We start from the raw sequence: 144179 nt of genomic DNA, 5'->3' as shown, positions 1-144179 counted from the left end.
AACGCTTCTATGGGGATGCCAGGAAGTTCGAAACCTTTCTTCATCAATGCAGACTTCACTTCTTGTGTAAACCACAGGTGTTTCAGGAGGAGGTGGCAAAAACCTCGTTTATGATGTCCTACATGGGAGGAAATGCCGCAAGCTGGACCATCCCTTTACTGGAAAGGAACGATCCGGTTCTACAGAATTTTCAGGGATTTTGTCTCGAAATGAGAAAATTGTTCGATCGCAAGGCCCACATGATGTCCCTGGATCGTGAATTGCTTACCTTACGACAGGGGTCTCAGGATTTATTGTCCTATATAACTACCTTCAATAGGCTAGTGGTAGAGACGGACTGGCCGCCAGAGAAGAGAACTACCCTATTTTATCAAGGCCTACGAGGTGAACTCAAGGACGTCTTAGCTCAAGTGGTACAGCTACCTGGCGCCTGTGAAGAACTAATAGACCTCACCGTCCAACTAGATCATCGGCTGCTAGAGAGAAAGGGAGACCGAGGAAAAAACGAAACCCGTCTTCTGCCAGCTCGACTCAAACCGGCCCACGAAGAAATCCCACGGACAGCGGATGGACCAGAACCTATGCAAATCAGAGGACTCCGAGGTCCGCTTTCCGCGGAAGAAAGAGAGAAGAGAAGACAACAGAAGTTATGCCTCTATTGTGGGAAAAGCGGGCACTTCATTAAAGAATGCCGAGCCAGAACCAGACTCCCAGAACGAACCCCTGCTTCCAAGTCTCAGGCCGCCACTTCCCCACAACCGTCGGAAAACTGCAACACCCAAGCCAGTCAGGGACCTCTGACTTGGGACTAGAAAAGGAAACGGTCTCTCTACGAATACCTAACACTATGCAACCGTCAGTAGCTCACATTAATGTCAGCGTGACGTTATGGGTATCGCAAGTACTAACCATCACCGTGTCAGCTCTTTTGGATTGTGGAGCCACTGGGAATTTTATGGATCAGCAATACGCCCGAGAACTTGGAATCCCATATGAAACCAAGGAAAAACCGGAAGTGGTCAAAGCCGTAGATGGGAAGGCCTTAACATCAGGACCAGTGAGACACCATACGTACCCTCTACGGATGCTAATTGGAGAAATACATCAGGAACGGATTCAGTTTGACCTCATCGACGCTCCACATTTCCGCATCATTCTAGGTATGCCGTGGTTAACCCTGCATGATCCAGTGATTCGATGGGCGGACCGCACAGTTTCCTTAACCTCCCTTTACTGCAGGGAGCAATGCCTTCTTCGTCCCGCACTCGTAGACAGGGATGCTAAGACACAAGCAGGTTTCCTTCAAGACGGAAGTGAAGAACGCAGTTGTTGTAGCATTGTGAAGCTTCCAGAGGTTTACCAGGATTACCTGTCCGTTTTCAACAAACAGGAAGCTACTCGACTGCCCCCACACCGCCCGTACGACTGTCGGATCGACCTAGTCCCTGGAGCAGTCATTCCATGTAGTCGAGTTTATGCACTAACGGAACCTGAGACTCGTTACCTGAAAACATACTTGGAAGAAAATCTAGCCTCAGGCTTCATTCGACCTTCTTCTTCACCCGCATCATCTCCACTCTTCTTCATCGGGAAAAAAGACTGCGATGAATTAAGAACCTGCATAGATTATAGGGCTATCAACAGATTAACCATAAAAAACCGGTATCCCCTGCCCTTAATACCGGTCCTGTTGGACCAACTCAAGGGAGCTCGGATATTTACCAAACTGGACCTTCGAGGGGCCTACCACTTGGTTCGCGTAAAGACCGGAGATGAATGGAAGACTGCATTCAGGACCAAGTTCGGGTTATATGAGTATCAGGTCATGCCGTTCGGGTTATGCAATGCCCCGGCGGCATTCCAGTATTTCATGGATGAAGTGCTGAGGGGCTTGCTAGACCTTTTCTGTATCGTCTATATTGATGATATCCTGATCTACTCAGCTACCCTTCAGGAACATATCCTTCACGTGAAGAAGGTGCTGGAAAGACTACGAATGCATTCATTGTACGCTAAACTGGAAAAATGCCAGTTCCATGTCAACGAGATAGCCTTTTTGGGATATGTGATCAATGCCCAAGGTTTCCAAATGGACAGGAGCAAGGTCGAAGCGGTTACCCAGTGGAAGGCGCCTCAGCACGTCAAAGCCGTCCAGAGTTTTCTTGGCTTTGCCAATTATTACAGGCGCTTTATCAAAGATTTCTCAAAGATCATACACCCGATCTCTCGGCTGTTGAGAAAAAACACCACCTTTTCCTGGGATCAAGAGGCCGAGGCAGCATTTCAAGACTTAAAGAACCGTTTTGTCCAAGCACCCATCTTGCGTCATCCAAACCCGACTCTACCATACCTGTTGGAAACAGACGCGTCACAATATGCCATTGGTGGGGTGCTGTCACAAAGACATCCAGAAACAGGGCAGATACATCCAGTGGCATATTATTCCAAAAAGATTTCCCCTAGTGAAATAAACTATTCCATCACGGATAAAGAACTACTGGCCATCAAAAGGGCCTGTGAAGAATGGAGGCACTACCTCTTAGGGGCTGTCCACACCATCGAGATCTACACCGATCATCGAAATCTTCTTTTCCTAAAAACAGCTAAGGCCCTCACACCCCGTCAACTAAGATGGTCACTTTTCTTTTCTGATTTTGATTTTATCATCCGATATCGACCAGGAACACAGAACGGAAAAGCTGATGCCTTATCGCGGCTAGAGGACCCCTCACAACCGGAAACGGAAGAACCCCCCGAACCTCCTAGTGTTCTCGCTGAAAACTCCTTTCCACCTGACAGCATCGCAGCTCTCACAACCCCGGATTTTCTGGAAGACCTGAAGGCGTCCTGGGATCCACTCGAAAGCGATTCCTGGATAAAAGAGGACCCTGATAATCGAACCACAAAACATCGTTTACTGTTTCATCAAGAAACCTTATACCTCCCCCAATCCGTTCAACAACAACAGATGGTAGCCTGGGCTCACGATTCCCCATTAGGAGGGCACCTTGGAAATACAAAGACCATCTCTCTCCTCGAGAGAACGTTTTGGTGGCCTTCCCTACGGTCGGACACAAAAGAATACATCAAGAATTGCGCTATCTGTGCCCAAAGCAAGGCAAGTCATTCCAAACCTGCTGGATTACTACACCCGATCCCGGTGCCCCCGTTCCCCTGGCACACCATATCAATGGACTTTATTGTGGAAATGCCGCCATGTGATGAATACACCACCATCCTAGTAGTGGTTGATCACTTGTCCAAAATGGGCCATTTTATCCCCCTCAAAAAACTACCCACATCCGTTGAACTTGCGGCCATCGTCCTTCAGCATGTAGTACGCGCCCACGGACTACCTCGAGTTCTCATTACCGACAGGGGATCCCAATTTATCTCACGATTCTGGAGGTCCTTATGCACCTCCATGGGAGTGGATGTACGTTTGTCTACCAGTTACCACCCACAAACAGACGGCAAGACGGAGAGGTTAAACCAAACCCTTGAACAATATCTACGATGTTTTACCCTCCAAAATACTCCAGATTGGCATTCGTTACTTTGGACTGCTGAATTTGCTTACAATAACGCACAACATACCACATTAGGGTGTTCCCCTTTTTTCTGTCTTTATGGTTTCCATCCATATTTCCTACCCTTTGAAGGACCTATAGAGTCGCATCATCCCACCATACACGAGCACCACACCCATTTACGAGCAGTGCTTACAGAGGTGAAGGGTCAGTTAGAAAAAGCACAAAGAGCACAGAAACAACAGGCAGACAGGAAGAGAACCCCAGAACCCTCATACATAGTAGGGGACAAGGTGTGGTTATCCACGAAACACTTGCAGGTTAAAAACGGGGGTAAGCTAATTCCCAAGTTTGTGGGACCCTACTGTATTCAACAAGTTATTAACCCTGTGGCCATGAAGCTGTCCCTGCCCCCAGCATGGAAAATCCACCCCGTATTCCATGTGTCCTTACTAAAAGCCTGTCCCGACAGCACCAGAGTGGCTCCAGTCCCAGTCCCACTAAGTATGGATGGACAAGAGGAATACGAGGTGAAAGAGGTGCTAGATTCCCGACGTGTGAGAGGACGCTTGCAGTACTTAATTGATTGGAAAGGCTACGGAGTGGAGGAAAGAACATGGGAGCCTGCCACCAATCTACATTGCCCTCGGCTGGTGAACAGGTTCCATCGCACACACCCCGGCAAGCCAGGTCAACCGCCGAGACGGCGATTCTTGAGAGGGGGTTCTGTCGCGATCCTCGAGCAGCAGGCCGAGTCCGGCGCGAGACAGACTACAAGGCCCAGAAGGCCATGGGGCAAAGGCGGGCGGGAAGAGCCGCGCGCTACGTTACCGCGCATTACAAAAGCCCCGCCTCTTCCAGGAAGCGGGGCTTGACAAACATTCCGTTATTCTGGAGTTCCTGTTTTCGGAGAGTAGCGCGTTGCGGATGGTGATCCCCGCGGATTCTTTGCGCGCTACCCATTCAAGCCCCGCATTGGTTTCTAGGCTTCTTTGGCCCCTGAAGACCGAGACTTTTACAATCCGTAGAGATTGTTTCAGGTATTTAGGTCAGCGCAGAGAGTGGAAGCTACTCCCACTCTGCCTGCGTTCCTTTGGTTGTGTAACCCCATTTCTATATCGTTTGTTGGGGGCTCGTTGTATCTTTGGTTCTTGGCCTCCATGAAACTCTCCTACGTCGCCAGAACATATTTGCATTTCCTTGTTTTCCTTGGTGACACAATCCTCCTCAGCCCATGGGGGCGTTGTGACTTCTAACACGCCTACCAGGATACCCTCGACGGAGGGCTTGTGCAACCTTTACATCCTGTTTAAATTCCTGTCGTGTGTACCGAGGGATCCCTGGAGACTTCTTCAACCTACAGTAAGGAGAGACGTAAGGGAAGAGGGGGCGGATGGTATCTTTCACAGTCATGCCCCTAAACACCCTCTGACTCCTTCACTTCTGTTATTTGTCTCCCTCTGTAGCCTACCCCACACGGGACAGTTCCTCACTGCATCGGCAGCCGTTCCCCATCCCTCTACACTTCCCCAGTTCCCGTTATCTCCTCCCGGTTGTCCCCCCGGTTGCATCCTCACGCCTGGAGTTTATCTGGATCTAGGTGGGGGTTGTTTCCGAGGGAATAATCGGGATTATCTACAAGACATCGTCCCTGCTGGCCGCCCTTGTTGCAGGTTAGTGGTCTTTTCACGTTACACTTGGCCTAACAGTCACGACAGATTGTCAAGCCCACGGTAACTATCCAGCCCGGACGATGGACACCAATACGGTGTTGGCTTCCCTGGTGGAGAGCATTACGGCCCTCCAGCAGGAGGTACACACCTCTCGAGTAGAGAATCAAGAAATTAAGAAAGACATGAACACATTGCGTAGAGAGGTAGCAGGAATGTCTCGCAAGGGCCCGGGAAAAGAATCCTACATCAGAGACTGGACGCTTCCTCCTCCCATCACGTCCCGTGGCCAAGGAGGGGGTACGTTTGGCACAGGGTTTCCCGCCACTACCTCGGACACTGCTCCTCCTGATAGAACACTACCCACTGTGCATATTGTTCAGAGTCAGGGGATTCCTTTGGCGCCACCCGAACGCTTCTATGGGGATGCCAGGAAGTTCGAAACCTTTCTTCATCAATGCAGACTTCACTTCTTGTGTAAACCACAGGTGTTTCAGGAGGAGGTGGCAAAAACCTCGTTTATGATGTCCTACATGGGAGGAAATGCCGCAAGCTGGACCATCCCTTTACTGGAAAGGAACGATCCGGTTCTACAGAATTTTCAGGGATTTTGTCTCGAAATGAGAAAATTGTTCGATCGCAAGGCCCACATGATGTCCCTGGATCGTGAATTGCTTACCTTACGACAGGGGTCTCAGGATTTATTGTCCTATATAACTACCTTCAATAGGCTAGTGGTAGAGACGGACTGGCCGCCAGAGAAGAGAACTACCCTATTTTATCAAGGCCTACGAGGTGAACTCAAGGACGTCTTAGCTCAAGTGGTACAGCTACCTGGCGCCTGTGAAGAACTAATAGACCTCACCGTCCAACTAGATCATCGGCTGCTAGAGAGAAAGGGAGACCGAGGAAAAAACGAAACCCGTCTTCTGCCAGCTCGACTCAAACCGGCCCACGAAGAAATCCCACGGACAGCGGATGGACCAGAACCTATGCAAATCGGAGGACTCCGAGGTCCGCTTTCCGCGGAAGAAAGAGAGAAGAGAAGACAACAGAAGTTATGCCTCTATTGTGGGAAAAGCGGGCACTTCATTAAAGAATGCCGAGCCAGAACCAGACTCCCAGAACGAACCCCTGCTTCCAAGTCTCAGGCCGCCACTTCCCCACAACCGTCGGAAAACTGCAACACCCAAGCCAGTCAGGGACCTCTGACTTGGGACTAGAAAAGGAAACGGTCTCTCTACGAATACCTAACACTATGCAACCGTCAGTAGCTCACATTAATGTCAGCGTGACGTTATGGGTATCGCAAGTACTAACCATCACCGTGTCAGCTCTTTTGGATTGTGGAGCCACTGGGAATTTTATGGATCAGCAATACGCCCGAGAACTTGGAATCCCATATGAAACCAAGGAAAAACCGGAAGTGGTCAAAGCCGTAGATGGGAAGGCCTTAACATCAGGACCAGTGAGACACCATACGTACCCTCTACGGATGCTAATTGGAGAAATACATCAGGAACGGATTCAGTTTGACCTCATCGACGCTCCACATTTCCGCATCATTCTAGGTATGCCGTGGTTAACCCTGCATGATCCAGTGATTCGATGGGCGGACCGCACAGTTTCCTTAACCTCCCTTTACTGCAGGGAGCAATGCCTTCTTCGTCCCGCACTCGTAGACAGGGATGCTAAGACACAAGCAGGTTTCCTTCAAGACGGAAGTGAAGAACGCAGTTGTTGTAGCATTGTGAAGCTTCCAGAGGTTTACCAGGATTACCTGTCCGTTTTCAACAAACAGGAAGCTACTCGACTGCCCCCACACCGCCCGTACGACTGTCGGATCGACCTAGTCCCTGGAGCAGTCATTCCATGTAGTCGAGTTTATGCACTAACGGAACCTGAGACTCGTTACCTGAAAACATACTTGGAAGAAAATCTAGCCTCAGGCTTCATTCGACCTTCTTCTTCACCCGCATCATCTCCACTCTTCTTCATCGGGAAAAAAGACTGCGATGAATTAAGAACCTGCATAGATTATAGGGCTATCAACAGATTAACCATAAAAAACCGGTATCCCCTGCCCTTAATACCGGTCCTGTTGGACCAACTCAAGGGAGCTCGGATATTTACCAAACTGGACCTTCGAGGGGCCTACCACTTGGTTCGCGTAAAGACCGGAGATGAATGGAAGACTGCATTCAGGACCAAGTTCGGGTTATATGAGTATCAGGTCATGCCGTTCGGGTTATGCAATGCCCCGGCGGCATTCCAGTATTTCATGGATGAAGTGCTGAGGGGCTTGCTAGACCTTTTCTGTATCGTCTATATTGATGATATCCTGATCTACTCAGCTACCCTTCAGGAACATATCCTTCACGTGAAGAAGGTGCTGGAAAGACTACGAATGCATTCATTGTACGCTAAACTGGAAAAATGCCAGTTCCATGTCAACGAGATAGCCTTTTTGGGATATGTGATCAATGCCCAAGGTTTCCAAATGGACAGGAGCAAGGTCGAAGCGGTTACCCAGTGGAAGGCGCCTCAGCACGTCAAAGCCGTCCAGAGTTTTCTTGGCTTTGCCAATTATTACAGGCGCTTTATCAAAGATTTCTCAAAGATCATACACCCGATCTCTCGGCTGTTGAGAAAAAACACCACCTTTTCCTGGGATCAAGAGGCCGAGGCAGCATTTCAAGACTTAAAGAACCGTTTTGTCCAAGCACCCATCTTGCGTCATCCAAACCCGACTCTACCATACCTGTTGGAAACAGACGCGTCACAATATGCCATTGGTGGGGTGCTGTCACAAAGACATCCAGAAACAGGGCAGATACATCCAGTGGCATATTATTCCAAAAAGATTTCCCCTAGTGAAATAAACTATTCCATCACGGATAAAGAACTACTGGCCATCAAAAGGGCCTGTGAAGAATGGAGGCACTACCTCTTAGGGGCTGTCCACACCATCGAGATCTACACCGATCATCGAAATCTTCTTTTCCTAAAAACAGCTAAGGCCCTCACACCCCGTCAACTAAGATGGTCACTTTTCTTTTCTGATTTTGATTTTATCATCCGATATCGACCAGGAACACAGAACGGAAAAGCTGATGCCTTATCGCGGCTAGAGGACCCCTCACAACCGGAAACGGAAGAACCCCCCGAACCTCCTAGTGTTCTCGCTGAAAACTCCTTTCCACCTGACAGCATCGCAGCTCTCACAACCCCGGATTTTCTGGAAGACCTGAAGGCGTCCTGGGATCCACTCGAAAGCGATTCCTGGATAAAAGAGGACCCTGATAATCGAACCACAAAACATCGTTTACTGTTTCATCAAGAAACCTTATACCTCCCCCAATCCGTTCAACAACAACAGATGGTAGCCTGGGCTCACGATTCCCCATTAGGAGGGCACCTTGGAAATACAAAGACCATCTCTCTCCTCGAGAGAACGTTTTGGTGGCCTTCCCTACGGTCGGACACAAAAGAATACATCAAGAATTGCGCTATCTGTGCCCAAAGCAAGGCAAGTCATTCCAAACCTGCTGGATTACTACACCCGATCCCGGTGCCCCCGTTCCCCTGGCACACCATATCAATGGACTTTATTGTGGAAATGCCGCCATGTGATGAATACACCACCATCCTAGTAGTGGTTGATCACTTGTCCAAAATGGGCCATTTTATCCCCCTCAAAAAACTACCCACATCCGTTGAACTTGCGGCCATCGTCCTTCAGCATGTAGTACGCGCCCACGGACTACCTCGAGTTCTCATTACCGACAGGGGATCCCAATTTATCTCACGATTCTGGAGGTCCTTATGCACCTCCATGGGAGTGGATGTACGTTTGTCTACCAGTTACCACCCACAAACAGACGGCAAGACGGAGAGGTTAAACCAAACCCTTGAACAATATCTACGATGTTTTACCCTCCAAAATACTCCAGATTGGCATTCGTTACTTTGGACTGCTGAATTTGCTTACAATAACGCACAACATACCACATTAGGGTGTTCCCCTTTTTTCTGTCTTTATGGTTTCCATCCATATTTCCTACCCTTTGAAGGACCTATAGAGTCGCATCATCCCACCATACACGAGCACCACACCCATTTACGAGCAGTGCTTACAGAGGTGAAGGGTCAGTTAGAAAAAGCACAAAGAGCACAGAAACAACAGGCAGACAGGAAGAGAACCCCAGAACCCTCATACATAGTAGGGGACAAGGTGTGGTTATCCACGAAACACTTGCAGGTTAAAAACGGGGGTAAGCTAATTCCCAAGTTTGTGGGACCCTACTGTATTCAACAAGTTATTAACCCTGTGGCCATGAAGCTGTCCCTGCCCCCAGCATGGAAAATCCACCCCGTATTCCATGTGTCCTTACTAAAAGCCTGTCCCGACAGCACCAGAGTGGCTCCAGTCCCAGTCCCACTAAGTATGGATGGACAAGAGGAATACGAGGTGAAAGAGGTGCTAGATTCCCGACGTGTGAGAGGACGCTTGCAGTACTTAATTGATTGGAAAGGCTACGGAGTGGAGGAAAGAACATGGGAGCCTGCCACCAATCTACATTGCCCTCGGCTGGTGAACAGGTTCCATCGCACACACCCCGGCAAGCCAGGTCAACCGCCGAGACGGCGATTCTTGAGAGGGGGTTCTGTCGCGATCCTCGAGCAGCAGGCCGAGTCCGGCGCGAGACAGACTACAAGGCCCAGAAGGCCATGGGGCAAAGGCGGGCGGGAAGAGCCGCGCGCTACGTTACCGCGCATTACAAAAGCCCCGCCTCTTCCAGGAAGCGGGGCTTGACAAACATTCCGTTATTCTGGAGTTCCTGTTTTCGGAGAGTAGCGCGTTGCGGATGGTGATCCCCGCGGATTCTTTGCGCGCTACCCATTCAAGCCCCGCATTGGTTTCTAGGCTTCTTTGGCCCCTGAAGACCGAGACTTTTACAATCCGTAGAGATTGTTTCAGGTATTTAGGTCAGCGCAGAGAGTGGAAGCTACTCCCACTCTGCCTGCGTTCCTTTGGTTGTGTAACCCCATTTCTATATCGTTTGTTGGGGGCTCGTTGTATCTTTGGTTCTTGGCCTCCATGAAACTCTCCTACGTCGCCAGAACATATTTGCATTTCCTTGTTTTCCTTGGTGACACAATCCTCCTCAGCCCATGGGGGCGTTGTGACTTCTAACACGCCTACCAGGATACCCTCGACGGAGGGCTTGTGCAACCTTTACATCCTGTTTAAATTCCTGTCGTGTGTACCGAGGGATCCCTGGAGACTTCTTCAACCTACAGTAAGGAGAGACGTAAGGGAAGAGGGGGCGGATGGTATCTTTCACAGTCATGCCCCTAAACACCCTCTGACTCCTTCACTTCTGTTATTTGTCTCCCTCTGTAGCCTACCCCACACGGGACAGTTCCTCACTGCATCGGCAGCCGTTCCCCATCCCTCTACACTTCCCCAGTTCCCGTTATCTCCTCCCGGTTGTCCCCCCGGTTGCATCCTCACGCCTGGAGTTTATCTGGATCTAGGTGGGGGTTGTTTCCGAGGGAATAATCGGGATTATCTACAAGACATCGTCCCTGCTGGCCGCCCTTGTTGCAGGTTAGTGGTCTTTTCACGTTACACTTGGCCTAACAGTCACGACAGATTGTCAAGCCCACGGTAACTATCCAGCCCGGACGATGGACACCAATACGGTGTTGGCTTCCCTGGTGGAGAGCATTACGGCCCTCCAGCAGGAGGTACACACCTCTCGAGTAGAGAATCAAGAAATTAAGAAAGACATGAACACATTGCGTAGAGAGGTAGCAGGAATGTCTCGCAAGGGCCCGGGAAAAGAATCCTACATCAGAGACTGGACGCTTCCTCCTCCCATCACGTCCCGTGGCCAAGGAGGGGGTACGTTTGGCACAGGGTTTCCCGCCACTACCTCGGACACTGCTCCTCCTGATAGAACACTACCCACTGTGCATATTGTTCAGAGTCAGGGGATTCCTTTGGCGCCACCCGAACGCTTCTATGGGGATGCCAGGAAGTTCGAAACCTTTCTTCATCAATGCAGACTTCACTTCTTGTGTAAACCACAGGTGTTTCAGGAGGAGGTGGCAAAAACCTCGTTTATGATGTCCTACATGGGAGGAAATGCCGCAAGCTGGACCATCCCTTTACTGGAAAGGAACGATCCGGTTCTACAGAATTTTCAGGGATTTTGTCTCGAAATGAGAAAATTGTTCGATCGCAAGGCCCACATGATGTCCCTGGATCGTGAATTGCTTACCTTACGACAGGGGTCTCAGGATTTATTGTCCTATATAACTACCTTCAATAGGCTAGTGGTAGAGACGGACTGGCCGCCAGAGAAGAGAACTACCCTATTTTATCAAGGCCTACGAGGTGAACTCAAGGACGTCTTAGCTCAAGTGGTACAGCTACCTGGCGCCTGTGAAGAACTAATAGACCTCACCGTCCAACTAGATCATCGGCTGCTAGAGAGAAAGGGAGACCGAGGAAAAAACGAAACCCGTCTTCTGCCAGCTCGACTCAAACCGGCCCACGAAGGAATCCCACGGACAGCGGATGGACCAGAACCTATGCAAATCGGAGGACTCCGAGGTCCGCTTTCCGCGGAAGAAAGAGAGAAGAGAAGACAACAGAAGTTATGCCTCTATTGTGGGAAAAGCGGGCACTTCATTAAAGAATGCCGAGCCAGAACCAGACTCCCAGAACGAACCCCTGCTTCCAAGTCTCAGGCCGCCACTTCCCCACAACCGTCGGAAAACTGCAACACCCAAGCCAGTCAGGGACCTCTGACTTGGGACTAGAAAAGGAAACGGTCTCTCTACGAATACCTAACACTATGCAACCGTCAGTAGCTCACATTAATGTCAGCGTGACGTTATGGGTATCGCAAGTACTAACCATCACCGTGTCAGCTCTTTTGGATTGTGGAGCCACTGGGAATTTTATGGATCAGCAATACGCCCGAGAACTTGGAATCCCATATGAAACCAAGGAAAAACCGGAAGTGGTCAAAGCCGTAGATGGGAAGGCCTTAACATCAGGACCAGTGAGACACCATACGTACCCTCTACGGATGCTAATTGGAGAAATACATCAGGAACGGATTCAGTTTGACCTCATCGACGCTCCACATTTCCGCATCATTCTAGGTATGCCGTGGTTAACCCTGCATGATCCAGTGATTCGATGGGCGGACCGCACAGTTTCCTTAACCTCCCTTTACTGCAGGGAGCAATGCCTTCTTCGTCCCGCACTCGTAGACAGGGATGCTAAGACACAAGCAGGTTTCCTTCAAGACGGAAGTGAAGAACGCAGTTGTTGTAGCATTGTGAAGCTTCCAGAGGTTTACCAGGATTACCTGTCCGTTTTCAACAAACAGGAAGCTACTCGACTGCCCCCACACCGCCCGTACGACTGTCGGATCGACCTAGTCCCTGGAGCAGTCATTCCATGTAGTCGAGTTTATGCACTAACGGAACCTGAGACTCGTTACCTGAAAACATACTTGGAAGAAAATCTAGCCTCAGGCTTCATTCGACCTTCTTCTTCACCCGCATCATCTCCACTCTTCTTCATCGGGAAAAAAGACTGCGATGAATTAAGAACCTGCATAGATTATAGGGCTATCAACAGATTAACCATAAAAAACCGGTATCCCCTGCCCTTAATACCGGTCCTGTTGGACCAACTCAAGGGAGCTCGGATATTTACCAAACTGGACCTTCGAGGGGCCTACCACTTGGTTCGCGTAAAGACCGGAGATGAATGGAAGACTGCATTCAGGACCAAGTTCGGGTTATATGAGTATCAGGTCATGCCGTTCGGGTTATGCAATGCCCCGGCGGCATTCCAGTATTTCATGGATGAAGTGCTGAGGGGCTTGCTAGACCTTTTCTGTATCGTCTATATTGATGATATCCTGATCTACTCAGCTACCCTTCAGGAACATATCCTTCACGTGAAGAAGGTGCTGGAAAGACTACGAATGCATTCATTGTACGCTAAACTGGAAAAATGCCAGTTCCATGTCAACGAGATAGCCTTTTTGGGATATGTGATCAATGCCCAAGGTTTCCAAATGGACAGGAGCAAGGTCGAAGCGGTTACCCAGTGGAAGGCGCCTCAGCACGTCAAAGCCGTCCAGAGTTTTCTTGGCTTTGCCAATTATTACAGGCGCTTTATCAAAGATTTCTCAAAGATCATACACCCGATCTCTCGGCTGTTGAGAAAAAACACCACCTTTTCCTGGGATCAAGAGGCCGAGGCAGCATTTCAAGACTTAAAGAACCGTTTTGTCCAAGCACCCATCTTGCGTCATCCAAACCCGACTCTACCATACCTGTTGGAAACAGACGCGTCACAATATGCCATTGGTGGGGTGCTGTCACAAAGACATCCAGAAACAGGGCAGATACATCCAGTGGCATATTATTCCAAAAAGATTTCCCCTAGTGAAATAAACTATTCCATCACGGATAAAGAACTACTGGCCATCAAAAGGGCCTGTGAAGAATGGAGGCACTACCTCTTAGGGGCTGTCCACACCATCGAGATCTACACCGATCATCGAAATCTTCTTTTCCTAAAAACAGCTAAGGCCCTCACACCCCGTCAACTAAGATGGTCACTTTTCTTTTCTGATTTTGATTTTATCATCCGATATCGACCAGGAACACAGAACGGAAAAGCTGATGCCTTATCGCGGCTAGAGGACCCCTCACAACCGGAAACGGAAGAACCCCCCGAACCTCCTAGTGTTCTCGCTGAAAACTCCTTTCCACCTGACAGCATCGCAGCTCTCACAACCCCGGATTTTCTGGAAGACCTGAAGGCGTCCTGGGATCCACTCGAAAGCGATTCCTGGATAAAAGAGGACCCTGATAATCGAACCACAAAACATCGTTTACTGTTTCATCAAGAAACCTTATACCTCCCCCAATCCGTTCAACAACAACAGATGGTAGCCTGGGCTCACGATTCCCCATTAGGAGGGCACCTTGGAAATACAAAGACCATCTCTCTCCTCGAGAGAACGTTTTGGTGGCCTTCCCTACGGTCGGACACAAAAGAATACATCAAGAATTGCGCTATCTGTGCCCAAAGCAAGGCAAGTCATTCCAAACCTGCTGGATTACTACACCCGATCCCGGTGCCCCCGTTCCCCTGGCACACCATATCAATGGACTTTATTGTGGAAATGCCGCCATGTGATGAATACACCACCATCCTAGTAGTGGTTGATCACTTGTCCAAAATGGGCCATTTTATCCCCCTCAAAAAACTACCCACATCCGTTGAACTTGCGGCCATCGTCCTTCAGCATGTAGTACGCGCCCACGGACTACCTCGAGTTCTCATTACCGACAGGGGATCCCAATTTATCTCACGATTCTGGAGGTCCTTATGCACCTCCATGGGAGTGGATGTACGTTTGTCTACCAGTTACCACCCACAAACAGACGGCAAGACGGAGAGGTTAAACCAAACCCTTGAACAATATCTACGATGTTTTACCCTCCAAAATACTCCAGATTGGCATTCGTTACTTTGGACTGCTGAATTTGCTTACAATAACGCACAACATACCACATTAGGGTGTTCCCCTTTTTTCTGTCTTTATGGTTTCCATCCATATTTCCTACCCTTTGAAGGACCTATAGAGTCGCATCATCCCACCATACACGAGCACCACACCCATTTACGAGCAGTGCTTACAGAGGTGAAGGGTCAGTTAGAAAAAGCACAAAGAGCACAGAAACAACAGGCAGACAGGAAGAGAACCCCAGAACCCTCATACATAGTAGGGGACAAGGTGTGGTTATCCATGAAACACTTGCAGGTTAAAAACGGGGGTAAGCTAATTCCCAAGTTTGTGGGACCCTACTGTATTCAACAAGTTATTAACCCTGTGGCCATGAAGCTGTCCCTGCCCCCAGCATGGAAAATCCACCCCGTATTCCATGTGTCCTTACTAAAAGCCTGTCCCGACAGCACCAGAGTGGCTCCAGTCCCAGTCCCACTAAGTATGGATGGACAAGAGGAATACGAGGTGAAAGAGGTGCTAGATTCCCGACGTGTGAGAGGACGCTTGCAGTACTTAATTGATTGGAAAGGCTACGGAGTGGAGGAAAGAACATGGGAGCCTGCCACCAATCTACATTGCCCTCGGCTGGTGAACAGGTTCCATCGCACACACCCCGGCAAGCCAGGTCAACCGCCGAGACGGCGATTCTTGAGAGGGGGTTCTGTCGCGATCCTCGAGCAGCAGGCCGAGTCCGGCGCGAGACAGACTACAAGGCCCAGAAGGCCATGGGGCAAAGGCGGGCGGGAAGAGCCGCGCGCTACGTTACCGCGCATTACAAAAGCCCCGCCTCTTCCAGGAAGCGGGGCTTGACAAACATTCCGTTATTCTGGAGTTCCTGTTTTCGGAGAGTAGCGCGTTGCGGATGGTGATCCCCGCGGATTCTTTGCGCGCTACCCATTCAAGCCCCGCATTGGTTTCTAGGCTTCTTTGGCCCCTGAAGACCGAGACTTTTACAATCCGTAGAGATTGTTTCAGGTATTTAGGTCAGCGCAGAGAGTGGAAGCTACTCCCACTCTGCCTGCGTTCCTTTGGTTGTGTAACCCCATTTCTATATCGTTTGTTGGGGGCTCGTTGTATCTTTGGTTCTTGGCCTCCATGAAACTCTCCTACGTCGCCAGAACATATTTGCATTTCCTTGTTTTCCTTGGTGACACAATCCTCCTCAGCCCATGGGGGCGTTGTGACTTCTAACACGCCTACCAGGATACCCTCGACGGAGGGCTTGTGCAACCTTTACATCCTGTTTAAATTCCTGTCGTGTGTACCGAGGGATCCCTGGAGACTTCTTCAACCTACAGTAAGGAGAGACGTAAGGGAAGAGGGGGCGGATGGTATCTTTCACAGTCATGCCCCTAAACACCCTCTGACTCCTTCACTTCTGTTATTTGTCTCCCTCTGTAGCCTACCCCACACGGGACAGTTCCTCACTGCATCGGCAGCCGTTCCCCATCCCTCTACACTTCCCCAGTTCCCGTTATCTCCTCCCGGTTGTCCCCCCGGTTGCATCCTCACGCCTGGAGTTTATCTGGATCTAGGTGGGGGTTGTTTCCGAGGGAATAATCGGGATTATCTACAAGACATCGTCCCTGCTGGCCGCCCTTGTTGCAGGTTAGTGGTCTTTTCACGTTACACTTGGCCTAACAGTCACGACAGATACGTTGTTCTTTCCTTGCCGGGCAATGAGGTATGCTCTGAGCATACAAAAAGAATATACTGCTTTCTTGATATTAGAATTTCTTTAATTAATTCAGTACCTGGACCTCTCCATTTATTCATAAGTAATTCAGTCAATATGTCAGGTAAGGGACCAGGGTCCGAATGCTGACTCCGATATAGTATAATGAGTTGTTGAATCATATAAATCCCAGCTAACCTCTGTTCATCTGGGGTGAGATTCAAAAATGTGCGTACTACTGTAGCATCACTATATTTTCCGGGACTGTCCACCCAGTGGACAGCTGCCCTGGCTAAATCTTGTTCATCCATAGAATCGAGAAAATGATAACCCCTTCGTTCTCGGAGTAGTTTGTCGGCAGTTTGGAACGAATGCTCGTTAGACCTTATATTAATTATAGGTATTTGGAAATTCTTGTTATTACCTGGACATATCGGACGTATTGAGTCAGTATGACATCTAGTCTGATCCCTATTACAAGATCTTCCTCTACCTACATAGGCTATGGTGTCCAACTGTCCCGCGGGCGGTCCTGACCCTTCTTCCTCGCTTGGTTCGAACTCGTCTGTCTCTAATCGCTCTTCGTGTAGGCGTTCTATTTCTTTACGGATTTTTCGGCACATGGCTATTATACAATTTTGCTTATCGTGTCTCCCTTCTGATATATTCTGGCTCCATCTTGTAAGAATTTGCATTGCATCCGGGTCTACCCCCGGTCGGTCTTGATTTCTGATCACACAGTTTATGAGGAAACGTAACAGTTCCCCCTGTATCTCTACTTTCTGGTATTCCATAGCTCTGTTAATACATTCTGGATCTCGCCCTGTTTGAACAAAATGATATATTTTATCTAGATGCGCAGTCATTCCTGGTAACTTCGCTAAATACCCTGCGGCTCGTCTGATACGTAATGATGCCAGGATCATTTCGTCCTCCTTACCGATCACCGGGTCATATCTACAATCTATAAGAAGTTCCTTAAGCGCACGTTCACTTACGAATTTGGGTGTACGTGAATGCGCTGACTCTTGAAAAACAAGTTTATTTATTCTAGGTGGCGTAAAAGTATTGGTAGCACCTCCCGTGGCCCCATCTGGGGCGTCGGGTGTGAAAGGATTCGTCGAACGTGACACGGCAACTATAGGTGTGGACACAGCTATGGAAGTACCTGTAGGGACAGATGCGGAAACAGATGTGCTTGCCGGAACTTGTGACTCGATTTGTTGCTGTAGGGATACGGGTGCTGGATCTTGGCGTTGGACCTCCCTGGTATGCGGTCTATGTGGGGCGGAATTAGCATACTCGGGAGCTACGTCATCTAAATATGAGGAAAGAAAAACATCTTCTGCGGTTCTAGGATGCCCCTTAGGATGTACCTTAATTGGGAATAATGGGGGTGGCAAGTCTTTCGGTATCTCTGGAGTAGCCTTAGGTAATCCTTCGGCTAGAAGGGGATACATACCATTCATGAGGGCATTTCTTTGCCTATCTACTTGTTCTGATTTCACTCGGATACCTTCCTCAATTAATAGATTTTCTTGAACTTTATTTGAACTTTCTTTACTCTTCTCTTCCTGTCTACGTGCTTTTTCTGTACGTCTATGAGATTCTTTACGCCATAACTCAACAGCGTCTTTCTGTGACTGTCTGACTTTTCTTTTCCATAATTCTTCCTCGACTTTCATGATGCACTCTGCATCCCAGGTCCCAGCTGCGGGCCACCTCTGACTTTCTGGCAATCCCTTGGTGTAGTCTACCCATAAATCAAGAAATAATATAGCGTCTAAGCCATGTTTGTGATACATGAAGTGCCCTGGAGTATCCCTAGGAGGAATAGGGACGGCTTCTTCAAGTACCCCTTTCCTAGTAGTGATCTGTCTTAATTTCGAAAAGAGCGGCATATTGACAACTGATCCGATACTTAATTTTGAACACACTAAATACAAAAGCACATTAATGAACAACCATTCATACCACAATATGCAGGACGTTTAACACATTAGACATTTGAACATTAAACATTTTCTTAACCTTTAGAATAAGCAACAATGATGATCGTCTGCATAACTAATCACCAAGCATAATTCTTGACAATAACTAGATACTTCGGAATACTTGATATACTGCTAAACAGTACAGATACACTGCTAAAACAGTGCAGACCGGATTTGTGTACCCAAACCCGTCTTGACCGGCACAACCTATGTGCACGTCAGAAATGCCTCCCCAGTAATGGTACTCACCGGGTAGCTTCGGAAACGGAAAGCCTCGGTAACCTGAACTTGAACCGGACTGGACTCGACTCGACTCGTCGGGAACTGGACTTGACTTCGAACTGGTGGGTCTCGGTATACCTCGGATCTTGCTCTCTCAACTAGGCTCTGGTCGGGATACTTCGCACTTCTCACCGCCTCGTCTGGGTGTTGATCGTAGTCTCAGTCGCCCCCGCTTGACCGGAGGGAGATACAGGAAATCCTGCTGGTACGCGTAATTGTCCGTCCAGCTGTGGCAGGAGACCGGGCCTAAGACTCACCGCCGGCGCGTGAGATGAGAAAGTGTCCCTGTTCGGGCGCCATCATGTGGTAAATAAAATTCCTTTACCGGGACTGAATTTGATACAGAATCATAATAAAATAGCTCAGTAAAATGAGAGGCAGAATCCGTGATATTAGAGTTTCGGAATGGGCTTTATTCCAATAATCGATTATAATCGGATGCTACAAGTTCCATCACCACGGGGGTTCAGGAAGTGAAGTACATACTTTATTGACAAGAAGTAACTTTTATAGTACATACATTATAATGAAGCAAATACAGTAGGCGTAACAATTGATAAGGAACTTGACGTGGTACCTGCGTAACCGAAAATGGGTGTAATAAGGAGTAAAAAGGAAACATGATTGGTTATGATGTCGTACATAGGTGGATCTATAAGATAATACTTGGCATAGATGCGCGCGCAGCAGCATGACGTGTAATTGACGTGTAACTAGGGGGTGAAGGGGACTTGACATTAGCTCTACATGTGGAGACGAAAAGTCTGGGGGGTCAGGTCAACCTAATCCCAAATCATATCTAACATCCTATGTTTAAAGAACTATGTTATCCACAAAAGAAGGACTCTCGGACAGAATCTATTCTATACTGACTGTGCGTGCGTGTACAAGCGTCTAAGTGTCTACACTGAATGCGAGGGGGTAGGAATATTCCATGGTGACAGGGCTATGAATTACTTGCATGAGGACAGAGAAGCCGGGCCTTTTGCTTGGTAACTGGAAGAATGTTTACTTAAACTACTAGGCAGGAATGCATCGGCTGAGGGGGAAGCAGATAATTCGAAGGTGAAATACAGTTCTTGGCAGAGAATAGGCTGATGTCAGGCTTCGTGAGCCGCGCAGAGAATGAGACAAAGTTCATGGTCACAGATGCAGGCTCAGACTGGAGCTTTCAGAGGCAGAAGGCAAAAGGAGTTTGATGACAGAATCAGGGCCTACTTGCCTGGACTGTAAAATGGCAAAAGTGAACCATATAAAGCCGGTGGCCTTTCATATTTAGGAATGGAATATCCGGCCTATTCATGGCGGATCTGACAGAGGACATGTTGACGGTGGACGCACATGTATTTGCGTCTTCATAACTGGAACTGGAGGGAACATACATGTACTTGTGACATGCACATAGAACCGTTGGGGTCCAAGATAGGGGACATAACTGATCAGGAAAATCCACATTTCCACACTCGTACTCTGGCCTAATAGCTAAGGTCTCAGACTCGTACTATGGCCTACAGGTTAAGGTCTTAACTCTTAGTCTGGCCTACTGGTTAAGGTCTTAGACTCGTACTCTGGCCTAATAGCTAAGGTCTTAGACTTGTACTCTGGCCTACTGGTTAAGGTCGTAACTCTTACTCTGGCCTAATAGCTAAGGTCTTAGACTCGTACTCTGGCATAATGGTTAAGGTCTTAACTCTTACTCTGGCCTAATAGCTAAGGTCTTAGACTCGCACTCTGGACTAATGGTTAAGGTCTTAACACTTACTGTGGCCTAATAGCTAATGTCTTCACTCTTACTCTGGCCTAATAGCTAAGGTCTTAGACTCGTACTCTGGCCTAATGGTTAAGGTCTTAACTCTTACTCTGGCCTAATACCTAAGGTCTTAACTCTTACTCTGGCCTAAAAGTTAAGGTCTTAGACTCGTACTCTGGCCTACTGGTTAAGTTCTTAACTCTTACTCTGGCCGAATAGCTAAGGTCTTAGACTCGTACTCTGGCCTAATGGCTAAGGTCTTAGACTCATACTCTGGCCTACTGGTTAAGGTCTTAACTCTTACTCTGGCCTAATAGCTAAGGTCTTAACTCTTACTCTGGCCTAATAGCTAAGGTCTTAGACTTGTACTATGGCCTAATGGTTAAGGTCTTAACTCTTACTCTGGCCTACTGGTTAAGGTCTTAACTCTTACTCTGGCCTAATAGCTAAGGTCTTAGACTCGTACTCTGGCCTAATGGTTAAGGTCTTAACTCTTACTCTGGCCTACTGGTTAAGGTCTTAACTCTTACTCTGGCCTACTGGTTAAGGTCTTAATTCTTACTCTTGCCCAATAGCTAAGGTCTTAGACTTGTACTCTGGCCTACTGGTTAAGGTCTTAACTCTTACTCTGGCCTGCTGGTTAAGGTCTTAACTCTTACTCTGGCCTAATAGCTAAGGTCTTAACTCTTACTCTGGCCTAATAGCTAAGGTCTTAGACTCGTACTCTGGCCTAATGGTTAAGGTCTTAACTCTTACTCTGGCCTAATAGCGAAGGTCTTAACTCTTACTCTGGCCTAATAGCTAAGGTCTTTGACTCGTACTCTGGCCTAATGGTTAAGGTCTTAACTCTTACACTGGCCTAATAGCTAAGGTCTTAGACTCGTACTCTGGCCTAATAGCTAAGGTCTTAGACTCGTACTCTGGCCTAATGTTTAAGGTATTAACTCTTACTCTGGCCTACAGGTTAAGGTCTTAACTCTTACTCTAGCCTACTGTTAAGGTCTTAACTCTTACTCTGGCCTAATAGCTAAGGTCTTAGACTCGTACTCCGGCCTACTGGTTAAGGTCTTATCTCTTACTCTGGCCTAATAGCTAAGGTCTTAACTCTTACTCTGGACTAATAGCTAAGGTCTTATACTCGTACTATGGCCTAATGGTTAAGGTCTTAACTCTTACTCTGGCCTAATAGCTAAGGTCTTAACTTTTACTCTGGCCTAATAGCTACGGTCTTAGACTCGTACTCTGGCCTAATGGTTAAGGTCTTAACTCTTCCTCTGGCCTAATAGCTAAGGTCTTAGACTCGTACTCTGGCCTAATGGTTAAGGTCTTAACTCTTATTCTGGCCTACTGGTTAAGGTCTTAACAATTACTCTGACCTAATAGCTAAGGTCTTAGACTCGTACTCTGGCCTAATAGCTAAGGTCTTAACTCTTACTCTGGCCTAATAGCTAAGGTCTTAGACTTGTACTCTGGCCTAATGGTTAAGGTCTTAACTCTTACTCTGGCCTAATAGCTAAGGTCTTAGACTCGTACTCTGGCCTAATAGCTAAGGTCTTAGACTCGTACTCTGGCCTAATAGCTAAGGTCTTAGACTCGTACTATGGCCTAATTGTTAAGGTCTTAACTCTTACTCTGGCCTACTAGTTAAGGTCTTAACTCTTACTCTGGCCTACTGGTTAAGGTCTTAACTCTTACTCTGGCCTAATAGCTAAGTTCTTAGACTCGTACTCTGGCCTAATGGTTAAGGTCTTAACTTTTACTCTGGCCTACTGGTTAAGGTCTTTTCTCTTACTCTGGCCTAATGGTTAAGGTCTTAACTCTTACTCTGGCCTAATAGCTAAGGTCTTAGACTCGTACTCCGGCCTAATGGTTAAAGTCTTATCTCTTACTCTGGCCTAATAGCTAAGGTCTTAACTCTTACTCTGGACTAATAGCTAAGGTCTTATACTTGTACTATGGCCTAATGGTTAAGGTCTTAACTCTTACTCTGGCCTAATAGCTAAGGTCTTAACTTTTACTCTGGCCTAATAGCTACGGTCTTAGACTCATACTCTGGCCTAATGGTTAAGGTCTTAACTCTTACTCTGGCCTAATAGCTAAGGTCTTAGACTCATAATCTGGCCTAATGGTTAAGGTCTTAACTCTTATTCTGGCCTACTGGTTAAGGTCTTAACACTTACTCTGACCTAATAGCTAAGGTCTTAGACTCGTACTCTGGCCTAATAGCTAAGGTCTTAACTCTTACTCTGGCCTAATAGCTAAGGTCTTAGACTTGTACTCTGGCCTAATGGTTAAGGTCTTAACTCTTACTCTGGCCTAATAGCTAAGGTCTTAGACTCGTACTCTGGCCTAATAGCTAAGGTCTTAGACTCGTACTCTGGCCTAATAGCTAAGGTCTTAGACTCGTACTATGGCCTAATAGCTAAGGTCTTAATTCTTACTCTGGCCTAATAGCTAAAGACTTTGACTCGTACTCTGGCCTAATGGTTAAGGTCTTAACTCTTACTCTGGCCTAATAGCTAAGGTCTTAACTCTTACTCTGGCCTAATAGCTAAAGACTTTGACTCGTACTCTGGCCTAATGGTTAAGGTCTTAACTCTTACTCTGGCCTAATAGCTAAGGTCCTTACTCTTACTCTGGACTAATAGCTAAGGTCTTAGACTCGTACTATGGCCTAATAGTTAAGGTCTTAACTCTTACTCTGGCATATTAGCTAAGGTCTTAACTTTTACTCTGGCCTAATAGCTAAGGTCTTAGACTCGTACTCTGGCCTAATGCTTAAGGTCTTAACTCTTACTCTAGCCTAATAGCTAAGTTCTTAGACTTATACTCTGGCCTAATGGTTAAGGTCTTAACTCTTACTCTGGCCTAATAGCGAAGGTCTTAACTCTTACTCTGGCCTAATAGCTAAGGTCTTTGACTCGTACTCTGGCCTAATGGTTAAGGTCTTAACTCTTACACTGGCCTAATAGCTAAGGTCTTAGACTCGTACTCTGGCCTAATAGCTAAGGTCTTAGACTCGTACTCTGGCCTAATGTTTAAGGTATTAACTCTTACTCTGGCCTACAGGTTAAGGTCTTAACTCTTACTCTAGCCTACTGGTTAAGGTCTTAACTCTTACTCTGGCCTAATAGCTAAGGTCTTAGACTCGTACTCCGGCCTACTGGTTAAGGTCTTATCTCTTACTCTGGCCTAATAGCTAAGGTCTTAACTCTTACTCTGGACTAATAGCTAAGGTCTTATACTCGTACTATGGCCTAATGGTTAAGGTCTTAACTCTTACTCTGGCCTAATAGCTAAGGTCTTAACTTTTACTCTGGCCTAATAGCTACGGTCTTAGACTCGTACTCTGGCCTAATGGTTAAGGTCTTAACTCTTACTCTGACCTAATAGCTAAGGTCTTAGACTCGTACTCTGGCCTAATAGCTAAGGTCTTAACTCTTACTCTGGCCTAATAGCTAAGGTCTTAGACTTGTACTCTGGCCTAATGGTTAAGGTCTTAACTCTTACTATGGCCTAATAGCTAAGGTCTTAGACTCGTACTATGGCCTACAGGTTAAGGTCTTAACTCTTAGTCTGGCCTAATGGTTCAGGTCTTAACTCTAACTCTGGCCTAATAGCTAAGGTCTTAGACTCGTAATCTGGCCTAATAGCTAAGGTCTTAGACTCGTACTCTGGCCTAATAGCTAAGGTCTTAGACTCGTACTCTGGCCTAATGGTTAAGGTCTTAACTCTTACTCTGGCCTAATAGCTAAGGTCTTAGACTCATACTCTGGCCTAATGGTTAAGGTCTTAACTCTTACTCTGGCCTAATAGCTAAGGTCTTAACTCTTACTCTAGCCTAATAGCTAAGGTCTTAGACTCGTACTCTGGCATAATGGTTAAGGTCTTAACTCTTACTCTGGCCTAATAGCTAAGGTCTTAACTTTTACTCTGGCCTAATAGCTAAGGTCTTAGACTCGTACTCTGGCCTAATGGTTAAGGTCTTAACTCTTACTATGGCCTAATAGCTAAGGTCTTAGACTCGTAATCTGGCCTAATAGCTAAGGTCTTAGACTCGTACTCTGGCCTAATAGCTAAGGTCTTAGACTCGTACTCTGGCCTAATGGTTAAGGTCTTAACTCTTACTCTGGCCTAATAGCTAAGGTCTTAGACTCGTACTATGGCCTAATGGTTAAGGTCTTAACTCTTACTCTGGCATAATAGCTAAGGTCTTAACTTTTACTCTGGCCTAATAGCTAAGGTCTTAGACTCGTACTCTGGCCTAATGCTTAAGGTCTTAACTATTACTCTAGCCTAATAGCTAAGTTCTTAGACTTATACTCTGGCCTAATGGTTAAGGTCTTAACTCTTATTCTGGCCTACTGGTTAAGGTCTTAACACTTACTCTGACCTAATGGCTAAGGTCTTAGACTCGTACTCTGGCCTAATAGCTAAGGTCTTAACTCTTACTCTGGCCTAATAGCTAAGGTCTTAGACTCGTACTCTGGCCTAATGCTTAATGTCTTAACTCTTACTCTAGCCTAATAGCTAAATTCTTAGACTCGTACTCTGGCCTAATGGTTAAGGTCTTAACTCTTATTCTGGCCTACTGGTTAAGGTCTTAACTCTTACTCTGGCCTAATAGCTAATGACTTTGACTCGTACTCTGGCCTAATAGCTAAGGTCTTAGACTCGTACTCTGGCCTACTGGTTAAGGTCTTAACTCTTACTCTTGCCTAATAGCTAAGGTCTTAACTCTTACTCTGGCCTAATAGCTAAGGTCTTAGACTAGTACTATGGCCTAATGGTTAAGGTCTTAACTCTTACTCTGGCCTACTGGTTAAGGTCTTAACTCTTACTCTGGCGTAATAGCTAAGTTCTTAGACTCGTACTCTGGCCTACTGGTTAAGGTCTTAACACTTACTCTGACCTAATAGCTAAGGTCTTAGACTCGTACTCTGGCCTAATAGCTAAGGTCTTAACTCTTACTCTGGCCTAATAGCTAAGGTCTTAGACTCGTACTATGGCCTAATTGTTAAGGTCTTAACTCTTACTCTGGCCTACTAGTTAAGGTCTTAACTCTTACTCTGGCCTACTGGTTAAGGTCTTAACTCTTACTCTGGCCTAATAGCTAAGTTCTTAGACTCGTACTCTGGCCTAATGGTTAAGGTCTTAACTTTTACTCTGGCCTACTGGTTAAGGTCTTTTCTCTTACTCTGGCCTAATGGTTAAGGTCTTAACTCTTACTCTGGCCTAATAGCTAAGGTCTTAGACTCGTACTCCGGCCTAATGGTTAAAGTCTTATCTCTTACTCTGGCCTAATAGCTAAGGTCTTAACTCTTACTCTGGACTAATAGCTAAGGTCTTATACTTGTACTATGGCCTAATGGTTAAGGTCTTAACTCTTACTCTGGCCTAATAGCTAAGGTCTTAACTTTTACTCTGGCCTAATAGCTACGGTCTTAGACTCATACTCTGGCCTAATGGTTAAGGTCTTAACTCTTACTCTGGCCTAATAGCTAAGGTCTTAGACTCATAATCTGGCCTAATGGTTAAGGTCTTAACTCTTATTCTGGCCTACTGGTTAAGGTCTTAACACTTACTCTGACCTAATAGCTAAGGTCTTAGACTCGTACTCTGGCCTAATAGCTAAGGTCTTAACTCTTACTCTGGCCTAATAGCTAAGGTCTTAGACTTGTACTCTGGCCTAATGGTTAAGGTCTTAACTCTTACTCTGGCCTAATAGCTAAGGTCTTAGACTCGTACTCTGGCCTAATAGCTAAGGTCTTAGACTCGTACTCTGGCCTAATAGCTAAGGTCTTAGACTCGTACTATGGCCTAATAGCTAAGGTCTTAATTCTTACTCTGGCCTAATAGCTAAAGACTTTGACTCGTACTCTGGCCTAATGGTTAAGGTCTTAACTCTTACTCTGGCCTAATAGCTAAGGTCTTAACTCTTACTCTGGCCTAATAGCTAAAGACTTTGACTCGTACTCTGGCCTAATGGTTAAGGTCTTAACTCTTACTCTGGCCTAATAGCTAAGGTCCTTACTCTTACTCTGGACTAATAGCTAAGGTCTTAGACTCGTACTATGGCCTAATAGTTAAGGTCTTAACTCTTACTCTGGCATAATAGCTAAGGTCTTAACTTTTACTCTGGCCTAATAGCTAAGGTCTTAGACTCGTACTCTGGCCTAATGCTTAAGGTCTTAACTCTTACTCTAGCCTAATAGCTAAGTTCTTAGACTTATACTCTGGCCTAATGGTTAAGGTCTTAACTCTTACTCTGGCCTAATAGCGAAGGTCTTAACTCTTACTCTGGCCTAATAGCTAAGGTCTTTGACTCGTACTCTGGCCTAATGGTTAAGGTCTTAACTCTTACACTGGCCTAATAGCTAAGGTCTTAGACTCGTACTCTGGCCTAATAGCTAAGGTCTTAGACTCGTACTCTGGCCTAATGTTTAAGGTATTAACTCTTACTCTGGCCTACAGGTTAAGGTCTTAACTCTTACTCTAGCCTACTGGTTAAGGTCTTAACTCTTACTCTGGCCTAATAGCTAAGGTCTTAGACTCGTACTCCGGCCTACTGGTTAAGGTCTTATCTCTTACTCTGGCCTAATAGCTAAGGTCTTAACTCTTACTCTGGACTAATAGCTAAGGTCTTATACTCGTACTATGGCCTAATGGTTAAGGTCTTAACTCTTACTCTGGCCTAATAGCTAAGGTCTTAACTTTTACTCTGGCCTAATAGCTACGGTCTTAGACTCGTACTCTGGCCTAATGGTTAAGGTCTTAACTCTTACTCTGACCTAATAGCTAAGGTCTTAGACTCGTACTCTGGCCTAATAGCTAAGGTCTTAACTCTTACTCTGGCCTAATAGCTAAGGTCTTAGACTTGTACTCTGGCCTAATGGTTAAGGTCTTAACTCTTACTATGGCCTAATAGCTAAGGTCTTAGACTCGTACTATGGCCTACAGGTTAAGGTCTTAACTCTTAGTCTGGCCTAATGGTTCAGGTCTTAACTCTAACTCTGGCCTAATAGCTAAGGTCTTAGACTCGTAATCTGGCCTAATAGCTAAGGTCTTAGACTCGTACTCTGGCCTACTGGTTAAGGTCGTAACTCTTACTCTGGCCTAATAGCTAAGGTCTTAGACTCGTACTCTGGCATAATGGTTAAGGTCTTAACTCTTACTCTGGCCTAATAGCTAAGGTCTTAGACTCGTACTCTGGCCTAATGGTTAAGGTCTTAACACTTACTGTGGCCTAATAGCTAATGTCTTCACTCCTACTCTGGCCTAATAGCTAAGGTCTTAGACTCGTACTCTGGCCTAATGGTTAAGGTCTTAACTCTTACTCTGGCCTAATACCTAAGGTCTTAACTCTTACTCTGGCCTAATAGCTAAGGTCTTAGACTCGTACTCTGGCCTAATGGTTAAGGTCTTAACTCTTACTCTGGCCTACTGGTTAAGGTCTTAACTCTTACTCTGGCCTACTGGTTAAGGTCTTAACTCTTACTCTGGCCCAATAGCTAAGGTCTTAGACTCGTACTCTGGCCTAATGGTTAAGGTCTTAACTCTTACTCTGGCCTACTGGTTAAGGTCTTAACTCTTACTCTGGCCTGCTGGTTAAGGTCTTAACTCTTACTCTGGCCTAATAGCTAAGGTCTTAACTCTTACTCTGGCCTAATAGCGAAGGTCTTAACTCTTACTCTGGCCTAATAGCTAAGGTCTTTGACTCGTACTCTGGCCTAATGGTTAAGGTCTTAACTCTTACACTGGCCTAATAGCTAAGGTCTTAGACTCGTACTCTGGCCTAATAGCTAAGGTCTTAGACTCGTACTCTGGCCTAATGTTTAAGGTATTAACTCTTAATCTGGCCTACAGGTTAAGGTCTTAACTCTTACTCTAGCCTACTGGTTAAGGTCTTAACTCTTACTCTGGCCTAATAGCTAAGGTCTTAGACTCGTACTCCGGCCTACTGGTTAAGGTCTTATCTCTTACTCTGGCCTAATAGCTAAGGTCTTAACTCTTACTCTGGACTAATAGCTAAGGTCTTATACTCGTACTATGGCCTAATGGTTAAGGTCTTAACTCTTACTCTGGCCTAATAGCTAAGGTCTTAACTTTTACTCTGGTCTAATAGCTACGGTCTTAGACTCATACTCTGGCCTAATGGTTAAGGTCTTAACTCTTACTCTGGCCTAATAGCTAAGGTCTTAGACTCGTACTCTGGCCTAATGGTTAAGGTCTTAACTCTTATTCTGGCCTACTGGTTAAGGTCTTAACATTTACTCTGACCTAATAGCTAAGGTCTTAGACTCGTACTCTGGCCTAATAGCTAAGGTCTTAACTCTTACTCTGGCCTAATAGCTAAGGTCTTAGACTTGTACTCTGGCCTAATGGTTAAGGTCTTAACTCTTACTCTGGCCTAATAGCTAAGGTCTTAGACTCGTACTCTGGCCTAATAGCTAAGGTCTTAGACTCGTACTCTGGCCTAATAGCTAAGGTCTTAGACTCGTACTATGGCCTAATTGTTAAGGTCTTAACTCTTACTCTGGCCTACTAGTTAAGGTCTTAACTCTTACTCTGGCCTAATAGCTAAGGTCTTAGACTCGTACTCTGGCCTAATGGTTAAGGTCTTAACTTTTACACTGGCCTACTGGTTAAGGTCTTAACTCTTACTCTGGCCTACTGGTTAAGGTCTTAACTCTTACTCTAGCCTAATAGCTAAGGTCTTAGGCTCGTACTCTGGCCTAATGGTTAAGGTCTTAACTCTTACTTTGGCCTACTGGTTAAGGTCTTAACTCTTACTCTGGCCTGCTGGTTAAGGTCTTAACTCTTACTCTGGCCTAATAGTTAAGGTCTTAGACTAGTATTATGGCCTACAGGTTAAGGTCTTAACTCTTACTCTGGCCTACTGGTTTAAGTCTTAACTCTTACTCTGGCCTAATAGCTAAGGTCTTAGACTCGTACTATGGCCTAATGGTTAAGGTCTTAACTCTTACTCTGGCCTAATAGCTAAAGTCCTAGACTCGTACTCTGGCCTAATGGTTAAGGTCTTAACTCTTACTCTGGCCTAATAGCTAAGGTCTTAGACTCGTACTATGGCCTACAGGTTAAGGTCTTAACTCTTAGTCTGGCCTAATGGTTTAGGTCTTAACTCTTACTCTGGCCTAATAGCTAAGGTCTTAGACTCGTACTCTGGCCTAATAGCTAAGGTCTTAGACTCGTACTCTAGCCTAATAGCTAAGGTCTTAGACTCGTACTCTGGCCCACTCGTTAAAGTCGTAACTCTTACTCTGGCCTAATAGCTAAGGTCTTAACTCTTTCTCTGGCCTAATAGCTAAGGTCTTAGACTCGTACTCTGGCCTAATGGTTAAGGTCTTAACACTTACTGTGGCCTAATAGCTAATGTCTTCACTCTTACTCTGGCCTAATAGCTAAGGTCTTAGACTCGTACTCTGGCCTAATGGTTAAGGTCTTAACTCTTACTCTGGCCTAATAGCTAAGTTCTTAACTCTTACTCTGGCCTAATAGCTAAGGTCTTAGACTCGTACTCTGGCCTAATGGTTAAGGTCTTAACTCTTACTCTGGCCTAATAGCTAAGGTCTTAGACTTGTACTATGGCCTACAGGTTAAGGTCTTAACTCTTAGTCTGGCCTAATGGTTCAGGTCTTAACTCTTACTCTGGCCTATTAGCTAAGGTCTTAGACTCGTACTCTGGCCTACATGTTAAGGTCTTAACTCTCACTCTGGACTACTGGTTAAAGTTTTAACTCTTACTCTGGCCTAATAGCTAAGGTCTTAGACTCGTACTATGGCCTAATGGTTAAGGTCTTAACTCTTACTCTGGCCTAATAGCTAAGGTCTTTACTTTTACTCTGGCCTAATAGCTAAGGTCTTAGACTCATACTCTGGCCTAATGGTTCAGGTCTTAACTCTTACTCTGGCCTAATAGCTAAGGTCTTAGACTCGTAATCTGGCCTAATAGCTAAGGTCTTAGACTCGTACTCTGGCCTAATAGCTAAGGTCTTAGACTCGTACCCTGGCCTAATGGTTAAGGTCTTAACTCTTACTCTGGCCTAACAGCTAAGGTCTTAGACTCATACTCTGGCCTAATGGTTAAGGTCTTAACTCTTACTCTGGCCTAATAGCTAAGGTCTTAACTCTTACTCTGGCCTAATAGCTAAGGACTTTGACTCGTACTCTGGCCTAATGGTTAAGGTCTTAACTCTTACTCTGGCCTAATAGCTAAGGTCCTTACTCTTACTCTGGACTAATAGCTAAGGTCTTAGACTCGTACTATGGCCTAATGGTTAAGGTTTTAACTCTTTCTCTGGCCTAATAGGTAAGGTCTTAACTTTTACTCTGGCCTAATAGCTAAGGTCTTAGACTCGTTCTCTCGCCTAATGCTTAAGGTCTTAACTCTTACTCTAGCCTAATAGCTAAGTTCTTAGACTCATATTCTGGCCTAATGGTTAAGGTCTTAACTCTTATTCTGGCCTACTGGTTAAGGTCTTAACACTTACTCTGACCTAATAGCTAAGGTCTTAGACTCGTACTCTGGCCTAATAGCTAAGGTCTTAACTCTTACTCTGGCCTAATAGCTAAGGTCCTTACTCTTACTCTGGACTAATAGCTAAGGTCTTAGACTCGTACTATGGCCTAATGGTTAAGGTTTTAACTCTTTCTCTGGCCTAATAGGTAAGGTCTTAACTTTTACTCTGGCCTAATAGCTAAGGTCTTAGACTCGTACTCTGGCCTAATGCTTAAGGTCTTAACTCTTACTCTAGCCTAATAGCTAAGTTCTTAGACTCGTACTCTGGCCTAATGGTTAAGGTCTTAACTCTTATTCTGGCCTACTGGTTAAGGTCTTAACTCTTACTCTGGCCTAATAGCTAAGGTCTTAGACTCGTACTCTGGCCTAATGGCTAAGGCCTTAGACTCATACTCTGGCCTACTGGTTAAGGTCTTAACTCTTACTCTGGCCTACTGGTTAAGGTCTTAACTCTTACTCTGGCCTAATAGTTAAGGTCTTAGACTAGTACTATGGCCTACAGGTTAAGGTCTTAACTCTTATTCTGGCCTACTGGTTTAAGTATTAACTCTTTATCTGGCCTAAAAGCTAAGGTCTTAGACTCGTACTATGGCCTAATGGTTAAGGTCTTAACTCTTACTCTGGCCTAATAGCTAAGGTCTTAACTTTTAGTCTGGCCTAATAGCTAAGGTCTTAGACTCGTACTCTGGCCTAATGGTTAAGGTCTTAACTCTTACTCTGGCCTAATAGCTAAGGTCTTAGACTCGTACTATGGCCTACAGGTTAAGGTCTTCACTCTTAGTCTGGCCTAATGGTTAAGGTCTTAACTCTTACTCTGGCCTAATAGCTAAGGTCTTAGACTCGTACTCTGGCCTAATAGCTAAGGTCTTAGACTCGTACTCTGGCCTACTGGTTAAGGTCGTAACTCTTACTCTGGCCTAATAGCTAAGGTCTTAGACTCGTACTCTGGCCTAATGGTTAAGGTCTTAACTCTTACTCTGGCCTAATAGCTAAGGTCTTAACTCTTACTCTGGCCTAATAGTTAAGGTCTTAGACTCCTACTCTGGCCTACTGGTTAAGGTCTTAACTCTTACTCTGGCCGAATAGCTAAGGTCTTAGTCTCGTACTCTGGCCTAATAGCTAAGGTCTTAGACTCGTACTATGGCCTACAGGTTAAGGTCTTAACTCTTAGTCTGGCCTAATGGTTAAGGTCTTAACTCTTACTCTGGCCTAATAGCTAAGGTCTTAGACTCGTACTCTGGCCTAATAGCTAAGGTCTTAGACTCTTACTCTGGCCTACTGGTTAAGGTCGTAACTCTTACTCTGGCCTAATAGCTAAGGTCTTAGACTCGTACTCTGGGATAATGGTTAAGGTCTTAACTCTTACTCTGGCCTAATAGCTAAGGTCTTAGACTCGTACTCTGGCCTAATGGTTAAGGTCTTAACACTTACTGTGGCCTAATAGCTAATGTCTTCACTCTTACTCTGGCCTAATAGCTAAGGTCTTAGACTCGTACTCTGGCCTAATGGTTAAGGTCTTAACTCTTACTCTGGCCTAATAGCTAAGGTCTTAACTCTTACTCTGGCCTAATAGTTAAGGTCTTAGACTCGTACTCTGGCCTACTGGTTAAGGTCTTAACTCTTACTCTGGCCGAATAGCTAAGGTCTTAGACTCGTACTCTGGCCTAATAGCTAAGGTCTTAGACTCGTACTCTGGCCTACTGGTTAAGGTCTTAACTCTTACTCTGGCCTAATAGCTAAGGTCTTAACTCTTACTCTGGCCTAATAGCTAAGGTCTTAGACTTGTACTATGGCCTAATGGTTAAGGTCTTAACTCTTACTCTGGCCTACTGGTTAAGGTCTTAACTCTTACTCTGGCCTAATAGCTAAGGTCTTAGACTCGCACTCTGGCCTAATGGTTAAGGTCTTAACTCTTACTCTGGCCTACTGGTTAAGGTCTTAACTCTTACACTGGCCTACTGGTTAAGGTCTTAACTCTTACTCTGGCCTGCTGGTTAAGGTCTTAACTCTTACTCTGGCCTAATAGCTAAGGTCTTAACTCTTACTCTGGCCTAATAGCTAAGGTCTTAGACTCGTACTCTGGCCTAATGGTTAAGGTCTTAACTCTTACTCTGGCCTAATAGCGAAGGTCTTAGACTCGTACTCTGGCCTACTGGTTAAGGTCTTAACTCTTACTCTGGCCTAATAGCGAAGGTCTTAACTCTTACTCTGGCCTAATAGCTAAGGTCTTTGACTCGTACTCTGGCCTAATGGTTAAGGTCTTAACTCTTACACTGGCCTAATAGCTAAGGTCTTAGACTCATACTCTGGCCTAATAGCTAAGGTCTTAGACTTGTACTCTGGCCTAATGTTTAAGGTCTTAACTCTTACTCTGGCCTACAGGTTAAGGTCTTAACTCTTACTATAGCCTACTGGTTAAGGTCTTAACTCTTACTCTGGCCTAATAGCTAAGGTCTTAGACTCGTACTCCGGCCTACTGGTTAAGGTCTTATCTCTTACTCTGGCCTAATAGCTAAGGTCTTAACTCTTACTCTGGCCTAATAGCTAAGGTCTTAGACTCGTACTCTGGCCTAATGGTTAAGGTCTTAACTCTTACTCTGGCCTAATAGCTAAGGTCTTAGACTCGTACTCTGGCCTAATAGCTAAGTTCTTAGACTCGTACTCTGGCCTAATAGCTAAGGTCTTAGACTCGTACTATGGCCTAATGGTTAAGGTCTTAACTCTTACTCTGGCCTACTAGTTAAGGTCTTAACTCTTACTCTGGCCTAATAGCTAAGGTCTTAGACTCGTACTCTGGCCTAATGGTTAAGGTCTTAACTTTTACACTGGCCTACTGGTTAAGGTCTTAACTCTTACTCTGGCCTACTGGTTAAGGTCTTAACTCTTACTCTGGCCTAATAGCTAAGGTCTTAGGCTAATACTCTGGCCTAATGGTTAAGGTCTTAACTCTTACTTTGGCCTACTGGTTAAGGTCTTAACTCTTACTCTGGCCTGCTGGTTAAGGTCTTAACTCTTACTCTGGCCTAATAGCTAAGGTCTTAGACTAGTACTATGGCCTACAGGTTAAGGTCTTAACTCTTACTCTGGCCTACTGGTTTAAGTCTTAACTCTTACTCTGGCCCAATAGCTAAGGTCTTAGACTCGTACTATGGCCTAATGGTTAAGGTCTTAACTCTTACTCTGGCCTAATAGCTAAGGTCTTAACTTTTAGTCCGGCCTAATAGCTAAAGTCCTAGACTCGTACTCTGGCCTAATGGTTAAGGTCTTAACTCTTACTCTGGCCTAATAGCTAAGGTCTTAGACTCGTACTATGGCCTACAGGTTAAGGTCTTAACTCTTAGTCTGGCCTAATGGTTAAGGTCTTAACTCTTACTCTGGCCTAATAGCTAAGGTACTAGACTCGTACTCTGGCCTAATAGCTAAGGTCTTAGACTCGTACTCTAGCCTAATAGCTAAGGTCTAAGACTCGTACTCTGGCCCACTGGTTAAAGTCGTAACTCTTACTCTGGCCTAATAGCTAAGGTCTTAAACTAGAACTCTGGCCTAACAGCTAAGGTCTTAGACTTGTACTCTGACCTATTGGTTAAGGTCTTAACTCTTACTCTGGCCTAATAGCTAAGGTCTTAGACTCGTACTCTGGCCTAATGGTTAAGGTCTTAACTCTTACTCTGGCCTAATAGCTAAGGTCTTAGACTCGTACTCTGGCATAATGGTTAAGGTTTTAACTCTTACTCTGGCCTAATAGCTAAGGTCTTAGACTCGTACTCTGGCCTAATGGTTAAGGTCTTAACACTTACTGTGGCCTAATAGCTAAGGTCTTCACTATTACTCTGGCCTAATAGCTAAGGTCTTAGACTCGTACTCTGGCCTAATGGTTAAGGTCTTAACTCTTACTCTGGCCTAAAAGCTAAGGTCTTAACTCTTACTCTGGCCTAATAGTTAAGGTCTTAGACTCCTACTCTGGCCTACTGGTTAAGGTCTTAACTCTTACTCTGGCCGAATAGCTAAGGTCTTAGTCTCGTACTCTGGCCTAATAGCTAAGGTCTTAGACTCGTACTATGGCCTACAGGTTAAGGTCTTAACTCTTAGTCTGGCCTAATGGTTAAGGTCTTAACTCTTACTCTGGCCTAATAGCTAAGGTCTTAGACTCGTACTCTGGCCTAATAGCTAAGGTCTTAGACTCGTACTCTGGCCTAATGGTTAAGGTCTTAACACTTACTGTGGCCTAATAGCTAATGTCTTCACTCTTACTCTGGCCTAATAGCTAAGGTCTTAGACTCGTACTCTGGCCTAATGGTTAAGGTCTTAACTCTTACTCTGGCCTAATAGCTAAGGTCTTAACTCTTACTCTGGCCTAATAGTTAAGGTCTTAGACTCGTACTCTGGCCTACTGGTTAAGGTCTTAACTCTTACTCTGGCCGAATAGCTAAGGTCTTAGACTCGTACTCTGGCCTAATAGCTAAGGTCTTAGACTCGTACTCTGGCCTACTGGTTAAGGTCTTAACTCTTACTCTGGCCTAATAGCTAAGGTCTTAGACTTGTACTATGGCCTAATGGTTAAGGTCTTAACTCTTACTCTGGCCTACTGGTTAAGGTCTTAACTCTTACTCTGGCCTAATAGCTAAGGTCTTAGACTCGCACTCTGGCCTAATGGTTAAGGTCTTAACTCTTACTCTGGCCTACTGGTTAAGGTCTTAACTCTTACACTGGCCTACTGGTTAAGGTCTTAACTCTTACTCTGGCCTGCTGGTTAAGGTCTTAACTCTTACTCTGGCCTAATAGCTAAGGTCTTAACTCTTACTCTGGCCTAATAGCTAAGGTCTTAGACTCGTACTCTGGCCTAATGGTTAAGGTCTTAACTCTTACTCTGGCCTAATAGCGAAGGTCTTAGACTCGTACTCTGGCCTACTGGTTAAGGTCTTAACTCTTACTCTGGCCTAATAGCGAAGGTCTTAACTCTTACTCTGGCCTAATAGCTAAGGTCTTTGACTCGTACTCTGGCCTAATGGTTAAGGTCTTAACTCTTACACTGGCCTAATAGCTAAGGTCTTAGACTCGTACTCTGGCCTAATAGCTAAGGTCTTAGACTTGTACTCTGGCCTAATGTTTAAGGTCTTAACTCTTACTCTGGCCTACAGGTTAAGGTCTTAACTCTTACTCTAGCCTACTGGTTAAGGTCTTAACTCTTACTCTGGCCTAATAGCTAAGGTCTTAGACTCGTACTCCGGCCTACTGGTTAAGGTCTTATCTCTTACTCTGGCCTAATAGCTAAGGTCTTAGACTCGTACTATGGCCTAATGGTTAAGGTCTTAACTCTTACTCTGGCCTAATAGCTAAGGTCTTTACTTTTACTCTGGCCTAATAGCTAAGGTCTTAGACTCATACTCTGGCCTAATGGTTCAGGTCTTAACTCTTACTCTGGCCTAATAGCTAAGGTCTTAGACTCGTAATCTGGCCTAATAGCTAAGGTCTTAGACTCGTACTCTGGCCTAATAGCTAAGGCCTTAGACTCGTACCCTGGCCTAATGGTTAAGGTCTTAACTCTTACTCTGGCCTAACAGCTAAGGTCTTAGACTCATACTCTGGCCTAATGGTTAAGGTCTTAACTCTTACTCTGGCCTAATAGCTAAGGTCTTAACTCTTACTCTGGCCTAATAGCTAAGGACTTTGACTCGTACTCTGGCCTAATGGTTAAGGTCTTAACTCTTACTCTGGCCTAATAGCTAAGGTCCTTACTCTTACTCTGGACTAATAGCTAAGGTCTTAGACTCGTACTATGGCCTAATGGTTAAGGTTTTAACTCTTTCTCTGGCCTAATAGGTAAGGTCTTAACTTTTACTCTGGCCTAATAGCTAAGGTCTTAGACTCGTACTCTGGCCTAATGCTTAAGGTCTTAACTCTTACTCTAGCCTAATAGCTAAGTTCTTAGACTCATACTCTGGCCTAATGGTTAAGGTCTTAACTCTTATTCTGGCCTACTGGTTAAGGTCTTAACACTTACTCTGACCTAATAGCTAAGGTCTTAGACTCGTACTCTGGCCTAATAGCTAAGGTCTTAACTCTTACTCTGGCCTAATAGCTAAGGTCCTTACTCTTACTCTGGACTAATAGCTAAGGTCTTAGACTCGTACTATGGCCTAATGGTTAAGGTTTTAACTCTTTCTCTGGCCTAATAGGTAAGGTCTTAACTTTTACTCTGGCCTAATAGCTAAGGTCTTAGACTCGTACTCTGGCCTAATGCTTAAGGTCTTAACTCTTACTCTAGCCTAATAGCTAAGTTCTTAGACTCGTACTCTGGCCTAATGGTTAAGGTCTTAACTCTTATTCTGGCCTACTGGTTAAGGTCTTAACTCTTACTCTGGCCTAATAGCTAAGGTCTTAGACTCGTACTCTGGCCTAATGGCTAAGGCCTTAGACTCATACTCTGGCCTACTGGTTAAGGTCTTAACTCTTACTCTGGCCTACTGGTTAAGGTCTTAACTCTTACTCTGGCCTAATAGTTAAGGTCTTAGACTAGTACTATGGCCTACAGGTTAAGGTCTTAACTCTTATTCTGGCCTACTGGTTTAAGTATTAACTCTTACTCTGGCCTAAAAGCTAAGGTCTTAGACTCGTACTATGGCCTAATGGTTAAGGTCTTAACTCTTACTCTGGCCTAATAGCTAAGGTCTTAACTTTTAGTCTGGCCTAATAGCTAAGGTCTTAGACTCGTACTCTGGCCTAATGGTTAAGGTCTTAACTCTTACTCTGGCCTAATAGCTAAGGTCTTAGACTCGTACTATGGCCTACAGGTTAAGGTCTTCACTCTTAGTCTGGCCTAATGGTTAAGGTCTTAACTCTTACTCTGGCCTAATAGCTAAGGTCTTAGACTCGTACTCTGGCCTAATAGCTAAGGTCTTAGACTCGTACTCTGGCCTACTGGTTAAGGTCGTAACTCTTACTCTGGCCTAATAGCTAAGGTCTTAGACTCGTACTCTGGCCTAATGGTTAAGGTCTTAACTCTTACTCTGGCCTAATAGCTAAGGTCTTAACTCTTACTCTGGCCTAATAGTTAAGGTCTTAGACTCCTACTCTGGCCTACTGGTTAAGGTCTTAACTCTTACTCTGGCCGAATAGCTAAGGTCTTAGTCTCGTACTCTGGCCTAATAGCTAAGGTCTTAGACTCGTACTATGGCCTACAGGTTAAGGTCTTAACTCTTAGTCTGGCCTAATGGTTAAGGTCTTAACTCTTACTCTGGCCTAATAGCTAAGGTCTTAGACTCGTACTCTGGCCTAATAGCTAAGGTCTTAGACTCTTACTCTGGCCTACTGGTTAAGGTCGTAACTCTTACTCTGGCCTAATAGCTAAGGTCTTAGACTCGTACTCTGGGATAATGGTTAAGGTCTTAACTCTTACTCTGGCCTAATAGCTAAGGTCTTAGACTCGTACTCTGGCCTAATGGTTAAGGTCTTAACACTTACTGTGGCCTAATAGCTAATGTCTTCACTCTTACTCTGGCCTAATAGCTAAGGTCTTAGACTCGTACTCTGGCCTAATGGTTAAGGTCTTAACTCTTACTCTGGCCTAATAGCTAAGGTCTTAACTCTTACTCTGGCCTAATAGTTAAGGTCTTAGACTCGTACTCTGGCCTACTGGTTAAGGTCTTAACTCTTACTCTGGCCGAATAGCTAAGGTCTTAGACTCGTACTCTGGCCTAATAGCTAAGGTCTTAGACTCGTACTCTGGCCTACTGGTTAAGGTCTTAACTCTTACTCTGGCCTAATAGCTAAGGTCTTAACTCTTACTCTGGCCTAATAGCTAAGGTCTTAGACTTGTACTATGGCCTAATGGTTAAGGTCTTAACTCTTACTCTGGCCTACTGGTTAAGGTCTTAACTCTTACTCTGGCCTAATAGCTAAGGTCTTAGACTCGCACTCTGGCCTAATGGTTAAGGTCTTAACTCTTACTCTGGCCTACTGGTTAAGGTCTTAACTCTTACACTGGCCTACTGGTTAAGGTCTTAACTCTTACTCTGGCCTGCTGGTTAAGGTCTTAACTCTTACTCTGGCCTAATAGCTAAGGTCTTAACTCTTACTCTGGCCTAATAGCTAAGGTCTTAGACTCGTACTCTGGCCTAATGGTTAAGGTCTTAACTCTTACTCTGGCCTAATAGCGAAGGTCTTAGACTCGTACTCTGGCCTACTGGTTAAGGTCTTAACTCTTACTCTGGCCTAATAGCGAAGGTCTTAACTCTTACTCTGGCCTAATAGCTAAGGTCTTTGACTCGTACTCTGGCCTAATGGTTAAGGTCTTAACTCTTACACTGGCCTAATAGCTAAGGTCTTAGACTCGTACTCTGGCCTAATAGCTAAGGTCTTAGACTTGTACTCTGGCCTAATGTTTAAGGTCTTAACTCTTACTCTGGCCTACAGGTTAAGGTCTTAACTCTTACTCTAGCCTACTGGTTAAGGTCTTAACTCTTACTCTGGCCTAATAGCTAAGGTCTTAGACTCGTACTCCGGCCTACTGGTTAAGGTCTTATCTCTTACTCTGGCCTAATAGCTAAGGTCTTAACCCTTACTCTGGCCTAATAGCTAAGGTCTTAGACTCGTACTCTGGCCTAATGGTTAAGGTCTTAACTCTTACTCTGGCCTAATAGCTAAGGTCTTAGACTCGTACTCTGGCCTAATAGCTAAGTTCTTAGACTCGTACTCTGGCCTAATAGCTAAGGTCTTAGACTCGTACTATGGCCTAATGGTTAAGGTCTTAACTCTTACTCTGGCCTACTAGTTAAGGTCTTAACTCTTACTCTGGCCTAATAGCTAAGGTCTTAGACTCATACTCTGGCCTAATGGTTAAGGTCTTAACTTTTACACTGGCCTACTGGTTAAGGTCTTAACTCTTACTCTGGCCTACTGGTTAAGGTCTTAACTCTTACTCTGGCCTAATAGCTAAGGTCTTAGGCTAATACTCTGGCCTAATGGTTAAGGTCTTAACTCTTACTTTGGCCTACTGGTTAAGGTCTTAACTCTTACTCTGGCCTGCTGGTTAAGGTCTTAACTCTTACTCTGGCCTAATAGCTAAGGTCTTAGACTAGTACTATGGCCTACAGGTTAAGGTCTTAACTCTTACTCTGGCCTACTGGTTTAAGTCTTAACTCTTACTCTGGCCCAATAGCTAAGGTCTTAGACTCGTACTATGGCCTAATGGTTAAGGTCTTAACTCTTACTCTGGCCTAATAGCTAAGGTCTTAACTTTTAGTCCGGCCTAATAGCTAAAGTCCTAGACTCGTACTCTGGCCTAATGGTTAAGGTCTTAACTCTTACTCTGGCCTAATAGCTAAGGTCTTAGACTCGTACTATGGCCTACAGGTTAAGGTCTTAACTCTTAGTCTGGCCTAATGGTTAAGGTCTTAACTCTTACTCTGGCCTAATAGCTAAGGTATTAGACTCGTACTCTGGCCTAATAGCTAAGGTCTTAGACTCGTACTCTAGCCTAATAGCTAATGTCTAAGACTCGTACTCTGGCCCACTGGTTAAAGTGATAACTCTTACTCTGGCCTAATAGCTAAGGTCTTAAACTAGAACTCTGGCCTAACAGCTAAGGTCTTAGACTTGTACTCTGACCTATTGGTTAAGGTCTTAACTCTTACTCTGGCCTAATAGCTAAGGTCTTAGACTCGTACTCTGGCCTAATGGTTAAGGTCTTAACTCTTACTCTGGCCTAATAGCTAAGGTCTTAGACTCGTACTCTGGCATAATGGTTAAGGTTTTAACTCTTCCTCTGGCCTAATAGCTAAGGTCTTAGACTCGTACTCAGGCCTAATGGTTAAGGTCTTAACACTTACTGTGGCCTAATAGCTAAGGTCTTCACTATTACTCTGGCCTAATAGCTAAGGTCTTAGACTCGTACTCTGGCCTAATGGTTAAGGTCTTAACTCTTACTCTGGCCTAAAAGCTAAGGTCTTAACTCTTACTCTGGCCTAATAGTTAAGGTCTTAGACTCCTACTCTGGCCTACTGGTTAAGGTCTTAACTCTTACTCTGGCCGAATAGCTAAGGTCTTAGACTCGTACTCTGGCCTAATAGCTAAGGTCTTAGACTCGTACTCTGGCCTACTGGTTAAGGTCTTAACTCTTACTCTGGCCTAATAGCTAAGGTCTTAACTCTTACTCTGGCCTAATAGCTAAGGTCTTAGACTTGTACTATGGCCTAATGGTTAAGGTCTTAACTCTTACTCTGGCCTACTGGTTAAGGTCTTAACTCTTACTCTGGCCTAATAGCTAAGGTCTTAGACTCGCACTCTGGCCTAATGGTTAAGGTCTTAACTCTTACTCTGGCCTACTGGTTAAGGTCTTAACTCTTACACTGGCCTACTGGTTAAGGTCTTAACTCTTACTCTGGCCTGCTGGTTAAGGTCTTAACTCTTACTCTGGCCTAATAGCTAAGGTCTTAACTCTTACTCTGGCCTAATAGCTAAGGTCTTAGACTCGTACTCTGGCCTAATGGTTAAGGTCTTAACTCTTACTCTGGCCTAATAGCGAAGGTCTTAGACTCGTACTCTGGCCTACTGGTTAAGGTCTTAACTCTTACTCTGGCCTAATAGCGAAGGTCTTAACTCTTACTCTGGCCTAATAGCTAAGGTCTTTGACTCGTACTCTGGCCTAATGGTTAAGGTCTTAACTCTTACACTGGCCTAATAGCTAAGGTCTTAGACTCGTACTCTGGCCTAATAGCTAAGGTCTTAGACTTGTACTCTGGCCTAATGTTTAAGGTCTTAACTCTTACTCTGGCCTACAGGTTAAGGTCTTAACTCTTACTCTAGCCTACTGGTTAAGGTCTTAACTCTTACTCTGGCCTAATAGCTAAGGTCTTAGACTCGTACTCCGGCCTACTGGTTAAGGTCTTATCTCTTACTCTGGCCTAATAGCTAAGGTCTTAACTCTTACTCTGGCCTAATAGCTAAGGTCTTAGACTCGTACTCTGGCCTAATGGTTAAGGTCTTAACTCTTACTCTGGCCTAATAGCTAAGGTCTTAGACTCGTACTCTGGCCTAATAGCTAAGTTCTTAGACTCGTACTCTGGCCTAATAGCTAAGGTCTTAGACTCGTACTATGGCCTAATGGTTAAGGTCTTAACTCTTACTCTGGCCTACTAGTTAAGGTCTTAACTCTTACTCTGGCCTAATAGCTAAGGTCTTAGACTCGTACTCTGGCCTAATGGTTAAGGTCTTAACTTTTACACTGGCCTACTGGTTAAGGTCTTAACTCTTACTCTGGCCTACTGGTTAAGGTCTTAACTCTTACTCTGGCCTAATAGCTAAGGTCTTAGGCTAATACTCTGGCCTAATGGTTAAGGTCTTAACTCTTACTTTGGCCTACTGGTTAAGGTCTTAACTCTTACTCTGGCCTGCTGGTTAAGGTCTTAACTCTTACTCTGGCCTAATAGCTAAGGTCTTAGACTAGTACTATGGCCTACAGGTTAAGGTCTTAACTCTTACTCTGGCCTACTGGTTTAAGTCTTAACTCTTACTCTGGCCCAATAGCTAAGGTCTTAGACTCGTACTATGGCCTAATGGTTAAGGTCTTAACTCTTACTCTGGCCTAATAGCTAAGGTCTTAACTTTTAGTCCGGCCTAATAGCTAAAGTCCTAGACTCGTACTCTGGCCTAATGGTTAAGGTCTTAACTCTTACTCTGGCCTAATAGCTAAGGTCTTAGACTCGTACTATGGCCTACAGGTTAAGGTCTTAACTCTTAGTCTGGCCTAATGGTTAAGGTCTTAACTCTTACTCTGGCCTAATAGCTAAGGTATTAGACTCGTACTCTGGCCTAATAGCTAAGGTCTTAGACTCGTACTCTAGCCTAATAGCTAATGTCTAAGACTCGTACTCTGGCCCACTGGTTAAAGTGATAACTCTTACTCTGGCCTAATAGCTAAGGTCTTAAACTAGAACTCTGGCCTAACAGCTAAGGTCTTAGACTTGTACTCTGACCTATTGGTTAAGGTCTTAACTCTTACTCTGGCCTAATAGCTAAGGTCTTAGACTCGTACTCTGGCCTAATGGTTAAGGTCTTAACTCTTACTCTGGCCTAATAGCTAAGGTCTTAGACTCGTACTCTGGCATAATGGTTAAGGTTTTAACTCTTCCTCTGGCCTAATAGCTAAGGTCTTAGACTCGTACTCAGGCCTAATGGTTAAGGTCTTAACACTTACTGTGGCCTAATAGCTAAGGTCTTCACTATTACTCTGGCCTAATAGCTAAGGTCTTAGACTCGTACTCTGGCCTAATGGTTAAGGTCTTAACTCTTACTCTGGCCTAAAAGCTAAGGTCTTAACTCTTACTCTGGCCTAATAGTTAAGGTCTTAGACTCCTACTCTGGCCTACTGGTTAAGGTCTTAACTCTTACTCTGGCCGAATAGCTAAGGTCTTAGTCTCGTACTCTGGCCTAATAGCTAAGGTCTTAGACTCGTACTATGGCCTACAGGTTAAGGTCTTAACTCTTAGTCTGGCCTAATGGTTAAGGTCTTAACTCTTACTCTGGCCTAATAGCTAAGGTCTTAGACTCGTACTCTGGCCTAATAGCTAAGGTCTTAGACTCGTACTCTGGCCTACTGGTTAAGGTCGTAACGCTTACTCTGGCCTAATAGCTAAGGTCTTAGACTCGTACTCTGGGATAATGGTTAAGGTCTTAACTCTTACTCTGGCCTAATAGCTAAGGTCTTAGACTCGTACTCTGGCCTAATGGTTAAGGTCTTAACACTTACTGTGGCCTAATAGCTAATGTCTTCACTCTTACTCTGGCCTAATAGCTAAGGTCTTAGACTCGTACTCTGGCCTAATGGTTAAGGTCTTAACTCTTACTCTGGCCTAATAGCTAAGGTCTTAACTCTTACTCTGGCCTAATAGTTAAGGTCTTAGACTCGTACTCTGGCCTACTGGTTAAGGTCTTAACTCTTACTCTGGCCGAATAGCTAAGGTCTTAGACTCGTACTCTGGCCTAATAGCTAAGGTCTTAGACTCGTACTCTGGCCTACTGGTTAAGGTCTTAACTCTTACTCTGGCCTAATAGCTAAGGTCTTAACTCTTACTCTGGCCTAATAGCTAAGGTCTTAGACTTGTACTATGGCCTAATGGTTAAGGTCTTAACTCTTACTCTGGCCTACTGGTTAAGGTCTTAACTCTTACTCTGGCCTAATAGCTAAGGTCTTAGACTCGCACTCTGGCCTAATGGTTAAGGTCTTAACTCTTACTCTGGCCTACTGGTTAAGGTCTTAACTCTTACACTGGCCTACTGGTTAAGGTCTTAACTCTTACTCTGGCCTGCTGGTTAAGGTCTTAACTCTTACTCTGGCCTAATAGCTAAGGTCTTAACTCTTACTCTGGCCTAATAGCTAAGGTCTTAGACTCGTACTCTGGCCTAATGGTTAAGGTCTTAACTCTTACTCTGGCCTAATAGCGAAGGTCTTAGACTCGTACTCTGGCCTACTGGTTAAGGTCTTAACTCTTACTCTGGCCTAATAGCGAAGGTCTTAACTCTTACTCTGGCCTAATAGCTAAGGTCTTTGACTCGTACTCTGGCCTAATGGTTAAGGTCTTAACTCTTACACTGGCCTAATAGCTAAGGTCTTAGACTCGTACTCTGGCCTAATAGCTAAGGTCTTAGACTTGTACTCTGGCCTAATGTTTAAGGTCTTAACTCTTACTCTGGCCTACAGGTTAAGGTCTTAACTCTTACTCTAGCCTACTGGTTAAGGTCTTAACTCTTACTCTGGCCTAATAGCTAAGGTCTTAGACTCGTACTCCGGCCTACTGGTTAAGGTCTTATCTCTTACTCTGGCCTAATAGCTAAGGTCTTAACTCTTACTCTGGACTAATAGCTAAGGTCTTAGACTCATACTATGGCCTAATGGTTAAGGTCTTAACTCTTACTCTGGCCTAATAGCTAAGGTCTTAACTTTTACTCTGGCCTAATAGCTACGGTCTTAGACCCGTACTCTGGCCTAATGGTTAAGGTCTTAACTCTTACTCTGGCCTAATAGCTATGGTCTTAGACTCGCACTCTGGCCTAATGGTTAAGGTCTTAACTCTTATTCTGGCCTACTGGTTAAGGTCCTAACACTTACTCTGACCTAATAGCTAAGGTCTTAGACTCGTACTCTGGCCTAATAGCTAAGGTCTTAACTCTTACTCTGGCCTAATAGCTAAGGTCTTAGACTCGTACTCTGGCCTAATGGTTAAGGTCTTAACTCTTACTCTGGCCTAATAGCTAAGGTCTTAGACTCGTACTCTGGCCTAATAGCTAAGTTCTTAGACTCGTACTCTGGCCTAATAGCTAAGGTCTTAGACTCGTACTATGGCCTAATGGTTAAGGTCTTAACTCTTACTCTGGCCTACTAGTTAAGGTCTTAACTCTTACTCTGGCCTAATAGCTAAGGTCTTAGACTCGTACTCTGGCCTAATGGTTAAGGTCTTAACTTTTACACTGGCCTACTGGTTAAGGTCTTAACTCTTACTCTGGCCTACTGGTTAAGGTCTTAACTCTTACTCTGGCCTAATAGCTAAGGTCTTAGGCTAATACTCTGGCCTAATGGTTAAGGTCTTAACTCTTACTTTGGCCTACTGGTTAAGGTCTTAACTCTTACTCTGGCCTGCTGGTTAAGGTCTTAACTCTTACTCTGGCCTAATAGCTAAGGTCTTAGACTAGTACTATGGCCTACAGGTTAAGGTCTTAACTCTTACTCTGGCCTACTGGTTTAAGTCTTAACTCTTACTCTGGCCCAATAGCTAAGGTCTTAGACTCGTACTATGGCCTAATGGTTAAGGTCTTAACTCTTACTCTGGCCTAATAGCTAAGGTCTTAACTTTTAGTCCGGCCTAATAGCTAAAGCCCTAGACTCGTACTCTGGCCTAATGGTTAAGGTCTTAACTCTTACTCTGGCCTAATAGCTAAGGTCTTAGACTCATACTATGGCCTACAGGTTAAGGTCTTAACTCTTAGTCTGGCCTAATGGTTAAGGTCTTAACTCTTACTCTGGCCTAATAGCTAAGGTATTAGACTCGTACTCTGGCCTAATAGCTAAGGTCTTAGACTCGTACTCTAGCCTAATAGCTAAGGTCTAAGACTCGTACTCTGGCCCACTGGTTAAAGTCGTAACTCTTACTCTGGCCTAATAGCTAAGGTCTTAAACTAGAACTCTGGCCTAATAGCTAAGGTCTTAGACTTGTACTCTGACCTATTGGTTAAGGTCTTAACTCTTACTCTGGCCTAATAGCTAAGGTCTTAGACTCGTACTCTGGCCTAATGGTTAAGGTCTTAACTCTTACTCTGGCCTAATAGCTAAGGTCTTAGACTCGTACTCTGGCATAATGGTTAAGGTTTTAACTCTTACTCTGGCCTAATAGCTAAGGTCTTAGACTCGTACTCTGGCCTAATGGTTAAGGTCTTAACACTTACTGTGGCCTAATAGCTAAGGTCTTCACTCTTACTCTGGCCTAATAGCTAAGGTCTTAGACTCGTACTCTGGCCTAATGGTTAAGGTCTTAACTCTTACTCTGGCCTAAAAGCTAAGGTCTTAACTCTTACTCTGGCCTAATAGTTAAGGTCTTAGACTCCTACTCTGGCCTACTGGTTAAGGTCTTAACTCTTACTCTGGCCGAATAGCTAAGGTCTTAGTCTCGTACTCTGGCCTAATAGCTAAGGTCTTAGACTCGTACTATGGCCTACAGGTTAAGGTCTTAACTCTTAGTCTGGCCTAATGGTTAAGGTCTTAACTCTTACTCTGGCCTAATAGCTAAGGTCTTAGACTCGTACTCTGGCCTACTGGTTAAGGTCGTAACTCTTACTCTGGCCTAATAGCTAAGGTCTTAGACTCGTACTCTGGCATAATGGTTAAGGTCTTAACTCTTACTCTGGCCTAATAGCTAAGGTCTTAGACTCGTACTCTGGCCTAATAGCTAAGGTCTTAGACTCGTACTCTGGCCTAATGGTTAAGGTCTTAACTCTTACTCTGGCCTAATAGCTAAGGTCTTAACTCTTACTCTGGCCTAATAGTTAAGGTCTTAGACTCGTACTCTGGCCTACTGGTTAAGGTCTTAACTCTTACTCTGGCCGAATAGCTAAGGTCTTAGACTCGTACTCTGGCCTAATAGCTAAGGTCTTAGACTCGTACTATGGCCTACAGGTTAAGGTCTTAACTCTTAGTCTGGCCTAATGGTTAAGGTCTTAACTATTACTCTGGCCTAATAGCTAAGGTCTTAACTCTTACTCTGGCCGAATAGCTAAGGTCTTAGACTCGTACTCTGGCCTAATAGCTAAGGTCTTAGACTCGTACTATGGCCTACAGGTTAAGGTCTTAACTCTTAGTCTGGCCTACTGGTTAAGGTCTTAGACTCGTACTCTGGCCTAATAGCTAAGGTCTTAGACTCGTACTCTGGCCTACTGGTTAAGGTCGTAACTCTTACTCTGGCCTAATAGCTAAGGTCTTAGACTCGTACTCTGGCATAATGGTTAAGGTCTTAACTCTTACTCTGGCCTAATAGCTAAGGTCTTAGACTCGCACTCTGGACTAATGGTTAAGGTCTTAACACTTACTGTGGCCTAATAGCTAATGTCTTCACTCTTACTCTGGCCTAATAGCTAAGGTCTTAGACTCGTACTCTGGCCTAATGGTTAAGGTCTTAACTCTTACTCTGGCCTAATACCTAAGGTCTTAACTCTTACTCTGGCCTAAAAGTTAAGGTCTTAGACTCGTACTCTGGCCTACTGGTTAAGTTCTTAACTCTTACTCTGGCCGAATAGCTAAGGTCTTAGACTCGTACTCTGGCCTAATAGCTAAGGTCTTAGACTCATACTCTGGCCTACTGGTTAAGGTCTTAACTCTTACTCTGGCCTAATAGCTAAGGTCTTAACTCTTACTCTGGCCTAATAGCTAAGGTCTTAGACTTGTACTATGGCCTAATGGTTAAGGTCTTAACTCTTACTCTGGCCTACTGGTTAAGGTCTTAACTCTTACTCTGGCCTAATAGCTAAGGTCTTAGACTCGTACTCTGGCCTAATGGTTAAGGTCTTAACTCTTACTCTGGCCTACTGGTTAAGGTCTTAACTCTTACTCTGGCCTACTGGTTAAGGTCTTAACTCTTACTCTTGCCCAATAGCTAAGGTCTTAGACTTGTACTCTGGCCTACTGGTTAAGGTCTTAACTCTTACTCTGGCCTGCTGGTTAAGGTCTTAACTCTTACTCTGGCCTAATAGCTAAGGTCTTAACTCTTACTCTGGCCTAATAGCTAAGGTCTTAGACTCGTACTCTGGCCTAATGGTTAAGGTCTTAACTCTTACTCTGGCCTAATAGCGAAGGTCTTAACTCTTACTCTGGCCTAATAGCTAAGGTCTTTGACTCGTACTCTGGCCTAATGGTTAAGGTCTTAACTCTTACACTGGCCTAATAGCTAAGGTCTTAGACTCGTACTCTGGCCTAATAGCTAAGGTCTTAGACTCGTACTCTGGCCTAATGTTTAAGGTATTAACTCTTACTCTGGCCTACAGGTTAAGGTCTTAACTCTTACTCTAGCCTACTGGTTAAGGTCTTAACTCTTACTCTGGCCTAATAGCTAAGGTCTTAGACTCGTACTCCGGCCTACTGGTTAAGGTCTTATCTCTTACTCTGGCCTAATAGCTAAGGTCTTAACTCTTACTCTGGACTAATAGCTAAGGTCTTATACTCGTACTATGGCCTAATGGTTAAGGTCTTAACTCTTACTCTGGCCTAATAGCTAAGGTCTTAACTTTTACTCTGGCCTAATAGCTACGGTCTTAGACTCGTACTCTGGCCTAATGGTTAAGGTCTTAACTCTTCCTCTGGCCTAATAGCTAAGGTCTTAGACTCGTACTCTGGCCTAATGGTTAAGGTCTTAACTCTTATTCTGGCCTACTGGTTAAGGTCTTAACAATTACTCTGACCTAATAGCTAAGGTCTTAGACTCGTACTCTGGCCTAATAGCTAAGGTCTTAGACTCGTACTCTGGCCTACTGGTTAAGGTCGTAACTCTTACTCTGGCCTAATAGCTAAGGTCTTAGACTCGTACTCTGGGATAATGGTTAAGGTCTTAACTCTTACTCTGGCCTAATAGCTAAGGTCTTAACTCTTACTCTGGCCTAATAGTTAAGGTCTTAGACTCCTACTCTGGCCTACTGGTTAAGGTCTTAACTCTTACTCTGGCCGAATAGCTAAGGTCTTAGTCTCGTAATCTGGCCTAATAGCTAAGGTCTTAGACTCGTACTATGGCCTACAGGTTAAGGTCTTAACTCTTAGTCTGGCCTAATGGTTAAGGTCTTAACTCTTACTCTGGCCTAATAGCTAAGGTCTTAGACTCGTACTCTGGCCTAATAGCTAAGGTCTTAGACTCGTACTCTGGCCTAATGGTTAAGGTCTTAACACTTACTGTGGCCTAATAGCTAATGTCTTCACTCTTACTCTGGCCTAATAGCTAAGGTCTTAGACTCGTACTCTGGCCTAATGGTTAAGGTCTTAACTCTTACTCTGGCCTAATAGCTAAGGTCTTAACTCTTACTCTGGCCTAATAGTTAAGGTCTTAGACTCGTACTCTGGCCTACTGGTTAAAGTCTTAACTCTTACTCTGGCCGAATAGCTAAGGTCTTAGACTCGTACTCTGGCCTAATAGCTAAGGTCTTAGACTCGTACTCTGGCCTACTGGTTAAGGTCTTAACTCTTACTCTGGCCTAATAGCTAAGGTCTTAACTCTTACTCTGGCCTAATAGCTAAGGTCTTAGACTTGTACTATGGCCTAATGGTTAAGGTCTTAACTCTTACTCTGGCCTACTGGTTAAGGTCTTAACTCTTACTCTGGCCTAATAGCTAAGGTCTTAGACTCGCACTCTGGCCTAATGGTTAAGGTCTTAACTCTTACTCTGGCCTACTGGTTAAGGTCTTAACTCTTACACTGGCCTACTGGTTAAGGTCTTAACTCTTACTCTGGCCTGCTGGTTAAGGTCTTAACTCTTACTCTGGCCTAATAGCTAAGGTCTTAACTCTTACTCTGGCCTAATAGCTAAGGTCTTAGACTCGTACTCTGGCCTAATGGTTAAGGTCTTAACTCTTACTCTGGCCTAATAGCGAAGGTCTTAGACTCGTACTCTGGCCTACTGGTTAAGGTCTTAACTCTTACTCTGGCCTAATAGCGAAGGTCTTAACTCTTACTCTGGCCTAATAGCTAAGGTCTTTGACTCGTACTCTGGCCTAATGGTTAAGGTCTTAACTCTTACACTGGCCTAATAGCTAAGGTCTTAGACTCGTACTCTGGCCTAATAGCTAAGGTCTTAGACTTGTACTCTGGCCTAATGTTTAAGGTCTTAACTCTTACTCTGGCCTACAGGTTAAGGTCTTAACTCTTACTCTAGCCTACTGGTTAAGGTCTTAACTCTTACTCTGGCCTAATAGCTAAGGTCTTAGACTCGTACTCCGGCCTACTGGTTAAGGTCTTATCTCTTACTCTGGCCTAATAGCTAAGGTCTTAGACTCGTACTATGGCCTAATGGTTCAGGTCTTAACTCTTACTCTGGCCTAATAGCTAAGGTCTTAGACTCGTAATCTGGCCTAATAGCTAAGGTCTTAGACTCGTACTCTGGCCTAATAGCTAAGGCCTTAGACTCGTACCCTGGCCTAATGGTTAAGGTCTTAACTCTTACTCTGGCCTAACAGCTAAGGTCTTAGACTCATACTCTGGCCTAATGGTTAAGGTCTTAACTCTTACTCTGGCCTAATAGCTAAGGTCTTAACTCTTACTCTGGCCTAATAGCTAAGGACTTTGACTCGTACTCTGGCCTAATGGTTAAGGTCTTAACTCTTACTCTGGCCTAATAGCTAAGGTCCTTACTCTTACTCTGGACTAATAGCTAAGGTCTTAGACTCGTACTATGGCCTAATGGTTAAGGTTTTAACTCTTTCTCTGGCCTAATAGGTAAGGTCTTAACTTTTACTCTGGCCTAATAGCTAAGGTCTTAGACTCGTACTCTGGCCTAATGCTTAAGGTCTTAACTCTTACTCTAGCCTAATAGCTAAGTTCTTAGACTCATACTCTGGCCTAATGGTTAAGGTCTTAACTCTTATTCTGGCCTACTGGTTAAGGTCTTAACACTTACTCTGACCTAATAGCTAAGGTCTTAGACTCGTACTCTGGCCTAATAGCTAAGGTCTTAACTCTTACTCTGGCCTAATAGCTAAGGTCCTTACTCTTACTCTGGACTAATAGCTAAGGTCTTAGACTCGTACTATGGCCTAATGGTTAAGGTTTTAACTCTTTCTCTGGCCTAATAGGTAAGGTCTTAACTTTTACTCTGGCCTAATAGCTAAGGTCTTAGACTCGTACTCTGGCCTAATGCTTAAGGTCTTAACTCTTACTCTAGCCTAATAGCTAAGTTCTTAGACTCGTACTCTGGCCTAATGGTTAAGGTCTTAACTCTTATTCTGGCCTACTGGTTAAGGTCTTAACTCTTACTCTGGCCTAATAGCTAAGGTCTTAGACTCGTACTCTGGCCTAATGGCTAAGGCCTTAGACTCATACTCTGGCCTACTGGTTAAGGTCTTAACTCTTACTCTGGCCTACTGGTTAAGGTCTTAACTCTTACTCTGGCCTAATAGTTAAGGTCTTAGACTAGTACTATGGCCTACAGGTTAAGGTCTTAACTCTTATTCTGGCCTACTGGTTTAAGTATTAACTCTTACTCTGGCCTAAAAGCTAAGGTCTTAGACTCGTACTATGGCCTAATGGTTAAGGTCTTAACTCTTACTCTGGCCTAATAGCTAAGGTCTTAACTTTTAGTCTGGCCTAATAGCTAAGGTCTTAGACTCGTACTCTGGCCTAATGGTTAAGGTCTTAACTCTTACTCTGGCCTAATAGCTAAGGTCTTAGACTCGTACTATGGCCTACAGGTTAAGGTCTTCACTCTTAGTCTGGCCTAATGGTTAAGGTCTTAACTCTTACTCTGGCCTAATAGCTAAGGTCTTAGACTCGTACTCTGGCCTAATAGCTAAGGTCTTAGACTCGTACTCTGGCCTACTGGTTAAGGTCGTAACTCTTACTCTGGCCTAATAGCTAAGGTCTTAGACTCGTACTCTGGCCTAATGGTTAAGGTCTTAACTCTTACTCTGGCCTAATAGCTAAGGTCTTAACTCTTACTCTGGCCTAATAGTTAAGGTCTTAGACTCCTACTCTGGCCTACTGGTTAAGGTCTTAACTCTTACTCTGGCCGAATAGCTAAGGTCTTAGTCTCGTACTCTGGCCTAATAGCTAAGGTCTTAGACTCGTACTATGGCCTACAGGTTAAGGTCTTAACTCTTAGTCTGGCCTAATGGTTAAGGTCTTAACTCTTACTCTGGCCTAATAGCTAAGGTCTTAGACTCGTACTCTGGCCTAATAGCTAAGGTCTTAGACTCTTACTCTGGCCTACTGGTTAAGGTCGTAACTCTTACTCTGGCCTAATAGCTAAGGTCTTAGACTCGTACTCTGGGATAATGGTTAAGGTCTTAACTCTTACTCTGGCCTAATAGCTAAGGTCTTAGACTCGTACTCTGGCCTAATGGTTAAGGTCTTAACACTTACTGTGGCCTAATAGCTAATGTCTTCACTCTTACTCTGGCCTAATAGCTAAGGTCTTAGACTCGTACTCTGGCCTAATGGTTAAGGTCTTAACTCTTACTCTGGCCTAATAGCTAAGGTCTTAACTCTTACTCTGGCCTAATAGTTAAGGTCTTAGACTCGTACTCTGGCCTACTGGTTAAGGTCTTAACTCTTACTCTGGCCGAATAGCTAAGGTCTTAGACTCGTACTCTGGCCTAATAGCTAAGGTCTTAGACTCGTACTCTGGCCTACTGGTTAAGGTCTTAACTCTTACTCTGGCCTAATAGCTAAGGTCTTAACTCTTACTCTGGCCTAATAGCTAAGGTCTTAGACTTGTACTATGGCCTAATGGTTAAGGTCTTAACTCTTACTCTGGCCTACTGGTTAAGGTCTTAACTCTTACTCTGGCCTAATAGCTAAGGTCTTAGACTCGCACTCTGGCCTAATGGTTAAGGTCTTAACTCTTACTCTGGCCTACTGGTTAAGGTCTTAACTCTTACACTGGCCTACTGGTTAAGGTCTTAACTCTTACTCTGGCCTGCTGGTTAAGGTCTTAACTCTTACTCTGGCCTAATAGCTAAGGTCTTAACTCTTACTCTGGCCTAATAGCTAAGGTCTTAGACTCGTACTCTGGCCTAATGGTTAAGGTCTTAACTCTTACTCTGGCCTAATAGCGAAGGTCTTAGACTCGTACTCTGGCCTACTGGTTAAGGTCTTAACTCTTACTCTGGCCTAATAGCGAAGGTCTTAACTCTTACTCTGGCCTAATAGCTAAGGTCTTTGACTCGTACTCTGGCCTAATGGTTAAGGTCTTAACTCTTACACTGGCCTAATAGCTAAGGTCTTAGACTCGTACTCTGGCCTAATAGCTAAGGTCTTAGACTTGTACTCTGGCCTAATGTTTAAGGTCTTAACTCTTACTCTGGCCTACAGGTTAAGGTCTTAACTCTTACTCTAGCCTACTGGTTAAGGTCTTAACTCTTACTCTGGCCTAATAGCTAAGGTCTTAGACTCGTACTCCGGCCTACTGGTTAAGGTCTTATCTCTTACTCTGGCCTAATAGCTAAGGTCTTAACTCTTACTCTGGCCTAATAGCTAAGGTCTTAGACTCGTACTCTGGCCTAATGGTTAAGGTCTTAACTCTTACTCTGGCCTAATAGCTAAGGTCTTAGACTCGTACTCTGGCCTAATAGCTAAGTTCTTAGACTCGTACTCTGGCCTAATAGCTAAGGTCTTAGACTCGTACTATGGCCTAATGGTTAAGGTCTTAACTCTTACTCTGGCCTACTAGTTAAGGTCTTAACTCTTACTCTGGCCTAATAGCTAAGGTCTTAGACTCGTACTCTGGCCTAATGGTTAAGGTCTTAACTTTTACACTGGCCTACTGGTTAAGGTCTTAACTCTTACTCTGGCCTACTGGTTAAGGTCTTAACTCTTACTCTGGCCTAATAGCTAAGGTCTTAGGCTAATACTCTGGCCTAATGGTTAAGGTCTTAACTCTTACTTTGGCCTACTGGTTAAGGTCTTAACTCTTACTCTGGCCTGCTGGTTAAGGTCTTAACTCTTACTCTGGCCTAATAGCTAAGGTCTTAGACTAGTACTATGGCCTACAGGTTAAGGTCTTAACTCTTACTCTGGCCTACTGGTTTAAGTCTTAACTCTTACTCTGGCCCAATAGCTAAGGTCTTAGACTCGTACTATGGCCTAATGGTTAAGGTCTTAACTCTTACTCTGGCCTAATAGCTAAGGTCTTAACTTTTAGTCCGGCCTAATAGCTAAAGTCCTAGACTCGTACTCTGGCCTAATGGTTAAGGTCTTAACTCTTACTCTGGCCTAATAGCTAAGGTCTTAGACTCGTACTATGGCCTACAGGTTAAGGTCTTAACTCTTAGTCTGGCCTAATGGTTAAGGTCTTAACTCTTACTCTGGCCTAATAGCTAAGGTATTAGACTCGTACTCTGGCCTAATAGCTAAGGTCTTAGACTCGTACTCTAGCCTAATAGCTAAGGTCTAAGACTCGTACTCTGGCCCACTGGTTAAAGTCGTAACTCTTACTCTGGCCTAATAGCTAAGGTCTTAAACTAGAACTCTGGCCTAACAGCTAAGGTCTTAGACTTGTACTCTGACCTATTGGTTAAGGTCTTAACTCTTACTCTGGCCTAATAGCTAAGGTCTTAGACTCGTACTCTGGCCTAATGGTTAAGGTCTTAACTCTTACTCTGGCCTAATAGCTAAGGTCTTAGACTCGTACTCTGGCATAATGGTTAAGGTTTTAACTCTTCCTCTGGCCTAATAGCTAAGGTCTTAGACTCGTACTCAGGCCTAATGGTTAAGGTCTTAACACTTACTGTGGCCTAATAGCTAAGGTCTTCACTATTACTCTGGCCTAATAGCTAAGGTCTTAGACTCGTACTCTGGCCTAATGGTTAAGGTCTTAACTCTTACTCTGGCCTAAAAGCTAAGGTCTTAACTCTTACTCTGGCCTAATAGTTAAGGTCTTAGACTCCTACTCTGGCCTACTGGTTAAGGTCTTAACTCTTACTCTGGCCGAATAGCTAAGGTCTTAGTCTCGTACTCTGGCCTAATAGCTAAGGTCTTAGACTCGTACTATGGCCTACAGGTTAAGGTCTTAACTCTTAGTCTGGCCTAATGGTTAAGGTCTTAACTCTTACTCTGGCCTAATAGCTAAGGTCTTAGACTCGTACTCTGGCCTAATAGCTAAGGTCTTAGACTCGTACTCTGGCCTACTGGTTAAGGTCGTAACGCTTACTCTGGCCTAATAGCTAAGGTCTTAGACTCGTACTCTGGGATAATGGTTAAGGTCTTAACTCTTACTCTGGCCTCATAGCTAAGGTCTTAGACTCGTACTCTGGCCTAATGGTTAAGGTCTTAACACTTACTGTGGCCTAATAGCTAATGTCTTCACTCTTACTCTGGCCTAATAGCTAAGGTCTTAGACTCGTACTCTGGCCTAATGGTTAAGGTCTTAACTCTTACTCTGGCCTAATAGCTAAGGTCTTAACTCTTACTCTGGCCTAATAGTTAAGGTCTTAGACTCGTACTCTGGCCTACTGGTTAAGGTCTTAACTCTTACTCTGGCCGAATAGCTAAGGTCTTAGACTCGTACTCTGGCCTAATAGCTAAGGTCTTAGACTCGTACTCTGGCCTACTGGTTAAGGTCTTAACTCTTACTCTGGCCTAATAGCTAAGGTCTTAACTCTTACTCTGGCCTAATAGCTAAGGTCTTAGACTTGTACTATGGCCTAATGGTTAAGGTCTTAACTCTTACTCTGGCCTACTGGTTAAGGTCTTAACTCTTACTCTGGCCTAATAGCTAAGGTCTTAGACTCGCACTCTGGCCTAATGGTTAAGGTCTTAACTCTTACTCTGGCCTACTGGTTAAGGTCTTAACTCTTACACTGGCCTACTGGTTAAGGTCTTAACTCTTACTCTGGCCTGCTGGTTAAGGTCTTAACTCTTACTCTGGCCTAATAGCTAAGGTCTTAACTCTTACTCTGGCCTAATAGCTAAGGTCTTAGACTCGTACTCTGGCCTAATGGTTAAGGTCTTAACTCTTACTCTGGCCTAATAGCGAAGGTCTTAGACTCGTACTCTGGCCTACTGGTTAAGGTCTTAACTCTTACTCTGGCCTAATAGCGAAGGTCTTAACTCTTACTCTGGCCTAATAGCTAAGGTCTTTGACTCGTACTCTGGCCTAATGGTTAAGGTCTTAACTCTTACACTGGCCTAATAGCTAAGGTCTTAGACTCGTACTCTGGCCTAATAGCTAAGGTCTTAGACTTGTACTCTGGCCTAATGTTTAAGGTCTTAACTCTTACTCTGGCCTACAGGTTAAGGTCTTAACTCTTACTCTAGCCTACTGGTTAAGGTCTTAACTCTTACTCTGGCCTAATAGCTAAGGTCTTAGACTCGTACTCCGGCCTACTGGTTAAGGTCTTATCTCTTACTCTGGCCTAATAGCTAAGGTCTTAACTCTTACTCTGGACTAATAGCTAAGGTCTTAGACTCATACTATGGCCTAATGGTTAAGGTCTTAACTCTTACTCTGGCCTAATAGCTAAGGTCTTAACTTTTACTCTGGCCTAATAGCTACGGTCTTAGACCCGTACTCTGGCCTAATGGTTAAGGTCTTAACTCTTACTCTGGCCTAATAGCTATGGTCTTAGACTCGCACTCTGGCCTAATGGTTAAGGTCTTAACTCTTATTCTGGCCTACTGGTTAAGGTCCTAACACTTACTCTGACCTAATAGCTAAGGTCTTAGACTCGTACTCTGGCCTAATAGCTAAGGTCTTAACTCTTACTCTGGCCTAATAGCTAAGGTCTTAGACTCGTACTCTGGCCTAATGGTTAAGGTCTTAACTCTTACTCTGGCCTAATAGCTAAGGTCTTAGACTCGTACTCTGGCCTAATAGCTAAGTTCTTAGACTCGTACTCTGGCCTAATAGCTAAGGTCTTAGACTCGTACTATGGCCTAATGGTTAAGGTCTTAACTCTTACTCTGGCCTACTAGTTAAGGTCTTAACTCTTACTCTGGCCTAATAGCTAAGGTCTTAGACTCGTACTCTGGCCTAATGGTTAAGGTCTTAACTTTTACACTGGCCTACTGGTTAAGGTCTTAACTCTTACTCTGGCCTACTGGTTAAGGTCTTAACTCTTACTCTGGCCTAATAGCTAAGGTCTTAGGCTAATACTCTGGCCTAATGGTTAAGGTCTTAACTCTTACTTTGGCCTACTGGTTAAGGTCTTAACTCTTACTCTGGCCTGCTGGTTAAGGTCTTAACTCTTACTCTGGCCTAATAGCTAAGGTCTTAGACTAGTACTATGGCCTACAGGTTAAGGTCTTAACTCTTACTCTGGCCTACTGGTTTAAGTCTTAACTCTTACTCTGGCCCAATAGCTAAGGTCTTAGACTCGTACTATGGCCTAATGGTTAAGGTCTTAACTCTTACTCTGGCCTAATAGCTAAGGTCTTAACTTTTAGTCCGGCCTAATAGCTAAAGCCCTAGACTCGTACTCTGGCCTAATGGTTAAGGTCTTAACTCTTACTCTGGCCTAATAGCTAAGGTCTTAGACTCATACTATGGCCTACAGTTTAAGGTCTTAACTCTTAGTCTGGCCTAATGGTTAAGGTCTTAACTCTTACTCTGGCCTAATAGCTAAGGTATTAGACTCGTACTCTGGCCTAATAGCTAAGGTCTTAGACTCGTACTCTAGCCTAATAGCTAAGGTCTAAGACTCGTACTCTGGCCCACTGGTTAAAGTCGTAACTCTTACTCTGGCCTAATAGCTAAGGTCTTAAACTAGAACTCTGGCCTAATAGCTAAGGTCTTAGACTTGTACTCTGACCTATTGGTTAAGGTCTTAACTCTTACTCTGGCCTAATAGCTAAGGTCTTAGACTCGTACTCTGGCCTAATGGTTAAGGTCTTAACTCTTACTCTGGCCTAATAGCTAAGGTCTTAGACTCGTACTCTGGCATAATGGTTAAGGTTTTAACTCTTACTCTGGCCTAATAGCTAAGGTCTTAGACTCGTACTCTGGCCTAATGGTTAAGGTCTTAACACTTACTGTGGCCTAATAGCTAAGGTCTTCACTCTTACTCTGGCCTAATAGCTAAGGTCTTAGACTCGTACTCTGGCCTAATGGTTAAGGTCTTAACTCTTACTCTGGCCTAAAAGCTAAGGTCTTAACTCTTACTCTGGCCTAATAGTTAAGGTCTTAGACTCCTACTCTGGCCTACTGGTTAAGGTCTTAACTCTTACTCTGGCCGAATAGCTAAGGTCTTAGTCTCGTACTCTGGCCTAATAGCTAAGGTCTTAGACTCGTACTATGGCCTACAGGTTAAGGTCTTAACTCTTAGTCTGGCCTAATGGTTAAGGTCTTAACTCTTACTCTGGCCTAATAGCTAAGGTCTTAGACTCGTACTCTGGCCTACTGGTTAAGGTCGTAACTCTTACTCTGGCCTAATAGCTAAGGTCTTAGACTCGTACTCTGGCATAATGGTTAAGGTCTTAACTCTTACTCTGGCCTAATAGCTAAGGTCTTAGACTCGTACTCTGGCCTAATAGCTAAGGTCTTAGACTCGTACTCTGGCCTAATGGTTAAGGTATTAACTCTTACTCTGGCCTAATAGCTAAGGTCTTAACTCTTACTCTGGCCTAATAGTTAAGGTCTTAGACTCGTACTCTGGCCTACTGGTTAAGGTCTTAACTCTTACTCTGGCCGAATAGCTAAGGTCTTAGACTCGTACTCTGGCCTAATAGCTAAGGTCTTAGACTCGTACTATGGCCTACAGGTTAAGGTCTTAACTCTTAGTCTGGCCTAATGGTTAAGGTCTTAACTATTACTCTGGCCTAATAGCTAAGGTCTTAACTCTTACTCTGGCCGAATAGCTAAGGTCTTAGACTCGTACTCTGGCCTAATAGCTAAGGTCTTAGACTCGTACTATGGCCTACAGGTTAAGGTCTTAACTCTTAGTCTGGCCTACTGGTTAAGGTCTTAGACTCGTACTCTGGCCTAATAGCTAAGGTCTTAGACTCGTACTCTGGCCTACTGGTTAAGGTCGTAACTCTTACTCTGGCCTAATAGCTAAGGTCTTAGACTCGTACTCTGGCATAATGGTTAAGGTCTTAACTCTTACTCTGGCCTAATAGCTAAGGTCTTAGACTCGCACTCTGGACTAATGGTTAAGGTCTTAACACTTACTGTGGCCTAATAGCTAATGTCTTCACTCTTACTCTGGCCTAATAGCTAAGGTCTTAGACTCGTACTCTGGCCTAATGGTTAAGGTCTTAACTCTTACTCTGGCCTAATACCTAAGGTCTTAACTCTTACTCTGGCCTAAAAGTTAAGGTCTTAGACTCGTACTCTGGCCTACTGGTTAAGTTCTTAACTCTTACTCTGGCCGAATAGCTAAGGTCTTAGACTCGTACTCTGGCCTAATAGCTAAGGTCTTAGACTCATACTCTGGCCTACTGGTTAAGGTCTTAACTCTTACTCTGGCCTAATAGCTAAGGTCTTAACTCTTACTCTGGCCTAATAGCTAAGGTCTTAGACTTGTACTATGGCCTAATGGTTAAGGTCTTAACTCTTACTCTGGCCTACTGGTTAAGGTCTTAACTCTTACTCTGGCCTAATAGCTAAGGTCTTAGACTCGTACTCTGGCCTAATGGTTAAGGTCTTAACTCTTACTCTGGCCTACTGGTTAAGGTCTTAACTCTTACTCTGGCCTACTGGTTAAGGTCTTAACTCTTACTCTTGCCCAATAGCTAAGGTCTTAGACTTGTACTCTGGCCTACTGGTTAAGGTCTTAACTCTTACTCTGGCCTGCTGGTTAAGGTCTTAACTCTTACTCTGGCCTAATAGCTAAGGTCTTAACTCTTACTCTGGCCTAATAGCTAAGGTCTTAGACTCGTACTCTGGCCTAATGGTTAAGGTCTTAACTCTTACTCTGGCCTAATAGCGAAGGTCTTAACTCTTACTCTGGCCTAATAGCTAAGGTCTTTGACTCGTACTCTGGCCTAATGGTTAAGGTCTTAACTCTTACACTGGCCTAATAGCTAAGGTCTTAGACTCGTACTCTGGCCTAATAGCTAAGGTCTTAGACTCGTACTCTGGCCTAATGTTTAAGGTATTAACTCTTACTCTGGCCTACAGGTTAAGGTCTTAACTCTTACTCTAGCCTACTGGTTAAGGTCTTAACTCTTACTCTGGCCTAATAGCTAAGGTCTTAGACTCGTACTCCGGCCTACTGGTTAAGGTCTTATCTCTTACTCTGGCCTAATAGCTAAGGTCTTAACTCTTACTCTGGACTAATAGCTAAGGTCTTATACTCGTACTATGGCCTAATGGTTAAGGTCTTAACTCTTACTCTGGCCTAATAGCTAAGGTCTTAACTTTTACTCTGGCCTAATAGCTACGGTCTTAGACTCGTACTCTGGCCTAATGGTTAAGGTCTTAACTCTTCCTCTGGCCTAATAGCTAAGGTCTTAGACTCGTACTCTGGCCTAATGGTTAAGGTCTTAACTCTTATTCTGGCCTACTGGTTAAGGTCTTAACAATTACTCTGACCTAATAGCTAAGGTCTTAGACTCGTACTCTGGCCTAATAGCTAAGGTCTTAGACTCGTACTCTGGCCTACTGGTTAAGGTCGTAACTCTTACTCTGGCCTAATAGCTAAGGTCTTAGACTCGTACTCTGGGATAATGGTTAAGGTCTTAACTCTTACTCTGGCCTAATAGCTAAGGTCTTAACTCTTACTCTGGCCTAATAGTTAAGGTCTTAGACTCCTACTCTGGCCTACTGGTTAATGTCTTAACTCTTACTCTGGCCGAATAGCTAAGGTCTTAGTCTCGTAATCTGGCCTAATAGCTAAGGTCTTAGACTCGTACTATGGCCTACAGGTTAAGGTCTTAACTCTTAGTCTGGCCTAATGGTTAAGGTCTTAACTCTTACTCTGGCCTAATAGCTAAGGTCTTAGACTCGTACTCTGGCCTAATAGCTAAGGTCTTAGACTCGTACTCTGGCCTACTGGTTAAGGTCGTAACTCTTACTCTGGCCTAATAGCTAAGGTCTTAGACTCGTACTCTGGGATAATGGTTAAGGTCTTAACTCTTACTCTGGCCTAATAGCTAAGGTCTTAGACTCGTACTCTGGCCTAATGGTTAAGGTCTTAACACTTACTGTGGCCTAATAGCTAATGTCTTCACTCTTACTCTGGCCTAATAGCTAAGGTCTTAGACTCGTACTCTGGCCTAATGGTTAAGGTCTTAACTCTTACTCTGGCCTAATAGCTAAGGTCTTAACTCTTACTCTGGCCTAATAGTTAAGGTCTTAGACTCGTACTCTGGCCTACTGGTTAAGGTCTTAACTCTTACTCTGGCCGAATAGCTAAGGTCTTAGACTCGTACTCTGACCTAATAGCTAAGGTCTTAGACTCGTACTCTGGCCTACTGGTTAAGGTCTTAACTCTTACTCTGGCCTAATAGCTAAGCTCTTAACTCTTACTCTGGCCTAATAGCTAAGGTCTTAGACTTGTACTATGGCCTAATGGTTAAGGTCTTAACTCTTACTCTGGCCTACTGGTTAAGGTCATAACTCTTACTCTGGCCTAATAGCTAAGGTCTTAGACTCGCACTCTGGCCTAATGGTTAAGGTCTTAACTCTTACTCTGGCCTACTGGTTAAGGTCTTAACTCTTACACTGGCCTACTGGTTAAGGTCTTAACTCTTACTCTGGCCTGCTGGTTAAGGTCTTAACTCTTACTCTGGCCTAATAGCTAAGGTCTTAACTCTTACTCTGGCCTAATAGCTAAGGTCTTAGACTCGTACTCTGGCCTAATGGTTAAGGTCTTAACTCTTACTCTGGCCTAATAGCGAAGGTCTTAGACTCGTACTCTGGCCTACTGGTTAAGGTCTTAACTCTTACTCTGGCCTAATAGCGAAGGTCTTAACTCTTACTCTGGCCTAATAGCTAAGGTCTTTGACTCGTACTCTGGCCTAATGGTTAAGGTCTTAACTCTTACACTGGCCTAATAGCTAAGGTCTTAGACTCGTACTCTGGCCTAATAGCTAAGGTCTTAGACTTGTACTCTGGCCTAATGTTTAAGGTCTTAACTCTTACTCTGGCCTACAGGTTAAGGTCTTAACTCTTACTCTAGCCTACTGGTTAAGGTCTTAACTCTTACTCTGGCCTAATAGCTAAGGTCTTAGACTCGTACTCCGGCCTACTGGTTAAGGTCTTATCTCTTACTCTGGCCTAATAGCTAAGGTCTTAACTCTTACTCTGGACTAATAGCTAAGGTCTTAGACTCATACTATGGCCTAATGGTTAAGGTCTTAACTCTTACTCTGGCCTAATAGCTAAGGTCTTAACTTTTACTCTGGCCTAATAGCTACGGTCTTAGACTCGTACTCTGGCCTAATGGTTAAGGTCTTAACTCTTACTCTGGCCTAATAGCTATGGTCTTAGACTCGCACTCTGGCCTAATGGTTAAGGTCTTAACTCTTATTCTGGCCTACTGGTTAAGGTCTTAACACTTACTCTGACCTAATAGCTAAGGTCTTAGACTCGTACTCTGGCCTAATAGCTAAGGTCTTAACTCTTACTCTGGCCTAATAGCTAAGGTCTTAGACTCGTACTCTGGCCTAATGGTTAAGGTCTTAACTCTTACTCTGGCCTAATAGCTAAGGTCTTAGACTCGTACTCTGGCCTAATGGTTAAGGTCTTAACTTTTACACTGGCCTACTGGTTAAGGTCTTAACTCTTACTCTGGCCTACTGGTTAAGGTCTTAACTCTTACTCTGGCCTAATAGCTAAGGTCTTAGGCTCATACTCTGGCCTAATGGTTAAGGTCTTAACTCTTACTTTGGCCTACTGGTTAAGGTCTTAACTCTTACTATGGCCTGCTGGTTAAGGTCTTAACTCTTACTCTGGCCTAATAGCTAAGGTCTTAGACTAGTACTATGGCCTACAGGTTAAGGTCTTAACTCTTACTCTGGCCTACTGGTTTAAGTCTTAACTCTTACTCTGGCCCAATAGCTAAGGTCTTAGACTCGTACTATGGCCTAATGGTTAAGGTCTTAACTCTTACTCTGGCCTAATAGCTAAGGTCTTAACTTTTAGTCCGGCCTAATAGCTAAAGTCCTAGACTCGTACTCTGGCCTAATGGTTAAGGTCTTAACTCTTACTCTGGCCTAATAGCTAAGGTCTTAGACTCGTACTATGGCCTACAGGTTAAGGTCTTAACTCTTAGTCTGGCCTAATGGTTAAGGTCTTAACTCTTACTCTGGCCTAATAGCTAAGGTATTAGACTCGTACTCTGGCATAATGGTTAAGGTCTTAACTCTTACTCTGGCCTAATGGTTAAGGTCTTAACACTTACTGTGGCCTAATAGCTAAGGTCTTCACTCTTACTCTGGCCTAATAGCTAAGGTCTTAGATTCGTACTCTGGCCTAATGGTTAAGGTCTTAACTCTTACTCTGGCCTAATAGCTAAGGTCTTAACTCTTACTCTGGCCTAATAGCTAAGGTCTTAGACTCGTACTCTGGCCTAAGAGCTAAGGTCTAAGACTCGTACTCTGGCCCACTGGTTAAAGTCGTAACTCTTACTCTGGCCTAATAGCTAAGGTCTTAAACTAGAACTCTGGCCTAATAGCTAAGGTCTTAGACTTGTACTCTGACCTATTGGTTAAGGTCTTAACTCTTACTCTGGCCTAATAGCTAAGGTCTTAGACTCGTACTCTGGCCTAATGGTTAAGGTCTTAACTCTTACTCTGGCCTAATAGCTAAGGTCTTAGACTCGTACTCTGGCATAATGGTTAAGGTTTTAACTCTTACTCTGGCCTAATAGCTAAGGTCTTAGACTCGTACTCTGGCCTAATGGTTAAGGTCTTAACACTTACTGTGGCCTAATAGCTAAGGTCTTCACTCTTACTCTGGCCTAATAGCTAAGGTCTTAGACTCGTACTCTGGCCTAATGGTTAAGGTCTTAACTCTTACTCTGGCCTAAAAGCTAAGGTCTTAACTCTTACTCTGGCCTAATAGTTAAGGTCTTAGACTCCTACTCTGGCCTACTGGTTAAGGTCTTAACTCTTACTCTGGCCGAATAGCTAAGGTCTTAGTCTCGTACTCTGGCCTAATAGCTAAGGTCTTAGACTCGTACTATGGCCTACAGGTTAAGGTCTTAACTCTTAGTCTGGCCTAATGGTTAAGGTCTTAACTCTTACTCTGGCCTAATAGCTAAGGTCTTAGACTCGTACTCTGGCCTAATAGCTAAGTTCTTAGACTCGTACTCTGGCCTAATAGCTAAGGTCTTAGACTCGTACTATGGCCTAATGGTTAAGGTCTTAACTCTTACTCTGGCCTACTAGTTAAGGTCTTAACTCTTACTCTGGCCTAATAGCTAAGGTCTTAGACTCGTACTCTGGCCTAATGGTTAAGGTCTTAACTTTTACACTGGCCTACTGGTTAAGGTCTTAACTCTTACTCTGGCCTACTGGTTAAGGTCTTAACTCTTACTCTGGCCTAATAGCTAAGGTCTTAGGCTCATACTCTGGCCTAATGGTTAAGGTCTTAACTCTTACTTTGGCCTACTGGTTAAGGTCTTAACTCTTACTATGGCCTGCTGGTTAAGGTCTTAACTCTTACTCTGGCCTAATAGCTAAGGTCTTAGACTCGTACTCTGGCCTAATAGCTAAGGTCTTAACTCTTACTCTGGCCTAATAGCTAAGGTCTTAGACTCGTACTCTGGCCTAATGGTTAAGGTCTTAACTCTTACTCTGGCCTAATAGCTAAGGTCTTAGACTCGTACTCTGGCCTAATGGTTAAGGTCTTAACTTTTACACTGGCCTACTGGTTAAGGTCTTAACTCTTACTCTGGCCTACTGGTTAAGGTCTTAACTCTTACTCTGGCCTAATAGCTAAGGTCTTAGGCTCATACTCTGGCCTAATGGTTAAGGTCTTAACTCTTACTTTGGCCTACTGGTTAAGGTCTTAACTCTTACTATGGCCTGCTGGTTAAGGTCTTAACTCTTACTCTGGCCTAATAGCTAAGGTCTTAGACTAGTACTATGGCCTACAGGTTAAGGTCTTAACTCTTACTCTGGCCTACTGGTTTAAGTCTTAACTCTTACTCTGGCCCAATAGCTAAGGTCTTAGACTCGTACTATGGCCTAATGGTTAAGGTCTTAACTCTTACTCTGGCCTAATAGCTAAGGTCTTAACTTTTAGTCCGGCCTAATAGCTAAAGTCCTAGACTCGTACTCTGGCCTAATGGTTAAGGTCTTAACTCTTACTCTGGCCTAATAGCTAAGGTCTTAGACTCGTACTATGGCCTACAGGTTAAGGTCTTAACTCTTAGTCTGGCCTAATGGTTAAGGTCTTAACTCTTACTCTGGCCTAATAGCTAAGGTATTAGACTCGTACTCTGGCATAATGGTTAAGGTCTTAACTCTTACTCTGGCCTAATGGTTAAGGTCTTAACACTTACTGTGGCCTAATAGCTAAGGTCTTCACTCTTACTCTGGCCTAATAGCTAAGGTCTTAGATTCGTACTCTGGCCTAATGGTTAAGGTCTTAACTCTTACTCTGGCCTAATAGCTAAGGTCTTAACTCTTACTCTGGCCTAATAGCTAAGGTCTTAGACTCGTACTCTGGCCTAAGAGCTAAGGTCTAAGACTCGTACTCTGGCCCACTGGTTAAAGTCGTAACTCTTACTCTGGCCTAATAGCTAAGGTCTTAAACTAGAACTCTGGCCTAATAGCTAAGGTCTTAGACTTGTACTCTGACCTATTGGTTAAGGTCTTAACTCTTACTCTGGCCTAATAGCTAAGGTCTTAGACTCGTACTCTGGCCTAATGGTTAAGGTCTTAACTCTTACTCTGGCCTAATAGCTAAGGTCTTAGACTCGTACTCTGGCATAATGGTTAAGGTTTTAACTCTTACTCTGGCCTAATAGCTAAGGTCTTAGACTCGTACTCTGGCCTAATGGTTAAGGTCTTAACACTTACTGTGGCCTAATAGCTAAGGTCTTCACTCTTACTCTGGCCTAATAGCTAAGGTCTTAGACTCGTACTCTGGCCTAATGGTTAAGGTCTTAACTCTTACTCTGGCCTAAAAGCTAAGGTCTTAACTCTTACTCTGGCCTAATAGTTAAGGTCTTAGACTCCTACTCTGGCCTACTGGTTAAGGTCTTAACTCTTACTCTGGCCGAATAGCTAAGGTCTTAGTCTCGTACTCTGGCCTAATAGCTAAGGTCTTAGACTCGTACTATGGCCTACAGGTTAAGGTCTTAACTCTTAGTCTGGCCTAATGGTTAAGGTCTTAACTCTTACTCTGGCCTAATAGCTAAGGTCTTAGACTCGTACTCTGGCCTAATAGCTAAGGTCTTAGACTCGTACTCTGGCCTAATGGTTAAGGTCTTAACACTTACTGTGGTCTAATAGCTAAGGTCTTCACTCTTACTCTAGCCTAATAGCTAAGGTCTTAGACTCGTACTCTGGCCTAATGGTTAAGGTCTTAACTCTTACTCTGGCCTAATAGCTAAGGTCTTAACTCTTACTCTGGCCTAATAGTTAAGGTATTAGACTCGTACTCTGGCCTACTGGTTAAGGTCTTAACTCTTACTCTGGCCGAATAGCTAAGGTCTTAGACTCGTACTCTGGCCTAATAGCTAAGGTCTTAGACTCGTACTATGGCCTACAGGTTAAGGTCTTAACTCTTAGTCTGGCCTAATGGTTAAGGTCTTAACTCCTACTCTGGCCTAATAGCTAAGGTCTTAGACTCGTACTCTGGCCTAATAGCTAAGGTCTTAGACTCGTACTCTGGCCTACTGGTTAAGGTCGTAACTCTTACTCTGGCCTAATAGCTAAGGTCTTAGACTCGTACTCTGGCATAATGGTTAAGGTCTTAACTCTTACTCTGGCCTAATAGCTAAGGTCTTAGACTCGTACTCTGGCCTAATGGTTAAGGTCTTAACACTTACTGTGGCCTAATAGCTAATGTCTTCACTCCTACTCTGGCCTAATAGCTAAGGTCTTAGACTCGTACTCTGGCCTAATGGTTAAGGTCTTAACTCTTACTCTGGCCTAATACCTAAGGTCTTAACTCTTACTCTGGCCTAATAGCTAAGGTCTTAGACTCGTACTCTGGCCTAATGGTTAAGGTCTTAACTCTTACTCTGGCCTACTGGTTAAGGTCTTAACTCTTACTCTGGCCTACTGGTTAAGGTCTTAACTCTTACTCTGGCCCAATAGCTAAGGTCTTAGACTCGTACTCTGGCCTAATGGTTAAGGTCTTAACTCTTACTCTGGCCTACTGGTTAAGGTCTTAACTCTTACTCTGGCCTGCTGTTTAAGGTCTTAACTCTTACTCTGGCCTAATAGCTAAGGTCTTAACTCTTACTCTGGCCTAATAGCGAAGGTCTTAACTCTTACTCTGGCCTAATAGCTAAGGTCTTTGACTCGTACTCTGGCCTAATGGTTAAGGTCTTAACTCTTACACTGGCCTAATAGCTAAGGTCTTAGACTCGTACTCTGGCCTAATAGCTAAGGTCTTAGACTCGTACTCTGGCCTAATGTTTAAGGTATTAACTCTTACTCTGGCCTACAGGTTAAGGTCTTAACTCTTACTCTAGCCTACTGGTTAAGGTCTTAACTCTTACTCTGGCCTAATAGCTAAGGTCTTAGACTCGTACTCCGGCCTACTGGTTAAGGTCTTATGTCTTACTCTGGCCTAATAGCTAAGGTCTTAACTCTTACTCTGGACTAATAGCTAAGGTCTTATACTCGTACTATGGCCTAATGGTTAAGGTCTTAACTCTTACTCTGGCCTAATAGCTAAGGTCTTAACTTTTACTCTGGTCTAATAGCTACGGTCTTAGACTCATACTCTGGCCTAATGGTTAAGGTCTTAACTCTTACTCTGGCCTAATAGCTAAGGTCTTAGACTCGTACTCTGGCCTAATGGTTAAGGTCTTAACTCTTATTCTGGCCTACTGGTTAAGGTCTTAACACTTACTCTGACCTAATAGCTAAGGTCTTAGACTCGTACTCTGGCCTAATAGCTAAGGTCTTAACTCTTACTCTGGCCTAATAGCTAAGGTCTTAGACTTGTACTCTGGCCTAATGGTTAAGGTCTTAACTCTTACTCTGGCCTAATAGCTAAGGTCTTAGACTCGTACTCTGGCCTAATAGCTAAGGTCTTAGACTCGTACTCTGGCCTAATAGCTAAGGTCTTAGACTCGTACTATGGCCTAATTGTTAAGGTCTTAACTCTTACTCTGGCCTACTAGTTAAGGTCTTAACTCTTACTCTGGCCTAATAGCTAAGGTCTTAGACTCGTACTCTGGCCTAATGGTTAAGGTCTTAACTTTTACACTGGCCTACTGGTTAAGGTCTTAACTCTTACTCTGGCCTACTGGTTAAGGTCTTAACTCTTACTCTAGCCTAATAGCTAAGGTCTTAGGCTCGTACTCTGGCCTAATGGTTAAGGTCTTAACTCTTACTTTGGCCTACTGGTTAAGGTCTTAACTCTTACTCTGGCCTGCTGGTTAAGGTCTTAACTCTTACTCTGGCCTAATAGTTAAGGTCTTAGACTAGTATTATGGCCTACAGGTTAAGGTCTTAACTCTTACTCTGGCCTACTGGTTTAAGTCTTAACTCTTACTCTGGTCTAATAGCTAAGGTCTTAGACTCGTACTATGGCCTAATGGTTAAGGTCTTAACTCTTACTCTGGCCTAATAGCTAAAGTCCTAGACTCGTACTCTGGCCTAATGGTTAAGGTCTTAACTCTTACTCTGGCCTAATAGCTAAGGTCTTAGACTCGTACTATGGCCTACAGGTTAAGGTCTTAACTCTTAGTTTGGCCTAATGGTTTAGGTCTTAACTCTTACTCTGGCCTAATAGCTAAGGTCTTAGACTCGTACTCTGGCCTAATAGCTAAGGTCTTAGACTCGTACTCTAGCCTAATAGCTAAGGTCTTAGACTCGTACTCTGGCCCACTCGTTAAAGTCGTAACTCTTACTCTGGCCTAATAGCTAAGGTCTTAACTCTTTCTCTGGCCTAATAGCTAAGGTCTTAGACTCGTACTCTGGCCTAATGGTTAAGGTCTTAACACTTACTGTGGCCTAATAGCTAATGTCTTCACTCTTACTCTGGCCTAATAGCTAAGGTCTTAGACTCGTACTCTGGCCTAATGGTTAAGGTCTTAACTCTTACTCTGGCCTAATAGCTAAGTTCTTAACTCTTACTCTGGCCTAATAGCTAAGGTCTTAGACTCGTACTCTGGCCTAATGGTTAAGGTCTTAACTCTTACTCTGGCCTAATAGCTAAGGTCTTAGACTTGTACTATGGCCTACAGGTTAAGGTCTTAACTCTTAGTCTGGCCTAATGGTTCAGGTCTTAACTCTTACTCTGGCCTATTAGCTAAGGTCTTAGACTCGTAATCTGGCCTAATAGCTAAGGTCTTAGACTCGTACTCTGGCCTACATGTTAAGGTCTTAACTCTCACTCTGGACTACTGGTTAAAGTTTTAACTCTTACTCTGGCCTAATAGCTAAGGTCTTAGACTCGTACTATGGCCTAATGGTTAAGGTCTTAACTCTTACTCTGGCCTAATAGCTAAGGTCTTTACTTTTACTCTGGCCTAATAGCTAAGGTCTTAGACTCATACTCTGGCCTAATGGTTCAGGTCTTAACTCTTACTCTGGCCTAATAGCTAAGGTCTTAGACTCGTAATCTGGCCTAATAGCTAAGGTCTTAGACTCGTACTCTGGCCTAATAGCTAAGGTCTTAGACTCGTACCCTGGCCTAATGGTTAAGGTCTTAACTCTTACTCTGGCCTAACAGCTAAGGTCTTAGACTCATACTCTGGCCTAATGGTTAAGGTCTTAACTCTTACTCTGGCCTAATAGCTAAGGTCTTAACTCTTACTCTGGCCTAATAGCTAAGGACTTTGACTCGTACTCTGGCCTAATGGTTAAGGTCTTAACTCTTACTCTGGCCTAATAGCTAAGGTCCTTACTCTTACTCTGGACTAATAGCTAAGGTCTTAGACTCGTACTATGGCCTAATGGTTAAGGTTTTAACTCTTTCTCTGGCCTAATAGGTAAGGTCTTAACTTTTACTCTGGCCTAATAGCTAAGGTCTTAGACTCGTACTCTGGCCTAATGCTTAAGGTCTTAACTCTTACTCTAGCCTAATAGCTAAGTTCTTAGACTCATACTCTGGCCTAATGGTTAAGGTCTTAACTCTTATTCTGGCCTACTGGTTAAGGTCTTAACACTTACTCTGACCTAATAGCTAAGGTCTTAGACTCGTACTCTGGCCTAATAGCTAAGGTCTTAACTCTTACTCTGGCCTAATAGCTAAGGTCCTTACTCTTACTCTGGACTAATAGCTAAGGTCTTAGACTCGTACTATGGCCTAATGGTTAAGGTTTTAACTCTTTCTCTGGCCTAATAGGTAAGGTCTTAACTTTTACTCTGGCCTAATAGCTAAGGTCTTAGACTCGTACTCTGGCCTAATGCTTAAGGTCTTAACTCTTACTCTAGCCTAATAGCTAAGTTCTTAGACTCGTACTCTGGCCTAATGGTTAAGGTCTTAACTCTTATTCTGGCCTACTGGTTAAGGTCTTAACTCTTACTCTGGCCTAAAAGCTAAGGTCTTAGACTCGTACTCTGGCCTAATGGCTAAGGCCTTAGACTCATACTCTGGCCTACTGGTTAAGGTCTTAACTCTTACTCTGGCCTACTGGTTAAGGTCTTAACTCTTACTCTGGCCTAATAGTTAAGGTCTTAGACTAGTACTATGGCCTACAGGTTAAGGTCTTAACTCTTATTCTGGCCTACTGGTTTAAGTATTAACTCTTACTCTGGCCTAAAAGCTAAGGTCTTAGACTCGTACTATGGCCTAATGGTTAAGGTCTTAACTCTTACTCTGGCCTAATAGCTAAGGTCTTAACTTTTAGTCTGGCCTAATAGCTAAGGTCTTAGACTCGTACTCTGGCCTAATGGTTAAGGTCTTAACTCTTACTCTGGCCTAATAGCTAAGGTCTTAGACTCGTACTATGGCCTACAGGTTAAGGTCTTCACTCTTAGTCTGGCCTAATGGTTAAGGTCTTAACTCTTACTCTGGCCTAATAGCTAAGGTCTTAGACTCGTACTCTGGCCTAATAGCTAAGGTCTTAGACTCGTACTCTGGCCTACTGGTTAAGGTCGTAACTCTTACTCTGGCCTAATAGCTAAGGTCTTAGACTCGTACTCTGGCCTAATGGTTAAGGTCTTAACTCTTACTCTGGCCTAATAGCTAAGGTCTTAACTCTTACTCTGGCCTAATAGTTAAGGTCTTAGACTCCTACTCTGGCCTACTGGTTAAGGTCTTAACTCTTACTCTGGCCGAATAGCTAAGGTCTTAGTCTCGTACTCTGGCCTAATAGCTAAGGTCTTAGACTCGTACTATGGCCTACAGGTTAAGGTCTTAACTCTTAGTCTGGCCTAATGGTTAAGGTCTTAACTCTTACTCTGGCCTAATAGCTAAGGTCTTAGACTCGTACTCTGGCCTAATAGCTAAGGTCTTAGACTCGTACTCTGGCCTACTGGTTAAGGTCGTAACTCTTACTCTGGCCTAATAGCTAAGGTCTTAGACTCGTACTCTGGGATAATGGTTAAGGTCTTAACTCTTACTCTGGCCTAATAGCTAAGGTCTTAGACTCGTACTCTGGCCTAATGGTTAAGGTCTTAACACTTACTGTGGCCTAATAGCTAATGTCTTCACTCTTACTCTGGCCTAATAGCTAAGGTCTTAGACTCGTACTCTGGCCTAATGGTTAAGGTCTTAACTCTTACTCTGGCCTAATAGCTAAGGTCTTAACTCTTACTCTGGCCTAATAGTTAAGGTCTTAGACTCGTACTCTGGCCTACTGGTTAAGGTCTTAACTCTTACTCTGGCCGAATAGCTAAGGTCTTAGACTCGTACTCTGGCCTAATAGCTAAGGTCTTAGACTCGTACTCTGGCCTACTGGTTAAGGTCTTAACTCTTACTCTGGCCTAATAGCTAAGGTCTTAACTCTTACTCTGGCCTAATAGCTAAGGTCTTAGACTTGTACTATGGCCTAATGGGTAAGGTCTTAACTCTTACTCTGGCCTACTGGTTAAGGTCTTAACTCTTACTCTGGCCTAATAGCTAAGGTCTTAGACTCGCACTCTGGCCTAATGGTTAAGGTCTTAACTCTTACTCTGGCCTACTGGTTAAGGTCTTAACTCTTACACTGGCCTACTGGTTAAGGTCTTAACTCTTACTCTGGCCTGCTGGTTAAGGTCTTAACTCTTACTCTGGCCTAATAGCTAAGGTCTTAACTCTTACTCTGGCCTAATAGCTAAGGTCTTAGACTCGTACTCTGGCCTAATGGTTAAGGTCTTAACTCTTACTCTGGCCTAATAGCGAAGGTCTTAGACTCGTACTCTGGCCTACTGGTTAAGGTCTTAACTCTTACTCTGGCCTAATAGCGAAGGTCTTAACTCTTACTCTGGCCTAATAGCTAAGGTCTTTGACTCGTACTCTGGCCTAATGGTTAAGGTCTTAACTCTTACACTGGCCTAATAGCTAAGGTCTTAGACTCGTACTCTGGCCTAATAGCTAAGGTCTTAGACTTGTACTCTGGCCTAATGTTTAAGGTCTTAACTCTTACTCTGGCCTACAGGTTAAGGTCTTAACTCTTACTCTAGCCTACTGGTTAAGGTCTTAACTCTTACTCTGGCCTAATAGCTAAGGTCTTAGACTCGTACTCCGGCCTACTGGTTAAGGTCTTATCTCTTACTCTGGCCTAATAGCTAAGGTCTTAACTCTTACTCTGGACTAATAGCTAAGGTCTTAGACTCATACTATGGCCTAATGGTTAAGGTCTTAACTCTTACTCTGGCCTAATAGCTAAGGTCTTAACTTTTACTCTGGCCTAATAGCTACGGTCTTAGACTCGTACTCTGGCCTAATGGTTAAGGTCTTAACTCTTACTCTGGCCTAATAGCTATGGTCTTAGACTCGCACTCTGGCCTAATGGTTAAGGTCTTAACTCTTATTCTGGCCTACTGGTTAAGGTCTTAACACTTACTCTGACCTAATAGCTAAGGTCTTAGACTCGTACTCTGGCCTAATAGCTAAGGTCTTAACTCTTACTCTGGCCTAATAGCTAAGGTCTTAGACTCGTACTCTGGCCTAATGGTTAAGGTCTTAACTCTTACTCTGGCCTAATAGCTAAGGTCTTAGACTCGTACTCTGGCCTAATATCTAAGTTCTTAGACTCGTACTCTGGCCTAATAGCTAAGGTCTTAGACTCGTACTATGGCCTAATGGTTAAGGTCTTAACTCTTACTCTGGCCTACTAGTTAAGGTCTTAACTCTTACTCTGGCCTAATAGCTAAGGTCTTAGACTCGTACTCTGGCCTAATGGTTAAGGTCTTAACTTTTACACTGGCCTACTGGTTAAGGTCTTAACTCTTACTCTGGCCTACTGGTTAAGGTCTTAACTCTTACTCTGGCCTAATAGCTAAGGTCTTAGACTCGTACTCTGGCCTAATGGTTAAGGTCTTAACTTTTACACTGGCCTACTGGTTAAGGTCTTAACTCTTACTCTGGCCTACTGGTTAAGGTCTTAACTCTTACTCTGGCCTAATAGCTAAGGTCTTAGGCTCATACTCTGGCCTAATGGTTAAGGTCTTAACTCTTACTTTGGCCTACTGGTTAAGGTCTTAACTCTTACTATGGCCTGCTGGTTAAGGTCTTAACTCTTACTCTGGCCTAATAGCTAAGGTCTTAGACTAGTACTATGGCCTACAGGTTAAGGTCTTAACTCTTACTCTGGCCTACTGGTTTAAGTCTTAACTCTTACTCTGGCCCAATAGCTAAGGTCTTAGACTCGTACTATGGCCTAATGGTTAAGGTCTTAACTCTTACTCTGGCCTAATAGCTAAGGTCTTAACTTTTAGTCCGGCCTAATAGCTAAAGTCCTAGACTCGTACTCTGGCCTAATGGTTAAGGTCTTAACTCTTACTCTGGCCTAATAGCTAAGGTCTTAGACTCGTACTATGGCCTACAGGTTAAGGTCTTAACTCTTAGTCTGGCCTAATGGTTAAGGTCTTAACTCTTACTCTGGCCTAATAGCTAAGGTATTAGACTCGTACTCTGGCATAATGGTTAAGGTCTTAACTCTTACTCTGGCCTAATGGTTAAGGTCTTAACACTTACTGTGGCCTAATAGCTAAGGTCTTCACTCTTACTCTGGCCTAATAGCTAAGGTCTTAGATTCGTACTCTGGCCTAATGGTTAAGGTCTTAACTCTTACTCTGGCCTAATAGCTAAGGTCTTAACTTTTACTCTGGCCTAATAGCTAAGGTCTTAGACTCGTACTCTGGCCTAAGAGCTAAGGTCTAAGACTCGTACTCTGGCCCACTGGTTAAAGTCGTAACTCTTACTCTGGCCTAATAGCTAAGGTCTTAAACTAGAACTCTGGCCTAATAGCTAAGGTCTTAGACTTGTACTCTGACCTATTGGTTAAGGTCTTAACTCTTACTCTGGCCTAATAGCTAAGGTCTTAGACTCGTACTCTGGCCTAATGGTTAAGGTCTTAACTCTTACTCTGGCCTAATAGCTAAGGTCTTAGACTCGTACTCTGGCATAATGGTTAAGGTTTTAACTCTTACTCTGGCCTAATAGCTAAGGTCTTAGACTCGTACTCTGGCCTAATGGTTAAGGTCTTAACACTTACTGTGGCCTAATAGCTAAGGTCTTCACTCTTACTCTGGCCTAATAGCTAAGGTCTTAGACTCGTACTCTGGCCTAATGGTTAAGGTCTTAACTCTTACTCTGGCCTAAAAGCTAAGGTCTTAACTCTTACTCTGGCCTAATAGTTAAGGTCTTAGACTCCTACTCTGGCCTACTGGTTAAGGTCTTAACTCTTACTCTGGCCGAATAGCTAAGGTCTTAGTCTCGTACTCTGGCCTAATAGCTAAGGTCTTAGACTCGTACTATGGCCTACAGGTTAAGGTCTTAACTCTTAGTCTGGCCTAATGGTTAAGGTCTTAACTCTTACTCTGGCCTAATAGCTAAGGTCTTAGACTCGTACTCTGGCCTAATAGCTAAGGTCTTAGACTCGTACTCTGGCCTAATGGTTAAGGTCTTAACACTTACTGTGGTCTAATAGCTAAGGTCTTCACTCTTACTCTAGCCTAATAGCTAAGGTCTTAGACTCGTACTCTGGCCTAATGGTTAAGGTCTTAACTCTTACTCTGGCCTAATAGCTAAGGTCTTAACTCTTACTCTGGCCTAATAGTTAAGGTATTAGACTCGTACTCTGGCCTACTGGTTAAGGTCTTAACTCTTACTCTGGCCGAATAGCTAAGGTCTTAGACTCGTACTCTGGCCTAATAGCTAAGGTCTTAGACTCGTACTATGGCCTACAGGTTAAGGTCTTAACTCTTAGTCTGGCCTAATGGTTAAGGTCTTAACTCCTACTCTGGCCTAATAGCTAAGGTCTTAGACTCGTACTCTGGCCTAATAGCTAAGGTCTTAGACTCGTACTCTGGCCTACTGGTTAAGGTCGTAACTCTTACTCTGGCCTAATAGCTAAGGTCTTAGACTCGTACTCTGGCATAATGGTTAAGGTCTTAACTCTTACTCTGGCCTAATAGCTAAGGTCTTAGACTCGTACTCTGGCCTAATGGTTAAGGTCTTAACACTTACTGTGGCCTAATAGCTAATGTCTTCACTCCTACTCTGGCCTAATAGCTAAGGTCTTAGACTCGTACTCTGGCCTAATGGTTAAGGTCTTAACTCTTACTCTGGCCTAATACCTAAGGTCTTAACTCTTACTCTGGCCTAATAGCTAAGGTCTTAGACTCGTACTCTGGCCTAATGGTTAAGGTCTTAACTCTTACTCTGGCCTACTGGTTAAGGTCTTAACTCTTACTCTGGCCTACTGGTTAAGGTCTTAACTCTTACTCTGGCCCAATAGCTAAGGTCTTAGACTCGTACTCTGGCCTAATGGTTAAGGTCTTAACTCTTACTCTGGCCTACTGGTTAAGGTCTTAACTCTTACTCTGGCCTGCTGGTTAAGGTCTTAACTCTTACTCTGGCCTAATAGCTAAGGTCTTAACTCTTACTCTGGCCTAATAGCGAAGGTCTTAACTCTTACTCTGGCCTAATAGCTAAGGTCTTTGACTCGTACTCTGGCCTAATGGTTAAGGTCTTAACTCTTACACTGGCCTAATAGCTAAGGTCTTAGACTCGTACTCTGGCCTAATAGCTAAGGTCTTAGACTCGTACTCTGGCCTAATGTTTAAGGTATTAACTCTTACTCTGGCCTACAGGTTAAGGTCTTAACTCTTACTCTAGCCTACTGGTTAAGGTCTTAACTCTTACTCTGGCCTAATAGCTAAGGTCTTAGACTCGTACTCCGGCCTACTGGTTAAGGTCTTATGTCTTACTCTGGCCTAATAGCTAAGGTCTTAACTCTTACTCTGGACTAATAGCTAAGGTCTTATACTCGTACTATGGCCTAATGGTTAAGGTCTTAACTCTTACTCTGGCCTAATAGCTAAGGTCTTAACTTTTACTCTGGTCTAATAGCTACGGTCTTAGACTCATACTCTGGCCTAATGGTTAAGGTCTTAACTCTTACTCTGGCCTAATAGCTAAGGTCTTAGACTCGTACTCTGGCCTAATGGTTAAGGTCTTAACTCTTATTCTGGCCTACTGGTTAAGGTCTTAACACTTACTCTGACCTAATAGCTAAGGTCTTAGACTCGTACTCTGGCCTAATAGCTAAGGTCTTAACTCTTACTCTGGCCTAATAGCTAAGGTCTTAGACTTGTACTCTGGCCTAATGGTTAAGGTCTTAACTCTTACTCTGGCCTAATAGCTAAGGTCTTAGACTCGTACTCTGGCCTAATAGCTAAGGTCTTAGACTCGTACTCTGGCCTAATAGCTAAGGTCTTAGACTCGTACTATGGCCTAATTGTTAAGGTCTTAACTCTTACTCTGGCCTACTAGTTAAGGTCTTAACTCTTACTCTGGCCTAATAGCTAAGGTCTTAGACTCGTACTCTGGCCTAATGGTTAAGGTCTTAACTTTTACACTGGCCTACTGGTTAAGGTCTTAACTCTTACTCTGGCCTACTGGTTAAGGTCTTAACTCTTACTCTAGCCTAATAGCTAAGGTCTTAGGCTCGTACTCTGGCCTAATGGTTAAGGTCTTAACTCTTACTTTGGCCTACTGGTTAAGGTCTTAACTCTTACTCTGGCCTGCTGGTTAAGGTCTTAACTCTTACTCTGGCCTAATAGTTAAGGTCTTAGACTAGTATTATGGCCTACAGGTTAAGGTCTTAACTCTTACTCTGGCCTACTGGTTTAAGTCTTAACTCTTACTCTGGTCTAATAGCTAAGGTCTTAGACTCGTACTATGGCCTAATGGTTAAGGTCTTAACTCTTACTCTGGCCTAATAGCTAAAGTCCTAGACTCGTACTCTGGCCTAATGGTTAAGGTCTTAACTCTTACTCTGGCCTAATAGCTAAGGTCTTAGACTCGTACTATGGCCTACAGGTTAAGGTCTTAACTCTTAGTTTGGCCTAATGGTTTAGGTCTTAACTCTTACTCTGGCCTAATAGCTAAGGTCTTAGACTCGTACTCTGGCCTAATAGCTAAGGTCTTAGACTCGTACTCTAGCCTAATAGCTAAGGTCTTAGACTCGTACTCTGGCCCACTCGTTAAAGTCGTAACTCTTACTCTGGCCTAATAGCTAAGGTCTTAACTCTTTCTCTGGCCTAATAGCTAAGGTCTTAGACTCGTACTCTGGCCTAATGGTTAAGGTCTTAACACTTACTGTGGCCTAATAGCTAATGTCTTCACTCTTACTCTGGCCTAATAGCTAAGGTCTTAGACTCGTACTCTGGCCTAATGGTTAAGGTCTTAACTCTTACTCTGGCCTAATAGCTAAGTTCTTAACTCTTACTCTGGCCTAATAGCTAAGGTCTTAGACTCGTACTCTGGCCTAATGGTTAAGGTCTTAACTCTTACTCTGGCCTAATAGCTAAGGTCTTAGACTTGTACTATGGCCTACAGGTTAAGGTCTTAACTCTTAGTCTGGCCTAATGGTTCAGGTCTTAACTCTTACTCTGGCCTATTAGCTAAGGTCTTAGACTCGTAATCTGGCCTAATAGCTAAGGTCTTAGACTCGTACTCTGGCCTACATGTTAAGGTCTTAACTCTCACTCTGGACTACTGGTTAAAGTTTTAACTCTTACTCTGGCCTAATAGCTAAGGTCTTAGACTCGTACTATGGCCTAATGGTTAAGGTCTTAACTCTTACTCTGGCCTAATAGCTAAGGTCTTTACTTTTACTCTGGCCTAATAGCTAAGGTCTTAGACTCATACTCTGGCCTAATGGTTCAGGTCTTAACTCTTACTCTGGCCTAATAGCTAAGGTCTTAGACTCGTAATCTGGCCTAATAGCTAAGGTCTTAGACTCGTACTCTGGCCTAATAGCTAAGGTCTTAGACTCGTACCCTGGCCTAATGGTTAAGGTCTTAACTCTTACTCTGGCCTAACAGCTAAGGTCTTAGACTCATACTCTGGCCTAATGGTTAAGGTCTTAACTCTTACTCTGGCCTAATAGCTAAGGTCTTAACTCTTACTCTGGCCTAATAGCTAAGGACTTTGACTCGTACTCTGGCCTAATGGTTAAGGTCTTAACTCTTACTCTGGCCTAATAGCTAAGGTCCTTACTCTTACTCTGGACTAATAGCTAAGGTCTTAGACTCGTACTATGGCCTAATGGTTAAGGTTTTAACTCTTTCTCTGGCCTAATAGGTAAGGTCTTAACTTTTACTCTGGCCTAATAGCTAAGGTCTTAGACTCGTACTCTGGCCTAATGCTTAAGGTCTTAACTCTTACTCTAGCCTAATAGCTAAGTTCTTAGACTCATACTCTGGCCTAATGGTTAAGGTCTTAACTCTTATTCTGGCCTACTGGTTAAGGTCTTAACACTTACTCTGACCTAATAGCTAAGGTCTTAGACTCGTACTCTGGCCTAATAGCTAAGGTCTTAACTCTTACTCTGGCCTAATAGCTAAGGTCCTTACTCTTACTCTGGACTAATAGCTAAGGTCTTAGACTCGTACTATGGCCTAATGGTTAAGGTTTTAACTCTTTCTCTGGCCTAATAGGTAAGGTCTTAACTTTTACTCTGGCCTAATAGCTAAGGTCTTAGACTCGTACTCTGGCCTAATGCTTAAGGTCTTAACTCTTACTCTAGCCTAATAGCTAAGTTCTTAGACTCGTACTCTGGCCTAATGGTTAAGGTCTTAACTCTTATTCTGGCCTACTGGTTAAGGTCTTAACTCTTACTCTGGCCTAAAAGCTAAGGTCTTAGACTCGTACTCTGGCCTAATGGCTAAGGCCTTAGACTCATACTCTGGCCTACTGGTTAAGGTCTTAACTCTTACTCTGGCCTACTGGTTAAGGTCTTAACTCTTACTCTGGCCTAATAGTTAAGGTCTTAGACTAGTACTATGGCCTACAGGTTAAGGTCTTAACTCTTATTCTGGCCTACTGGTTTAAGTATTAACTCTTACTCTGGCCTAAAAGCTAAGGTCTTAGACTCGTACTATGGCCTAATGGTTAAGGTCTTAACTCTTACTCTGGCCTAATAGCTAAGGTCTTAACTTTTAGTCTGGCCTAATAGCTAAGGTCTTAGACTCGTACTCTGGCCTAATGGTTAAGGTCTTAACTCTTACTCTGGCCTAATAGCTAAGGTCTTAGACTCGTACTATGGCCTACAGGTTAAGGTCTTCACTCTTAGTCTGGCCTAATGGTTAAGGTCTTAACTCTTACTCTGGCCTAATAGCTAAGGTCTTAGACTCGTACTCTGGCCTAATAGCTAAGGTCTTAGACTCGTACTCTGGCCTACTGGTTAAGGTCGTAACTCTTACTCTGGCCTAATAGCTAAGGTCTTAGACTCGTACTCTGGCCTAATGGTTAAGGTCTTAACTCTTACTCTGGCCTAATAGCTAAGGTCTTAACTCTTACTCTGGCCTAATAGTTAAGGTCTTAGACTCCTACTCTGGCCTACTGGTTAAGGTCTTAACTCTTACTCTGGCCGAATAGCTAAGGTCTTAGTCTCGTACTCTGGCCTAATAGCTAAGGTCTTAGACTCGTACTATGGCCTACAGGTTAAGGTCTTAACTCTTAGTCTGGCCTAATGGTTAAGGTCTTAACTCTTACTCTGGCCTAATAGCTAAGGTCTTAGACTCGTACTCTGGCCTAATAGCTAAGGTCTTAGACTCGTACTCTGGCCTACTGGTTAAGGTCGTAACTCTTACTCTGGCCTAATAGCTAAGGTCTTAGACTCGTACTCTGGGATAATGGTTAAGGTCTTAACTCTTACTCTGGCCTAATAGCTAAGGTCTTAGACTCGTACTCTGGCCTAATGGTTAAGGTCTTAACACTTACTGTGGCCTAATAGCTAATGTCTTCACTCTTACTCTGGCCTAATAGCTAAGGTCTTAGACTCGTACTCTGGCCTAATGGTTAAGGTCTTAACTCTTACTCTGGCCTAATAGCTAAGGTCTTAACTCTTACTCTGGCCTAATAGTTAAGGTCTTAGACTCGTACTCTGGCCTACTGGTTAAGGTCTTAACTCTTACTCTGGCCGAATAGCTAAGGTCTTAGACTCGTACTCTGGCCTAATAGCTAAGGTCTTAGACTCGTACTCTGGCCTACTGGTTAAGGTCTTAACTCTTACTCTGGCCTAATAGCTAAGGTCTTAACTCTTACTCTGGCCTAATAGCTAAGGTCTTAGACTTGTACTATGGCCTAATGGGTAAGGTCTTAACTCTTACTCTGGCCTACTGGTTAAGGTCTTAACTCTTACTCTGGCCTAATAGCTAAGGTCTTAGACTCGCACTCTGGCCTAATGGTTAAGGTCTTAACTCTTACTCTGGCCTACTGGTTAAGGTCTTAACTCTTACACTGGCCTACTGGTTAAGGTCTTAACTCTTACTCTGGCCTGCTGGTTAAGGTCTTAACTCTTACTCTGGCCTAATAGCTAAGGTCTTAACTCTTACTCTGGCCTAATAGCTAAGGTCTTAGACTCGTACTCTGGCCTAATGGTTAAGGTCTTAACTCTTACTCTGGCCTAATAGCGAAGGTCTTAGACTCGTACTCTGGCCTACTGGTTAAGGTCTTAACTCTTACTCTGGCCTAATAGCGAAGGTCTTAACTCTTACTCTGGCCTAATAGCTAAGGTCTTTGACTCGTACTCTGGCCTAATGGTTAAGGTCTTAACTCTTACACTGGCCTAATAGCTAAGGTCTTAGACTCGTACTCTGGCCTAATAGCTAAGGTCTTAGACTTGTACTCTGGCCTAATGTTTAAGGTCTTAACTCTTACTCTGGCCTACAGGTTAAGGTCTTAACTCTTACTCTAGCCTACTGGTTAAGGTCTTAACTCTTACTCTGGCCTAATAGCTAAGGTCTTAGACTCGTACTCCGGCCTACTGGTTAAGGTCTTATCTCTTACTCTGGCCTAATAGCTAAGGTCTTAACTCTTACTCTGGACTAATAGCTAAGGTCTTAGACTCATACTATGGCCTAATGGTTAAGGTCTTAACTCTTACTCTGGCCTAATAGCTAAGGTCTTAACTTTTACTCTGGCCTAATAGCTACGGTCTTAGACTCGTACTCTGGCCTAATGGTTAAGGTCTTAACTCTTACTCTGGCCTAATAGCTATGGTCTTAGACTCGCACTCTGGCCTAATGGTTAAGGTCTTAACTCTTATTCTGGCCTACTGGTTAAGGTCTTAACACTTACTCTGACCTAATAGCTAAGGTCTTAGACTCGTACTCTGGCCTAATAGCTAAGGTCTTAACTCTTACTCTGGCCTAATAGCTAAGGTCTTAGACTCGTACTCTGGCCTAATGGTTAAGGTCTTAACTCTTACTCTGGCCTAATAGCTAAGGTCTTAGACTCGTACTCTGGCCTAATATCTAAGTTCTTAGACTCGTACTCTGGCCTAATAGCTAAGGTCTTAGACTCGTACTATGGCCTAATGGTTAAGGTCTTAACTCTTACTCTGGCCTACTAGTTAAGGTCTTAACTCTTACTCTGGCCTAATAGCTAAGGTCTTAGACTCGTACTCTGGCCTAATGGTTAAGGTCTTAACTTTTACACTGGCCTACTGGTTAAGGTCTTAACTCTTACTCTGGCCTACTGGTTAAGGTCTTAACTCTTACTCTGGCCTAATAGCTAAGGTCTTAGGCTCATACTCTGGCCTAATGGTTAAGGTCTTAACTCTTACTTTGGCCTACTGGTTAAGGTCTTAACTCTTACTCTGGCCTGCTGGTTAAGGTCTTAACTCTTACTCTGGCCTAATAGCTAAGGTCGTAGACTAGTACTATGGCCTACAGGTTAAGGTCTTAACTCTTACTCTGGCCTACTGGTTTAAGTCTTAACTCTTACTCTGGCCCAATAGCTAAGGTCTTAGACTCGTACTATGGCCTAATGGTTAAGGTCTTAACTCTTACTCTGGCCTAATAGCTAAGGTCTTAACTTTTAGTCCGGCCTAATAGCTAGAGTCCTAGACTCGTACTCTGGCCTAATCGTTAAGGTCTTAACTCTTACTCTGGCCTAATAGCTAAGGTCTTAGACTCGTACTATGGCCTACAGGTTAAGGTCTTAACTCTTAGTCTGGCCTAATGGTTAAGGTCTTAACTCTTACTCTGGCCTAATAGCTAAGGTATTAGACTCGTACTCTGGCCTAATAGCTAAGGTCTTAGACTCGTACTCTAGCCTAATAGCTAAGGTCTAAGACTCGTACTCTGGCCCACTGGTTAAAGTCGTAACTCTTACTCTGGCCTAATAGCTAAGGTCTTAAACTAGAACTCTGGCCTAATAGCTAAGGTCTTAGACTTGTACTCTGACCTATTGGTTAAGGTCTTAACTCTTACTCTGGCCTAATAGCTAAGGTCTTAGACTCGTACTCTGGCCTAATGGTTAAGGTCTTAACTCTTACTCTGGCCTAATAGCTAAGGTCTTAGACTCGTACTCTGGCATAATGGTTAAGGTTTTAACTCTTACTCTGGCCTAATAGCTAAGGTCTTAGACTCGTACTCTGGCCTAATGGTTAAGGTCTTAACACTTACTGTGGCCTAATAGCTAAGGTCTTCACTCTTACTCTGGCCTAATAGCTAAGGTCTTAGACTCGTACTCTGGCCTAATGGTTAAGGTCTTAACTCTTACTCTGGCCTAAAAGCTAAGGTCTTAACTCTTACTCTGGCCTAATAGTTAAGGTCTTAGACTCCTACTCTGGCCTACTGGTTAAGGTCTTAACTCTTACTCTGGCCGAATAGCTAAGGTCTTAGTCTCGTACTCTGGCCTAATAGCTAAGGTCTTAGACTCGTACTATGGCCTACAGGTTAAGGTCTTAACTCTTAGTCTGGCCTAATGGTTAAGGTCTTAACTCTTACTCTGGCCTAATAGCTAAGGTCTTAGACTCGTACTCTGGCCTAATAGCTAAGGTCTTAGACTCGTACTCTGGCCTACTGGTTAAGGTCGTAACTCTTACTCTGGCCTAATAGCTAAGGTCTTAGACTCGTACTCTGGCATAATGGTTAAGGTCTTAACTCTTACTCTGGCCTAATAGCTAAGGTCTTAGACTCGTACTCTGGCCTAATGGTTAAGGTCTTAACTCTTACTCTGGCCTAATAGCTAAGGTCTTAACTCTTACTCTGGCCTAATAGTTAAGGTCTTAGACTCGTACTCTGGCCTACTGGTTAAGGTCTTAACTCTTACTCTGGCCGAATAGCTAAGGTCTTAGACTCGTACTCTGGCCTAATAGCTAAGGTCTTAGACTCGTACTATGGCCTACAGGTTAAGGTCTTAACTCTTAGTCTGGCCTAATGGTTAAGGTCTTAACTCTTACTCTGGCCTAATAGCTAAGGTCTTAGACTCGTACTCTGGCCTACTGGTTAAGGTCTTAACTCTTACTCTGGCCTAATAGCTAAGGTCTTAACTCTTACTCTGGCCTAATAGCTAAGGTCTTAGACTTGTACTATGGCCTAATGGTTAAGGTCTTAACTCTTACTCTGGCCTACTGGTTAAGGTCTTAACTCTTACTCTGGCCTAATAGCTAAGGTCTTAGACTCGCACTCTGGCCTAATGGTTAAGGTCTTAACTCTTACTCTGGCCTACTGGTTAAGGTCTTAACTCTTACTCTGGCCTACTGGTTAAGGTCTTAACTCTTACTCTGGCCTAATAGCTAAGGTCTTAGACTCGTACTATGGCCTAATGGTTAAGGTCTTAACTCTTACTCTGGCCTAATAGCTAAGGTCTTTACTTTTACTCTGGCCTAATAGCTAAGGTCTTAGACTCATACTCTGGCCTAATGGTTCAGGTCTTAACTCTTACTCTGGCCTAATAGCTAAGGTCTTAGACTCGTAATCTGGCCTAATAGCTAAGGTCTTAGACTCGTACTCTGGCCTAATAGCTAAGGTCTTAGACTCGTACCCTGGCCTAATGGTTAAGGTCTTAACTCTTACTCTGGCCTAACAGCTAAGGTCTTAGACTCATACTCTGGCCTAATGGTTAAGGTCTTAACTCTTACTCTGGCCTAATAGCTAAGGTCTTAACTCTTACTCTGGCCTAATAGCTAAGGACTTTGACTCGTACTCTGGCCTAATGGTTAAGGTCTTAACTCTTACTCTGGCCTAATAGCTAAGGTCCTTACTCTTACTCTGGACTAATAGCTAAGGTCTTAGACTCGTACTATGGCCTAATGGTTAAGGTTTTAACTCTTTCTCTGGCCTAATAGGTAAGGTCTTAACTTTTACTCTGGCCTAATAGCTAAGGTCTTAGACTCGTACTCTGGCCTAATGCTTAAGGTCTTAACTCTTACTCTAGCCTAATAGCTAAGTTCTTAGACTCATACTCTGGCCTAATGGTTAAGGTCTTAACTCTTATTCTGGCCTACTGGTTAAGGTCTTAACACTTACTCTGACCTAATAGCTAAGGTCTTAGACTCGTACTCTGGCCTAATAGCTAAGGTCTTAACTCTTACTCTGGCCTAATAGCTAAGGTCCTTACTCTTACTCTGGACTAATAGCTAAGGTCTTAGACTCGTACTATGGCCTAATGGTTAAGGTTTTAACTCTTTCTCTGGCCTAATAGGTAAGGTCTTAACTTTTACTCTGGCCTAATAGCTAAGGTCTTAGACTCGTACTCTGGCCTAATGCTTAAGGTCTTAACTCTTACTCTAGCCTAATAGCTAAGTTCTTAGACTCGTACTCTGGCCTAATGGTTAAGGTCTTAACTCTTATTCTGGCCTACTGGTTAAGGTCTTAACTCTTACTCTGGCCTAAAAGCTAAGGTCTTAGACTCGTACTCTGGCCTAATGGCTAAGGCCTTAGACTCATACTCTGGCCTACTGGTTAAGGTCTTAACTCTTACTCTGGCCTACTGGTTAAGGTCTTAACTCTTACTCTGGCCTAATAGTTAAGGTCTTAGACTAGTACTATGGCCTACAGGTTAAGGTCTTAACTCTTATTCTGGCCTACTGGTTTAAGTATTAACTCTTACTCTGGCCTAAAAGCTAAGGTCTTAGACTCGTACTATGGCCTAATGGTTAAGGTCTTAACTCTTACTCTGGCCTAATAGCTAAGGTCTTAACTTTTAGTCTGGCCTAATAGCTAAGGTCTTAGACTCGTACTCTGGCCTAATGGTTAAGGTCTTAACTCTTACTCTGGCCTAATAGCTAAGGTCTTAGACTCGTACTATGGCCTACAGGTTAAGGTCTTCACTCTTAGTCTGGCCTAATGGTTAAGGTCTTAACTCTTACTCTGGCCTAATAGCTAAGGTCTTAGACTCGTACTCTGGCCTAATAGCTAAGGTCTTAGACTCGTACTCTGGCCTACTGGTTAAGGTCGTAACTCTTACTCTGGCCTAATAGCTAAGGTCTTAGACTCGTACTCTGGCCTAATGGTTAAGGTCTTAACTCTTACTCTGGCCTAATAGCTAAGGTCTTAACTCTTACTCTGGCCTAATAGTTAAGGTCTTAGACTCCTACTCTGGCCTACTGGTTAAGGTCTTAACTCTTACTCTGGCCGAATAGCTAAGGTCTTAGTCTCGTACTCTGGCCTAATAGCTAAGGTCTTAGACTCGTACTATGGCCTACAGGTTAAGGTCTTAACTCTTAGTCTGGCCTAATGGTTAAGGTCTTAACTCTTACTCTGGCCTAATAGCTAAGGTCTTAGACTCGTACTCTGGCCTAATAGCTAAGGTCTTAGACTCGTACTCTGGCCTACTGGTTAAGGTCGTAACTCTTACTCTGGCCTAATAGCTAAGGTCTTAGACTCGTACTCTGGGATAATGGTTAAGGTCTTAACTCTTACTCTGGCCTAATAGCTAAGGTCTTAGACTCGTACTCTGGCCTAATGGTTAAGGTCTTAACACTTACTGTGGCCTAATAGCTAATGTCTTCACTCTTACTCTGGCCTAATAGCTAAGGTCTTAGACTCGTACTCTGGCCTAATGGTTAAGGTCTTAACTCTTACTCTGGCCTAATAGCTAAGGTCTTAACTCTTACTCTGGCCTAATAGTTAAGGTCTTAGACTCGTACTCTGGCCTACTGGTTAAGGTCTTAACTCTTACTCTGGCCGAATAGCTAAGGTCTTAGACTCGTACTCTGGCCTAATAGCTAAGGTCTTAGACTCGTACTCTGGCCTACTGGTTAAGGTCTTAACTCTTACTCTGGCCTAATAGCTAAGGTCTTAACTCTTACTCTGGCCTAATAGCTAAGGTCTTAGACTTGTACTATGGCCTAATGGGTAAGGTCTTAACTCTTACTCTGGCCTACTGGTTAAGGTCTTAACTCTTACTCTGGCCTAATAGCTAAGGTCTTAGACTCGCACTCTGGCCTAATGGTTAAGGTCTTAACTCTTACTCTGGCCTACTGGTTAAGGTCTTAACTCTTACACTGGCCTACTGGTTAAGGTCTTAACTCTTACTCTGGCCTGCTGGTTAAGGTCTTAACTCTTACTCTGGCCTAATAGCTAAGGTCTTAACTCTTACTCTGGCCTAATAGCTAAGGTCTTAGACTCGTACTCTGGCCTAATGGTTAAGGTCTTAACTCTTACTCTGGCCTAATAGCGAAGGTCTTAGACTCGTACTCTGGCCTACTGGTTAAGGTCTTAACTCTTACTCTGGCCTAATAGCGAAGGTCTTAACTCTTACTCTGGCCTAATAGCTAAGGTCTTTGACTCGTACTCTGGCCTAATGGTTAAGGTCTTAACTCTTACACTGGCCTAATAGCTAAGGTCTTAGACTCGTACTCTGGCCTAATAGCTAAGGTCTTAGACTTGTACTCTGGCCTAATGTTTAAGGTCTTAACTCTTACTCTGGCCTACAGGTTAAGGTCTTAACTCTTACTCTAGCCTACTGGTTAAGGTCTTAACTCTTACTCTGGCCTAATAGCTAAGGTCTTAGACTCGTACTCCGGCCTACTGGTTAAGGTCTTATCTCTTACTCTGGCCTAATAGCTAAGGTCTTAACTCTTACTCTGGACTAATAGCTAAGGTCTTAGACTCATACTATGGCCTAATGGTTAAGGTCTTAACTCTTACTCTGGCCTAATAGCTAAGGTCTTAACTTTTACTCTGGCCTAATAGCTACGGTCTTAGACTCGTACTCTGGCCTAATGGTTAAGGTCTTAACTCTTACTCTGGCCTAATAGCTATGGTCTTAGACTCGCACTCTGGCCTAATGGTTAAGGTCTTAACTCTTATTCTGGCCTACTGGTTAAGGTCTTAACACTTACTCTGACCTAATAGCTAAGGTCTTAGACTCGTACTCTGACCTAATAGCTAAGGTCTTAACTCTTACTCTGGCCTAATAGCTAAGGTCTTAGACTCGTACTCTGGCCTAATGGTTAAGGTCTTAACTCTTACTCTGGCCTAATAGCTAAGGTCTTAGACTCGTACTCTGGCCTAATATCTAAGTTCTTAGACTCGTACTCTGGCCTAATAGCTAAGGTCTTAGACTCGTACTATGGCCTAATGGTTAAGGTCTTAACTCTTACTCTGGCCTACTAGTTAAGGTCTTAACTCTTACTCTGGCCTAATAGCTAAGGTCTTAGACTCGTACTCTGGCCTAATGGTTAAGGTCTTAACTTTTACACTGGCCTACTGGTTAAGGTCTTAACTCTTACTCTGGCCTACTGGTTAAGGTCTTAACTCTTACTCTGGCCTAATAGCTAAGGTCTTAGGCTCATACTCTGGCCTAATGGTTAAGGTCTTAACTCTTACTTTGGCCTACTGGTTAAGGTCTTAACTCTTACTCTGGCCTGCTGGTTAAGGTCTTAACTCTTACTCTGGCCTAATAGCTAAGGTCGTAGACTAGTACTATGGCCTACAGGTTAAGGTCTTAACTCTTACTCTGGCCTACTGGTTTAAGTCTTAACTCTTACTCTGGCCCAATAGCTAAGGTCTTAGACTCGTACTATGGCCTAATGGTTAAGGTCTTAACTCTTACTCTGGCCTAATAGCTAAGGTCTTAACTTTTAGTCCGGCCTAATAGCTAGAGTCCTAGACTCGTACTCTGGCCTAATCGTTAAGGTCTTAACTCTTACTCTGGCCTAATAGCTAAGGTCTTAGACTCGTACTATGGCCTACAGGTTAAGGTCTTAACTCTTAGTCTGGCCTAATGGTTAAGGTCTTAACTCTTACTCTGGCCTAATAGCTAAGGTATTAGACTCGTACTCTGGCCTAATAGCTAAGGTCTTAGACTCGTACTCTAGCCTAATAGCTAAGGTCTAAGACTCGTACTCTGGCCCACTGGTTAAAGTCGTAACTCTTACTCTGGCCTAATAGCTAAGGTCTTAAACTAGAACTCTGGCCTAATAGCTAAGGTCTTAGACTTGTACTCTGACCTATTGGTTAAGGTCTTAACTCTTACTCTGGCCTAATAGCTAAGGTCTTAGACTCGTACTCTGGCCTAATGGTTAAGGTCTTAACTCTTACTCTGGCCTAATAGCTAAGGTCTTAGACTCGTACTCTGGCATAATGGTTAAGGTTTTAACTCTTACTCTGGCCTAATAGCTAAGGTCTTAGACTCGTACTCTGGCCTAATGGTTAAGGTCTTAACACTTACTGTGGCCTAATAGCTAAGGTCTTCACTCTTACTCTGGCCTAATAGCTAAGGTCTTAGACTCGTACTCTGGCCTAATGGTTAAGGTCTTAACTCTTACTCTGGCCTAAAAGCTAAGGTCTTAACTCTTACTCTGGCCTAATAGTTAAGGTCTTAGACTCCTACTCTGGCCTACTGGTTAAGGTCTTAACTCTTACTCTGGCCGAATAGCTAAGGTCTTAGTCTCGTACTCTGGCCTAATAGCTAAGGTCTTAGACTCGTACTATGGCCTACAGGTTAAGGTCTTAACTCTTAGTCTGGCCTAATGGTTAAGGTCTTAACTCTTACTCTGGCCTAATAGCTAAGGTCTTAGACTCGTACTCTGGCCTAATAGCTAAGGTCTTAGACTCGTACTCTGGCCTACTGGTTAAGGTCGTAACTCTTACTCTGGCCTAATAGCTAAGGTCTTAGACTCGTACTCTGGCATAATGGTTAAGGTCTTAACTCTTACTCTGGCCTAATAGCTAAGGTCTTAGACTCGTACTCTGGCCTAATGGTTAAGGTCTTAACTCTTACTCTGGCCTAATAGCTAAGGTCTTAACTCTTACTCTGGCCTAATAGTTAAGGTCTTAGACTCGTACTCTGGCCTACTGGTTAAGGTCTTAACTCTTACTCTGGCCGAATAGCTAAGGTCTTAGACTCGTACTCTGGCCTAATAGCTAAGGTCTTAGACTCGTACTATGGCCTACAGGTTAAGGTCTTAACTCTTAGTCTGGCCTAATGGTTAAGGTCTTAACTCTTACTCTGGCCTAATAGCTAAGGTCTTAGACTCGTACTCTGGCCTACTGGTTAAGGTCTTAACTCTTACTCTGGCCTAATAGCTAAGGTCTTAACTCTTACTCTGGCCTAATAGCTAAGGTCTTAGACTTGTACTATGGCCTAATGGTTAAGGTCTTAACTCTTACTCTGGCCTACTGGTTAAGGTCTTAACTCTTACTCTGGCCTAATAGCTAAGGTCTTAGACTCGCACTCTGGCCTAATGGTTAAGGTCTTAACTCTTACTCTGGCCTACTGGTTAAGGTCTTAACTCTTACTCTGGCCTACTGGTTAAGGTCTTAACTCTTACTCTGGCCTAATAGCTAAGGTCTAAGACTCGTACTCTGGCCTAATGGTTAAGGTCTTAACTCTTACACTGGCCTACTGGTTAAGGTCTTAACTCTTACTCTGGCCTGCTGGTTAAGGTCTTAACTCTTACTCTGGCCTAATAGCTAAGGTCTTAACTCTTACTCTGGCCTAATAGCTAAGGTCTTAGACTTGTACTCTGGCCTAATGGTTAAGGTCTTAACTCTTACTCTGGCCTAATAGCGAAGGTCTTAGACTCGTACTCTGGCCTACTGGTTAAGGTCTTAACTCTTACTCTGGCCTCATAGCGAAGGTCTTAACTCTTACTCTGGCCTAATAGCTAAGGTCTTTGACTCGTACTCTGGCCTAATGGTTAAGGTCTTAACTCTTACACTGGCCTAATAGCTAAGGTCTTAGACTCGTACTCTGGCCTAATAGCTAAGGTCTTAGACTTGTACTCTGGCCTAATGTTTAAGGTCTTAACTCTTACTCTGGCCTACAGGTTAAGGTCTTAACTCTTACTCTAGCCTACTGGTTAAGGTCTTAACTCTTACTCTGGCCTAATAGCTAAGGTCTTAGACTCGTACTCGGGCCTACTGGTTAAGGTCTTATCTCTTACTCTGGCCTAATAGCTAAGGTCTTAACTCTTACTCTGGACTAATAGCTAAGGTCTTAGACTCATACTATGGCCTAATGGTTAAGGTCTTAACTCTTACTCTGGCCTAATAGCTAAGGTCTTAACTTTTACTCTGGCCTAATAGCTACGGTCTTAGACTCGTACTCTGGCCTAATGGTTAAGGTCTTAACTCTTACTCTGGCCTAATAGCTATGGTCTTAGACTCGTACTCTGGCCTAATGGTTAAGGTCTTAACTCTTATTCTGGCCTACTGGTTAAGGTCTTAACACTTACTCTGACCTAATAGCTAAGGTCTTAGACTCGTACTCTGGCCTAATAGCTAAGGTCTTAACTCTTACTCTGGCCTAATAACTAAGGTCTTAGACTCGTACTCTGGCCTAATGGTTAAGGTCTTAACTCTTACTCTGGCCTAATAGCTAAGGTCTTAGACTCGTACTCTGGCCTAATAGCTAAGTTCTTAGACTCGTACTCTGGCCTAATAGCTAAGGTCTTAGACTCGTACTATGGCCTAATGGTTAGGGTCTTAACTCTTACTCTGGCCTACTAGTTAAGGTCTTAACTCTTACTCTGGCCTAATAGCTAAGGTCTTAGACTCGTACTCTGGCCTAATGGTTAAGGTCTTAACTTTTACACCGGCCTACTGGTTAAGGTCTTAACTCTTACTCTGGCCTACTGGTTAAGGTCTTAACTCTTACTCTGGCCTAATAGCTAAGGTCTTAGGCTCATACTCTGGCCTAATGGTTAAGGTCTTAACTCTTACTTTGGCCTACTGGTTAAGGTCTTAACTCTTACTCTGGCCTGCTGGTTAAGGTCTTAACTCTTACTCTGGCCTAATAGCTAAGGTCTTAGACTAGTACTATGGCCTACAGGTTAAGGTCTTAACTCTTACTCTGGCCTACTGGTTTAAGTCTTAACTCTTACTCTGGCCCAATAGCTAAGGTCTTAGACTCGTACTATGGCCTAATGGTTAAGGTCTTAACTCTTACTCTGGCCTAATAGCTAAGGTCTTAACTTTCAGTCCGGCCTAATAGCTAAAGTCCTAGACTCGTACTCTGGCCTAATGGTTAAGGTCTTAACTCTTACTCTGGCCTAATAGCTAAGGTCTTAGACTCGTACTATGGCCTACAGGTTAAGGTCTTAACTCTTAGTCTGGCCTAATGGTTAAGGTCTTAACTCTTACTCTGGCCTAATAGCTAAGGTATTAGACTCGTACTCTGGCCTAATAGCTAAGGTCTTAGACTCGTACTCTGGCCTAATAGCTAAGGTCTAAGACTCGTACTCTGGCCCAATGGTTAAAGTCGTAACTCTTACTCTGGCCTAATAGCTAAGGTCTTAAACTAGAACTCTGGCCTAATAGCTAAGGTCTTAGACTTGTACTCTGGCCTAATGGTTAAGGTCTTAACTAATACTCTGGCCTAATAGCTAAGGTCTTAGACTCGTACTCTGGCCTAATGGTTAAGGTCTTAACTCTTACTCTGGCCTAATAGCTAAGGTCTTAGACTCGTACTATCGCCTACAGGTTAATCTCTTAACTCTTACTCTGGCCTAATAGCTAAGGTCTTAACTATTACTCTGGCCTAATAGCTAAGGTCTTAGACTCGTACTCTGGCCTAATGGTTAAGGTCTTAATTTTTACTCTGGCCTAATAGCTAAGGTCTTAACTCTTACTCTGGCCTAATAGCTAAGGTCTTAGACTCGTACTATGGCCTACAAGTTAAGGTCTTAACTCTTACTCTGGCCTAATAGCTATGGTCTTAACTTTTACTCTGGCCTAACAGCTAAGTTCTTAGACTCGTACTCTGGCCTAATGGTTAAGGTCTTAACTCTTACTCTGGCCTAATAGCTAAGGTCTTAGACTCGTGCTCTGGCCTAATGGTTAAGGTCTTAACTCTTACTCTGCCCTACGGGTTAAGGTCTTAACTCTTACTCTGGCCTAATAGCTAAGGTCTTAGACTCGTACTCTGGCCTAATCGTTAAGGTCTTAACTCTTACTCTTGCCTAATAGATAAGGTCTTAGAATCGTACTCTGGCCTAAAGGTTAAGGTCTTAACTCTTACTCTGGCCTAATAGCTAAGGTCTTAGACTCGTACTCTGGCTTAATGGTTAAGGTCTTAACTCTTACTCTGGCCTAATAGCTAAGGTCTTAACACTTACTCTGGCCTAATAGCTAAGGTCTTTGACTTGTACTCTTGCCTAATGGTTAAGGTCTTAACTCTTACTCTGGCCTAATAGCTAAGGTCTTAGACTTGTACTCTGGCCTACAGGTTAAGGTCTTAACACTTACTCTGGCCTAATAGCTAAGGTCTTAGACTCGTACTCCGGCCTACTGATTAAGGTCTTATCTCTTACTCTGGCCTAATAGCTAAGGTCTTAACTCTTACTCTGGACTAATAGCTAAGGTCTTAGACTCATACTATGGCCTAATGGTTAAGGTCTTAACTCTTACTCTGGCCTAATAGCTAAGGTCTTAACTTTTACTCTGGCCTAATAGCTACGGTCTTAACTCTTACTCTGGCCTAATAGCTATGGTCTTAGACTCGTACTCTGGCCTAATGGTTAAGGTCTTAACTCTTATTCTGGCCTACTGGTTAAGGTCTTAACACTTACTCTGACCTAATAGCTAAGGTCTTAGACTCGTACTCTGGCCTAATAGCTAAGGTCTTAACTCTTACTCTGGCCTAATAGCTAAGGTCTTAGACTCGTACTCTGGCCTAATGGTTAAGGTCTTAACTCTTACTCTGGCCTAATAGCTAAGGTCTTAGACTCGTACTCTGGCCTAATAGCTAAGTTCTTAGACTCGTACTCTGGCCTAATAGCTAAGGTCTTAGACTCGTACTATGGCCTAATGGTTAAGGTCTTAACTCTTACTCTGGCCTACTAGTTAAGGTCTTAACTCTTACTCTGGCCTAATAGCTAAGGTCTTAGACTCGTACTCTGGCCTAATGGTTAAGGTCTTAACTTTTACACTGGCCTACTGGTTAAGGTCTTAACTCTTACTCTGGCCTACTGGTTAAGGTCTTAACTCTTACTCTGGCCTAATAGCTAAGGTCTTAGGCTCATACTCTGGCCTAATGGTTAAGGTCTTAACTCTTACTTTGGCCTACTGGTTAAGGTCTTAACTCTTACTCTGGCCTGCTGGTTAAGGTCTTAACTCTTACTCTGGCCTAATAGCTAAGGTCTTAGACTAGTACTATGGCCTACAGGTTAAGGTCTTAACTCTTACTCTGGCCTACTGGTTTAAGTCTTAACTCTTACTCTGGCCCAATAGCTAAGGTCTTAGACTCGTACTATGGCCTAATGGTTAAGGTCTTAACTCTTACTCTGGCCTAATAGCTAAGGTCTTAACTTTTAGTCCGGCCTAATAGCTAAAGTCCTAGACTCGTACTCTGGCCTAATGGTTAAGGTCTTAACTCTTACTCTGGCCTAATAGCTAAGGTCTTAGACTCGTACTATGGCCTACAGGTTAAGGTCTTAACTCTTAGTCTGGCCTAATGGTTAAGGTCTTAACTCTTACTCTGGCCTAATAGCTAAGGTATTAGACTCGTACTCTGGCCTAATAGCTAAGGTCTTAGACTCGTACTCTAGCCTAATAGCTAAGGTCTAAGACTCGTACTCTGGCCCACTGGTTAAATTCGTAACTCTTACTCTGGCCTAATAGCTAAGGTCTTAAACTAGAACTCTGGCCTAATAGCTAAGGTCTTAGACTTGTACTCTGACCTATTGGTTAAGGTCTTAACTCTTACTCTGGCCCAATAGCTAAGGTCTTAGACTCGTACCTTGGCCTAATGGTTAAGGTCTTAACTCTTACTCTGGCCTAATAGCTAAGGTCTTAGACTCGTACTCTGGCATAATGGTTAAGGTTTTAACTCTTACTCTGGCCTAATAGCTAAGGTCTTAGACTCGTACTCTGGCCTAATGGTTAAGGTCTTAACACTTACTGTGGCCTAATAGCTAAGGTCTTCACTCTTACTCTGGCCTAATAGCTAAGGTCTTAGACTCGTACTCTGGCCTAATGGTTAAGGTCTTAACTCTTACTCTGGCCTAATAGCTAAGGTCTTAACTCTTACTCTGGCCTAATAGTTAAGGTCTTAGACTCCTACTCTGGCCTACTGGTTAAGGTCTTAACTCTTACTCTGGCCGAATAGCTAAGGTCTTAGTCTCGTACTCTGGCCTAATAACTAAGGTCTTAGACTCGTACTATGGCCTACAGGTTAAGGTCTTAACTCTTAGTCTGGCCTAATGGTTAAGGTCTTAACTCTTACTCTGGCCTAATAGCTAAGGTCTTAGACTCGTACTCTGGCCTAATAGCTAAGGTCTTAGACTCGTACTCTGGCCTACTGGTTAAGGTCGTAACTCTTACTCTGGCCTAATAGCTAAGGTCTTAGACTCGTACTCTGGCATAATGGTTAAGGTCTTAACTCTTACTCTGGCCTAATAGCTAAGGTCTTAGACTCGTACTCTGGCCTAATGGTTAAGGTCTTAACACTTACTGTGGCCTAATAGCTAATGTCTTCACTCTTACTCTGGCCTAATAGCTAAGGTCTTAGACTCGTACTCTGGCCTAATGGTTAAGGTCTTAACTCTTACTCTGGCCTAATAGCTAAGGTCTTAACTCTTACTCTGGCCTAATAGTTAAGGTCTTAGACTCGTACTCTGGCCTACTGGTTAAGGTCTTAACTCTTACTCTGGCCGAATAGCTAAGGTCTTAGACTCGTACTCTGGCCTAATAGCTAAGGTCTTAGACTCGTACTATGGCCTACAGGTTAAGGTCTTAACTCTTAGTCTGGCCTAATGGTTAAGGTCTTAACTCTTACTCTGGCCTAATAGCTAAGGTCTTAGACTCGTACTCTGGCCTACTGGTTAAGGTCTTAACTCTTACTCTGGCCTAATAGCTAAGGTCTTAACTCTTACTCTGGCCTAATAGCTAAGGTCTTAGACTTGTACTATGGCCTAATGGTTAAGGTCTTAACTCTTACTCTGGCCTACTGGTTAAGGTCTTAACTCTTACTCTGGCCTAATAGCTAAGGTCTTAGACTCACACTCTGGCCTAATGGTTAAGGTCTTAACTCTTACTCTGGCCTACTGGTTAAGGTCTTAACTCTTACTCTGGCCTAATAGCTAAGGTCTAAGACTCGTACTCTGGCCTAATGGTTAAGGTCTTAACTCTTACACTGGCCTACTGGTTAAGGTCTTAACTCTTACTCTGGCCTGCTGGTTAAGGTCTTAACTCTTACTCTGGCCTAATAGCTAAGGTCTTAACTCTTACTCTGGCCTAATAGCTAAGGTCTTAGACTCGTACTCTGGCCTAATGGTTAAGGTCTTAACTCTTACTCTGGCCTAATAGCGAAGGTCTTAGACTCGTACTCTGGCCTACTGGTTAAGGTCTTAACTCTTACTCTGGCCTAATAGCGAAGGTCTTAACTCTTACTCTGGCCTAATAGCTAAGGTCTTTGACTCGTACTCTGGCCTAATGGTTAAGGTCTTAACTCTTACACTGGCCTAATAGCTAAGGTCTTAGACTCGTACTCTGGCCTAATAGCTAAGGTCTTAGACTTGTACTCTGGCCTAATGTTTAAGGTCTTAACTCTTACTCTGGCCTACAGGTTAAGGTTTTAACTCTTACTCTAGCCAACTGGTTAAGGTCTTAACTCTTACTCTGGCCTAATAGCTAAGGTCTTAGACTCGTACTCGGGCCTACTGGTTAAGGTCTTATCTCTTACTCTGGCCTAATAGCTAAGGTCTTAACTCTTACTCTGGACTAATAGCTAAGGTCTTAGACTCATACTATGGCCTAATGGTTAAGGTCTTAACTCTTACTCTGGCCTAATAGCTAAGGTCTTAACTTTTACTCTGGCCTAATAGCTACGGTCTTAGACTCGTACTCTGGCCTAATGGTTAAGGTCTTAACTCTTACTCTGGCCTAATAGCTATGGTCTTAGACTCGTACTCTGGCCTAATGGTTAAGGTCTTAACTCTTATTCTGGCCTACTGGTTAAGGTCTTAACACTTACTCTGACCTAATAGCTAAGGTCTTAGACTCATACTCTGGCCTAATAGCTAAGGTCTTAACTCTTACTCTGGCCTAATAGCAAAGGTCTTAGACTCGTACTCTGGCCTAATGGTTAAGGTCTTAACTCTTACTCTGGCCTAATAGCTAAGGTCTTAGACTCGTACTCTGGCCTAGTAGCTAAGTTCTTAGACTCGTACTCTGGCCTAATAGCTAAGGTCTTAGACTCGTACTATGGCCTAATGGTTAAGGTCTTAACTCTTACTCTGGCCTACTAGTTAAGGTCTTAACTCTTACTCTGGCCTAATAGCTAAGGTCTTAGACTCGTACTCTGGCCTAATGGTTAAGGTCTTAACTTTTACACTGGCCTACTGGTTAAGGTCTTAACTCTTACTCTGGCCTACTGGTTAAGGTCTTAACTCTTACTCTGGCCTAATAGCTAAGGTCTTAGGCTCATACTCTGGCCTAATGGTTAAGGTCTTAACTCTTACTTTGGCCTACTGGTTAAGGTCTTAACTCTTACTCTGGCCTGCTGGTTAAGGTCTTAACTCTTACTCTGGCCTAATAGCTAAGGTCTTAGACTAGTACTATGGCCTACAGGTTAAGGTCTTAACTCTTACTCTGGCCTACTGGTTTAAGTCTTAACTCTTACTCTGGCCCAATAGCTAAGGTCTTAGACTCGTACTATGGCCTAATGGTTAAGGTCTTAACTCTTACTCTGGCCTAATAGCTAAGGTCTTAACTTTTAGTCCGGCCTAATAGCTAAAGTCCTAGACTCGTACTCTGGCCTAATGGTTAAGGTCTTAACTCTTACTCTGGCCTAATAGCTAAGGTCTTAGACTCGTACTATGGCCTACAGGTTAAGGTCTTAACTCTTAGTCTGGCCTAATGGTTAAGGTCTTAACTCTTACTCTGGCCTAATAGCTAAGGTATTAGACTCGTACTCTGGCCTAATAGCTAAGGTCTTAGACTCGTACTCTGGCCTAATAGCTAAGGTCTAAGACTCGTACTCTGGCCCACTGGTTAAAGTCGTAACTCTTACTCTGGCCTAATAGCTAAGGTCTTAAACTAGAACTCTGGCCTAATAGCTAAGGTCTTAGACTTGTACTCTGACCTATTGGTTAAGGTCTTAACTCTTACTCTGGCCTAATAGCTAAGGTCTTAGACTCGCACTCTGGCCTAATGGTTAAGGTCTTAACTAATACTCTGGCCTAACAGCTAAGGTCTTAGACTCGTACTCTGGCCTAATGGTTAAGGTCTTAACTCTTACTCTGGCCTAATAGCTAAGGTCTTAGACTCGTACTATCGCCTACAGGTTAATCTCTTAACTCTTACTCTGGCCTAATAGCTAAGGTCTTAACTATTACTCTGGCCTAATAGCTAAGGTCTTAGACTCGTACTCTGGCCTAATGGTTAAGGTCTTAACTTTTACTCTGGCCTAATAGCTAAGGTCTTAACTCTTACTCTGGCCTAATAGCTAAGGTCTTAGACTTGTACTATGGCCTACAAGTTAAGGTCTTAACTCTTACTCTGGCCTAATAGCTATGGTCTTAACTCTTACTCTGGCCTAACAGCTAAGTTCTTAGACTCGTACTCTGGCCTAATGGTTAAGGTCTTAACTCTTACTCTGGCCTAATAGCTAAGGTCTTAGACTCGTGCTCTGGCCTAATGGTTAAGGTCTTAACTCTTACTCTGCCCTACGGGTTAAGGTCTTAACTCTTACTCTGGCCTAATAGCTAAGGTCTTAGACTCGTACTCTGGCCTAATCGTTAAGGTCTTAACTCTTACTCTTGCCTAATAGATAAGGTCTTAGACTCGTACTCTGGCCTAATGGTTAAGGTCTTAACTTTTACACTGGCCTACTGGTTAAGGTGTTAACTCTTACTCTGGCCTACTGGTTAAGGTCTTAACTCTTACTCTGGCCTAATAGCTAAGGTCTTAGGCTCATACTCTGGCCTAATGGTTAAGGTCTTAACTCTTACTTTGGCCTACTAGTTAAGGTCTTAACTCTTACTCTGGCCTGCTGGTTAAGGTCTTAATTCTTACTCTGGCCTAATAGCTAAAGTCCTAGACTCGTACTCTGGCCTAATGGTTAAGGTCTTAACTCTTACTCTGGCCTAATAGCTAAGGTCTTAGACTCGTACTATGGCCTACAGGTTAAGGTCTTAACTCTTAGTCTGGCCTAATGGTTAAGGTCTTAACTCTTACTCTGGCCTAATAGCTAAGGTATTAGACTCGTACTCTGGCCTAATAGCTAAGGTCTTAGACTCGTACTCTGGCCTAATAGCTAAGGTCTAAGACTCGTACTCTGGCCCACTGGTTAAAGTCGTAACTCTTACTCTGGCCTAATAGCTAAGGTCTTAAACTAGAACTCTGGCCTAATAGCTAAGGTCTTAGACTTGTACTCTGACCTATTGGTTAAGGTCTTAACTCTTACTCTGGCCTAATAGCTAAGGTCTTAGACTCGCACTCTGGCCTAATGGTTAAGGTCTTAACTAATACTCTGGCCTAATAGCTAAGGTCTTAGACTCGTACTCTGGCCTAATGGTTAAGGTCTTAACTCTTACTCTGGCCTAATAGCTAAGGTCTTAGACTCGTACTATCGCCTACAGGTTAATCTCTTAACTCTTACTCTGGCCTAATAGCTAAGGTCTTAACTATTACTCTGGCCTAATAGCTAAGGTCTTAGACTCGTACTCTGGCCTAATGGTTAAGGTCTTAACTTTTACTCTGGCCTAATAGCTAAGGTCTTAACTCTTACTCTGGCCTAATAGCTAAGGTCTTAGACTCGTACTATGGCCTACAAGTTAAGGTCTTAACTCTTACTCTGGCCTAATAGCTATGGTCTTAACTCTTACTCGGGCCTAACAGCTAAGTTCTTAGACTCGTACTCTGGCCTAATGGTTAAGGTCTTAACTCTTACTCTGGCCTAATAGCTAAGGTCTTAGACTCGTGCTCTGGCCTAATGGTTAAGGTCTTAACTCTTACTCTGCCCTACGGGTTAAGGTCTTAACTCTTACTCTGGCCTAATAGCTAAGGTCTTAGACTCGTACTCTGGCCTAATCATTAAGGTCTTAACTCTTACTCTTGCCTAATAGATAAGGTCTTAGAATCGTACTCTGGCCTAAAGGTTAAGGTCTTAACTCTTACTCTGGCCTAATAGCTAAGGTCTTAGACTCGTACTCTGGCTTAATGGTTAAGGTCTTAACTCTTACTCTGGCCTAATAGCTAAGGTCTTAACACTTACTCTGGCCTAATAGCTAAGGTCTTTGACTTGTACTCTTGCCTAATGGTTAAGGTCTTAACTCTTACTCTGGCCTAATAGCTAAGGTCTTAGACTTGTACTCTGGCCTACAGGTTAAGGTCTTAACTCTTACTCTGGCCTAATAGCTAAGGTCTTAACTCTTACTCTGGCCTAATAGCTAAGGTCTTAGACTCGTACTCTGGCCTAATGGTTAAGGTCTTAACTCTTACTCTGGCCTAATAGCTAAGGTCTTAACTCTTACTCTGGCCTAATAGCTAAGGTCTTAGACTCGTACTCTGGCCTAATGGTTAAGGTCTTAACTCTTACTCTGGCCTAATAGCTAAGGTCTTAACTCTTAATCTGGCCTAATAGCTAAGATCTTAGACTTGTACTATGGCCTAATGGTTAAGGTCTTATCTCTTACTCTGGCCTACTGGTTAAGGTCTTAACTCTTACTCTGGCCTAATAGCTAAGGTCTTAGACTCGTACTCTGGCCTAATGGTTAAGGTCTTAACTCTTACTCTGGCCTAATAGCTAAGGTCTTAGACTCGTACTATGGCCTACAGGTTAAGGTCTTAACTCTTACTCTGGCCTAATAGCTAAGGTCTTAGACTCGTACTCTGGCCTAATAGCTAAGGTCTTAGACTCTTACTCTGGCCTAATGGTTAAGGTCTTAACTCTTACTCTGGCCTAATAGCTAAGGTCTTAGACTCATACTCTGGCCTAATGGTTAAGATCTTAACACTTACTCTGAACTAATAGCTAAGGTCTGAGACTCGTACTCTGGCCTACTGGTTAAGGTCTTAACTCTTACTCTGGCCTAATAGCTAAGGTCTTAGACTCATACTCTGGACTAATGGTTCAGGTCTTTACACTTACTGTGGCCTAATAGCTAAGGTCTTATCTCTTACTCTGGCCTAATAGCTAAGGTCTTAACTCTTACTCTGGCCTAATAGCTAAGGTCTTTGACTCGTACTCTGGCCTAATGGTTAAGGTCTTAACTCTTACTCTGGCCTAATAGCTAAGGTCTTAACCTGTAAGCCATAGTACGAGTCTAAGACCTTAGCTATTAGGCCAGAGTAAGAGTTAAGACCTTAACCATTAGGCCAGAGTACGAGTCAAAGACCTTAGCTATTAGGCCAGAGTAAGAGTTAAGACCTTAGCTATTAGGCCAGAGTAAGAGATAAGACCTTAGCTATTAGGCCACAGTAAGTGTAAAGACCTGAACCATTAGTCCAGAGTATGAGTCTAAGACCTTAGCTATTAGGCCAGAGTAAGACTTCAGACCTTAACCATTAGGCCAGACTAAGAGTTAAGACCTTAACCTGTAAGCCATAGTACGAGTCTAAGGTCTTAACTCTTAGTCTGGCCTAATTGTTAAGGTCTTAAGTCTTACTCTGGCCTAATAGCTAAGGTCTTAGACTCGTACTCTGGCCTAATGGTTAAGGTCTTAACTCTTACTCTGGCCTAATAGCTAAGGTCCTAACTCTTACTCTGGCCTAATAGCTAAGGTCTTAGACTCGTACTATGGCCTACAGGTTAAGGTCTTAACTCTTACTCTGGACTACTGGTTAAAGTCTTAACTCTTACTCTGGCCTAATAGCTAAGGTCTTAGACTCGTACTATGGCCTAATGGTTAAGGTCTTAACTCTTACTCGGGCCTAATAGCTAAGGTCTTAACTTTTACTCTGGCCTAATAGCTAAGATCTTAGACTCGTACTCTGGCCTAATGGTTAAGGTCTTAACTCTTACTCTGGCCTAATAGCTAAGGTCTTAGACTCGTACTATGGCCTACAGGTTAAGGTTTTAACTCTTAGACTGGCCTAATGGTTCATGTCTTAACTCTTACTCTGGCCTGATAGCTAAGGTCTTAGACTCGTACTCTGGCCTAATAGCTAAGGTCTTAGACTCTTACTCTGGCCTAATGGTTAAGGTCTTAACACTTACTCTGAACTAATAGATAAGGTCTTAGACTCGTACTCTGGCCTACTGGTTAAGGTCTTAACTCTTATTCTGGCCTAATAGCTAAGGTCTTAGACTCATACTCTGGCCTAATGGTTAAGTTCTTTACACTTACTGTGGCCTAATAGCTAAGGTCTTATCTCTTACTCTGGCCTAATAGCTAAGGTCTTAGACTCGTACTCTGGCCTAATGGTTAAGGTCTTAACTCTTACTCTGGCCTAATAGCTAAGGTCTTAGACTCGTACTATGGCCTACAGGTTAAGGTCTTAACTCTTAGTCTGGCCTAATGTTTAAGGTCTTAACTCTTACTCTGGCCTAATAGCTAAGGTCTTAGACTCGTACTCTGGCCTAATAGCTTAGGTCTTAGACTCGTACTCTGGCCTACAAGTTAAGGTCTTAACTCTTACTCTGGCCTAATAGCTAAGGTCTTAACTTTTACTCTGGCCTAATAGCTAAGGTCTTAGACTCGTACTCTGGCATAATGGTTAAGGTCTTAACTCTTACTCTGGCCTAATAGCTAAGGTCTTAGACTCGTACTCTGGCCTAATGGTTAAGGTCTTAACACTTACTGTGGCCTAATAGCTAATGTCTTCACTCTTACTCTGGCCTAATAGCTAAGGTCTTAGACTCGTACTCTGGCCTAATGGTTAAGGTCTTAACTCTTACTCTGGCCTAATAGCTAAGGTCTTAACTCTTACTCTGGCCTAATAGTTAAGGTCTTAGACTCGTACTCTGGCCTACTGGTTAAGGTCTTAACTCTTACTCTGGCCGAATAGCTAAGGTCTTAGACTCGTACTCTGGCCTAATAGCTAAGGTCTTAGACTCGTACTCTGGCCTACTGGTTAAGGTCTTAACTCTTACTCTGGCCTAATAGCTAAGGTCTTAACTCTTACTCTGGCCTAATAGCTAAGGTCTTAGACTTGTACTATGGCCTAATGGTTAAGGTCTTAACTCTTACTCTGGCCTACTGGTTAAGGTCTTAACTCTTACTCTGGCCTAATAGCTAAGGTCTTAGACTCGCACTCTGGCCTAATGGTTAAGGTCTTAACTCTTACTCTGGCCTACTGGTTAAGGTCTTAACTCTTACTCTGGCCTAATAGCTAAGGTCTAAGACTCGTACTCTGGCCTAATGGTTAAGGTCTTAACTCTTACACTGGCCTACTGGTTAAGGTCTTAACTCTTACTCTGGCCTGCTGGTTAAGGTCTTAACTCTTACTCTGGCCTAATAGCTTAGGTCTTAACTCTTACTCTGGCCTAATAGCTAAGGTCTTAGACTCGTACTCTGGCCTAATGGTTAAGGTCTTAACTCTTACTCTGGCCTAATAGCGAAGGTCTTAGACTCGTACTCTGGCCTACTGGTTAAGGTCTTAACTCTTACTCTGGCCTAATAGCGAAGGTCTTAACTCTTACTCTGGCCTAATAGCTAAGGTCTTTGACTCGTACTCTGGCCTAATGGTTAAGGTCTTAACTCTTACACTGGCCTAATAGCTAAGGTCTTAGACTCGTACTCTGGCCTAATAGCTAAGGTCTTAGACTTGTACTCTGGCCTAATGTTTAAGGTCTTAACTCTTACTCTGGCCTACAGGTTAAGGTCTTAACTCTTACTCTAGCCTACTGGTTAAGGTCTTAACTCTTACTCTGGCCTAATAGCTAAGGTCTTAGACTCGTACTCGGGCCTACTGGTTAAGGTCTTATCTCTTACTCTGGCCTAATAGCTAAGGTCTTAACTCTTACTCTGGACTAATAGCTAAGGTCTTAGACTCATACTATGGCCTAATGGTTAAGGTCTTAACTCTTACTCTGGCCTAATAGCTAAGGTCTTAACTTTTACTCTGGCCTAATAGCTACGGTCTTAGACTCGTACTCTGGCCTAATGGTTAAGGTCTTAACTCTTACTCTGGCCTAATAGCTATGGTCTTAGACTCGTACTCTGGCCTAATGGTTAAGGTCTTAACTCTTATTCTGGCCTACTGGTTAAGGTCTTAACACTTACTCTGACCTAATAGCTAAGGTCTTAGACTCGTACTCTGGCCTAATAGCTAAGGTCTTAACTCTTACTCTGGCCTAATAGCTAAGGTCTTAGACTCGTACTCTGGCCTAATGGTTAAGGTCTTAACTCTTACTCTGGCCTAATAGCTAAGGTCTTAGACTCGTACTCTGGCCTAATAGCTAAGTTCTTAGACTCGTACTCTGGCCTAATAGCTAAGGTCTTAGACTCGTACTATGGCCTAATGGTTAAGGTCTTAACTCTTACTCTGGCCTACTAGTTAAGGTCTTAACTCTTACTCTGGCCTAATAGCTAAGGTCTTAGACTCGTACTCTGGCCTAATGGTTAAGGTCTTAACTTTTACACTGGCCTACTGGTTAAGGTCTTAACTCTTACTCTGGCCTACTGGTTAAGGTCTTAACTCTTACTCTGGCCTAATAGCTAAGGTCTTAGGCTCATACTCTGGCCTAATGGTTAAGGTCTTAACTCTTACTTTGGCCTACTGGTTAAGGTCTTAACTCTTACTCTGGCCTGCTGGTTAAGGTCTTAACTCTTACTCTGGCCTAATAGCTAAGGTCTTAGACTAGTACTATGGCCTACAGGTTAAGGTCTTAACTCTTACTCTGGCCTACTGGTTTAAGTCTTAACTCTTACTCTGGCCCAATAGCTAAGGTCTTAGACTCGTACTATGGCCTAATGGTTAAGGTCTTAACTCTTACTCTGGCCTAATAGCTAAGGTCTTAACTTTTAGTCCGGCCTAATAGCTAAAGTCCTAGACTCGTACTCTGGCCTAATGGTTAACGTCTTAACTCTTACTCTGGCCTAATAGCTAAGGTCTTAGACTCGTACTATGGCCTACAGGTTAAGGTCTTAACTCTTAGTCTGGCCTAATGGTTAAGGTCTTAACTCTTACTCTGGCCTAATAGCTAAGGTCTTAGACTCGTACTCTGGCCTAATGGTTAAGGTCTTAACACTTACTGTGGCCTAATAGCTAATGTCTTCACTCTTACTCTGGCCTAATAGCTAAGGTCTTAGACTCGTACTCTGGCCTAATGGTTAAGGTCTTAACTCTTACTCTGGCCTAATAGCTAAGGTCTTAACTCTTACTCTGGCCTAATAGTTAAGGTCTTAGACTCGTACTCTGGCCTACTGGTTAAGGTCTTAACTCTTACTCTGGCCGAATAGCTAAGGTCTTAGACTCGTACTCTGGCCTAATAGCTAAGGTCTTAGACTCGTACTCTGGCCTACTGGTTAAGGTCTTAACTCTTACTCTGGCCTAATAGCTAAGGTCTTAACTCTTACTCTGGCCTAATAGCTAAGGTCTTAGACTTGTACTATGGCCTAATGGTTAAGGTCTTAACTCTTACTCTGGCCTACTGGTTAAGGTCTTAACTCTTACTCTGGCCTAATAGCTAAGGTCTTAGACTCGCACTCTGGCCTAATGGTTAAGGTCTTAACTCTTACTCTGGCCTACTGGTTAAGGTCTTAACTCTTACTCTGGCCTAATAGCTAAGGTCTAAGACTCGTACTCTGGCCTAATGGTTAAGGTCTTAACTCTTACACTGGCCTACTGGTTAAGGTCTTAACTCTTACTCTGGCCTGCTGGTTAAGGTCTTAACTCTTACTCTGGCCTAATAGCTTAGGTCTTAACTCTTACTCTGGCCTAATAGCTAAGGTCTTAGACTCGTACTCTGGCCTAATGGTTAAGGTCTTAACTCTTACTCTGGCCTAATAGCGAAGGTCTTAGACTCGTACTCTGGCCTACTGGTTAAGGTCTTAACTCTTACTCTGGCCTAATAGCGAAGGTCTTAACTCTTACTCTGGCCTAATAGCTAAGGTCTTTGACTCGTACTCTGGCCTAATGGTTAAGGTCTTAACTCTTACACTGGCCTAATAGCTAAGGTCTTAGACTCGTACTCTGGCCTAATAGCTAAGGTCTTAGACTTGTACTCTGGCCTAATGTTTAAGGTCTTAACTCTTACTCTGGCCTACAGGTTAAGGTCTTAACTCTTACTCTAGCCTACTGGTTAAGGTCTTAACTCTTACTCTGGCCTAATAGCTAAGGTCTTAGACTCGTACTCGGGCCTACTGGTTAAGGTCTTATCTCTTACTCTGGCCTAATAGCTAAGGTCTTAACTCTTACTCTGGACTAATAGCTAAGGTCTTAGACTCATACTATGGCCTAATGGTTAAGGTCTTAACTCTTACTCTGGCCTAATAGCTAAGGTCTTAACTTTTACTCTGGCCTAATAGCTACGGTCTTAGACTCGTACTCTGGCCTAATGGTTAAGGTCTTAACTCTTACTCTGGCCTAATAGCTATGGTCTTAGACTCGTACTCTGGCCTAATGGTTAAGGTCTTAACTCTTATTCTGGCCTACTGGTTAAGGTCTTAACACTTACTCTGACCTAATAGCTAAGGTCTTAGACTCGTACTCTGGCCTAATAGCTAAGGTCTTAACTCTTACTCTGGCCTAATAGCTAAGGTCTTAGACTCGTACTCTGGCCTAATGGTTAAGGTCTTAACTCTTACTCTGGCCTAATAGCTAAGGTCTTAGACTCGTACTCTGGCCTAATAGCTAAGTTCTTAGACTCGTACTCTGGCCTAATAGCTAAGGTCTTAGACTCGTACTATGGCCTAATGGTTAAGGTCTTAACTCTTACTCTGGCCTACTAGTTAAGGTCTTAACTCTTACTCTGGCCTAATAGCTAAGGTCTTAGACTCGTACTCTGGCCTAATGGTTAAGGTCTTAACTTTTACACTGGCCTACTGGTTAAGGTCTTAACTCTTACTCTGGCCTACTGGTTAAGGTCTTAACTCTTACTCTGGCCTAATAGCTAAGGTCTTAGGCTCATACTCTGGCCTAATGGTTAAGGTCTTAACTCTTACTTTGGCCTACTGGTTAAGGTCTTAACTCTTACTCTGGCCTGCTGGTTAAGGTCTTAACTCTTACTCTGGCCTAATAGCTAAGGTCTTAGACTAGTACTATGGCCTACAGGTTAAGGTCTTAACTCTTACTCTGGCCTACTGGTTTAAGTCTTAACTCTTACTCTGGCCCAATAGCTAAGGTCTTAGACTCGTACTATGGCCTAATGGTTAAGGTCTTAACTCTTACTCTGGCCTAATAGCTAAGGTCTTAACTTTTAGTCCGGCCTAATAGCTAAAGTCCTAGACTCGTACTCTGGCCTAATGGTTAACGTCTTAACTCTTACTCTGGCCTAATAGCTAAGGTCTTAGACTCGTACTATGGCCTACAGGTTAAGGTCTTAACTCTTAGTCTGGCCTAATGGTTAAGGTCTTAACTCTTACTCTGGCCTAATAGCTAAGGTCTTAGACTCGTACTCTGGCCTAATAGCTAAGGTCTTAGACTCGTACTCTGGCCTAATAGCTAAGGTCTAAGACTCGTACTCTGGCCCACTGGTTAAAGTCGTAACTCTTACTCTGGCCTAATAGCTAAGGTCTTAAACTAGAACTCTGGCCTAATAGCTAAGGTCTTAGACTTGTACTCTGACCTATTGGTTAAGGTCTTAACTCTTACTCTGGCCTAATAGCTAAGGTCTTAGACTCGCACTCTGGCCTAATGGTTAAGGTCTTAACTAATACTCTGGCCTAATAGCTAAGGTCTTAGACTCGTACTCTGGCCTAATGGTTAAGGTCTTAACTCTTACTCTGGCCTAATAGCTAAGGTCTTAGACTCGTACTATCGCCTACAGGTTAATCTCTTAACTCTTACTCTGGCCTAATAGCTAAGGTCTTAACTATTTCTCTGGCCTAATAGCTAAGGTCTTAGACTCGTACTCTGGCCTAATGGTTAAGGTCTTAACTTTTACTCTGGCCTAATAGCTAAGGTCTTAACTCTTACTCTGGCCTAATAGCTAAGGTCTTAGACTCGTACTATGGCCTACAAGTTAAGGTCTTAACTCTTACTCTGGCCTAATAGCTATGGTCTTAACTCTTACTCTGGCCTAACAGCTAAGTTCTTAGACTCGTACTCTGGCCTAATGGTTAAGGTCTTAACTCTTACTCTGGCCTAATAGCTAAGGTCTTAGACTCGTGCTCTGGCCTAATGGTTAAGGTCTTAACTCTTACTCTGCCCTACGGGTTAAGGTCTTAACTCTTACTCTGGCCTAATAGCTAAGGTCTTAGACTCGTACTCTCGCCTAATCGTTAAGGTCTTAACTCTTACTCTTGCCTAATAGATAAGGTCTTAGAATCGTACTCTGGCCTAAAGGTTAAGGTCTTAACTCTTACTCTGGCCTAATAGCTAAGGTCTTAGACTCGTACTCTGGCATAATGGTTAAGGTCTTAACTCTTACTCTGGCCTAATAGCTAAGGTCTTAACACTTACTCTGGCCTAATAGCTAAGGTCTTTGACTTGTACTCTTGCCTAATGGTTAAGGTCTTAACTCTTACTCTGGCCTAATAGCTAAGGTCTTAGACTTGTACTCTGGCCTACAGGTTAAGGTCTTAACTCTTACTCTGGCCTAATAGCTAAGGTCTTAACTCTTACTCTGGCCTAATAGCTAAGGTCTTAGACTCGTACTCTGGCCTAATGGTTAAGGTCTTAACTCTTACTCTGGCCTAATAGCTAAGGTCTTAACTCTTACTCTGGCCTAATAGCTAAGGTCTTAGACTCGTACTCTGGCCTAATGGTTAAGGTCTTAACTCTTACTCTGGCCTAATAGCTAAGGTCTTAACTCTTAATCTGGCCTAATAGCTAAGATCTTAGACTTGTACTATGGCCTAATGGTTAAGGTCTTATCTCTTACTCTGGCCTACTGGTTAAGGTCTTAACTCTTACTCTGGCCTAATAGCTAAGGTCTTAGACTCGTACTCTGGCCTAATGGTTAAGGTCTTAACTCTTACTCTGGCCTAATAGCTAAGGTCTTAGACTCATACTCTGGACTAATGGTTCAGGTCTTTACACTTACTGTGGCCTAATAGCTAAGGTCTTATCTCTTACTCTGGCCTAATAGCTAAGGTCTTAACTCTTACTCTGGCCTAATAGCTAAGGTCTTTGACTCGTACTCTGGCCTAATGGTTAAGGTCTTAACTCTTACTCTGGCCTAATAGCTAAGGTCTTAGACTCGTACTATGGCTTACAGGTTAAGGTCTTAACTCTTAGTCTGGCCTAATGGTTAAGGTCTTAACTCTTACTCTGGCCTAATAGCTAAGGTCTTAGACTCGTACTCTGGCCTAATGGTTAAGGTCTTAACTCTTACTCTGGCCTAATAGCTAAGGTCTTAGACTCGTACTATGGCCTACAGGTTAAGGTCTTAACTCTTACTCTGGCCTAATAGCTAAGGTCTTAGACTCGTACTCTGGCCTAATAGCTAAGGTCTTAGACTCTTACTCTGGCCTAATGGTTAAGGTCTTAACTCTTACTCTGGCCTAATAGCTAAGGTCTTAGACTCATACTCTGGCCTAATGGTTAAGATCTTAACACTTACTCTGAACTAATAGCTAAGGTCTGAGACGCGTACTCTGGCCTACTGGTTAAGGTCTTAACTCTTACTCTGGCCTAATAGCTAAGGTCTTAGACTCATACTCTGGACTAATGGTTCAGGTCTTTACACTTACTGTGGCCTAATAGCTAAGGTCTTATCTCTTACTCTGGCCTAATAGCTAAGGTCTTAACTCTTACTCTGGCCTAATAGCTAAGGTCTTTGACTCGTACTCTGGCCTAATGGTTAAGGTCTTAACTCTTACTCTGGCCTAATAGCTAAGGTCTCAGACTCGTACTATGGCTTACAGGTTAAGGTCTTAACTCTTAGTCTGGCCTAATGGTTAAGGTCTTTAAGTCTTACTCTGGCCTAATAGCTAAGGTCTTAGACTCGTACTCTGGCCTAATGGTTAAGGTCTTAACTCTTACTCTGGCCTAATAGCTAAGGTCCTAACTCTTACTCTGGCCTAATAGCTAAGGTCTTAGACTCGTACTATGGCCTACAGGTTAAGGTCTTAACTCTTACTCTGGACTACTGGTTAAAGTCTTAACTCTTACTCTGGCCTAATAGCTAAGGTCTTAGACTCGTACTATGGCCTAATGGTTAAGGTCTTAACTCTTACTCGGGCCTAATAGCTAAGGTCTTAACTTTTACTCTGGCCTAATAGCTAAGATCTTAGACTCGTACTCTGGCCTAATGGTTAAGGTCTTAACTCTTACTCTGGCCTAATTGCTAAGGTCTTAGACTCGTACTATGGCCTACAGGTTAAGGTTTTAACTCTTAGACTGGCCTAATGGTTCAGGTCTTAACTCTTACTCTGGCCTGATAGCTAAGGTCTTAGACTCGTACTCTGGCCTAATAGCTAAGGTCTTAGACTCTTACTCTGGCCTAATGGTTAAGGTCTTAACACTTACTCTGAACTAATAGATAAGGTCTTAGACTCGTACTCTGGCCTACTGGTTAAGGTCTTAACTCTTATTCTGGCCTAATAGCTAAGGTCTTAGACTCATACTCTGGCCTAATGGTTAAGTTCTTTACACTTACTGTGGCCTAATAGCTAAGGTCTTATCTCTTACTCTGGCCTCATAGCTAAGGTCTTAGACTCGTACTCTGGCCTAATGGTTAAGGTCTTAACTCTTACTCTGGCCTAATAGCTAAGGTCTTAGACTCGTACTATGGCCTACAGGTTAAGGTCTTAACTCTTAGTCTGGCCTAATGGTTAAGGTCTTAACTCTTACTCTGGCCTAATAGCTAAGGTCTTAGACTCGTACTCTGGCCTAATAGCTTAGGTCTTAGACTCGTACTCTGGCCTACAAGTTAAGGTCTTAACTCTTACTCTGGCCTAATAGCTAAGGTCTTAACTTTTACTCTGGCCTAATAGCTAAGGTCTTAGACTCGTACTCTGGCATAATGGTTAAGGTCTTAACTCTTACTCTGGCCTAATAGCTAAGGTCTTAGACTCGTACTCTGGCCTAATGGTTAAGGTCTTAACACTTACTGTGGCCTAATAGCTAATGTCTTCACTCTTACTCTGGGCTAATAGCTAAGGTCTTAGACTCGTACTCTGGCCTAATGGTTAAGGTCTTAACTCTTACTCTGGCCTAATAGCTAAGGTCTTAACTCTTACTCTGGCCTAATAGTTAAGGTCTTAGACTCGTACTCTGGCCTACTGGTTAAGGTCTTAACTCTTACTCTGGCCGAATAGCTAAGGTCTTAGACTCGTACTCTGGCCTAATAGCTAAGGTCTTAGACTCGTACTCTGGCCTACTGGTTAAGGTCTTAACTCTTACTCTGGCCTAATAGCTAAGGTCTTAACTCTTACTCTGGCCTAATAGCTAAGGTCTTAGACTTGTACTATGGCCTAATGGTTAAGGTCTTAACTCTTACTCTGGCCTACTGGTTAAGGTCTTAACTCTTACTCTGGCCTAATAGCTAAGGTCTTAGACTCGCACTCTGGCCTAATGGTTAAGGTCTTAACTCTTACTCTGGCCTACTGGTTAAGGTCTTAACTCTTACTCTGGCCTACTGGTTAAGGTCTTAACTCTTACTCTGGCCTAATAGCTAAGGTCTAAGACTCGTACTCTGGCCTAATGGTTAAGGTCTTAACTCTTACACTGGCCTACTGGTTAAGGTCTTAACTCTTACACTGGCCTACTGGTTAAGGTCTTAACTCTTACTCTGGCCTAATAGCTTAGGTCTTAACTCTTACTCTGGCCTAATAGCTAAGGTCTAAGACTCGTACTCTGGCCTAATGGTTAAGGTCTTAACTCTTACACTGGCCTACTGGTTAAGGTCTTAACTCTTACTCTGGCCTGCTGGTTAAGGTCTTAACTCTTACTCTGGCCTAATAGCTTAGGTCTTAACTCTTACTCTGGCCTAATAGCTAAGGTCTTAGACTCGTACTCTGGCCTAATGGTTAAGGTCTTAACTCTTACTCTGGCCTAATAGCGAAGGTCTTAGACTCGTACTCTGGCCTACTGGTTAAGGTCTTAACTCTTACTCTGGCCTAATAGCGAAGGTCTTAACTCTTACTCTGGCCTAATAGCTAAGGTCTTTGACTCGTACTCTGGCCTAATGGTTAAGGTCTTAACTCTTACACTGGCCTAATAGCTAAGGTCTTAGACTCGTACTCTGGCCTAATAGCTAAGGTCTTAGACTTGTACTCTGGCCTAATGTTTAAGGTCTTAACTCTTACTCTGGCCTACAGGTTAAGGTCTTAACTCTTACTCTAGCCTACTGGTTAAGGTCTTAACTCTTACTCTGGCCTAATAGCTAAGGTCTTAGACTCGTACTCGGGCCTACTGGTTAAGGTCTTATCTCTTACTCTGGCCTAATAGCTAAGGTCTTAACTCTTACTCTGGACTAATAGCTAAGGTCTTAGACTCATACTATGGCCTAATGGTTAAGGTCTTAACTCTTACTCTGGCCTAATAGCTAAGGTCTTAACTTTTACTCTGGCCTAATAGCTACGGTCTTAGACTCGTACTCTGGCCTAATGGTTAAGGTCTTAACTCTTACTCTGGCCTAATAGCTATGGTCTTAGACTCGTACTCTGGCCTAATGGTTAAGGTCTTAACTCTTATTCTGGCCTACTGGTTAAGGTCTTAACACTTACTCTGACCTAATAGCTAAGGTCTTAGACTCGTACTCTGGCCTAATAGCTAAGGTCTTAACTCTTACTCTGGCCTAATAGCTAAGGTCTTAGACTCGTACTCTGGCCTAATGGTTAAGGTCTTAACTCTTACTCTGGCCTAATAGCTAAGGTCTTAGACTCGTACTCTGGCCTAATAGCTAAGTTCTTAGACTCGTACTCTGGCCTAATAGCTAAGGTCTTAGACTCGTACTATGGCCTAATGGTTAAGGTCTTAACTCTTACTCTGGCCTACTAGTTAAGGTCTTAACTCTTACTCTGGCCTAATAGCTAAGGTCTTAGACTCGTACTCTGGCCTAATGGTTAAGGTCTTAACTTTTACACTGGCCTACTGGTTAAGGTCTTAACTCTTACTCTGGCCTACTGGTTAAGGTCTTAACTCTTACTCTGGCCTAATAGCTAAGGTCTTAGGCTCATACTCTGGCCTAATGGTTAAGGTCTTAACTCTTACTTTGGCCTACTGGTTAAGGTCTTAACTCTTACTCCGGCCTGCTGGTTAAGGTCTTAACTCTTACTCTGGCCTAATAGCTAAGGTCTTAGACTAGTACTATGGCCTACAGGTTAAGGTCTTAACTCTTACTCTGGCCTACTGGTTTAAGTCTTAACTCTTACTCTGGCCCAATAGCTAAGGTCTTAGACTCGTACTATGGCCTAATGGTTAAGGTCTTAACTCTTACTCTGGCCTAATAGCTAAGGTCTTAACTTTTAGTCCGGCCTAATAGCTAAAGTCCTAGACTCGTACTCTGGCCTAATGGTTAAGGTCTTAACTCTTACTCTGGCCTAATAGCTAAGGTCTTAGACTCGTACTATGGCCTACAGGTTAAGGTCTTAACTCTTAGTCTGGCCTAATGGTTAAGGTCTTAACTCTTACTCTGGCCTAATAGCTAAGGTCTTAGACTCGTACTCTGGCCTAATAGCTAAGGTCTTAGACTCGTACTCTGGCCTAATAGCTAAGGTCTAAGACTCGTACTCTGGCCCACTGGTTAAAGTCGTAACTCTTACTCTGGCCTAATAGCTAAGGTCTTAAACTAGAACTCTGGCCTAATATCTAAGGTCTTAGACTTGTACTCTGACCTATTGGTTAAGGTCTTAACTCTTACTCTGGCCTAATAGCTAAGGTCTTAGACTCGCACTCTGGCCTAATGGTTAAGGTCTTAACTAATACTCTGGCCTAATAGCTAAGGTCTTAGACTCGTACTCTGGCCTAATGGTTAAGGTCTTAACTCTTACTCTGGCCTAATAGCTAAGGTCTTAGACTCGTACTATCGCCTACAGGTTAATCTCTTAACTCTTACTCTGGCCTAATAGCTAAGGTCTTAACTATTTCTCTGGCCTAATAGCTAAGGTCTTAGACTCGTACTCTGGCCTAATGGTTAAGGTCTTAACTTTTACTCTGGCCTAATAGCTAAGGTCTTAACTCTTACTCTGGCCTAATAGCTAAGGTCTTAGACTCGTACTATGGCCTACAAGTTAAGGTCTTAACTCTTACTCTGGCCTAATAGCTATGGTCTTAACTCTTACTCTGGCCTAACAGCTAAGTTCTTAGACTCGTACTCTGGCCTAATGGTTAAGGTCTTAACTCTTACTCTGGCCTAATAGCTAAGGTCTTAGACTCGTGCTCTGGCCTAATGGTTAAGGTCTTAACTCTTACTCTGCCCTACGGGTTAAGGTCTTAACTCTTACTCTGGCCTAATAGCTAAGGTCTTAGACTCGTACTCTCGCCTAATCGTTAAGGTCTTAACTCTTACTCTTGCCTAATAGATAAGGTCTTAGAATCGTACTCTGGCCTAAAGGTTAAGGTCTTAACTCTTACTCCGGCCTAATAGCTAAGGTCTTAGACTCGTACTCTGGCATAATGGTTAAGGTCTTAACTCTTACTCTGGCCTAATAGCTAAGGTCTTAACACTTACTCTGGCCTAATAGCTAAGGTCTTTGACTTGTACTCTTGCCTAATGGTTAAGGTCTTAACTCTTACTCTGGCCTAATAGCTAAGGTCTTAGACTTGTACTCTGGCCTACAGGTTAAGGTCTTAACTCTTACTCTGGCCTAATAGCTAAGGTCTTAACTCTTACTCTGGCCTAATAGCTAAGGTCTTAGACTCGTACTCTGGCCTAATGGTTAAGGTCTTAACTCTTACTCTGGCCTAATAGCTAAGGTCTTAACTCTTACTCTGGCCTAATAGCTAAGGTCTTAGACTCGTACTCTGGCCTAATGGTTAAGGTCTTAACTCTTACTCTGGCCTAATAGCTAAGGTCTTATCTCTTAATCTGGCCTAATAGCTAAGATCTTAGACTTGTACTATGGCCTAATGGTTAAGGTCTTATCTCTTACTCTGGCCTACTGGTTAAGGTCTTAACTCTTACTCTGGCCTAATAGCTAAGGTCTTAGACTCGTACTCTGGCCTAATGGTTAAGGTCTTAACTCTTACTCTGGCCTAATAGCTAAGGTCTTAGACTCATACTCTGGACTAATGGTTCAGGTCTTTAAACTTACTGTGGCCTAATAGCTAAGGTCTTATCTCTTACTCTGGCCTAATAGCTAAGGTCTTAACTCTTACTCTGGCCTAATAGCTAAGGTCTTTGACTCGTACTCTGGCCTAATGGTTAAGGTCTTAACTCTTACTCTGGCCTAATAGCTAAGGTCTTAGACTCGTACTATGGCTTACAGGTTAAGGTCTTAACTCTTAGTCTGGCCTAATGGTTAAGGTCTTAACTCTTACTCTGGCCTAATAGCTAAGGTCTTAGACTCGTACTCTGGCCTAATGGTTAAGGTCTTAACTCTTACTCTGGCCTAATAGCTAAGGTCTTAGACTCGTACTATGGCCTACAGGTTAAGGTCTTAACTCTTACTCTGGCCTAATAGCTAAGGTCTTAGACTCGTACTCTGGCCTAATAGCTAAGGTCTTAGACTCTTACTCTGGCCTAATGGTTAAGGTCTTAACTCCTACTCTGGCCTAATAGCTAAGGTCTTAGACTCATACTCTGGCCTAATGGTTAAGATCTTAACACTTACTCTGAACTAATAGCTAAGGTCTGAGACGCGTACTCTGGCCTACTGGTTAAGGTCTTAACTCTTACTCTGGCCTAATAGCTAAGGTCTTAGACTCATACTCTGGACTAATGGTTCAGGTCTTTACACTTACTGTGGCCTAATAGCTAAGGTCTTATCTCTTACTCTGGCCTAATAGCTAAGGTCTTAACTCTTACTCTGGCCTAATAGCTAAGGTCTTTGACTCATACTCTGGCCTAATGGTTAAGGTCTTAACTCTTACTCTGGCCTAATAGCTAAGGTCTCAGACTCGTACTATGGCTTACAGGTTAAGGTCTTAACTCTTAGTCTGGCCTAATGGTTAAGGTCTTAAGTCTTACTCTGGCCTAATAGCTAAGGTCTTAGACTCGTACTCTGGCCTAATGGTTAAGGTCTTAACTCTTACTCTGGCCTAATAGCTAAGGTCCTAACTCTTACTCTGGCCTAATAGCTAAGGTCTTAGACTCGTACTATGGCCTACAGGTTAAGGTCTTAACTCTTACTCTGGACTACTGGTTAAAGTCTTAACTCTTACTCTGGCCTAATAGCTAAGGTCTTAGACTCGTACTATGGCCTAATGGTTAAGGTCTTAACTCTTACTCGGGCCTAATAGCTAAGGTCTTAACTTTTACTCTGGCCTAATAGCTAAGATCTTAGACTCGTACTCTGGCCTAATGGTTAAGGTCTTAACTCTTACTCTGGCATAATTGCTAAGGTCTTAGACTCGTACTATGGCCTACAGGTTAAGGTTTTAACTCTTAGACTGGCCTAATGGTTCAGGTCTTAACTCTTACTCTGGCCTGATAGCTAAGGTCTTAGACTCGTACTCTGGCCTAATAGCTAAGGTCTTAGACTCTTACTCTGGCCTAATGGTTAAGGTCTTAACACTTACTCTGAACTAATAGATAAGGTCTTAGACTCGTACTCTGGCCTACTGGTTAAGGTCTTAACTCTTATTCTGGCCTAATAGCTAAGGTCTTAGACTCATACTCTGGCCTAATGGTTAAGTTCTATACACTTACTGTGGCCTAATAGCTAAGGTCTTATCTCTTACTCTGGCCTAATAGCTAAGGTCTTAGACTCGTACTCTGGCCTAATGGTTAAGGTCTTAACTCTTACTCTGGCCTAATAGCTAAGGTCTTAGACTCGTACTATGGCCTACAGGTTAAGGTCTTAACTCTTAGTCTGGCCTAATGGTTAAGGTCTTAACTCTTACTCTGGCCTAATAGCTAAGGTCTTAGACTCGTACTCTGGCCTAATAGCTTAGGTCTTAGACTCGTACTCTGGCCTACAAGTTAAGGTCTTAACTCTTACTCTGGCCTAATAGCTAAGGTCTTAACTTTTACTCTGGCCTAATAGCTAAGGTCTTAGACTCGTACTCTGGCATAATGGTTAAGGTCTTAACTCTTACTCTGGCCTAATAGCTAAGGTCTTAGACTCGTACTCTGGCCTAATGGTTAAGGTCTTAACACTTACTGTGGCCTAATAGCTAATGTCTTCACTCTTACTCTGGCCTAATAGCTAAGGTCTTAGACTCGTACTCTGGCCTAATGGTTAAGGTCTTAACTCTTACTCTGGCCTAATAGCTAAGGTCTTAACTCTTACTCTGGCCTAATAGTTAAGGTCTTAGACTCGTACTCTGGCCTACTGGTTAAGGTCTTAACTCTTACTCTGGCCGAATAGCTAAGGTCTTAGACTCGTACTCTGGCCTAATAGCTAAGGTCTTAGACTCGTACTCTGGCCTACTGGTTAAGGTCTTAACTCTTACTCTGGCCTAATAGCTAAGGTCTTAACTCTTACTCAGGCCTAATAGCTAAGGTCTTAGACTTGTACTATGGCCTAATGGTTAAGGTCTTAACTCTTACTCTGGCCTACTGGTTAAGGTCTTAACTCTTACTCTGGCCTAATAGCTAAGGTCTTAGACTCGCACTCTGGCCTAATGGTTAAGGTCTTAACTCTTACTCTGGCCTACTGGTTAAGGTCTTAACTCTTACTCTGGCCTACTGGTTAAGGTCTTAACTCTTACTCTGGCCTAATAGCTAAGGTCTAAGGCTCGTACTCTGGCCTAATGGTTAAGGTCTTAACTCTTACACTGGCCTACTGGTTAAGGTCTTAACTCTTACACTGGCCTACTGGTTAAGGTCTTAACTCTTACTCTGGCCTAATAGCTTAGGTCTTAACTCTTACTCTGGCCTAATAGCTAAGGTCTTAGACTCGTACTCTGGCCTAATGGTTAAGGTCTTAACTCTTAATCTGGCCTAATAGCTAAGGTCTTAGACTCGTACTCTGGCCTAATGGTTAAGGTCTTAACTCTTACTCTGGCCTAATAGCTAAGGTCTTAGACTCGTACTATGGCCTACAGGTTAAGGTCTTAACTCTTAGTCTGGCCTAATGGTTAAGGTCTTAACTCTTACTCTGGCCTAATAGCTAAGGTCTTAGACTCGTACTCTGGCCTAATAGCTTAGGTCTTAGACTCGTACTCTGGCCTACAAGTTAAGGTCTTAACTCTTACTCTGGCCTAATAGCTAAGGTCTTAACTTTTACTCTGGCCTAATAGCTAAGGTCTTAGACTCGTACTCTGGCATAATGGTTAAGGTCTTAACTCTTACTCTGGCCTAATAGCTAAGGTCTTAGACTCGTACTCTGGCCTAATGGTTAAGGTCTTAACACTTACTGTGGCCTAATAGCTAATGTCTTCACTCTTACTCTGGGCTAATAGCTAAGGTCTTAGACTCGTACTCTGGCCTAATGGTTAAGGTCTTAACTCTTACTCTGGCCTAATAGCTAAGGTCTTAACTCTTACTCTGGCCTAATAGTTAAGGTCTTAGACTCGTACTCTGGCCTACTGGTTAAGGTCTTAACTCTTACTCTGGCCGAATAGCTAAGGTCTTAGACTCGTACTCTGGCCTAATAGCTAAGGTCTTAGACTGGTACTCTGGCCTACTGGTTAAGGTCTTAACTCTTACTCTGGCCTAATAGCTAAGGTCTTAACTCTTACTCTGGCCTAATAGCTAAGGTCTTAGACTTGTACTATGGCCTAATGGTTAAGGTCTTAACTCTTACTCTGGCCTACTGGTTAAGGTCTTAACTCTTACTCTGGCCTAATAGCTAAGGTCTTAGACTCGCACTCTGGCCTAATGGTTAAGGTCTTAACTCTTACTCTGGCCTACTGGTTAAGGTCTTAACTCTTACTCTGGCCTACTGGTTAAGGTCTTAACTCTTACTCTGGCCTAATAGCTAAGGTCTAAGACTCGTACTCTGGCCTAATGGTTAAGGTCTTAACTCTTACACTGGCCTACTGGTTAAGGTCTTAACTCTTACACTGGCCTACTGGTTAAGGTCTTAACTCTTACTCTGGCCTAATAGCTTAGGTCTTAACTCTTACTCTGGCCTAATAGCTAAGGTCTAAGACTCGTACTCTGGCCTAATGGTTAAGGTCTTAACTCTTACACTGGCCTACTGGTTAAGGTCTTAACTCTTACTCTGGCCTGCTGGTTAAGGTCTTAACTCTTACTCTGGCCTAATAGCTTAGGTCTTAACTCTTACTCTGGCCTAATAGCTAAGGTCTTAGACTCGTACTCTGGCCTAATGGTTAAGGTCTTAACTCTTACTCTGGCCTAATAGCGAAGGTCTTAGACTCGTACTCTGGCCTACTGGTTAAGGTCTTAACTCTTACTCTGGCCTAATAGCGAAGGTCTTAACTCTTACTCTGGCCTAATAGCTAAGGTCTTTGACTCGTACTCTGGCCTAATGGTTAAGGTCTTAACTCTTACACTGGCCTAATAGCTAAGGTCTTAGACTCGTACTCTGGCCTAATAGCTAAGGTCTTAGACTTGTACTCTGGCCTAATGTTTAAGGTCTTAACTCTTACTCTGGCCTACAGGTTAAGGTCTTAACTCTTACTCTAGCCTACTGGTTAAGGTCTTAACTCTTACTCTGGCCTAATAGCTAAGGTCTTAGACTCGTACTCGGGCCTACTGGTTAAGGTCTTATCTCTTACTCTGGCCTAATAGCTAAGGTCTTAACTCTTACTCTGGACTAATAGCTAAGGTCTTAGACTCATACTATGGCCTAATGGTTAAGGTCTTAACTCTTACTCTGGCCTAATAGCTAAGGTCTTAACTTTTACTCTGGCCTAATAGCTACGGTCTTAGACTCGTACTCTGGCCTAATGGTTAAGGTCTTAACTCTTACTCTGGCCTAATAGCTATGGTCTTAGACTCGTACTCTGGCCTAATGGTTAAGGTCTTAACTCTTATTCTGGCCTACTGGTTAAGGTCTTAACACTTACTCTGACCTAATAGCTAAGGTCTTAGACTCGTACTCTGGCCTAATAGCTAAGGTCTTAACTCTTACTCTGGCCTAATAGCTAAGGTCTTAGACTCGTACTCTGGCCTAATGGTTAAGGTCTTAACTCTTACTCTGGCCTAATAGCTAAGGTCTTAGACTCGTACTCTGGCCTAATAGCTAAGTTCTTAGACTCGTACTCTGGCCTAATAGCTAAGGTCTTAGACTCGTACTATGGCCTAATGGTTAAGGTCTTAACTCTTACTCTGGCCTACTAGTTAAGGTCTTAACTCTTACTCTGGCCTAATAGCTAAGGTCTTAGACTCGTACTCTGGCCTAATGGTTAAGGTCTTAACTTTTACACTGGCCTACTGGTTAAGGTCTTAACTCTTACTCTGGCCTACTGGTTAAGGTCTTAACTCTTACTCTGGCCTAATAGCTAAGGTCTTAGGCTCATACTCTGGCCTAATGGTTAAGGTCTTAACTCTTACTTTGGCCTACTGGTTAAGGTCTTAACTCTTACTCCGGCCTGATGGTTAAGGTCTTAACTCTTACTCTGGCCTAATAGCTAAGGTCTTAGACTAGTACTATGGCCTACAGGTTAAGGTCTTAACTCTTACTCTGGCCTACTGGTTTAAGTCTTAACTCTTACTCTGGCCCAATAGCTAAGGTCTTAGACTCGTACTATGGCCTAATGGTTAAGGTCTTAACTCTTACTCTGGCCTAATAGCTAAGGTCTTAACTTTTAGTCCGGCCTAATAGCTAAAGTCCTAGACTCGTACTCTGGCCTAATGGTTAAGGTCTTAACTCTTACTCTGGCCTAATAGCTAAGGTCTTAGACTCGTACTATGGCCTACAGGTTAAGGTCTTAACTCTTAGTCTGGCCTAATGGTTAAGGTCTTAACTCTTACTCTGGCCTAATAGCTAAGGTCTTAGACTCGTACTCTGGCCTAATAGCTAAGGTCTTAGACTCGTACTCTGGCCTAATAGCTAAGGTCTAAGACTCGTACTCTGGCCCACTGGTTAAAGTCGTAACTCTTACTCTGGCCTAATAGCTAAGGTCTTAAACTAGAACTCTGGCCTAATAGCTAAGGTCTTAGACTTGTACTCTGACCTATTGGTTAAGGTCTTAACTCTTACTCTGGCCTAATAGCTAAGGTCTTAGACTCGCACTCTGGCCTAATGGTTAAGGTCTTAACTAATACTCTGGCCTAATAGCTAAGGTCTTAGACTCGTACTCTGGCCTAATGGTTAAGGTCTTAACTCTTACTCTGGCCTAATAGCTAAGGTCTTAGACTCGTACTATCGCCTACAGGTTAATCTCTTAACTCTTACTCTGGCCTAATAGCTAAGGTCTTAACTATTTCTCTGGCCTAATAGCTAAGGTCTTAGACTCGTACTCTGGCCTAATGGTTAAGGTCTTAACTTTTACTCTGGCCTAATAGCTAAGGTCTTAACTCTTACTCTGGCCTAATAGCTAAGGTCTTAGACTCGTACTATGGCCTACAAGTTAAGGTCTTAACTCTTACTCTGGCCTAATAGCTATGGTCTTAACTCTTACTCTGGCCTAACAGCTAAGTTCTTAGACTCGTACTCTGGCCTAATGGTTAAGGTCTTAACTCTTACTCTGGCCTAATAGCTAAGGTCTTAGACTCGTGCTCTGGCCTAATGGTTAAGGTCTTAACTCTTACTCTGCCCTACGGGTTAAGGTCTTAACTCTTACTCTGGCCTAATAGCTAAGGTCTTAGACTCGTACTCTCGCCTAATCGTTAAGGTCTTAACTCTTACTCTTGCCTAATAGATAAGGTCTTAGAATCGTACTCTGGCCTAAAGGTTAAGGTCTTAACTCTTACTCCGGCCTAATAGCTAAGGTCTTAGACTCGTACTCTGGCATAATGGTTAAGGTCTTAACTCTTACTCTGGCCTAATAGCTAAGGTCTTAACACTTACTCTGGCCTAATAGCTAAGGTCTTTGACTTGTACTCTTGCCTAATGGTTAAGGTCTTAACTCTTACTCTGGCCTAATAGCTAAGGTCTTAGACTTGTACTCTGGCCTACAGGTTAAGGTCTTAACTCTTACTCTGGCCTAATAGCTAAGGTCTTAACTCTTACTCTGGCCTAATAGCTAAGGTCTTAGACTCGTACTCTGGCCTAATGGTTAAGGTCTTAACTCTTACTCTGGCCTAATAGCTAAGGTCTTAACTCTTACTCTGGCCTAATAGCTAAGGTCTTAGACTCGTACTCTGGCCTAATGGTTAAGGTCTTAACTCTTACTCTGGCCTAATAGCTAAGGTCTTATCTCTTAATCTGGCCTAATAGCTAAGATCTTAGACTTGTACTATGGCCTAATGGTTAAGGTCTTATCTCTTACTCTGGCCTACTGGTTAAGGTCTTAACTCTTACTCTGGCCTAATAGCTAAGGTCTTAGACTCGTACTCTGGCCTAATGGTTAAGGTCTTAACTCTTACTCTGGCCTAATAGCTAAGGTCTTAGACTCATACTCTGGACTAATGGTTCAGGTCTTTACACTTACTGTGGCCTAATAGCTAAGGTCTTATCTCTTACTCTGGCCTAATAGCTAAGGTCTTAACTCTTACTCTGGCCTAATAGCTAAGGTCTTTGACTCGTACTCTGGCCTAATGGTTAAGGTCTTAACTCTTACTCTGGCCTAATAGCTAAGGTCTTAGACTCGTACTATGGCTTACAGGTTAAGGTCTTAACTCTTAGTCTGGCCTAATGGTTAAGGTCTTAACTCTTACTCTGGCCTAATAGCTAAGGTCTTAGACTCGTACTCTGGCCTAATGGTTAAGGTCTTAACTCTTACTCTGGCCTAATAGCTAAGGTCTTAGACTCGTACTATGGCCTACAGGTTAAGGTCTTAACTCTTACTCTGGCCTAATAGCTAAGGTCTTAGACTCGTACTCTGGCCTAATAGCTAAGGTCTTAGACTCTTACTCTGGCCTAATGGTTAAGGTCTTAACTCCTACTCTGGCCTAATAGCTAAGGTCTTAGACTCATACTCTGGCCTAATGGTTAAGATCTTAACACTTACTCTGAACTAATAGCTAAGGTCTGAGACGCGTACTCTGGCCTACTGGTTAAGGTCTTAACTCTTACTCTGGCCTAATAGCTAAGGTCTTAGACTCATACTCTGGACTAATGGTTCAGGTCTTTACACTTACTGTGGCCTAATAGCTAAGGTCTTATCTCTTACTCTGGCCTAATAGCTAAGGTCTTAACTCTTACTCTGGCCTAATAGCTAAGGTCTTTGACTCGTACTCTGGCCTAATGGTTAAGGTCTTAACTCTTACTCTGGCCTAATAGCTAAGGTCTCAGACTCGTACTATGGCTTACAGGTTAAGGTCTTAACTCTTAGTCTGGCCTAATGGTTAAGGTCTTAAGTCTTACTCTGGCCTAATAGCTAAGGTCTTAGACTCGTACTCTGGCCTAATGGTTAAGGTCTTAACTCTTACTCTGGCCTAATAGCTAAGGTCCTAACTCTTACTCTGGCCTAATAGCTAAGGTCTTAGACTCGTACTATGGCCTACAGGTTAAGGTCTTAACTCTTACTCTGGACTACTGGTTAAAGTCTTAACTCTTACTCTGGCCTAATAGCTAAGGTCTTAGACTCGTACTATGGCCTAATGGTTAAGGTCTTAACTCTTACTCGGGCCTAATAGCTAAGGTCTTAACTTTTACTCTGGCCTAATAGCTAAGATCTTAGACTCGTACTCTGGCCTAATGGTTAAGGTCTTAACTCTTACTCTGGCCTAATTGCTAAGGTCTTAGACTCGTACTATGGCCTACAGGTTAAGGTTTTAACTCTTAGACTGGCCTAATGGTTCAGGTCTTAACTCTTACTCTGGCCTGATAGCTAAGGTCTTAGACTCGTACTCTGGCCTAATAGCTAAGGTCTTAGACTCTTACTCTGGCCTAATGGTTAAGGTCTTAACACTTACTCTGAACTAATAGATAAGGTCTTAGACTCGTACTCTGGCCTACTGGTTAAGGTCTTAACTCTTATTCTGGCCTAATAGCTAAGGTCTTAGACTCATACTCTGGCCTAATGGTTAAGTTCTTTACACTTACTGTGGCCTAATAGCTAAGGTCTTATCTCTTACTCTGGCCTAATAGCTAAGGTCTTAGACTCGTACTCTGGCCTAATGGTTAAGGTCTTAACTCTTACTCTGGCCTAATAGCTAAGGTCTTAGACTCGTACTATGGCCTACAGGTTAAGGTCTTAACTCTTAGTCTGGCCTAATGGTTAAGGTCTTAACTCTTACTCTGGCCTAATAGCTAAGGTCTTAGACTCGTACTCTGGCCTAATAGCTTAGGTCTTAGACTCGTACTCTGGCCTACAAGTTAAGGTCTTAACTCTTACTCTGGCCTAATAGCTAAGGTCTTAACTTTTACTCTGGCCTAATAGCTAAGGTCTTAGACTCGTACTCTGGCATAATGGTTAAGGTCTTAACTCTTACTCTGGCCTAATAGCTAAGGTCTTAGACTCGTACTCTGGCCTAATGGTTAAGGTCTTAACACTTACTGTGGCCTAATAGCTAATGTCTTCACTCTTACTCTGGCCTAATAGCTAAGGTCTTAGACTCGTACTCTGGCCTAATGGTTAAGGTCTTAACTCTTACTCTGGCCTAATAGCTAAGGTCTTAACTCTTACTCTGGCCTAATAGTTAAGGTCTTAGACTCGTACTCTGGCCTACTGGTTAAGGTCTTAACTCTTACTCTGGCCGAATAGCTAAGGTCTTAGACTCGTACTCTGGCCTAATAGCTAAGGTCTTAGACTCGTACTCTGGCCTACTGGTTAAGGTCTTAACTCTTACTCTGGCCTAATAGCTAAGGTCTTAACTCTTACTCTGGCCTAATAGCTAAGGTCTTAGACTTGTACTATGGCCTAATGGTTAAGGTCTTAACTCTTACTCTGGCCTACTGGTTAAGGTCTTAACTCTTACTCTGGCCTAATAGCTAAGGTCTTAGACTCGCACTCTGGCCTAATGGTTAAGGTCTTAACTCTTACTCTGGCCTACTGGTTAAGGTCTTAACTCTTACTCTGGCCTACTGGTTAAGGTCTTAACTCTTACTCTGGCCTAATAGCTAAGGTCTAAGGCTCGTACTCTGGCCTAATGGTTAAGGTCTTAACTCTTACACTGGCCTACTGGTTAAGGTCTTAACTCTTACACTGGCCTACTGGTTAAGGTCTTAACTCTTACTCTGGCCTAATAGCTTAGGTCTTAACTCTTACTCTGGCCTAATAGCTAAGGTCTTAGACTCGTACTCTGGCCTAATGGTTAAGGTCTTAACTCTTACTCTGGCCTAATAGCGAAGGTCTTAGACTCGTACTCTGGCCTACTGGTTAAGGTCTTAACTCTTAATCTGGCCTAATAGCGAAGGTCTTAACTCTTACTCTGGCCTAATAGCTAAGGTCTTTGACTCGTACTCTGGCCTAATGGTTAAGGTCTTAACTCTTACACTGGCCTAATAGCTAAGGTCTTAGACTCGTACTCTGGCCTAATAGCTAAGGTCTTAGACTTGTACTCTGGCCTAATGTTTAAGGTCTTAACTCTTACTCTGGCCTACAGGTTAAGGTCTTAACTCTTACTCTAGCCTACTGGTTAAGGTCTTAACTCTTACTCTGGCCTAATAGCTAAGGTCTTAGACTCGTACTCGGGCCTACTGGTTAAGGTCTTATCTCTTACTCTGGCCTAATAGCTAAGGTCTTAACTCTTACTCTGGACTAATAGCTAAGGTCTTAGACTCATACTATGGCCTAATGGTTAAGGTCTTAACTCTTACTCTGGCCTAATAGCTAAGGTCTTAACTTTTACTCTGGCCTAATAGCTACGGTCTTAGACTCGTACTCTGGCCTAATGGTTAAGGTCTTAACTCTTACTCTGGCCTAATAGCTATGGTCTTAGACTCGTACTCTGGCCTAATGGTTAAGGTCTTAACTCTTATTCTGGCCTACTGGTTAAGGTCTTAACACTTACTCTGACCTAATAGCTAAGGTCTAATACTCGTACTCTGGCCTAATAGCTAAGGTCTTAACTCTTACTCTGGCCTAATAGCTAAGGTCTTAGACTCGTACTCTGGCCTAATGGTTAAGGTCTTAACTCTTACTCTGGCCTAATTGCTAAGGTCTTAGACTCGTACTATGGCCTACAGGTTAAGGTTTTAACTCTTAGACTGGCCTAATGGTTCAGGTCTTAACTCTTACTCTGGCCTGATAGCTAAGGTCTTAGACTCGTACTCTGGCCTAATAGCTAAGGTCTTAGACTCTTACTCTGGCCTAATGGTTAAGGTCTTAACACTTACTCTGAACTAATAGATAAGGTCTTAGACTCGTACTCTGGCCTACTGGTTAAGGTCTTAACTCTTATTCTGGCCTAATAGCTAAGGTCTTAGACTCATACTCTGGCCTAATGGTTAAGTTCTTTACACTTACTGTGGCCTAATAGCTAAGGTCTTATCTCTTACTCTGGCCTAATAGCTAAGGTCTTAGACTCGTACTCTGGCCTAATGGTTAAGGTCTTAACTCTTACTCTGGCCTAATAGCTAAGGTCTTAGACTCGTACTATGGCCTACAGGTTAAGGTCTTAACTCTTAGTCTGGCCTAATGGTTAAGGTCTTAACTCTTACTCTGGCCTAATAGCTAAGGTCTTAGACTCGTACTCTGGCCTAATAGCTTAGGTCTTAGACTCGTACTCTGGCCTACAAGTTAAGGTCTTAACTCTTACTCTGGCCTAATAGCTAAGGTCTTAACTTTTACTCTGGCCTAATAGCTAAGGTCTTAGACTCGTACTCTGGCATAATGGTTAAGGTCTTAACTCTTACTCTGGCCTAATAGCTAAGGTCTTAGACTCGTACTCTGGCCTAATGGTTAAGGTCTTAACACTTACTGTGGCCTAATAGCTAATGTCTTCACTCTTACTCTGGCCTAATAGCTAAGGTCTTAGACTCGTACTCTGGCCTAATGGTTAAGGTCTTAACTCTTACTCTGGCCTAATAGCTAAGGTCTTAACTCTTACTCTGGCCTAATAGTTAAGGTCTTAGACTCGTACTCTGGCCTACTGGTTAAGGTCTTAACTCTTACTCTGGCCGAATAGCTAAGGTCTTAGACTCGTACTCTGGCCTAATAGCTAAGGTCTTAGACTCGTACTCTGGCCTACTGGTTAAGGTCTTAACTCTTACTCTGGCCTAATAGCTAAGGTCTTAACTCTTACTCTGGCCTAATAGCTAAGGTCTTAGACTTGTACTATGGCCTAATGGTTAAGGTCTTAACTCTTACTCTGGCCTACTGGTTAAGGTCTTAACTCTTACTCTGGCCTAATAGCTAAGGTCTTAGACTCGCACTCTGGCCTAATGGTTAAGGTCTTAACTCTTACTCTGGCCTACTGGTTAAGGTCTTAACTCTTACTCTGGCCTACTGGTTAAGGTCTTAACTCTTACTCTGGCCTAATAGCTAAGGTCTAAGGCTCGTACTCTGGCCTAATGGTTAAGGTCTTAACTCTTACACTGGCCTACTGGTTAAGGTCTTAACTCTTACACTGGCCTACTGGTTAAGGTCTTAACTCTTACTCTGGCCTAATAGCTTAGGTCTTAACTCTTACTCTGGCCTAATAGCTAAGGTCTTAGACTCGTACTCTGGCCTAATGGTTAAGGTCTTAACTCTTACTCTGGCCTAATAGCGAAGGTCTTAGACTCGTACTCTGGCCTACTGGTTAAGGTCTTAACTCTTACTCTGGCCTAATAGCGAAGGTCTTAACTCTTACTCTGGCCTAATAGCTAAGGTCTTTGACTCGTACTCTGGCCTAATGGTTAAGGTCTTAACTCTTACACTGGCCTAATAGCTAAGGTCTTAGACTCGTACTCTGGCCTAATAGCTAAGGTCTTAGACTTGTACTCTGGCCTAATGTTTAAGGTCTTAACTCTTACTCTGGCCTACAGGTTAAGGTCTTAACTCTTACTCTAGCCTACTGGTTAAGGTCTTAACTCTTACTCTGGCCTAATAGCTAAGGTCTTAGACTCGTACTCGGGCCTACTGGTTAAGGTCTTATCTCTTACTCTGGCCTAATAGCTAAGGTCTTAACTCTTACTCTGGACTAATAGCTAAGGTCTTAGACTCATACTATGGCCTAATGGTTAAGGTCTTAACTCTTACTCTGGCCTAATAGCTAAGGTCTTAACTTTTACTCTGGCCTAATAGCTACGGTCTTAGACTCGTACTCTGGCCTAATGGTTAAGGTCTTAACTCTTACTCTGGCCTAATAGCTATGGTCTTAGACTCGTACTCTGGCCTAATGGTTAAGGTCTTAACTCTTATTCTGGCCTACTGGTTAAGGTCTTAACACTTACTCTGACCTAATAGCTAAGGTCTAATACTCGTACTCTGGCCTAATAGCTAAGGTCTTAACTCTTACTCTGGCCTAATAGCTAAGGTCTTAGACTCATACTCTGGCCTAATGGTTAAGGTCTTAACTCTTACTCTGGCCTAATAGCTAAGGTCTTAGACTCGTACTCTGGCCTAATAGCTAAGTTCTTAGACTCGTACTCTGGCCTAATAGCTAAGGTCTTAGACTCGTACTATGGCCTAATGGTTAAGGTCTTAACTCTTACTCTGGCCTACTAGTTAAGGTCTTAACTCTTACTCTGGCCTAATAGGTAAGGTCTTAGACTCGTACTCTGGCCTAATGGTTAAGGTCTTAACTTTTACACTGGCCTACTGGTTAAGGTCTTAACTCTTACTCTGGCCTACTGGTTAAGGTCTTAACTCTTACTCTGGCCTAATAGCTAAGGTCTTAGGCTCATACTCTGGCCTAATGGTTAAGGTCTTAGCTCTTACTTTGGCCTACTGGTTAAGGTCTTAACTCTTACTCTGGCCTGCTGGTTAAGGTCTTAACTCTTACTCTGGCCTAATAGCTAAGGTCTTAGACTAGTACTATGGCCTACAGGTTAAGGTCTTAACTCTTACTCTGGCCTACTGGTTTAAGTCTTAACTCTTACTCTGGCCCAATAGCTAAGGTCTTAGACTCGTACTATGGCCTAATGGTTAAGGTCTTAACTCTTACTCTGGCCTAATAGCTAAGGTCTTAACTTTTAGTCCGGCCTAATAGCTAAAGTCCTAGACTCGTACTCTGGCCTAATGGTTAAGGTCTTAACTCTTACTCTGGCCTAATAGCTAAGGTCTTAGACTCGTACTATGGCCTACAGGTTAAGGTCTTAACTCTTAGTCTGGCCTAATGGTTAAGGTCTTAACTCTTACTCTGGCCTAATAGCTAAGGTCTTAGACTCGTACTCTGGCCTAATAGCTAAGGTCTTAGACTCGTACTCTGGCCTAATAGCTAAGGTCTAAGACTCGTACTCTGGCCCACTGGTTAAAGTCGTAACTCTTACTCTGGCCTAATAGCTAAGGTCTTAAACTAGAACTCTGGCCTAATAGCTAAGGTCTTAGACTTGTACTCTGACCTATTGGTTAAGGTCTTAACTCTTACTCTGGCCTAATAGCTAAGGTCTTAGACTCGCACTCTGGCCTAATGGTTAAGGTCTTAACTAATACTCTGGCCTAATAGCTAAGGTCTTAGACTCGTACTCTGGCCTAATGGTTAAGGTCTTAACTCTTACTCTGGCCTAATAGCTAAGGTCTTAGACTCGTACTATCGCCTACAGGTTAATCTCTTAACTCTTACTCTGGCCTAATAGCTAAGGTCTTAACTATTACTCTGGCCTAATAGCTAAGGTCTTAGACTCGTACTCTGGCCTAATGGTTAAGGTCTTAACTTTTACTCTGGCCTAATAGCTAAGGTCTTAACTCTTACTCTGGCCTAATAGCTAAGGTCTTAGACTCGTACTATGGCCTACAAGTTAAGGTCTTAACTCTTACTCTGGCCTAATAGCTATGGTCTTAACTCTTACTCTGGCCTAACAGCTAAGTTCTTAGACTCGTACTCTGGCCTAATGGTTAAGGTCTTAACTCTTACTCTGGCCTAATAGCTAAGGTCTTAGACTCGTGCTCTGGCCTAATGGTTAAGGTCTTAACTCTTACTCTGCCCTACGGGTTAAGGTCTTAACTCTTACTCTGGCCTAATAGCTAAGGTCTTAGACTCGTACTCTGGCCTAATCGTTAAGGTCTTAACTCTTACTCTTGCCTAATAGATAAGGTCTTAGAATCGTACTCTGGCCTAAAGGTTAAGGTCTTAACTCTTACTCTGGCCTAATAGCTAAGGTCTTAGACTCGTACTCTGGCTTAATGGTTAAGGTCTTAACTCTTACTCTGGCCTAATAGCTAAGGTCTTAACACTTACTCTGGCCTAATAGCTAAGGTCTTTGACTTGTACTCTTGCCTAATGGTTAAGGTCTTAACTCTTACTCTGGCCTAATAGCTAAGGTCTTAGACTTGTACTCTGGCCTACAGGTTAAGGTCTTAACTCTTACTCTGGCCTAATAGCTAAGGTCTTAACTCTTACTCTGGCCTAATAGCTAAGGTCTTAGACTCGTACTCTGGCCTAATGGTTAAGGTCTTAACTCTTACTCTGGCCTAATAGCTAAGGTCTTAACTCTTACTCTGGCCTAATAGCTAAGGTCTTAGACTCGTACTCTGGCCTAATGGTTAGGGTCTTAACTCTTACTCTGGCCTAATAGCTAAGGTCTTAACTCTTAATCTGGCCTAATAGCTAAGATCTTAGACTTGTACTATGGCCTAATGGTTAAGGTCTTATCTCTTACTCTGGCCTACTGGTTAAGGTCTTAACTCTTACTCTGGCCTAATAGCTAAGGTCTTAGACTCGTACTCTGGCCTAATGGTTAAGGTCTTAACTCTTACTCTGGCCTAATAGCTAAGGTCTTAGACTCGTACTATGGCCTACAGGTTAAGGTCTTAACTCTTACTTTGGCCTAATAGCTAAGGTCTTAGACTCGTACTCTGGCCTAATAGCTAAGGTCTTAGACTCTTACTCTGGCCTAATGGTTAAGGTCTTAACTCTTACTCTGGCCTAATAGCTAAGGTCTTAGACTCATACTCTGGCCTAATGGTTAAGATCTTAACACTTACTCTGAACTAATAGCTAAGGTCTGAGACTCGTACTCTGGCCTACTGGTTAAGGTCTTAACTCTTACTCTGGCCTAATAGCTAAGGTCTTAGACTCATACTCTGGACTAATGGTTCAGGTCTTTACACTTACTGTGGCCTAATAGCTAAGGTCTTATCTCTTACTCTGGCCTAATAGCTAAGGTCTTAACTCTTACTCTGGCCTAATAGCTAAGGTCTTTGACTCGTACTCTGGCCTAATGGTTAAGGTCTTAACACTTACTCTGGCCTAATAGCTAAGGTCTTAGACTCGTACTATGGCTTACAGGTTAAGGTCTTAACTCTTAGTCTGGCCTAATGGTTAAGGTCCTAAGTCTTACTCTGGCCTAATAGCTAAGGTCTTAGACTCGTACTCTGGCCTAATGGTTAAGGTCTTAACTCTTACTCTGGCCTAATAGCTAAGGTCCTAACTCTTACTCTGGCCTAATAGCTAAGGTCTTAGACTCGTACTATGGCCTACAGGTTAAGGTCTTAACTCTTACTCTGGACTACTGGTTAAAGTCTTAACTCTTACTCTGGCCTAATAGCTAAGGTCTTAGACTCGTACTATGGCCTAATGGTTAAGGTCTTAACTCTTACTCGGGCCTAATAGCTAAGGTCTTAACTTTTACTCTGGCCTAATAGCTAAGATCTTAGACTCGTACTCTGGCCTTATGGTTAAGGTCTTAACTCTTACTCTGGCCTAATAGCTAAGGTCTTAGACTCGTACTATGGCCTACGGGTTAAGGTTTTAACTCTTAGACTGGCCTAATGGTTCAGGTCTTAACTCTTACTCTGGCCTGATAGCTAAGGTCTTAGACTCGTACTCTGGCCTAATAGCTAAGGTCTTAGACTCTTACTCTGGCCTAATGGTTAAGGTCTTAAATCTTACTCTGGCCTAATAGCTAAGGTCTTAGACTCGTACTCTGGCCTAATGGTTAAGATCTTAACTCTTACTCTGGCCTACTGGTTAAGGTCTTAACACTTACTCTGAACTAATAGATAAGGTCTTAGACTCGTACTCTGGCCTACTGGTTAAGGTCTTAACTCTTATTCTGGCCTAATAGCTAAGGTCTTAGACTCATACTCTGGCCTAATGGTTAAGTTCTTTACACTTACTGTGGCCTAATAGCTAAGGTCTTATCTCTTACTCTGGCCTAATAGCTAAGGTCTTAGACTCGTACTCTGGCCTAATGGTTAAGGTCTTAGACTCGTACTCTGGCCTAATAGCTTAGGTCTTAGACTCGTACTCTGGCCTACAAGTTAAGGTCTTAACTCTTACTCTGGCCTAATAGCTAAGGTCTTAACTTTTATTCTGGCCTAATAGCTAAGGTCTTAGACTCATACTCTGGCATAATGGTTAAGGTCTTAACTCTTACTCTGGCCTAATAGCTAAGGTCTTAGACTCGTACTCTGGCCTAATGGTTAAGGTCTTAACACTTACTGTGGCCTAATAGCTAATGTCTTCACTCTTACTCTGGCCTAATAGCTAAGGTCTTAGACTCGTACTCTGGCCTAATGGTTAAGGTCTTAACTCTTACTCTGGCCTAATAGCTAAGGTCTTAACTCTTACTCTGGCCTAATAGTTAAGGTCTTAGACTCGTACTCTGGCCTACTGGTTAAGGTCTTAACTCTTACTCTGGCCGAATAGCTAAGGTCTTAGACTCGTACTCTGGCCTAATAGCTAAGGTCTTAGACTCGTACTCTGGCCTACTGGTTAAGGTCTTAACTCTTACTCTGGCCTAATAGCTAAGGTCTTAACACTTACTCTGGCCTAATAGCTAAGGTCTTAGACTTGTACTATGGCCTAATGGTTAAGGTCTTAACTCTTACTCTGGCCTACTGGTTAAGGTCTTAACTCTTACTCTGGCCTAATAGCTAAGGTCTTAGACTCGCACTCTGGCCTAATGGTTAAGGTCTTAACTCTTACTCTGGCCTACTGGTTAAGGTCTTAACTCTTACTCTGGCCTACTGGTTAAGGTCTTAACTCTTACTCTGGCCTAATAGCTAAGGTCTAAGACTCGTACTCTGGCCTAATGGTTAAGGTCTTAACTCTTACACTGGCCTACTGGTTAAGGTCTTAACTCTTACTCTGGCCTGCTGGTTAAGGTCTTAACTCTTACTCTGGCCTAATAGCTTAGGTCTTAACTCTTACTCTGGCCTAATAGCTAAGGTCTTAGACTCGTACTCTGGCCTAATGGTTAAGGTCTTAACTCTTACTCTGGCCTAATAGCGAAGGTCTTAGACTCGTACTCTGGCCTACTGGTTAAGGTCTTAACTCTTACTCTGGCCTAATAGCGAAGGTCTTAACTCTTACTTTGGCCTAATAGCTAAGGTCTTTGACTCGTACTCTGGCCTAATGGTTAAGGTCTTAACTCTTACACTGGCCTAATAGCTAAGGTCTTAGACTCGTACTCTGGCCTAATAGCTAAGGTCTTAGACTTGTACTCTGGCCTAATGTTTAAGGTCTTAACTCTTACTCTGGCCTACAGGTTAAGGTCTTAACTCTTACTCTAGCCTACTGGTTAAGGTCTTAACTCTTACTCTGGCCTAATAGCTAAGGTCTTAGACTCGTACTCGGGCCTACTGGTTAAGGTCTTATCTCTTACTCTGGCCTAATAGCTAAGGTCCTAACTCTTACTCTGGACTAATAGCTAAGGTCTTAGACTCATACTATGGCCTAATGGTTAAGGTCTTAACTCTTACTCTGGCCTAATAGCTAAGGTCTTAACTTTTACTCTGGCCTAATAGCTACGGTCTTAGACTCGTACTCTGGCCTAATGGTTAAGGTCTTAACTCTTACTCTGGCCTAATAGCTATGGTCTTAGACTCGTACTCTGGCCTAATGGTTAAGGTCTTAACTCTTATTCTGGCCTACTGGTTAAGGTCTTAACACTTACTCTGACCTAATAGCTAAGGTCTTAGACTCGTACTCTGGCCTAATAGCTAAGGTCTTAACTCTTACTCTGGCCTAATAGCTAAGGTCTTAGACTCGTACTCTGGCCTAATGGTTAAGGTCTTAACTCTTACTCTGGCCTAATAGCTAAGGTCTTAGACTCGTACTCTGGCCTAATAGCTAAGTTCTTAGACTCGTACTCTGGCCTAATAGCTAAGGTCTTAGACTCGTACTATGGCCTAATGGTTAAGGTCTTAACTCTTACTCTGGCCTACTAGTTAAGGTCTTAACTCTTACTCTGGCCTAATAGCTAAGGTCTTAGACTCGTACTCTGGCCTAATGGTTAAGGTCTTAACTTTTACACTGGCCTACTGGTTAAGGTCTTAACTCTTACTCTGGCCTACTGGTTAAGGTCTTAACTCTTACTCTGGCCTAATAGCTAAGGTCTTAGGCTCATACTCTGGCCTAATGGTTAAGGTCTTAACTCTTACTTTGGCCTACTGGTTAAGGTCTTAACTCTTACTCTGGCCTGCTGGTTAAGGTCTTAACTCTTACTCTGGCCTAATAGCTAAGGTCTTAGACTAGTACTATGGCCTACAGGTTAAGGTCTTAACTCTTACTCTGGCCTACTGGTTTAAGTCTTAACTCTTACTCTGGCCCAATAGCTAAGGTCTTAACTTTTACTCTGGCCTAATAGCTAAGGTCTTAGACTCATACTCTGGCATAATGGTTAAGGTCTTAACTCTTACTCTGGCCTAATAGCTAAGGTCTTAGACTCGTACTCTGGCCTAATGGTTAAGGTCTTAACACTTACTGTGGCCTAATAGCTAATGTCTTCACTCTTACTCTGGCCTAATAGCTAAGGTCTTAGACTCGTACTCTGGCCTAATGGTTAAGGTCTTAACTCTTACTCTGGCCTAATAGCTAAGGTCTTAACTCTTACTCTGGCCTAATAGTTAAGGTCTTAGACTCGTACTCTGGCCTACTGGTTAAGGTCTTAACTCTTACTCTGGCCGAATAGCTAAGGTCTTAGACTCGTACTCTGGCCTAATAGCTAAGGTCTTAGACTCGTACTCTGACCTACTGGTTAAGGTCTTAACTCTTACTCTGGCCTAATAGCTAAGGTCTTAACTCTTACTCTGGCCTAATAGCTAAGGTCTTAGACTTGTACTATGGCCTAATGGTTAAGGTCTTAACTCTTACTCTGGCCTACTGGTTAAGGTCTTAACTCTTACTCTGGCCTAATAGCTAAGGTCTTAGACTCGCACTCTGGCCTAATGGTTAAGGTCTTAACTCTTACTCTGGCCTACTGGTTAAGGTCTTAACTCTTACTCTGGCCTACTGGTTAAGGTCTTAACTCTTACTCTGGCCTAATAGCTAAGGTCTAAGACTCGTACTCTGGCCTAATGGTTAAGGTCTTAACTCTTACACTGGCCTACTGGTTAAGGTCTTAACTCTTACTCTGGCCTGCTGGTTAAGGTCTTAACTCTTACTCTCGCCTAATAGCTTAGGTCTTAACTCTTACTCTGGCCTAATAGCTAAGGTCTTAGACTCGTACTCTGGCCTAATGGTTAAGGTCTTAACTCTTACTCTGGCCTAATAGCGAAGGTCTTAGACTCGTACTCTGGCCTACTGGTTAAGGTCTTAACTCTTACTCTGGCCTAATAGCGAAGGTCTTAACTCTTACTCTGGCCTAATAGCTAAGGTCTTTGACTCGTACTCTGGCCTAATGGTTAAGGTCTTAACTCCTACACTGGCCTAATAGCTAAGGTCTTAGACTCGTACTCTGGCCTAATAGCTAAGGTCTTAGACTTGTACTCTGGCCTAATGTTTAAGGTCTTAACTCTTACTCTGGCCTACAGGTTAAGGTCTTAACTCTTACTCTAGCCTACTGGTTAAGGTCTTAACTCTTACTCTGGCCTAATAGCTAAGGTCTTAGACTCGTACTCGGGCCTACTGGTTAAGGTCTTATCTCTTACTCTGGCCTAATAGCTAAGGTCTTAACTCTTACTCTGGACTAATAGCTAAGGTCTTAGACTCATACTATGGCCTAATGGTTAAGGTCTTAACTCTTACTCTGGCCTAATAGCTAAGGTCTTAACTTTTACTCTGGCCTAATAGCTACGGTCTTAGACTCGTACTCTGGCCTAATGGTTAAGGTCTTAACTCTTACTCTGGCCTAATAGCTATGGTCTTAGACTCGTACTCTGGCCTAATGGTTAAGGTCTTAACTCTTATTCTGGCCTACTGGTTAAGGTCTTAACACTTACTCTGACCTAATATCTAAGGTCTTAGACTCGTACTCTGGCCTAATAGCTAAGGTCTTAACTCTTACTCTGGCCTAATAGCTAAGGTCTTAGACTCGTACTCTGGCCTAATGGTTAAGGTCTTAACTCTTACTCTGGCCTAATAGCTAAGGTCTTAGACTCGTACTCTGGCCTAATAGCTAAGTTCTTAGACTCGTACTCTGGCCTAATAGCTAAGGTCTTAGACTCGTACTATGGCCTAATGGTTAAGGTCTTAACTCTTACTCTGGCCTAATAGCTAAGGTCTTAGACTTGTACTCTGGCCTACAGGTTAAGGTCTTAACTCTTACTCTGGCCTAATAGCTAAGGTCTTAACTCTTACTCTGGCCTAATAGCTAAGGTCTTAGACTCGTACTCTGGCCTAATGGTTAAGGTCTTAACTCTTACTCTGGCCTAATAGCTAAGGTCTTAACTCTTACTCTGGCCTAATAGCTAAGGTCTTAGACTCGTACTCTGGCCTAATGGTTAGGGTCTTAACTCTTACTCTGGCCTAATAGCTAAGGTCTTAACTCTTAATCTGGCCTAATAGCTAAGATCTTAGACTTGTACTATGGCCTAATGGTTAAGGTCTTATCTCTTACTCTGGCCTACTGGTTAAGGTCTTAACTCTTACTCTGGCCTAATAGCTAAGGTCTTAGACTCGTACTCTGGCCTAATGGTTAAGGTCTTAACTCTTACTCTGGCCTAATAGCTAAGGTCTTAGACTCGTACTATGGCCTACAGGTTAAGGTCTTAACTCTTACTTTGGCCTAATAGCTAAGGTCTTAGACTCGTACTCTGGCCTAATAGCTAAGGTCTTAGACTCTTACTCTGGCCTAATGGTTAAGGTCTTAACTCTTACTCTGGCCTAATAGCTAAGGTCTTAGACTCATACTCTGGCCTAATGGTTAAGATCTTAACACTTACTCTGAACTAATAGCTAAGGTCTGAGACTCGTACTCTGGCCTACTGGTTAAGGTCTTAACTCTTACTCTGGCCTAATAGCTAAGGTCTTAGACTCATACTCTGGACTAATGGTTCAGGTCTTTACACTTACTGTGGCCTAATAGCTAAGGTCTTATCTCTTACTCTGGCCTAATAGCTAAGGTCTTAACTCTTACTCTGGCCTAATAGCTAAGGTCTTTGACTCGTACTCTGGCCTAATGGTTAAGGTCTTAACACTTACTCTGGCCTAATAGCTAAGGTCTTAGACTCGTACTATGGCTTACAGGTTAAGGTCTTAACTCTTAGTCTGGCCTAATGGTTAAGGTCCTAAGTCTTACTCTGGCCTAATAGCTAAGGTCTTAGACTCGTACTCTGGCCTAATGGTTAAGGTCTTAACTCTTACTCTGGCCTAATAGCTAAGGTCCTAACTCTTACTCTGGCCTAATAGCTAAGGTCTTAGACTCGTACTATGGCCTACAGGTTAAGGTCTTAACTCTTACTCTGGACTACTGGTTAAAGTCTTAACTCTTACTCTGGCCTAATAGCTAAGGTCTTAGACTCGTACTATGGCCTAATGGTTAAGGTCTTAACTCTTACTCGGGCCTAATAGCTAAGGTCTTAACTTTTACTCTGGCCTAATAGCTAAGATCTTAGACTCGTACTCTGGCCTTATGGTTAAGGTCTTAACTCTTACTCTGGCCTAATAGCTAAGGTCTTAGACTCGTACTATGGCCTACGGGTTAAGGTTTTAACTCTTAGACTGGCCTAATGGTTCAGGTCTTAACTCTTACTCTGGCCTGATAGCTAAGGTCTTAGACTCGTACTCTGGCCTAATAGCTAAGGTCTTAGACTCTTACTCTGGCCTAATGGTTAAGGTCTTAAATCTTACTCTGGCCTAATAGCTAAGGTCTTAGACTCGTACTCTGGCCTAATGGTTAAGATCTTAACTCTTACTCTGGCCTACTGGTTAAGGTCTTAACACTTACTCTGAACTAATAGATAAGGTCTTAGACTCGTACTCTGGCCTACTGGTTAAGGTCTTAACTCTTATTCTGGCCTAATAGCTAAGGTCTTAGACTCATACTCTGGCCTAATGGTTAAGTTCTTTACACTTACTGTGGCCTAATAGCTAAGGTCTTATCTCTTACTCTGGCCTAATAGCTAAGGTCTTAGACTCGTACTCTGGCCTAATGGTTAAGGTCTTAGACTCGTACTCTGGCCTAATAGCTTAGGTCTTAGACTCGTACTCTGGCCTACAAGTTAAGGTCTTAACTCTTACTCTGGCCTAATAGCTAAGGTCTTAACTTTTATTCTGGCCTAATAGCTAAGGTCTTAGACTCATACTCTGGCATAATGGTTAAGGTCTTAACTCTTACTCTGGCCTAATAGCTAAGGTCTTAGACTCGTACTCTGGCCTAATGGTTAAGGTCTTAACACTTACTGTGGCCTAATAGCTAATGTCTTCACTCTTACTCTGGCCTAATAGCTAAGGTCTTAGACTCGTACTCTGGCCTAATGGTTAAGGTCTTAACTCTTACTCTGGCCTAATAGCTAAGGTCTTAACTCTTACTCTGGCCTAATAGTTAAGGTCTTAGACTCGTACTCTGGCCTACTGGTTAAGGTCTTAACTCTTACTCTGGCCGAATAGCTAAGGTCTTAGACTCGTACTCTGGCCTAATAGCTAAGGTCTTAGACTCGTACTCTGGCCTACTGGTTAAGGTCTTAACTCTTACTCTGGCCTAATAGCTAAGGTCTTAACACTTACTCTGGCCTAATAGCTAAGGTCTTAGACTTGTACTATGGCCTAATGGTTAAGGTCTTAACTCTTACTCTGGCCTACTGGTTAAGGTCTTAACTCTTACTCTGGCCTAATAGCTAAGGTCTTAGACTCGCACTCTGGCCTAATGGTTAAGGTCTTAACTCTTACTCTGGCCTACTGGTTAAGGTCTTAACTCTTACTCTGGCCTACTGGTTAAGGTCTTAACTCTTACTCTGGCCTAATAGCTAAGGTCTAAGACTCGTACTCTGGCCTAATGGTTAAGGTCTTAACTCTTACACTGGCCTACTGGTTAAGGTCTTAACTCTTACTCTGGCCTGCTGGTTAAGGTCTTAACTCTTACTCTGGCCTAATAGCTTAGGTCTTAACTCTTACTCTGGCCTAATAGCTAAGGTCTTAGACTCGTACTCTGGCCTAATGGTTAAGGTCTTAACTCTTACTCTGGCCTAATAGCGAAGGTCTTAGACTCGTACTCTGGCCTACTGGTTAAGGTCTTAACTCTTACTCTGGCCTAATAGCGAAGGTCTTAACTCTTACTTTGGCCTAATAGCTAAGGTCTTTGACTCGTACTCTGGCCTAATGGTTAAGGTCTTAACTCTTACACTGGCCTAATAGCTAAGGTCTTAGACTCGTACTCTGGCCTAATAGCTAAGGTCTTAGACTTGTACTCTGGCCTAATGTTTAAGGTCTTAACTCTTACTCTGGCCTACAGGTTAAGGTCTTAACTCTTACTCTAGCCTACTGGTTAAGGTCTTAACTCTTACTCTGGCCTAATAGCTAAGGTCTTAGACTCGTACTCGGGCCTACTGGTTAAGGTCTTATCTCTTACTCTGGCCTAATAGCTAAGGTCCTAACTCTTACTCTGGACTAATAGCTAAGGTCTTAGACTCATACTATGGCCTAATGGTTAAGGTCTTAACTCTTACTCTGGCCTAATAGCTAAGGTCTTAACTTTTACTCTGGCCTAATAGCTACGGTCTTAGACTCGTACTTTGGCCTAATGGTTAAGGTCTTAACTCTTACTCTGGCCTAATAGCTATGGTCTTAGACTCGTACTCTGGCCTAATGGTTAAGGTCTTAACTCTTATTCTGGCCTACTGGTTAAGGTCTTAACACTTACTCTGACCTAATAGCTAAGGTCTTAGACTCGTACTCTGGCCTAATAGCTAAGGTCTTAACTCTTACTCTGGCCTAATAGCTAAGGTCTTAGACTCGTACTCTGGCCTAATGGTTAAGGTCTTAACTCTTACTCTGGCCTAATAGCTAAGGTCTTAGACTCGTACTCTGGCCTAATAGCTAAGTTCTTAGACTCGTACTCTGGCCTAATAGCTAAGGTCTTAGACTCGTACTATGGCCTAATGGTTAAGGTCTTAACTCTTACTCTGGCCTACTAGTTAAGGTCTTAACTCTTACTCTGGCCTAATAGCTAAGGTCTTAGACTCGTACTCTGGCCTAATGGTTAAGGTCTTAACTTTTACACTGGCCTACTGGTTAAGGTCTTAACTCTTACTCTGGCCTACTGGTTAAGGTCTTAACTCTTACTCTGGCCTAATAGCTAAGGTCTTAGGCTCATACTCTGGCCTAATGGTTAAGGTCTTAACTCTTACTTTGGCCTACTGGTTAAGGTCTTAACTCTTACTCTGGCCTGCTGGTTAAGGTCTTAACTCTTACTCTGGCCTAATAGCTAAGGTCTTAGACTAGTACTATGGCCTACAGGTTAAGGTCTTAACTCTTACTCTGGCCTACTGGTTTAAGTCTTAACTCTTACTCTGGCCCAATAGCTAAGGTCTTAACTTTTACTCTGGCCTAATAGCTAAGGTCTTAGACTCATACTCTGGCATAATGGTTAAGGTCTTAACTCTTACTCTGGCCTAATAGCTAAGGTCTTAGACTCGTACTCTGGCCTAATGGTTAAGGTCTTAACACTTACTGTGGCCTAATAGCTAATGTCTTCACTCTTACTCTGGCCTAATAGCTAAGGTCTTAGACTCGTACTCTGGCCTAATGGTTAAGGTCTTAACTCTTACTCTGGCCTAATAGCTAAGGTCTTAACTCTTACTCTGGCCTAATAGTTAAGGTCTTAGACTCGTACTCTGGCCTACTGGTTAAGGTCTTAACTCTTACTCTGGCCGAATAGCTAAGGTCTTAGACTCGTACTCTGGCCTAATAGCTAAGGTCTTAGACTCGTACTCTGACCTACTGGTTAAGGTCTTAACTCTTACTCTGGCCTAATAGCTAAGGTCTTAACTCTTACTCTGGCCTAATAGCTAAGGTCTTAGACTTGTACTATGGCCTAATGGTTAAGGTCTTAACTCTTACTCTGGCCTACTGGTTAAGGTCTTAACTCTTACTCTGGCCTAATAGCTAAGGTCTTAGACTCGCACTCTGGCCTAATGGTTAAGGTCTTAACTCTTACTCTGGCCTACTGGTTAAGGTCTTAACTCTTACTCTGGCCTACTGGTTAAGGTCTTAACTCTTACTCTGGCCTAATAGCTAAGGTCTAAGACTCGTACTCTGGCCTAATGGTTAAGGTCTTAACTCTTACACTGGCCTACTGGTTAAGGTCTTAACTCTTACTCTGGCCTGCTGGTTAAGGTCTTAACTCTTACTCTCGCCTAATAGCTTAGGTCTTAACTCTTACTCTGGCCTAATAGCTAAGGTCTTAGACTCGTACTCTGGCCTAATGGTTAAGGTCTTAACTCTTACTCTGGCCTAATAGCGAAGGTCTTAGACTCGTACTCTGGCCTACTGGTTAAGGTCTTAACTCTTACTCTGGCCTAATAGCGAAGGTCTTAACTCTTACTCTGGCCTAATAGCTAAGGTCTTTGACTCGTACTCTGGCCTAATGGTTAAGGTCTTAACTCCTACACTGGCCTAATAGCTAAGGTCTTAGACTCGTACTCTGGCCTAATAGCTAAGGTCTTAGACTTGTACTCTGGCCTAATGTTTAAGGTCTTAACTCTTACTCTGGCCTACAGGTTAAGGTCTTAACTCTTACTCTAGCCTACTGGTTAAGGTCTTAACTCTTACTCTGGCCTAATAGCTAAGGTCTTAGACTCGTACTCGGGCCTACTGGTTAAGGTCTTATCTCTTACTCTGGCCTAATAGCTAAGGTCTTAACTCTTACTCTGGACTAATAGCTAAGGTCTTAGACTCATACTATGGCCTAATGGTTAAGGTCTTAACTCTTACTCTGGCCTAATAGCTAAGGTCTTAACTTTTACTCTGGCCTAATAGCTACGGTCTTAGACTCGTACTCTGGCCTAATGGTTAAGGTCTTAACTCTTACTCTGGCCTAATAGCTATGGTCTTAGACTCGTACTCTGGCCTAATGGTTAAGGTCTTAACTCTTATTCTGGCCTACTGGTTAAGGTCTTAACACTTACTCTGACCTAATATCTAAGGTCTTAGACTCGTACTCTGGCCTAATAGCTAAGGTCTTAACTCTTACTCTGGCCTAATAGCTAAGGTCTTAGACTCGTACTCTGGCCTAATGGTTAAGGTCTTAACTCTTACTCTGGCCTAATAGCTAAGGTCTTAGACTCGTACTCTGGCCTAATAGCTAAGTTCTTAGACTCGTACTCTGGCCTAATAGCTAAGGTCTTAGACTCGTACTCTGGCCTTATGGTTAAGGTCTTAACTCTTACTCTGGCCTAATAGCTAAGGTCTTAGACTCGTACTATGGCCTACGGGTTAAGGTTTTAACTCTTAGACTGGCCTAATGGTTCAGGTCTTAACTCTTACTCTGGCCTGATAGCTAAGGTCTTAGACTCGTACTCTGGCCTAATAGCTAAGGTCTTAGACTCTTACTCTGGCCTAATGGTTAAGGTCTTAAATCTTACTCTGGCCTAATAGCTAAGGTCTTAGACTCGTACTCTGGCCTAATGGTTAAGATCTTAACTCTTACTCTGGCCTACTGGTTAAGGTCTTAACACTTACTCTGAACTAATAGATAAGGTCTTAGACTCGTACTCTGGCCTACTGGTTAAGGTCTTAACTCTTATTCTGGCCTAATAGCTAAGGTCTTAGACTCATACTCTGGCCTAATGGTTAAGTTCTTTACACTTACTGTGGCCTAATAGCTAAGGTCTTATCTCTTACTCTGGCCTAATAGCTAAGGTCTTAGACTCGTACTCTGGCCTAATGGTTAAGGTCTTAGACTCGTACTCTGGCCTAATAGCTTAGGTCTTAGACTCGTACTCTGGCCTACAAGTTAAGGTCTTAACTCTTACTCTGGCCTAATAGCTAAGGTCTTAACTTTTATTCTGGCCTAATAGCTAAGGTCTTAGACTCATACTCTGGCATAATGGTTAAGGTCTTAACTCTTACTCTGGCCTAATAGCTAAGGTCTTAGACTCGTACTCTGGCCTAATGGTTAAGGTCTTAACACTTACTGTGGCCTAATAGCTAATGTCTTCACTCTTACTCTGGCCTAATAGCTAAGGTCTTAGACTCGTACTCTGGCCTAATGGTTAAGGTCTTAACTCTTACTCTGGCCTAATAGCTAAGGTCTTAACTCTTACTCTGGCCTAATAGTTAAGGTCTTAGACTCGTACTCTGGCCTACTGGTTAAGGTCTTAACTCTTACTCTGGCCGAATAGCTAAGGTCTTAGACTCGTACTCTGGCCTAATAGCTAAGGTCTTAGACTCGTACTCTGGCCTACTGGTTAAGGTCTTAACTCTTACTCTGGCCTAATAGCTAAGGTCTTAACACTTACTCTGGCCTAATAGCTAAGGTCTTAGACTTGTACTATGGCCTAATGGTTAAGGTCTTAACTCTTACTCTGGCCTACTGGTTAAGGTCTTAACTCTTACTCTGGCCTAATAGCTAAGGTCTTAGACTCGCACTCTGGCCTAATGGTTAAGGTCTTAACTCTTACTCTGGCCTACTGGTTAAGGTCTTAACTCTTACTCTGGCCTACTGGTTAAGGTCTTAACTCTTACTCTGGCCTAATAGCTAAGGTCTAAGACTCGTACTCTGGC

This window comes from Triturus cristatus, chromosome 9 (assembly GCF_964204655.1).
Source record: "Triturus cristatus chromosome 9, aTriCri1.1, whole genome shotgun sequence".
Lineage (NCBI taxonomy): Eukaryota > Metazoa > Chordata > Amphibia > Caudata > Salamandridae > Triturus > Triturus cristatus.
This window is presented reverse-complemented; position numbering follows the sequence as displayed.